Source organism: Hakea prostrata, chromosome 10 (assembly GCF_041222555.1).
Source record: "Hakea prostrata isolate BN-2017 chromosome 10, UWA_Hpros_2, whole genome shotgun sequence".
NCBI lineage: Eukaryota > Viridiplantae > Streptophyta > Magnoliopsida > Proteales > Proteaceae > Hakea > Hakea prostrata.
This window is the reverse complement of record NC_142609.1, coordinates 47,014,404-47,154,636: the sequence shown is the minus strand read 5'-3', so window position 1 is coordinate 47,154,636 and position 140,233 is coordinate 47,014,404. Positions and strand designations below refer to the sequence as shown.

Here is a 140,233-nt window from a genome sequence, read left to right as displayed (position 1 = left end):
GAATTTGAGATCAAAGATATGGGAAAATTAAGATATTTCCTAGGTTTAGATTTGGCATATTCTACTAGCGGTGTATCTCTATCCCACAGGAAGTATACATTGGATCTTCTTGAGGAAACTGGAATGCTAGGATGTAAGCCTGCTGAGACTCCTATTGAGCCTAACCTAGACTTGAAGGCAAAGGAAGGAGAACCAGTTGACAAGAGAAGGTATCAAATATTAGTGGGAAAGTTGATCTATCTATCTCACACTAGACCTGACATCACATTTGCAGTTAGTCTTGTTAGCTAGTATATGCATGATCCATATTCCTCACATTTGGATGCAGTATATCGGATCTTGAGATACTTGAAGACTACTCCAAGAAAAAGAATTTTAATTTTAGCTCATGGACATTTGAAGATTGAGGCATATATAGATGCAGATTGGGCAGGATGTCCAGATGATAGGAGGTCTACCTCTAGGTTTGTGTATATGTGGGAGCAAGGTAAAAAATTTGATAGAAATGAACATTTCGACCTTGGAAAAGGTCGAAATTTCGACCGAAATTGGATACTTTTTTCCTAATTCTTGAAAACTCAATTTCAAACCTCAAATGCACTCAAATTGATTTGGATTTTTGCATACTAGCTATTTCAAGCATAATAAACACTATATAACTACTAGTTTATAAAAAAACTACTGAAAATGTAACATCCAAGTATCCAACATTCCAAGTATATAGTACATGAATCAGAGAAGAAGCGGGAATGTTATTACTTACAAGTTACAAGTCTATTCTAATCAAGCCTCAAGGTCTCCCTCTTCCGTCTGCACCCCATACAAATGACAATATAACTCCCATGATGTTTGCCCCGCCCCATATAGTTTTGGACATAGTCAAGAACTGCATCTCTGTATGTGGCCTCATCTACATGCATAAGATTCCCTAACGGTGGGAAGTTGTGAATCTCCAAAGGAACTGGTGGTGGTGGGGCTTGTGGCTGTGGAATAGTGTGGAAGATCTGCTCAACAAATGAAAGAGCACCCTGCCCCTAGCTCTCAAAAGAAGGATAAGGATACTGATAAGGTCGCAGTGGCTGACTCCGATAATTGACAATGGGAGGGACAACATAAGCTCCATAGGCTGCTCCATAACCATAAGGCTCCAGTCGTGGCTGACTGGCCTGACCCTGAATCTGATAGCCAGGAGGGACACCATATGGTCCATAAGGACCATAACCATAAGTCGACTCAGTAGAACCAATACTCTCCACAGTAGTATCATATGAGGACTATGCAGGCCTATGCCATCCGGATCCTCTGAAGGTGGAGGAGTCTCTAGCATCATCAATGCTCATCGATCTCATAGATCCCACCAAGCTCTCGGCATCGGATGGACGATAGGACCCATATGATGGCGTGTCCTCTGTGCTCCAGCCGTGATGTCTCCCCTTCCCCTTCCTCGAATATGTAGAGGAAACATTTTTGCCTCGAGATGCAGCTCCAGTATGGTCTGAATCCTATGTCACGTGGGTGAACTGACTCTCTCTTGTGAATCTCGGTGGTCGTCCTCCCCCCCCCCCTTGACTCTCACGTAGTGCTAGTGGTGGTGGTGGTGGTCTGTCCCTAGGATCAGCTGAATCCTGATCACGAGGTCCCACACCCTCCTCATCCCCTCCATCATCACCGTCATCATCACCACCATCGTCGTTATCGTCGTCATCGTCGGAGGCCTGAGTCACCTCATCCTCAGTGTCAGACCAGAAAATCAAATCCTCACTCTGGGTGGATGCACTAGGGTGTGGCACAAAGGGACAGGCGGGCTCTGCATGTGGCCTCCCCTCCTGGGCCATGAAGTCCCCCACATCAGCCCCCATTTCCTCTGCAATCGACTATTGGGAAGACCTCCCTCCTCATCCAGCAATCCGTCTCCACTATCCCTGATCTAGTCAACTACTGGGTTATCATCATCATCCATCTCAAATATGTCGGCCAACTCGATATTGGTGCTCTCTCTATCCATCCCCTGTCTAATATGATCCTCTCTCAGTCTCATATTATAGTGTAGGTAGACAAGGTCCTCTAGACGCTTCACACCCAATCGGTTGCGCCTCTTCGAGTGAATGAGGCTGAAGGTGCTCCAATTTCGCTCATAACCAGTGGCAGAACATGTCTGGGAGAGCACTTTGCTTGCAATCATACTTAAGTGGTGTGAATCACGTCCAAATTGCAACCACCACTCAGCTGCAACAAACATAGACTCCAAGTCATTTTAATACTTAAATAACTAAATTAAAGATAAAATATAATAATTAAATGTATAATGAAATAAATGAATGAACTTACCCGAAGGGGCGGTTTCCCGTCCCGATACGGCCACAGCATGACCGAAGGTCCCAGTGGCATCCCTAAAAGCCTTTATCTAATATATAAAGAGAAAAAACAATAACTAGTTAGTAGTTACTAGGTTAATGACTTAGTATAAAACTACGAATTATGAATATCAAATGATTCAAATCACTATCTCACCTCCATAAGGATGATTGCTTGTTTAGTTGTTTCCGGTTCAAACTTCTCTACTACAGTTTGGACAGCATCCATCAAATCTTGCCTCATCCCAAGATTGTCCTTGTAATGGTTACTTGGGATTTAAATAGTATGTTGTGTCAGAAAAAGTATGTCATAAAAGGGAATAGTTAATGCTTAATAGTGTGATAACATAATGAAAATTAAATTAAATACTAGACTTAACAACTCACCAGCCTTATGCAATGGATGCTGCAACATAGACTCCTATCTACTGTTGATGATTTGAAGGACTTTCTTGTTGCCGCGTGGGTGGACCTGAGCAACTTGCTGCTTCATCCTATCTACTGCAACAAATATGTGTAGTAGAGTAGGTTTTCTTTACTGATCTACCATCCTCAACACATTCACCACAGGCTCAAGCATCTTCACCACTATCCTCACATTGTGCCAGAAAGTCTCATCAAGGATAGTCAACTGAGCTCTCCTTCCTCCCACTGATGAAGAACCCTCCCAGTTAAACCACTCCTCTAATGCAAACATACTCCTAAGGCCAGTCTTCCTACTCTCAAAGCTCTGCAGTGCTATCCAATTAGTAGCAAATCTGGTTATGCCTGGCCTCACTAACTCACCCTGACACTTGTCCCTCATCATCCTTAATGCATAGGTGTGGTTATATATGAAGGAGCTAACATGTCGAGCTTAGTCCACGGTATTCTTCACAAGCTTGACATTTCCAATCTCCTTCAACATTAATTCAATGCAGTGAGCAGCACAGGGAGTCCAAAAGAGCCTATATCTGTCCATCCATCAAGGCATCAAGCCATCAATACAAAGTTATAAAGTGTACATGCATATGTGTAATGTAAATATATGTATTTACAAATGAAAATTAATACTATATGTTTAGACTTTAGATACCTGGAGTTCTCTTGCATCTTCAACCCAGCTTTCTTGTAGTTGGAGCCATTATCAGTTACAATTTGAACTACATTTTCCACTCCAACCTCCTTCACCACTTGCTTCAATAATTTGTAAATGTATTTGCATCATTCTTCTCACCGGATGCATCTACTGACTTGAGGAACATTGTCCTCCCATCACAATTCAACATGAAATTGATGATGGACTGTCTAGTAGGACCAGTCCAACCATCAGCCATCAGAGTCACTCCATAATGATTCCACATGGGCTTTAATCCCTTAATGTACTCATTTATGTCCTCTTTATGCTTAGGCAAATACACATTATATATCTCATATGGAGTGAGGCCCTGTACACCACTCCCAGCCCTGCCTATCTGCTCAATCATATCTCTATAGTAGGGCCCCTGGGCTATATGTGCTGGAACACTATGGTAATGCGCCCATTTGGAGAAAGCCATCCCCACTTTCTCCTTCACACTCCCCCATAAGTGCTTCAACTTTCTCTGTTTATGCTCAGGCCTCGCAAATAGGGCCGGATCATTGCGAAGAATCTCAAGATCCGGATCTGTAGGATGTGCTGAGGAAGCTCGACTCCTTGTAGGGGCCCGTGGGATAGGAGCCTCCTGCCTCACACTCTGAGACCTCCTCATAGGGACTTGGGAGCCACCTGTGCCTCCCATACCTACTGGCTCTCTAGAGGACCCACAACCCAGACCCCTCTGTTGCCTCCTGATGTCATCAATCCTCTATTGCTCCCTACTCATCATCATCGCCCTCCTCAGTGATCGGCCTCTGGATCAGGGTCACTGTCTCCTGGCTCATCCCTACCATAACCCTCAAGATCTGGAAGGTCATCTAAGCAAGCATCCTCGAACTCATCCCTCTGTGTTCTCTTCTCTTTCCTCTTTTGCTTTCCACCACTAATATATGAGGCCATTGCCCTCTTGACCTCTACAGGCACCTTTGGGCACCCTGTTACATCCCTGTTGCCACCAGCTAGATGCACCTTCAATCTAGTGGCCCCACCTCCTCCTATTTGTTTCTTGCAGTAATTAAACTCGTTCTTCCTCTTATCAAGCTGTCAGTGGCCTCCCATGATCCCAAGCTATGTCTGACATCTTTAAAATAGAGTGCCTGATACAAGAAACACACACTAAGTATCTTGAAAAGCTCCACAATATGCTCCAAAAATGACATACATGCTTCTAATATTAACCTCCTATTTTTATATATATAAAAAAATATATTTATAACTATATAAGTATTTTTTAATATATAAATAATTTTAAAATATATAAAATACACACTATCTTAAAAATATCCACAACATGCTCAAAAAATTGCATACATGCTTCCACTAATACTCTCCTATTTTTAAATTTAAAACAGAAATTAATTTTTTTTAATATTTAAATATATTTTTTTAATTATTTAAATATATATTAAATACAGTAAAATTACATAATTAACAGAAAGAAAAAAAATTAATTCAACACCATCACAGCAATATGGTGTCTCAACTCTCACATACATTCATTTGAAGCTTATACATGTACTATACATATACATTTTTAACAATATACATAATTTAGTAAATAATTTTTAATAACAAAAAAATAGTAGGAAGAATAAAAAAATTATTTTGACACTACAAATTCATAGATCAACACTCTAAAGTAAACATATATAAATTTGGAAGCAATCTAACATGATTTAAGGCACAAATGAAACAAAAATCAAAAAATGAGAAAGTTGGTTACTCACCTTACAAGATTTGAGAAAATGCACAAATGGAGGAGCAAATCAAGTGTTTGAAGGAAATGGAATACTAGAAATTAGGTGTAGAAGGGGATGAAAGCAAGAGAAATCACAAAAAATTTCAAACAGAGGTCGAAATATCCAGGGCGATATCGCTCGAAACAGTCGAAATTGACGGTAGGTCGAAAATGAGCTCGATTTTGGACATTTTAAAGCCTACGCAAGTATCGTTTCAGCCCGATATGGTATCGGGCCGAAATATCGACTTGTATCGACCGAAATTTCGGTCGATACGAAACGATATGGATACATTTCGTGCCTACTACTACATTTCGTTTCGATTTGGATTTTTTAAGGCATTTCGATCGAAATTTCGACCATTTTGATCGAATTTTCTTCTATGTGTGAGAGGTAACCTTGTGACTTGGAGAAGCAAGAAACAGGCTGTAGTTGCGCGGTTCAGTGCCGAGGCCGAGTTTAGGGCGATTATTCAAGGCATTTGTGAGGTATTATAGCTTAAAGGACTGCTTCAAGAGGTTGGGACAGATTTGGAGGTTCCTATACAAATACTCAGATAGTAAGTCAGCAATCGGCATAGCTCATAACCCAATACAGCATGATAGGACTAAGCATGTGGAGATTGACAAACATTTCATCAAAGAGAAGCTTGACACCGGGCTGATCCATATCACCTTTGTTACTTCAAACGAGCAACGGACTGATGTGCTCACAAAGAGCTTGAGCACGAAGATATTCAATTACATTAAGAGCAAGTTAGGCATGATAAATATCTATGCTCAAACTTGAGGGGGAGTGTTGAAAACATTGACTGGGGATTGCTAATTAGAATAGGATTATGTTTCCTAATAAGTCTAGAGTTTTATTTATATTTGTTTTATATTTCCTTTTCCTACTCAGTATAGGGCTTAACTAGGTTGTAACTATAAATACCCTATTGGGGTCTTGTGAATAATATACTTTTAGAGGAGCAATTCCTCACATTACAACACTCTCTTCAACGACTGCAGTTGTTTCTTAAGGTGCAAGATAACCAGAGACAAACAATGCAAGAAAATGTATCACATACTTCTTTTGAGTCGTTAAAACGGCAGATGGTTCTGTCAGGTTGTATAGGCTATGCAGGCAGTCCTTACAGATGAGGGGTGAGAGAGAGAGGGAAAGGGGGCGCTAGCAGAGGCTACAACCCCTGGGCAGCAATCATTTCCTTATTAAATTTTAATAAATACTCTAAGCAAGCAGCTACACAGTGAGACCTGAGAATTATATTCCAGCAACAAATCAAAAGTTGATCTGGTACCAAAACATAGGCTGAGAACTTGGCAGTAGAAGATTCATTTGATGGATTTTCATTACAAATTCCTCAGCCAGAGAACATTATTCATCATTGACATACTTGAATAGGTCTTAAGCTTTGAGGATAATGAGCCATCTGGATCCTCCACAACAGATAAATTGCCTCACATTTGACAAGCTGGTTGTCTTCGTTGTTCCTTAACAAAGTCAGATCAATGTGAGAAACCAAATTGCAGAAAGTTAGGTGTTGAGGATGACAACTGAAACAAGAGCACATAGTCTCTGAATATGATAAAGGAAGACAACAAAGGGTTACCATGCAAATAGCACACAGAGTGAAGGGAATTTATACGGAGAATTGAGACTTCACAAGAAAGAATCATATACTTCGCGTACCATAAAAAGGGGTATAACCATTCAGAGACCATATAAATAGCATGAAACGATAAAGGTAATTTTAAATGTACAGATGAAGGTATGAGTACAAAAACTCGCTAGAATGAAGAATTACACACAATGTATGAACATATTAGAATGACAATTAATGAATTCATAAAAGGATAAAAAGGACATGAAGAAAAGAAGAAAAAAATATTTCTATAATGTGAACTATACCAGGAGTCATTCCAAATTCAATCATCCTTGTCAGAACCTGTTTCTGCAAAGCTAATTGTTGATCCAACCAGGTCTGTGGAAGAGGTCCACCCCACCTGTGGTATTAAATGTCTAAGATTCTTTGGCTGACAAAGAAAACCATGACAGCAATTAAAAATTCAAAACTGTATGTAGCATGCAAAAATCATTTAAAGTTTTCCACTTTGTGAGTCATCCTGACCCATATCCCATCCTACGAGCACATTGTGGTTAACTGTTGCTAACAGAATTACTTGGTGTGTGTAGAGAACTTAATGACTGGTTACCTTATTGTATTTGATCGTGAAAAGCCAGTACAGGGTCAGCAGAATCTGACTGTTATGCTATCAGTGGTTCCAATGCCATGAATGGACACCCTAAGACTACCATGATGTGTTTGTAAGTTGGAGATGGATGGCTGACCCCCCCCCCCCCCTCCTCCCCTTTCCCCTGCACCCTCATCCATCTAGCAGACTACCATTTGTGGCCCACCTCTTCTTCCACACCCTCCACCTGGTCATCCCTATGCTTCTCCTCCTTCATTCCCTCCCACACCAGACTGCTGGCACAAAGCTGACAAGTCATACAATGAAGTTACTGGAGAGAGTAATTGAAACCTATTTGGGATGAGACACCAATCTTATGGAGAACCAATTTCATTTTATGCCAGGATGATCCAAAATACAAGCTATTTACCTTACAAGGAGACTTGTGGTTGCGGAAAGGTACAAAGAGTGTAAGAAAGATCTTCAACTGGTCTTCATTGACCTAGAAGCCTATGATAGTATCCCAGAGTGTTAATTTGGCAAGTGATAAGGAAGAGAAGTGTTTCAAGAAGACATGTGAACATAGTTAAGAATGTGATGGTTCAAGAAGTGTAAGGATAGCGCGAAGACAAAGTGGTGAATTCCTAACTACAATTGGGTACATCAAATTAGCTTTAAGCTCATATTTATCTGCACTTATAATGGATGATTTAACCAAATACATTCAAGGTGAGGTTCCTTGGTGTATGTTTTCTACGGATGATATTGTTTTCGTAGATATGAGTACAACACAAGTAAAAATTAATACCAAACTAGAGCTGAGGAGAGAAACCATGGAATCAAAAAGTTTTAAACTAAGTAGAACGAAGACAAATATCTAATATGTAGCATAGGTTGTGATTGGACAGATAATGAGGAGGTGAAACATGATGAGGAGATTCTGCAAAGCGATTATTTTAAGTACTTGTTAGTCATAGACAAACTGACAAAGAAGATCATATAGAGGGTGATGTTTCCCGAAGAATTTAAATAGGGTGGATGAAGTGGAGAGGTACGTTCGGGCTTTGTGTCATTGACGTATTTCGTTAAAGCTCAAAGGAAAATTCTATAGGACTATCATACAACCAGGTAAATGTATGATGTAGAGTTTTGGGTTGTTAAGAAGCATCATATAGATAAACTTAGTATAGCAAAAATAAGGTTCCTAAGATGGATGAGTGGCAAAACTAAGAAGTATAAAGTAAGAATGATCATTTTAGAGCCAGTTCGAGTATCTCCATAAATGATAAAATACAAGAAAGTCATTTTAGGTGGCATGCCCATGTTCATCAGAGGCCTTTAAGTGTCCCAATACAAAAGAGCGATTTAATCCAAATCCAAGGAACTAGAAGAGTTAGACCTATAATAAGCCCAAGAGAAGTGGCGAGAAAGGATATGTATGACTTAGGCCTTGTATCTAGTATGACCTTATAGAGCTGATTGGAAGGCAAGGATGTAGCCAACCCCCTTCAATTGGGATAGGGATTTTTGTTGTGGTTATAGTTGGAACCTATAAACGCCTATCCTGGTTTCTAGCCAATGCCCTATAACAATATACACTATCGGACTTGGGTCAAATACCATTTTGAGTGTCTAACATTTTTGGATGAAAATTAGTTCATGCATTTGTTTAAAATGTCATTCGTCAAAAATAGGTTACAGAATTAGACAAATCCCATTTTTGAACCCTGAAACGACTTCAATAAGTAATCGGGGAAAAGTCTTTGGTCTCAATGAAGTTTCTACTTTCGATGATATCTCACTTTCTAGATGGTCGAAACCGAGTTTTTGAATTTCAAACACAACTCAAATAGACATATTTGTTCTAAAATTACATAGTCATCCACATTGAACAAATATTGCATGAATAACAAATAGAGGATCTATTATGTACCAAAGACGTGGATCACCTTTTCTTCTCTCGTCCCTTTTCCGAATCCCTTTGGAGAAAGCATGTCCACTATTTGGCCCCACTCTAGGCACTTGATGTAGGACCCATGGCCACCCCAGGAAGATGCATGGAATGTTTCAGGATGCTACCAGGCACCCTGCAGCTCTGCCAGCTGCATAGGAGATTTCAGCCCGCATGAAGGGCAATTTGGTAATTGTGGGTAGTCCTACTCAAGCCCAAGTGCAACTTTTCGCCGAATTTCGCTGATATCGCCCCCTGGCCAACCAAACCCCCCCAAAACGAGATTTGCCAGATATCGCCGAGAAGTCGACGATATCTCGATAATTATCGTTTTTTATTCAAAATATCCCGATTTTTAACAATTTTTCGCCAAAAAAAAAAAGCGTCCGAATCGAGGTTTGATTTGACTCATCACTCACGTCAGTCAGTGCACAGTGCACTCACCCACCCCTCTGGCCCTCTCTCGTTCTCTCTCTAATATCGGGTTGGCTGCCATTGATTTAAAAAGAACAAAAAAAATAAATGTATGGTGTAAGATTCACGTGGTTCAAACTTCAAAGTCAATGTAATTAATGTACACAGTAAACTGTAAACTTCACTTTACCTTCCCAGGTTCCCTTTTCACTTTTCTAAGTTTTCTTATCATTCACGTTAGCCAAACAACGAGCAGATTGAGGAGCATCTTCTCCAGTGATGGTGAGTTGAAGAGTAGAATCTGATCGTTTTCTTTCTCACCATTTTCAGCTTTTCCATAGACTAAAATAAATTAATAATGAGAAGGATTTCAGTTTACCTTTTTAACCTCACTCTTCAGAAGCACATGTGTTTTCAACCACCATGGAAATGTTCAGCAAAATCTAGGCAAGATTTCGCCGTTTCGTTGGTTTCGGCAACCAGCGAACCGGTGAGGTTCGCCGAGATTTCGTACCTTGCTCAAGCCTAGTCAAGTCCAGTTGGATTCGTCCAAGTCTAGTCCTACTCTTATTTTGTGGAGTTAGTTTAGGTTGAGGTAAGAGTGAGTCCTAATTGGAGTAGGAGTCCTAATTAAATTAGAGATTCCTCTTTGAGTTAGTTTCAAAGTTGAGTACTAGTAGGAGTAGTTTAATAAAGGCTATAAATACAGCATATTGCTTGTAACCAAATCAGTTTCGATAAATAAAATATGCTGAGAGGAGTTACGGCAGGGGATTGAAGGTTCAACTAGGGTTTCGGCATTCCCAACAGCAGAAAGGCCTGCAGCTACCTTGATTTGGTGTTTTTCTTCGGCAAAGTCTTCATGCCTCATCACCTAAAGCATTAATACTTACCCCACCTCTTTCTCCCCCCTAATTCCATCAAACCTCTCTCTTTCCCCTCTTTTAGCCTGTGTCACCTTCTCTCCCCATCCCCAAACCCTAAATTCTAGATCACTCAATTTCCTCCACTAAATCCCACCTCCTAAAGACCCTAGAAAACTAAAACCCAAATTTCATGAACCCTAGACTTCTGAAACTTGAATATGAAACCACAATAACAAGGTTCAGATTTAGGCTTTCATAAATCCTAAGCCCCTACACCACAACCAAACTCTAACTACCCCTTTCCCTTCTCAAAAACCCTGTTTACCACCCAACCAAAGGGGGGGGGGGGGGGGGGGGCTCCAACCCCACCCCCAACAAAAGAAAGGGGGGGGGGGGGGGGGGGGGCGGGGGGGGGCGGTGATCCTTTTCCTTGTTCCGGTGTCTTGATCTTCTTCCTTGTTGCTTCGCCATGTCCATTAGCGTCCCCCTTCATCCTCCCATCCCCCCCCCCCCTCCTAGTAACCCATCGCTAGCCTTTGCCTCTTCCTCTCTTCCTCCTGAAATTGCCTCCTCCAGCATCCATGAGCAGCCACCCAAACCTTGGTCATCTCTCTTCTCCCCTTCCCACTCCCCTATCCCTTCTCTCCCCACTCTTGACTGCAATCTCTCGTTCATTCCTCCCTCCCCTTCCACGGATCTCCCCCCCTTGGTTCATTGTCCTGCTGAAGCCACTTTTGATAGCATCCGGCACTGGGGTCTTGCTGTTCTTGGCCATTTTATGGGCCCTTGCCCTCCTCTTGGAATCATCAAAGCCTCCCTGTCCAAGCAATGGAAGGCCCAAGACTCCATGGGTACTTTCATGATTGATTCCAACACCTTCCTGTTCAAACTCTCCTCTCCTTCTTGCAAAACCAAAGCGATCGAAGGTTCCCCCTGGTTTGTTGGCAAATCGCCCATTTTCATTAAATCTTGGGAACCTTCTATGCCTCTTTGCAGGGTTGATTTCAATACGATCCCCCTGTGGCTCAACCTCCCTGGCCTTCCCCTGGATTTCTGGAATCAGGAGTGCCTTAGCCGTATTGGTTCAGCTATTGGTCGACCTCTCCGCACTGACCTGAAGACTATTAGACTTGAACGTCTCTCGTATGCTAGGATCTGTGTTGAAATCTCAGCAGCCAAACCCCTTCCCCCTTATATCACCATTGAAGACGACAACGGTTTGCACTATAACCAAACCATAGCCTACGATTGGATTCCGACGAGGTGTGACGCTTGCGCTTCTTTTGGTCACGACGGTTCTTCCTGCTCTTCGACTGTCTCGGTGATTAACTCATCTCAAGGTATTTTGCCCCTGCCAGTTTCATCGAATGCTCCGCCAGCCTCCAAAGCTCATGCTCCCTCTCAAGACGAAGGAAACTTGGTCGATGCCCCACTTGCCATCAGAGCCCAAGTTCCCTTGCCTGCTGAAGAAAGAATGGACAATACTTTGTGTAATCTTGTTCAGACCCCTTTGATTGACCGCCTCGAGTTGATTTCTACGACTGTTGCTCCTGCGGATGTGCCTCCGACTCTCCCGGCGACGACGAAGACCTACCGGAGGAATCGGAAAAAGAAAGAAAAGAAAAAAAAATCCCGATCTTCCTCTGGTACTGTTCCTCCATCTTTTCAGGACCCTGCAAACCCTGCTTCTCAGGGATTAGGCACTGCCACTTCTGACGGTGATCTGATAGAAGCTTCCCCCTCTCACATCAATGGTATCGTGGACGAAACCTCCGCCTGCTGGTTGTCGCAAGAGCAGAATTTCTCTGATCCTGACCATCTCGATAGCCTGCCTTCGTCCTACCTTGTTGCTGGTCAAACTGCTCCGGCTTTACCGCTGCAAACCTCTGCCAAGCTTTTGAGCCTCCACCAACCCTTATCACCTGCTTTGGCTCCGACTTTGCCTCGAGACCATCCATCTCCTCTGAAGATTCCCCTAGCCCTTTTCAATGATGACGTTGAGCTCTCTGCCTCTAACCCTCTTATCCCTCTCCTTAACCCTTGTGCTTCTGGGCCGTCTCCAAGCCCACCTGACCTTTTTTCCCGCCAACCCTCTTCTAAAGCGCCTAACACCCTTGGTCCAGCCCAATCCCAAAATCATAAACATGTTAGCCCACCTCTGAACCCTCTCTCTCGTCAGCCCATCTCTAAACCACCTAAAGCCCCTGGTCCAACCCAATTCCAAAATCAAAAACAGTTTAGCCCACCACTGAACCCTCTCTCTCGCCAGCCCATCTCTAAACCTTTTAAACCCTCTGGCCCAACCCATACCCTAACCCATGAACCTACTAACATTCCAACCCATTCTTCTTTATCCAACGACCTGGACCCATCCCATTGTCCTCCTTCTCCGCCCATCAGTATCACGCCAATCAACCCTCTTTGTCCCCAGAACTCACCTCCCGCTCCATCTGTCCCGGTTAGCCCTTCTGCCTCTTTCTCCCCTGGCTCTGGTTCCACCATTGACCCGAGTATTTTTGAAACCCCATCTCCTTTGCACTCCCCATCGTGTGAAGCCCCTGACCTATCTCCTCTTCCCATCCCAACTGCTGCTTCGCTCCTTTCTAGCCAGTTAGAGGCCCTCTCCCCATCTCAGCAGTAGCTATGTCCAGTATTCTCATTTGGAATGTTAGAGGGCTGAGTGCCCTTTCTAAGCAAGCTGAAGTCAAGCATTCCATTCGTGATTTGAAGGCTTCTTTTTGTGCCATCATTGAAACCCATATTCACATAGACAATGCCCTTCGGATTGCCAAATCAATAGCCCCTTCTTGGTCTTTCCTTTCTAATTCTAATCTCGCCCCTAATGGTCGCATCTGGATTCTCTGGGACCCCTCAAAATTCCAGGTTTCCCTCATTTCCTCGTCCCCTCAATTCATGCACCTCCAGCTTTCTTCTCCTTCTTCCTCCCCTCTCTTCCTTACCATTATTTATGGCTTCAATAGGCCTCTCGAGCGCTCCCCCCTTTGGTCTGATCTCCGTTCCCTGGCTTCTTCCCGGGGGGGGCTCCCTGGGGGGTCGGTGGCGATTTTAATATTGTCCGGTTTTCGCATGAGAGGGTGGGGGGTTCCCGCCCGGACCCTGTGGCTGTGGATGATTTCAATTCCTGCCTTGAGGATTCGGGTCTCTCTGATCTCCGCTGGTCTGGCCACCTCCTTACGTGGCATAATAGGAGATCTGGAGATGCTCGCATTGCCTCTAAGTTGGATCGCTTTCTGGTCAATGAATCCTGGCTCTCCTCCTTCCCTGCCTCCCATGTCAATTTCTCCTCTCCTGGCCTCTCTGATCATTCTCCCTGTATCCTTCACCTCCTTGACCCGCTCTCCTTTGGCCCTAAGCCCTTCAAATTCTTTGACATGTGGACTTCCAACCCCTCCTTTCTCCCCACTGTCGCTGAAGCCTGGAGCCAGCCGGTGCATTGCAATTCCCTCCCTCTTATTGCTTTGGCCCGCAAGCTCAAAAATACCAAGATCGCCTTGCGATCCTGGAACTCCTCCACCTTTGGAAATATCTCTTCTCAAGTCTCCACTTGCCGTTCTAATCTCTCTAGGGTCCAGCTCCTCCTCCAAGACCGCCCTTCGGACCCTTCTCTTGCTGAGGAAGAGCGAGTGCTTTCCGCTTCTCTTTCCTCTCTCTCCTCCCAGGAGGAAAGTTTCCTTCGGCAAAAGGCGAGAATTAAATGGCTTGACCTTGGGGATGCCAATACAGCCTATTTCCATCGCTCCCTTAAAGGTCGGCTCAACTTCAATTCCATTCCCTGTCTCCTCTCAAGAGACGGTTCGTGGATCTCGGATCCATCTAGCATTAGGAATGAGGTTGTCTCCTTCTTCTCCACACTTCTCTCCCCTCCCACTCTCCCAGCCCGCCCTTCTCTTCCTCCTCATTTGATCAACAAACTCGTCTCTCCTCAAGACCAAGTTTTTCTCCGATCCATCCCCTCCCCCGATGAAATCATCTCTGCCGTCCGCTCCCACAAAGCCAACCGGGCCCCTGGCCCTGATGGTTTTAGTATGGGATTCTTTCTGTCTACCTGGGATTTCATCGTCAACGACCTAGTCCTTGCCATTCGCAGCTTCTTCTTCAATCCTTCTCAGCTTTCCTCCATTAACCAAACTTTTATTTGTCTCATTCCCAAAAAGCCTGGGGCTTCCTCCCTCACTAATTTTCGCCCCATCTCTCTCTGCAATGTCATTTACAAATTCATCTCAAAGATTCTTGCTAACCGAATTAAGAAGGTCATCCCGTCTCTGGTGAGTTCCAACCAATCTGCATTCATTTCTCGTCGCAGTATCTCGGATAATATTCTCCTCTGTGCTGAAATTGTCCGGGGCTTCGATAGGTCGTCCCACTCTCCGGCCGCTCTCCTGAAAGTTGATCTCCATAAGGCCTTCGATTCTATCCGTTGGGATTTCATTAGCGAGGTCCTTTCTGCTATGAGATTCCCTCCGACTTTTGTCCATTGGATTGAGATTTGCATCTCTTCCCCCCTTTTCTCCATCATCACCAATGGTTCCCCTGCTGGCTATTTCCCTTCTAGAGTGGGAATCCGCCAAGGTTGCCCTCTCTCCCCCTATCTTTTCTCCCTTGCCCTTGAGGTTCTCTCCCGCACCCTTCAATCTAACACGGACCTGCACCTAATCTCTCCCATCCCTAAGTGCAGATCCTCAAATCTTACTCATCTTGCCTTTGCGGACGACCTTATGATATTCTCCAAGGCTGACCACCAATCTATCTCCTCCATTGTCTCCTCTCTTTCCTCCTTCGAATCTCTCTCGGCCTCCGTGTCAATCTCCGTAAATCTACTATTTTCCTCTCTCGGAGTCTCGGACTCCACTCGGGCTTCCCTCCTTCGACTCTCTCGCTGGTTTTAGCCCCTGGCTCCCTCCCGGTGACCTATCTTGGCCTCCCCCTCATCCCTGGTAGGCTCACCCGCCACCACTGTGCTCCTATGCTTGACCATATTAGGAAAAAGCTTCAACTTTGGAAAGGAAAGCTTTTATCCTTTGCGGGTCGAGTCGTGCTCATCCAATCCGTTCTCCAATCTTCATACCTGTACTGGAGCGGTATTTTCTCTATCCCGAAATCCATTATCCATTCCATGGAATCCCTCTTCTGTACATTCCTTTGGAAAGGCCAAGAATCTTCCCGATTCCTTCACCCCATCGCTTGGGACTCTGTTTGTCGTCCCAAATCTGAGGGAGGCCTCGGGATCCGCCGCATTCTCGATGTTAATATGGCCTGTCTTTTGAAACTCATTTGGAAGATTGTATCTAAGCAAGACTCTATCTGGGTCTCGTGGGTATACTCTTACCTTCTCAAGCAGGACTCCTTTTGGACAGTTTCATGTCCCTCCAATCCGTCCTGGATTTGGAGGAAGCTCCTTCTCCTCCGTCCCCGAGCTCTCACAGCAATATCAGTCCAAATCTCGCTTGGAAATTCCATCCTTTTTTGGCTCGACCCTTGGCATCCGTTGGGTGTTCTCTATTCCCTCCTCGGCCCTCGCGCTGTCTATGAGACTCGTATCCCCAAATTGGCCACCCTTGATGCCTTCATCTCCAATGGGTCATGGTCCCCTCTTCCCCACCCCAGTCTAGCTCCTGTTTGGAATGCCCTCCCCCCCATCCTTAGTCAGTCGTGTGACGCCACCATTTGGTCCCCTTCCACCACTAAGTCTTTTACCACAGCCTCTGCCTGGAACCTGCTTCGCCCACACCACGACCCTGTCCCTTGGTCCCGGTTGGTTTGGTTCAAAGGTAACATTCCCCGCCATTCCCTTACCCTATGGAGAGCCCTTAACCTTGCCCTTCCTACCCAATCATTCCTTATCAGCCGCCATATCCAAGCCACCCCAAACTGTTCTCTTTGTTGGAACGCTTCAGAGGACATTGACCACCTTTTTTTCTCCTGCCCCCTTTCCCGATCCCTCTGGATCAGAGCCACTGCATCCATCTGGCCCCACTCGAGACGTTCTCATGGTTTTGCTCGGGATTGGTCATGGTTCTTGAGAAATTTTGCTGGTCAAACTATTTGCGATCGCATTGGCAAGTTAGTTTTCAGTGCCACCATCCATCATCTCTGGTGGGAGCGAAACATTAGAAGATGGACTTCCAAATCTCGCTCTATTGACTTGATTTGGAGTGCCATCTACTTTGATGTATCATCTAGAGTGATGTCCATCCCCCATCCCCCGGTGTTTGACTCTCCCAGAAATAGGCTTATTGTTAGCTTCTGGGGTCTCAGCTCTACCTTTTCCACCCCAGATATAGGTTAACTGTTAGTCTCTGGGGTCTCTGTTCTTTGCTCTTGAGCTCCTTGCTCCTTTTGTGCTTGTATATTGCTAGTTGTTTTTTAATATAATTATTTATTCATCAAAAAAAAAAAAAGCCCTAAAAACCCTAGCCACAACAGTTTCGAAACCCTACCTGCCTGCTGATTTCATTAATTGATACTGGGATTTGGCCCTCATCCTATCAGGACTACATCAGCGCTCTTATGGGTTTTCTTGCCTAAGATCCTTCCCTAGCTCCTTTATCTATGACCTTGCTGGTAAGTTGGTGTTTAGAGCTACTGTTCACCATTTATGGTGGCACAGAAATCTCAGGAGATGGACCTCTAACTCCAGGTCTTTGGACTCAATTTGGAAAGCCATCTACTTTGATGTCTCATCCAATCTTCAGTTGCTCCCCCATCCCACAGTTTTGAACTCCCCAAGGAACATGCTCATTGTTGTTTCTTGGGGCTTAGCCTCTACTTACCAGCCTAGTTCCTAAAGGCTTGTTCCCCCCCCCCCTCTTCTCATTTGTACATTCTTTTCACTAGGCTGGGGTTTTCATAATGATAGCTTATTCCCCCCCCCCCCCCCCCCAAAAAAAATAATAACAATAATAATAAACGAGTAACAGATAGAGGAGCTCCATAAGGTGTTCAAATTTTATACCAGTAAATTAACTCATGCCTTGAGTTTTCAGTTTCAACAGATAAATTCACAGGCCATTTACCCATAAGTTTATGATGGTTTAAGTTATTGTATACTATTGGCTCCTAATGAACTGAAAAATTATCTCAGTTAGACATTGTTTTTTATGAAGAGAAATATGATATTGTATTGAAATAAACATTTTACTAAAGCTGAGATGGGTTGCTCAAAAAAAGAAGGTTGAGAGAGAGAGAGAGAAGCTCAATTCAGTATGTAGAATATATACAGCAGAGTGATTTTAACCAAATCTTCCCATCCACAATAGTCAAGGCAACTAGGTGAACCAAGGCAGTGGAGGACCACCAAGTAGTCTACCACTTTGCTAAGACACTTGGACGCTTGACAACTTTGTTTCCAGCACTATCAAATTAGATTAAAAAAAAAAAAGGGGGAGGAGGGGGGGGAACATTGCTCAAGTCAAAAATCATTCACATTCACCTACCCATGTAAATTGCCCATGCGAGCCCATGCTAAGAAAGCTGGTCCTCCGAAAAAATCATTCAATTCTTCCTTGGTTATGTTAAAAGTCTGTCAACAAAAAGAAACTTTTCAGAAGACAAAACTGACGATCAGTTCCGGAAACTACTAATCAAGGAATGAATCTTTTATTGATAGGCCAAAATTGTATAACTTGAAACGGAGAAAGCATGAAGGATAATAGTGTTACTACACAAAAGCAATATGCAATATGCTAAAAGTAATAAAGGATAATATAAATATATAATATGTTAATTTAGTATGAGCTTCCATTTGTGATTCATCATTAATCATTACCTTGCCCAGGAAGAGGTAACGGGGCATTCTAGCAACCTAAAGGAAAAACCAGTAGACTTGATTCTGCTGATGGATTAGAGCCCATTTGACAAGCATTATTGTAAAATGTCATGATAACATAATTACATAACCTAATTTGAACTTTGCATAATGTGCAAAAAGATGTTCAATCTAAGACAGTTCAAAAAAACTTATGAGGATATAAAAAGAATACATCCAGTGAGATGGCCAGTGGACCATAGTTGTAGCCTGAGGTCAAGGTATCGAAACAGCCTCTCAGCAAAAGCTGGGCTAAGGCTGCATAAAATTGCACCCTGGACTCTGTTTGTGCGGAAGCCTTCAGCACGAGTTCACTGTTTATAAAATAATGCATCCAGCAAAAGCAAACAACATCACTAAAATGATGTTCGCTATGGAAATTATACTAAATACTAAAAGAATAAGTGGACAGATTGGAACAACTAACAAGACTACTCATACAACCTTGAAAACTTTTTGCCAAATTGCCTCTTGCCCCGTAAACGCCAAAGGCAAGTTAACTCCTTGAAGTGCCATCCAATCAATCTCTTTTTCCCATCTTTTCCAATCCCACCAAACAAAGGAATCTGCATGGGTAAGCATATGTTAAGAATTGGAATACAAATGAATGTCGTAAGAAATGTTCCAAGTAATAAATGATAAGCGAGTGAGTGAACTTCAGTTTTATAGATATACCCAACTGGAGGAGATTTACACCTTAACAGCTTATCTGAGCCAAAACCGAACTACTCAGGGATGGCTGGAGGGCACTTACATAGAGACATAAACTAACATGCTAACCTCAAAGATAGGAATATAACACAACTAAATCAAGTACATGGTTCAAAGTTTAAAATACATCTGATCTCCCCTGTGGAAAATAAATAAAATCCAGGATCTTGAGTTTTCTCAGTTCAAAGTTCAAACAACTCAAATTCAAGCTGATGAAGCATCAATTTACATAGGCTGGGACTTTGCAAACAAATTAATATGGTGTTTGATAATATAAAGACAAAACAACCCTAAACGGAGGGAAAGGGAGGATCAGTTCTTACAGCTTGAAGTAACAACATTTTGATAATAATTCCATGGGACTGGACGTTGTATCATTACACCCTCATCTTTCACAACAGGCAACGATCCTGGTCTCGGAATAGAAGCAAGCTGAGCTCCACCAGTCTTGTCCCACGAAATATGAGCACCACACCAATACTTTAAATACCAATATAGACCAGAAACAATTTCAACTGCTGTGGTGCCCTTAATCCTGAGAAAAAAAGATCGAAGCAAAGTAATACAAGGAAGAAAAAATAAGCCAGTACAAGTTAGTCTACATGTCACCAGGATAATAACACAGAGCAGGAGCTCCGACAAGCTGTGACATATATGCATTTACATCTTTTAACCATCATGTCTAGTGTTTTCCACACTACTCAGTATGGTAGTTAGGCTGCTGCTCATTTAAAAATGAGCAGGCAAATTTTTTTTAAATGATTATAGCTAAAAAATCCTGAATAAATAGTATTCAGAACCTAAGAATTCCAGAAACCCACCCAATAGACTGGATCCAGTAATATAATAGAAGATTGCTACATCCAAGATCATTTCAGACCTATAATTAACATTGCACCTAAAATTTGCAGAGAATAAATGAGTTTGGACAGTACCAGTTCAAAGATCCACTGCTCCATATTTTTAAGTAGTCAAAAATAATTAAAATGACCACATTTTTGGCCGCAAGTTAATAGGAAAACCATACTCCAACATTTATAAAACCAGAGATCTATCCACCATCAGCTACTTGAACAGACTTAATGTGAAATGAGGAATCTGTCGCTACTCCAATTAGGTAGTCAAAAATGCTTGGACATGCTTAGCTACAAATAATAACAATAAAGGAAGAGGATTTATCTTTTTGGATTTTAGACAATTAAAACTGTTTTACATGTCATCCTTTCAACTGGGAAAAAGGTAACATACATTATTTCTGTGCCCTTACTGCTTGATATATTGACATTGTTTATCCAGAAACAACCATTACCGCCACAAGCATCCTGACATTTGAGAGCGCAAATAAAAAAATAAATCAACATATAAATGATTGAATGAAATTTATCAACCATGCCAACATGGTAATCAGCTGAAATTTTGCAAAATCCATGCAAACAAATGGCCAACATCTTATAATACTAATGGAAATTGTTTTGATTGCAAAATTAGATCGAACCACTCATTTGCAGGCTAATACTATACAAAAAATCCAAATACTTTAAATTAAAAAAATACAAGTATGAGAACATTTCAAGTCAAATAGTATGCGTTTGGTAACGTTTCTGTTTTGAGAAACCAGTTCCTATACAAAACCGTTTTTTAATGTTTCTGTGCTAAAAGACCGTTCTTTGCTTGGAATTGGGCGTTTGATAAAGCCGTTCTGAAAATATTTTTAAAACACTAATAGATAATGTTAGTACTTTTTTTTTTTTTTTTTTTTGGGTTGAAAAATAAGTTTGTGTTTGATAAACTTGTTCTAAGGCTTCAATTTGAACCAATTTTATCACTTCCGTTTCCGTTCTTTGGTAAAAACATCTTTTTTATGTTCTGCAAAAAGCGTTCTTTAGAACACTTTTCTGACTGGTCCGTTCTTAAAGAACAGAAGAACGAACCATTTTATCAAACGCCTCTAACCCATTCTTCCGTTCCCAAAGAACAGAATAACGCCATAAACGTTTTTTTAGAACGTTATCAAACGCGCCCATAGGGTCCACGAATACAACAAGAAGAAGCCATTTTCCAACTAAATGGACTCGGCTACATGGATTCTTGCCTTCCAATCAGCTCCATTTGAGGTCATACTAGATACAAAGGCTAAGCTATTCATATCATTTCACACCAATTCTCACAAGTTTATCTTACATCTGCCTCTAGTTTTTCTAATTCCTTCAATTTGGATTCAATTGCTTCTTCACATAGGGGCATTTAAGGGCTTCCGTCAAATGTGGTTGTGCAACCTCATTAGACTTTCTGGTAGCCTATCATTTATTAGAACTGCTCCCAAACTAACCCTAAAATGATCATTCCTTACCTTATACTTTCTTAGCTTTGTCATTCATCCATCTTAGCATCCTCATTTATGCTACACTAAGTTTACGTATAATGCTCTTTAATAACCCAACACTCTACACCATACACCATAGCTGGTCGAACGACAATCCTATAAAATTTAAACCAAGTATGCAATAGAGAGAGAGTGAGAGAGACCATAGTTAGGCCTCACATTCCAATAGAGCCCATTAACATTTACATGTTCTCTTATGAATATTTTATGATCTCTTTCTTAACTAATTCATTAAGAAAAAAATCGCTTCTTAACTAATTCATTAAGAAAAAATCGCAATATTTCTGGAAATCAATACGTTGGCTCGACATATAGGACAGATTTGATCTAATGCCTTGAATATTTGAGAATACAATATGAATGAAGAAATGAACTTTACCAGGAGAAGGATCCTTTTTCAATGGTTCAGGTTTGTAGACTTATTTTCTCATCTAAGTTGGTCCTCTTTATTCATAATTTGTGCAGAAGACTACGCAATGACACAAGGAGAATCCAGTCCAATATCAAAAAGGTACGAAGAAGGAGAGAAAAATAAATTAATGTACATGAATTCATGGAATACACAAGGGTATCAACCTCTATCCATAGACATGCATCTTTTCAACTGGGTACTCAGACAATCAACAGGAAATAAATTGTAAACAAGACCTAGCATCATAAAGGAGGCAAAACACATTGTAATACCTTTGAAATGATCTTGAATTCGAAGCTTGAAACATAGGTAGGCAACAATCTTCCGAGAAGTGCTTTGGCTGTGGCTTCTTGAACGGCTGCAGATGGTAGTTTACTGTCTAGACGTTTCACCAGAGCCTCTATTGCTTCCATCTCCGACGAGGTTTGAGGGAGTAGGATAATAAGGAGAAGAAGCAAATATCGCAAATTCGACATTTTGTGTTCTTCTGAAGTTGATGCAAGCAGGAAATCGCAAAACTGAATTACTCAGTTAACTGCAGAACTAGGAGTCAGCGACAGTCACTTTAGTACTGCTGCACTTCAATCATCAGCTCGTTTTATAGTATTTGAGAAGGGGGGGAAATTCTCTTTGTGTGTCTTTAATTATTATTAATGGCGTTATTATTATCAATTTAAGAAGTTCATCAAGGTTTACATCCTCGCACGACAACATAGAAATATGAAGAGGATATTCTGAAATTTATCAGTTGAGAATGTATAATCAAAGAATAGAGAAACCCTTTCTCATCATATCGAAGTGTTTTTACAAAATTAAAGACATTTTCACATTTTATGTCACTTCTTCTGAAATCCTAATATCGGCTCCATTTCATTTCTTGGCATTGTCATCTTCTCCTTCTCAACAAATTTCCTTTTTACTTTGATTTGATTGATTGATAATCAGAGTCTTAGAATACAGAATTGAGATTATTCGTTTTTTTGGTAGAATTGAGATAATGAGATTATTCGTATCACAAATTCACAATCCGATTATTTGATTCTTTAACTTAAAATAAATAATATAATAATAACAAAAAGATTAGCGGGTGGGTGCAGTGGGGCCCACACTGATAGATACGTTGCGATTGTCAATCTGACAAGTCCCGATTCTTTGCGCATAGTTCGGCCCCACAACCGGTCCCGCATTCTTTTTTTTGGGTAAGAACCCGCATATCTTGATGTGATACGGACCGCTATATAGCTAAACCGGATTTAAGCAACCTCGCATTTTGGTTGTTATTTTCGAGGTGGTAAATGATCCAATCCTGGGATACTTTACCCTGATTGAATTGATGGAAGGTATGGCAGTTAATTATAGTTAAACTAAATTTATAGTTCAGGCTGTTTGGTTATATTAAATCTCTAGATTCATAAATGTGATATTTATACCCGTTTAGTTGTGAAAATTATTGAATTCATAAAATCTAGAGATTCATCTTTTAACACTAAAAACGTGAATATGTAGATTTATGGTAGATAGAGATTTCACCTTCCCTATAAAAGCATAAAACATTTGTGCATTCACACAAATCATGTCGACTAAACAGTTTTTCGTGATGAATCCACAAATTTCATTCCACAAATTCAGGTTAACCAACAAGTTAATGTTATGAATTATGATTCCATATATTTGAAATCCATAGATTTGGAGTCTCTATATTTTAAAATCTCTAGACTCATGTAACCAAACAAAACACTGGGATTCGGTAGATTTAATTGTGACCCTTGGATAATTAACAGCCACATGCTACTATCCTAAATACGAATTATAGGGCAACGGGTGAGAATTGTAGAAGTGAATCCATATGAAACTCATATTTGTTCGTTCACTTTGTTTTCTTTCTTTCTTCTTCTTCTTCTTCTTTTCTTTTTTTTTTTTTTTTTTTTTTTTTTTTTTTTTTTTTTTTTTTCTTTCTTGGGTCAAAATTCCTTCATCTGGTTAATATGTTTTATTCTTTGAAAATTTTTCCGAACCACCATCTGATTATCCTTAAAACTAATACCATCCGTGAGTTATTTGTTAGCCAGACTTTTTTTTTTCCATCACTATTAGTTTTACTTGGCTTTTATCTATGGATTTTCAATATTATCCAAAAAAAGATTGAGAAAGAGAACAAAACCCTTAAAAAAAAAAAAAAAAAGCCTAATAAAAATCATCGTTTAAAAAAATGCAAGACAAAGAATGGCTGAAAGGCTAAAGTAAGGCGTAGATTATTTCATTCAAAGAGTATTCTTATCTTTTTAAAAATATTGACTTATTTACACAAGTATCTAACTGTAATTTATTAACAAGAGAAGGTACCGGTGATATATTTTTTCTTCACAAAGTAGAAGTGCAAGTTTTGTCCTAATAGCCCTAAGCCTGCCCTGTCCCAACCCTTCCTTGATTTTTTGCCTTGATCTTGGCTTTGATTTTAGTCTTGATTGTGACATTAATTTTGTCCTTGATGCTTGATCTCATTAAATTACGAACAATGACAAAGATATGGTCAGCCAAGGCCAAGTGTAGGGTCAATCAAGGTAAGGGCCAACTTAGGGCTACGGACATGGCCAATCAAGTCTAGGGACAGGGTCAATCAGTGCAGGAATGAGCTTGGCTTGGATCTGTAGGATTTTGGATCAGGACAATAATCCTTAGCTTCGAATTAAGGTAAGGGCAGGAATAATTTTAGATTATAATATATTGGGCTGGATTTGAAATTACAAAAGTCCGGCCCAGTCCGGCCTTTGTTACAGCCCATGCACGAGGCTCTGATTAATAAATTAGACAAGTCATGGGATAGAAATAGAATTTGGTTTTAGGGGTAACTCAGGGGTGCCGCAGAAAATTGCCGTTCTTCTTCTTGTTCGATTAAAGTTTTACCTGTTTCCTCCAGGGGTTTTTGTCTTCGCCGCAGGGGAGTTTGAGCAATCTGCTGTGTAAGGTAGCAGCTTTTTACTTTCGTCTATTTCCCTTCCAAATCCAACTTGGCTCTGTGGAGAAAAGATTTTTTTTCTTTCTTTCGAAATCGATTTTCTGTTGCTGAAAACATCATTTCTTCCTCACCTCTCTGTAGGGTTTCTGAGCAGATTCATTGCTCGAGGCTTATCGGGTTTGGAGAGATAGAAAAACCCATCTCCCTGGTGTGTACTCTCGTCCCTAGCCTCTCTCCTATAACAGTTCTGTTTATGTTCTCTGTGGTATCAACTTATCACTACTTATTTGTTCAATATACGCTAGATGCTCTCCTTTTTGTTGCTCTTAGTATTGTTAAGAATTTCTCTCCCCTTTTAATGCTTATCGTTATGATATTGAGCTGGAGGTTGCTACAGAAAACTTCAAATCGAATCCTTAAAAACCAATCCTTGAAATACATCCATCAAATGCTATCATTGGAGAGTAGCTCACCCGGTAATGATAATATAGAGAAGTTTTCTCATTCAGTACTCCCATTTAGGTGTCAAGTCCTCACTCCACAGATTGTGGAATCGACTTTATTTAATTGTCCTTCCGATATGATCACACTGAGTTTTTTCTTATGGTGTGCTCGTCAACCAAATTATTTTCATAATCGTGAATCTTTTGATCGAATGGTTGTTGTTGTCTCTCGGCTCACCTTTCGGCTTAAATCCGTGAAAATTCTTGTTAAAGAGTTGGAGCATTTTGGCTGTCGTACAAAGCCACAAACTTTTCTTATCCTGTTGAGAATCTATTGGCATGGAGGGATATATAGATTTGTTTCAGAGACTTTTGAGGAGATGGTTTGTTCGGGTTACACTCCGAATACCTTTGCACGGAACATGGTGATGGATGCCTTCTTTAAGATTGGGCATGTTGATCATGCCCTTGGGGTATTAAGAGATACAAGACTCCCAAACTTTTTGACATTTAATATTGCAATTTGTAATCTTTGCAAGTTGTGTCATTTGTCTGGTCTTTGGGATGTTTTACAAATGATGTTGAGGTGGGGTTTTTATCCAAACATGGAGACCTTTATAATGGTTTTGAATTGTTTTTGCAAAAGTGGCAAGCTTGCTGAGTCTTTTCAAGTCTTTGCATTAATGATAACTTCTGGTATTCCCATTTCGGTGACTTCTTGGAGTATATTGATTGATGGGTTAAGTAGAACTGGAAGACTTGATGAAGCAAGTTATTTATTGAAGAAGATGATTGAAATTGGTCTTTCTCCTAATGTTGTAACCTATACTTCACTGGTTAAGGGGTTTATGAGATCCTATATGTTGGATAGGGTGTATGGGATTTTAAGTATCATGGAAACTAGAGGATGTTTGCGTGACTTGGTTCTTTGTAATGTCCTAATAGATTCTCTGTCTAAGATTGGAAAGTATGATGATGCACTTGGCATCTTCTTTGGGTTGCCAAAAATGAACCTAAAACCTGATTCATATACATTTTCTTCTGTATTGTCCACTTTATGTTTGTCACGACGATTTGCACTTCCCCCCAATCTGGGTAGAGGGCTTGCTGTACCAGCTGACCTAGTTGTCTGCAACTCCGTTCTGTGTTTTCTATGCAAAGCTGGATACCCTTCACAAGCTGTAGATTTTTATTTTGAGATGGTAGACAGAGATTTTATCCCAGATCGGTATAGTTATGCTGCATTCTTATGTGGATTATGCAGAACAGGAAGAATTGAAGAATCAGTTAATGTTTATCATAGGTTAGTCATGAGTGGGTCCGCCATTGATGCTCACGTACATACTGTGATCGTTGATGAGCTTATTAAAGTAGGTAAGATTAATAGAGCGATCGGGTTGTTCAGGAAGGCAATTGCTGAAAAGTACCCCCTTGATGTTGTATCATATACTGTCGCGATCCATGGGCTTCTGCAGGCAGGTAGAACTGGAGATGCTTTGGCATTGTATAGACAGATGAAGGAGGTTGGTCTAATTCCTAATGCATGTCTATGCAAGATAATGCTCCGTTGGCTTTGTAAATTGAGGGATTTGAATTCAATTAAGTGGTTACTAAGTGAGATGGCTGAAGTTGGGATTGATCTTGACTCTGTTACATTGAATATGATCATCCGTTTCCTGATGAACTCCAACCGTTTTCATTCAGCTCTTTGCATATTGAAGAATCAGGATTTGGGGTTTATGCCAAATGAGGCCACAGTTGATGTATTACTTGATGGACTTGACCGTGCTGGTGAAGTAGGTGATACATGTTACCCGTTATTGAAAGAATATTTGGAGGATATATTGCATATGGACAAAACAGACCCTAATGACCTTAATGTTGTGGCTGCATCAGTAGTTTGAGTGGTATTTGGAAAGGAATTTTCCCCCCTGTTCATACGAGTTGGAACTGCTGTTGGTCTTATACAACCTATAAGCTATCGATACTCACTTGGGGCATCTCAAAGGTAATCTAGTATCCCCCCCTTCCTTAGTAAACTCAAAATCAGAAGTAAACTTGGAACAAATTGTTGTAAGAACTGAAGTTATTAATACGCCCTGGTTCTTTTTTTTGATTGTGGAAGTCAAATAAAACCTTACTGGTCATATTAAGTCTCGTAAACTGCAATTAAAATCCTAGTGCTAATTTGACAATCTGGAATAATTGGGCTTTAGAATCAACACTTGATTTTAGGTGGTCTATACTATCTAGTTTGCATGCTTTAATATGATGTTAATGTGTTTACCAAAAAAAATAAAAATATGATGTTAATGTTCCTGATGTTATTGCCTTTTCTGTTGATGTTGATGTTATTGTCAGTTAAACTTCACCAAAAGTTGGGGGGGGGGGGGGAGGGTCTGTTAGCTCCTTCCTTCTATGAATAGAAAATTTGTCACCTTAATTCATTTAATAAAAAATACCTCCCCTTATTCGGTCAGGTCATAGTTAATTTATTTTCTGTTCTATGATCTGTGAAATTTATCATCATCAAAGCTTCTCCCCCTGCAATTGTGGTTCAGCTAATCCATTCTTGGCTTACAATCTTGTTTTGCTTAGGGTTACGAGTCTTAGAAAAAATCACACAATCATAAATTTTGAATGGATAAATCTATTGCTACTTTTGACTTCCCCTTATCGTATTGAACATTTGACTGTGATTCAAGCATCTCTCAACGTTCCAGTCAGGGCAATTTGATCACCAATATTGGGAGGTGGCATGGGTGGGGGAAGAAAGCTAATTTTGGTAATGCCCATCCAAACTAGTGTCAAGTTAAAGTGAAGGAGGTGATCAGAACCGAGCAGTTTCCTCTTGGTGCCTTCTCACAGAACAGGAGAATTTGTGCCCCTTTCTTTGTTTGTCTTTTCTGTTGCATTAAAATCTTTGTTACGTTTAGCTACAAACCATGGTATTATCATGATCTATAATATCTCAAAGAGCAAGTAAACATGATTGTTGTCAGAAGAACTCTTTGATCTTTGTAGCTTGTTTTTTGATGCTTCTATGGGCTTAAGATATGCCCCTTCTCTTATAGATGAGTGCCTTTGGTTAATTGTTGTGGCTTTGCTTCCTTTTGTAGGTGAAATTTGGTTGTTAAGAGAACTTCTTGAAGGATGGTTGAGCTTCTTTTTGAAGATATATTTACTGTGACTCGGTTGAATCCAGATGGTAAAAAGTTCGATAGAGGTACTCATTTTCAGCCTTCCTCCATTGCATTCCCCCCCCCCCCAAGTTTTATTTATTTATTTATTTCATCAAGACAATCCATATGAATTTTTATTTGCTAGTTCATGTTTTAGGAAGTTGTTAGAAATCTTCTTCTTTGACTTTTTGTTCATAATAAATAGGTATATAATCCATTTATATGACAGTGAAGAAAGGAACATTGAGTTTGTTTTTTGATTGAAGCCTGGTGGTTTATGCTTTTGCGACCTCCCTTCTCTTCCTTCTTTCCCTTTTAATCGCCTGTCTCGTTGCTCTCCGTTCTTCCTAGCTGACCCCCCGACACGGCCAGGCCCCCGCAGGCCACCACAAAAGAGGGGCCCCACCACTGAAAATGAAAAAAAAAAAAAAAAAAAAAAACCTCCTCACCACCCGGCCCCCGTTTTTGTGGTGGTCCCGTCGGGGAGCCAAAGTGCTCCCCCGGGCGGGCGGCGGGGCCCCCCCCCCCCCAAAAAAAAAAAAAAAAACCAAACCCCAATCCCCATTAGAGTCCTACAACTTCTAGAACAAGTCATGACAGTCTAGTTTGAAACTGGGTTTTGACCTAGTTCATTGAAATCTATCATTTTCTCCCTTGTTTGGACATTCCATTCAAGGCTGCATCAGCTGCGGATGTCTGCAATATCTTCTAAAAATGGTAAAAACATCAGAGAAACCTCGTCTCCAGACATACAGAGCCTATTGCGTACTATGCAGGCTCTGACGTACGATTGCAAACCCTCATCCCTCATCAGATGTAACATTGTTTGGCACCATATAAAAATTATGTCGAATGGCGGAATTAACAAGTAAAGCTGAGTCATATGAGTTGATAATCATATCAACGTTTATTTTTTTTAGGTTAGAATAATCATATCAACATTTGATGGTGCATTTTAAACATCTTTTACGGGAAAAGCCTCAAGTTCATTTTCTTCCAGTCATTTTCCTACTGCAACAAGAGGGCTGCCTATAGCTTTGGGTAAGGCTTTACAAGAAATAGGAAGTGTCAAAATTAGAAACTACTAAATAAGCTAAGCAAGTAAAATAGAACTCCTAAACAGTAACAAAATGAATTTTGAAACTAAACTATGGCATTGTTAGGATAGAATCTTTCTCCACTTGATGGGTCTATACAGTCTTCTAAAATCATTGACAGACTAGGCATATACTAGTTGACACTGTTCACATGAACATTCTTTTTGGTGCTTATATTTTCTTCTTCATTCATTTTTCTATTTGGAGTAGCGCTGCCTTGTTTGATGTTCTATTGAACCATAAAAAACTTGCCACGTCATCAGACCAGCCTGCTTCTCACAGTAGTTGCATCGCACAGCCTTGCTGGGCTGGTTTTGGGGCTTGTTTCTATGGGTACACATGGACATCTGACTCACACCATCAAATCGTTCTTTAAGTGCACAACCAGGCAATGATTCCCACTGACCATTTTGTAGATGTTTGTAGATTCTCTATTGTTGTCCCATATGGAGCAGTTGTTTGCTTACGTGCTAATTAATCTGCAAAAATTTCCTCTGAAATTAACAGATTGCAGTTCCTATGCAATGAATTACTCAATTTCCATTGTGGTCTTATCATGTTTTTAGAGACTGTGCCCGGGTATATTATCAGTATGAATACTAAATGTTTAGAATATGGATATGTAGTTTCTCGCATTGAAGCACAAAGTGAGCAGTTCGATATGTACATGCAGCTAGATGTGAATACGGAAATATATCGTCTTCATGTTGGGGAGAAATTCACGATGGTACTTGCTAATACATTAAGTTTGGATGGAACTCCTGATACTGGTTTTTTTATTCAGGTAATGCGCTTATTTTCATTTGTAATATCCCTACCTTAGGATGTGCTTGCTAACTCAAAAAAAAAAAATTTGGGGGTGGGGGTGGCGTGGGTGATGAGGGGTTTGTGTGTGTTTGGGAGGTGGGTTTTGTTAAGGATGAGAAAAGCTGGTCAAATGCCTGCTTATTCGGTAAATTTAGAAATGCTGCAGAAGGATGCATCAACTCGTGCCTTGTAAAAGGGAAAAATACTGGGTATGTTTGATGAACAGTTTGTTCTGTCTGAAACGATTAAATTGTTGTCTATCTGATTCCTGAGCTCATTTTAAGATTGGAATTCTGTAAGATCTACTTGGGCTCAGGTTGTCGGTGGATTGATCAGGCAGAACCCTTATTGGGCTCTTGGTGCCCTAGCTAATGAGCACCACATGACAAATTAGTTCAGAATAGTATCATTCTTGAATTTCAAACTGTCAGATATTCTGAAAGGATGGTTATATGTTTATTCATGACATTCATTTTGACATATACTAAAGGTTTCAGAAAATGATGGATTAAATGCTTGTGATATCATTCAATTGGTCTGCTCTTAACATAGGTTGGGGTGGGTGATGTAATTCCGAAATTTAGGGTTAGATTTTTAGGATCTTCTGAAGTAGGTCCAGGCGTCCAGCACTCAATTAGGGTTTTTAAGGGTAAACTAGGGTTTCTTGAGGTTTCAGCTGGGATTTCAGAGGCCAATAAATTTCTGGGAGTGTGATTTTGGTGTTTATTTCCTATCACTTGTGCTCTTTTTGTTCAGTACAGTCAAGGATTTTGAAAGGTATTCACTGAATTACGAATTGTGCCACCTCTGCAGGGAAATAGAAAGTCGCTGGCAGATAAATTTGAATATGTCATGCATGGAAAGCTGTTTAAGATCTCAGAGGAAGGCTCTGGAGCCAATGTCAAAGTGTATTTTACTATTTCCCAAACTATTTATCTGTTGTGTCTTGATTCATGTTCTTTCAACCCCTATGAGAGTGTCGATCATTCTATGACGAGCTAATTGTAAAATTATTTTGTTATCGCTGATTCTATTTGTTTGGGTTCAGGGAGATGTATGTTTCATATGGTGGCCTGCTGATGATGCTGAAGGGAGATCCTTCTAATGCTGCCAATTTTGAGTTGGACCAGAGGTTGTTTCTCCTGATGAGGAAAGTCTGAAACATGCAAGCTGTTTTGCTGCATTTGAATGCTGGAATGGTTACCGTAGCCACAAAAACACTTGCTTATTTACATGTATCCGTGAAACATAAGCTTGGTTATCTAAAAAGAGGTCCTTGATGTTTGTCTTTCACTGCTCAAGGCAGTGCTTGATGGACGTGATTGTAAGCTGTGAACTCGATTTGTTTCTTAACACACTCAGCTTTGTTTTAATCTTATGAAGTTGATGGAACAGATATTATGGATTTCGTACTGAAGGATCTCATTAATTGCTAAATGGCTTTGCTTCCGAATCTACTTATTCAGGGTTTCTATTATATACTTCAGGCTTGATAAACTTTTGTTCACCCTTATGCGGGCAGCATCCAATCTCTATGCATGGAGAGGTTTTAGGACTTGCAGTGTAGCCGTTTAGGAACTAGTGATCTACCATATTGCCAAATAAGTAATTGGATGAAACTATAAATTTATGGACACCGTAGCTAAGATTCAGACCAACAAAAATTGAAAATAAGGAAAGAATGAAGGTCAGAGTGCCAATATAAGTGCATGGATAGATACATATTGTAGATCAATAGAAAGGTTATATTTGATTAGATAAATGATGGGAACTCTAAACATTCCTCTAAATAGTTAAGTCCTTTCCCAGTTCCAGCAATGCTTATTCTTGTAAGATGTGAGCAGAAATCTTCTCCAAGGAACACTATTACTTTGTTTTCCTTCATCTCTTTTCCCGCATCTATTGGTAGAGGCAGTGCCAATGCACAAGGATGTCCCTCTTGGCGAGGTTGGAACCTATCCACCAGATAAACCACATCCCTTCAGGAAGCTCAAATTCCTCTAAGAAATCGAGTTTGGCCAACAGCTTGCAACCACGGATTAACAAATGTCCATTAACTTTTTCCTTCTAAAGCATGCTTCGGGTATTAAGAAAGCCTCCTTCCTTCAAGCTTTTGACAGTTTCCTTCAGGCTTGTCTCCAGGGGAATGAAATTAATGCCCAAGCCTTTTGCTCTCTCTTGGGAAACTTGGTAGGTTGGTGCATAAGGTTTGTCATTCGAGCACCTGTAAATATTGACAGCAAAACAATTTTTATCTTCCTAGCATAGCGATCAGCTAAGAGACCCAAATATGGGTTTCTGAAACACCAAAAAAGCATTCAAAAGTACTGTCAAACAGCCAAAAAAACATACTTCCTTAGATGGCAGGTTTAAGTGGAACATGAACGTATGTCCTTTGAGGTAAAACAAAATCTCTAAGCTATTGCTATTGAGGGACATTATCATGGATATTTTCTGAGAAGAGGGAACAGCATGCATCTTGGGAATGGTTACATGTCCAACAACTTGTAGTGACCTGGTCATTGAGCACTCATTCTTCTCAAGAAAGAAAAAATGTTCATACAAGTACTGATCAAACCTTAAGATACTTCCATCTTGAAAATGTCAAAACCTGTACAATTTAGTTATGAATGATGTGTTCATACCTCAAATATTTGAATCTTAAACAGCAAGAGGGAGTGAAAACATGAGACCCTCCCACCTTCTTCCCTGAGCAGGAGAAACACTTCCTTGAAAGTAGTTAAATAGCCTAGAAGTGACAGCCTATCGATTTTTAAGACACTAATGAGATGAGGGATGATTTTTGGGAGTGGTTTGACTACTTACAAGAGTTACAAAAATTAAAGCAATGCATCAAGGACACTACAGCTCTTGCCGAACTAGGGAACTAAATAACAACTGACAAACCATCCATAACAACTAGAAATACACTAAAAATAAACTAAGAACTACTGCAGTTTATTACAAACACATTACATAACAAAAGGTAAATCTCACATATATTTAGCAGCATTAAACATCAAACTGAGTTGGGCCACAAAGGAAACATCAAACCGTAAAAGCATCTTCAGAGAAAACATACATGTTTGACACAGCATGCAAAGCATGGGAGGACATGTGATAAATCAACATGGAGATTGTGTGCAACAAAGTGAAATGTGATTTTTTATTACAGAAGTTGAATACTGCATCTCAGTTCAATATTGGAATAAAAAAACTGTAAAATTATTATGAAAACATTGAGTTGTTTGATAGATTGAACCAAGAAAAACGTACTTAATAAATCTAGAGCTTTTAATCAAATATCTCATACGGTATATAAACATTTGACTTGACATTCTGGTTTTCAAAACTTACCTCCCTGGAAGATGTAAAGTTGGATAAAGTTCACGCAAAATTTTCACCATCTGTGAGTAATGCAGTACTCTCTCAACTAAAAGATATCTTCCATTGGCTGAAGGAATCTCAAAAGCCAGTATCTGTGCATGTGCAACATCTTTAACATTAACCCATCCAAGTGTTGCATTGGGGAATGTCTCTGCTCCTGCAGGATAACAAAACTAGGCATTAATATGATAACCAGAGGGAAGAGGGGGGGGGGACAACTTGGGCATATATTGCTTGTACAATATGTTTTCATTTTTTTTTCTTTCTAATAATTGTATCAAATGTATTCTCTTACAAGAGCCAGTAAATTGTCTAAATAGTGTACTAAATATTATGGAATCACCCAATCCGTGTGGAACTTGTACTGTATCTAAAATAATAGACTTTATGATAGAAAATTGGTATTTTGGAATTAAAACTGTTAACAAAAATATACAGCAGAAACCATGCTGATTATGATAACATAGTGAAGAGTACCATTATTACTTGTCAAGTGGTAAACGTCAGTGGGTCCATGTTATAGAAGAAACCACCAATCTCACCTAAGTTTTAGCCTCAATGAAATAGAAACTTAAAACTGAGACAAAAAAGTGACCGTTACATGAATCCACTAGGTTGCATTGTTACATAAAATGTCTTCACTTTTTAGCAAGTTCTTGTTCATTTGCAGGCTGAAAACTGACCAGTAATATAAGTTTGCTGTCCACTTCACATGGACCTGCCTAAATCTGTTCACATTTGCCACAGGGCCAGGTACGTGACCTCATGATAATATTAAAAATCACTAAGAGTAGTAATCTTTAGTTTTGCCTAGAATACTCAGGCATACATAAAAACAGGGTTCATCATAGTTTTCACTACTTGTGATCAACCACATTGACTGATTTTCCAAAAATTTTGTGGCACAATTCCCTTATACAGACATACTTTAGCACAAATTCAGCTAATGACCTGAAAATCCTGTAGCCTTTCTTTTTTAATAGATCCAAGATTTGTTCAATTTAGTTGTCCTACTGAAGTTTTGCTTTAAAAAAGCTCATCTCAGGAGAACAATTATCTGGCTATCTAAATTATACTTCATTCATCTGAAAGAACAGTTACACTTCGAAGCAGCTTTTCAATAACTGAAAATACTGTGGAAAATCTTAGAATCATATCATAATATCTTATTAGTATCTTTAATCTAAGTAGATCATATTGTAATATTCTATTATAGGTATTTTTCTTATTTTATTTTTCTATTCTAGGAGATTACTCATTTATTGCAATCTTCTATTCTAGGTAGATTTCTCATTTATTGTAATTTTCTATTCTAGGTAGATTTCTCATTTATTCTAATCTTCTAGGTAGGATATTTTTTCCTATTATGTAGATAGTAGTTTGTATAGGATATCTTCCTATTCTGTAGATGACAGTTGTATAGCTTCTTTCCTATTTCATAGATAGTAGCTATGTATATATTGATTGTAAAGTTCTGAATAATATACAGAAGAATCAAACACTTCAATTCCTATTTCGTCATGGCATCAGAGCCAACCAATCTTGGGATTGCTGTCCAGCTTTCAAGCCTTGACGAAATAGGAATTGAAGTGTTTGATTCTTTTGTATATTATTCAGAACTTTACAATTAATATATACACAACTGTTATCTATGAAATAGGAAAGAAGCTATACAGTTGCCATCTACAGAATAGGAAGATATCCTATACAGCTACTATCTACAAAATAGGAAAACATATCCTACCTAGAAGATTAGAATAAATGAGAAATCTACCTAGAATAGAAGATTACGATAAATGAGAAATCTACCTAGAATAGAAGATTGCAATAAATGAGTAATCAACCTAGAATAAAAAAATACAATAAGAAAAATACCTATAATAGAATATTACAATATGATCTACTTAGATTAAAGATACTAATAAAATATTATGATATGATTCTAAGATTTTCCACTCTCCCCTTCAAGCTGGTGAATAGGCATTCTCCATTCCCAGCTTGGATATGCAATTTTGGAATGCTGAGCTGCTTAATCCTTTAGTAAGTACATCAGCAAGTTGACTATGTGTAGACACATACGGCTTACAAATCAGTCCGCTATCCAGCTTCTCTTTGATGAAGTGTCTGTCAATCTCAATGTGCTTGGTTCGGTCATGTTAAATAGGGTTATGTGCTATATTGATTGCTGATTTGTTGTCATAGTAGTCTCATTGGTCCACCCCATTCAACCTTTAGGTCTTCTAAGATAATCTTCAACCAAAGAAATTCACATATTCCTTGAGCCATTGCACGGAATTCGGCTTTTGCACTTGACCGGGCCACAACATTTTGCTTCTTGCTCCTCCATGTCACAAGATTGCCACCAAGAAAGGTGCAATATCTTGTGGTTGACCTTCTAACTACCGCTGACCCTGCATAATCAGCATCAGTGTATGCTTCTAGTATCATTCTTTTATTCCTTATAAATAAAAGGCCTCTCCCTGGCGTCCCTTTTAAATATCATAGCACACGGTGAGCTGCATGCAAGTGAATTTCCTTTGGACTGTGCATGAATTGGCTGATTACACTAACTGCATATGCTATACCATTCTCAATCATGTTCATTGAAGACATTCTAGGAAAATAACCTGTTATTTTGTATGTACTGACCATGAAATAGAATGCTCACTCACCAAGATGGGTGTCAAAAGTGTAAGATAGGAAATTAAAGGATATGGGGGTTAAGGGAGAGAAAAGTAACTTTAAATGTAGGTGAACATACCATTTATTAATTTCAGAATTGCCTCGGAACTTGTATTAAGAGTTGGCTGTAAAAGAGGACCAATTACCATTGCTGGATTTACTGTAACTATGTCCATCCCTCTCTCCTTTGCAAATTTCCATGCAGCTTCCTCGGCCAAGGTCTTTGAAAGTACATACCAAAGCTATAAGAAGGAAAAAAAAGCTTGTTACATGTATTGGATCAACAAATTAGTAATCTGTCCCATGGTTATAATTCCATTCCAGACTATTAGCTCAAAATAAGTTTCTCTATGAAGATAGACAAAAAAATTAGTGCAAAGAAATAGGGTAAAGGAAGAAGACACTGTCAGTGTGTACAATCCTCCCATAGCCTCTCCTTTCACCCCCCCCCCCTTATGTCATTAAATATGTCAGCCTACCTTATCTCACTTAATAAAATATATAATTTGAACACCTGCTGTTGGCATGGCATGCAAGAAGCTAGTATAAGTCAGTAGCAAGTTGATCCTCTCACAAAAAGTACAAGAAACGACAGAATATTCAATAGCCCAAGGATTTACAGAGCCAACTCTCCAAAGTCAAGTGCTTAAAACACCAGAAACTTAGGAGACTGTATAAATACACACACCTTCAACTTCTGGCAAATTTCTGGATCTGAAAACCAAGTCTCATCAACTACTACATCTGGCGTGCGAGGTTTTCTACCATATATAACTGCAGCGATAGAGGATGTTATAACCACTCTTTTAACAGATGAGGTTTTTGCACAGGATCCAAGAACATTTAGAGTTCCCTTCAATGCAGGATCAATTAAGTCAGCCTGAAATGCAAAGTAAAACAGAGAATCAGCAGTTATTGTAGTAGTCACAAATGCTTAAAGTTGGTTCAAGACATTTGCATATTACCTATAATAAGTGGTAAGTTAAAGAGAATATAGACAAGCTGAGTGACTATAACTCTAAGACCTCAATGAGATCCATTTACAAGTCCCAACAATATCCAGAAGCTAGTAAAACTAATGTTTCAGGAAAAACTAGAACCAGTATACAACAAGGCAGCTAATAGAGATGTGAACCAGCATTTCACTGCTGACAAATTACCCAAATGAAAATTAACTTGGAGGAAGTGCACATTGATTAACTGACTGAAGTTACTAACTCCAATAATCATCACACTGATACATGTAGCAGACAATGAAAATAATATCAAACTAGAGAAAAATCATAAGTTAATGCAGAACACAAGCAAGTAAACAAGCCCAGTAAGTACCATAGGAAACGTTTTGTATAGCAACAACATGGGAATAAGATTTGGCAAGATAACCAAGTGAATTGCAAGATATTAAGGTTCAGGCAAGTGGATTTAAGCTTCCAAGCTAAACAAATTATAAAACAAAAAATAGCAGTTAAAAGTATCTCGACGGATGTAACGAGGATAAACCTGTGGATCCTTGGTTGCATAATAAAAGGGAGATGCTGTGTGAAAGACTCCTTCACACCCATCAATTACAGAATCAAATGATCCTTCTTCCAATAAATTTGCTTTGAATAACTGAAGTCTTTCCTTTGCCCCATCAAGGGCAAGTAAATGTTCTGTCTTCTTTGGATCATCTGTGACAGCATAAGAACTTAAAAATTAGTTTGATGAAACTATGAATAGATAGGTATTCTTAGCCTGCAATGGGTAAGCAAGCAAAATTTTCATTATGTCACAATCGCAAGTGACACACCTAACAATTGTAATGGTAAGGCATCGTGATGATTGAATAAATCTTTTTCTTTGATGAATTAAAAAAAATGATCATCAGGGATTTTTGTCGTTGCTACTTGTCAAGTTTTGACCCATGAAACAATAAAAAAATCACGATCTTTTTCTCTAAAACAACAAACCATTCTGGTAAAGCCACCACTTTCACATAATAGAAGTCAAATCTATTAAATCAAGGTGGCCAAAGAGTTCAAAGGTTTGAGAAAATTGGCTTTTTTTTTATGTGGTATAGGATCGAAGATTTTCAACTTTCCTTCACGAAATGAGATGGGGTGAGTCAATGAGAGCCTCTGATTATAAAAATTGTACTTCTCAGAGGTGATCTATGCTTACACAAGAATGCGAAAATTGACAGCCAAATGGACTGCTTTCAACTCTCAACTGAGGTGCGAAAACTGAAATGAGGTTTTTGCGGGCCATTAAGCTCACGACAACCTATCGAGACACCCATTTGCAAGAGTAATTGACTAATAAGTTACTGAAACTAGTGTGTTAGGGTACGCAATAGCTGAACAAGTCATCATCTGATCCCTAGAATGTGAAAACTTTGTTATCCATAAACCTACTTCTAAATCGAAACCCAGAACAGAATCTAAAAGATTTCATAGGGGAAGAGTTAAGAAGTCATAGAACTGACTTGGATCGCGAACAGAAGCTTTAACAGTGTATCCTCTGGCAAGAAGAAGCTTCACCAGCCATGAAGCAATGTAACCAGAAGCACCTGTGACGCAAACGGTCTTCCCCGGAGCATTCATTCTTCCTCTGATTTCCTTTTGGACGACAACATCAAGAAAGGACCAACCAGAAACAACCGTTAACTGTTACAGCTGTAAATGCCATAAATGGTTCGGACACGGGAAAAACATCCTCTCGAGCTTGGAGTGTTTTAAAGTTAAAGAGCTTGGAAATGCGCAGGATCATCAAGTCAAAATTTTGGAGGAAGGATCTGAAATTTCAGTCGAGATTTTCAACAGTTCGAGATCAAAATTTCGGCCGAAATTCTGATCCCACCGCTCAAAGTGAATGGCTTGATGGTCCTGCAATGTAGTCGTGAAAATAAATTTAAAAAAAAATTGAGAATTATTTTTTTTGTATAAAGGCGTTTTTTATATATAGTGATAAAAATATTACATATATTACGGATAAGAAAAATTGAGAATTTTTTTAATTTAAAATTAAATATTTAATTACATCCTTCTATTTGGCATATAAATCTTCTGAATAAAGAGATGTGCAAGCAAAAGATTTTTTTGCCTTTAGTTTAGACATTGATGTTGAAGCGAGTTTCTCCTTGCAACCTTTGGCTAAAGCAGAAAGGTGTACTTAGCCTTTGTTGCGATGTCTGGTTACAATTATACTCGCAAAATTGCTCAATCAACAATGACCAACACTAGCCTGAATGAACCACTGATAAAAATAATAATAAAATAATTAAAAAAAAAATCAAAAGGAACAACTCATAGGCTAATCCAAATTCCCTCAAGATTTGGTGTCTAGTGACTTGTCTGCTATCCCCTTGGCCTAATTTTAGAAGAGTTGAGGTTTGGGAACAAATTTCATTAAGTCAAGGAATGAACTTGGCCATTTTGAAATCATACACTTGGATAGTGTTCGTTCAAATAGATTGATATCCTTCATTCATCTCACAAAAGTCTGTCCATTTGTCTAGGGTTCTTGTCCTTCTGGTTCTTTCAGCTGTTAAATAATGGTTACATAGACTATGCAAATCTTATTTAGAATTCAAATATTTTAAATTGTCATGAAATTGGTGGAATAAATTTAAATAGTTCATGTAGCATTCATCCAATTGTTGCAAGAACAAGAAAGCTGGACATAAGAGATTTGAATCGCATTCACATAGGCATGTTTGAAGAGCTTATTCTTCAAACACTGGCATTGGTGCCATCGCAAGGCAGTTTGATTAGTAAGGCCAACACCTTTTACTGAAGATGTTAGAAATTCGACTTTTGTTGATGACATATATAATATCTTCATCCTTTGTATATGTAAATGGCTCCTTTGTACCTTAAAAAGCACTAGCATTGGTTGTACACATCCGGTTGGTGATTCGTCATCTTAAACCCACACCATCTTGAGTTTGGATCATCTTTGATGACCACAAATTATAAGGAAGACCCACAGGATTTGGGTGATAGTTTTAAAAAATATATATTTTATTATATTTTTTACTTGTGGGTCCCATATAATTTATAGTTGTAAAGCCATCAAAATGACTCAAACACTAGAAGAGATGATCAACCCTCCACCATCTTAAGATGTTGGATTCGGCTCTGGATCGGGTCTATAACGGGTAATTCCAGGCCAATTCTGACCCGACTCCGGCTTTAAAACCCAGATGACCTGGCAAGTGTCAAGGGAAAGATCTTGGAGGGAAATTGTTTGCCACTAACTGCCACAGAATTGATAGAGAAATGTGGGGTCCACAAACTCCACCCAACCTCAGAGTCACACAAAGCGCCACCAAGGTTCAGGAATCCGTCTCCCTTCAGCTCCCTATGGATCTTTTTCCTGCTAAGAATCTCTCTCGTCTTCCACGTTGCACTCTCGAGTCTCGATCATGGCGGCTCTGTTCGCTTCAGTATCAGCTGCTCCCCAGTCAATCTCCGCCTTCTCACTCTATCGTACTCGGCGAAAACCCAGACGTTTCTCGCTTCAGGTAGATGCCAGCTCTCCGTCATCCCATGAATACTTCCCAACCGAAAGCGTTACTTCTTCTTCAAACCCTGTAACCAAGAAGCCCTCTCGGCCACCAGATCGAAGCTTCAATCATAAGATTTCCAGTTCCAGCAGCAACCCAGCTATTCCCATCGGTTCATCTACTGAAGCTTCCATCGAGAGGGTAAATAAGAAAAGGGGTTTCGCTCCCTTGCAGTTTTGTCTGATGTAGCTTATTATTAGGAGAAAAAATTACACATTGCCATCAAGAAAATGAATAATGAAGTTCCTGTTTTGGCACGTTTGACATATATCTTGTTGTGAAGTTGGAATAGCGGGTTACTTTTTAATTTAAAATTTCTGTCTTTTTTTTTTTGGGTATGCATGGTTGTGCTTCAATTTCATTCTATCCGTTCTGATACTTAGATTGCGTAAAGTACTTTTTCTCTGATCTTGCTGTTTAGCTTGTGACTTCTGAAGTAGGTTTCATGCCTTGAGTTTAATGGGCATACACAGAGTGGTCATTATCTTTACCAAATTTTATTTAGGAGTTGTGGGGATGCCTCCTTAACTGTGAATAAATGTTAGGTTGCATTGTAGACATTCATTTGGATGCCTGGCTAGGCATTCAGTTATTATTGAGTAATTATTGTCACCTAATGTTTATGGGTGATCAACATTGGATAGCTATTGTTCAATAGAAGAAGAAGAAATTCCATGTCTGTATAATTCCTGACCAATGGAGTATTTACCTTCAGCAGGGATTTCTGCTTCTTATTCATGTTTGTGTTTTTATCGAGCAGGCAATTTTTAACTTCCGATTCTGGGCGCTTCTGGCTGTTGGAGGTTCATTGGCGGGGTCCTTGTTATGCTTTTTGAATGTAAATTTCCTTGTACCAATACATTCTTTGATGCCGGGGAAGAAAATATCGTAGTATCATCCGTCTAACATTTAATTGGTGAAAGTGTATTATTTTCTATATGGTTCATTCCCCTGATTTGAACTGGTGTCTGTTCTGTGCAGGGTTGTGTCTATATTTTTGATGCCTACAGGTTATACTGGACAGGATGTCTCAGAGGGATTCACACAGGAAAGATGGTTTTACGATTAGTTGAAGCTATTGGTTAGATTCTCAAAATTCACTTCATGATGAGTTCTTTTTATCTTAACTGTTGACATCCAGTTCAGCAAATAGATAAAGAAGCCCTAGATGGTTGACTGAATATTTTATTCACTGATGTGCTGCAAAATTGATCCAGTGGATTCAAGTTTCAAGTCCATTGTTCTATTTCTAACTTTTTGGATAAAAAGGTTATCCAATAATCTATTTAACAAGCCCAAGGGACATTATTACAGGAACCGAGAAAGCTTGGACGACATATCTTTGTGATGGGAATCACCAGTTTTGTTTAATTTTTCTGTCTCAGTTAGTCATTTGTGGTTTATCTAACTTCCTGTGTTATTCAGAAAGTTCTAATGCTTATTGCAATATCTCTGGGGTATGACAGAAATTTTAAGCTATTTTATTTTCTGTTTAATTTGGAGAAAAGCATCTCTTGGATATCTTTGGCAGCATTGATTCTTTCCACATCATTCAAAGAGTCAAATTTTAGGTTAGAAAAAAGCCACGTTGTTTAGGACTATTTTTCTTAGGCATCAGTTCTTTCTTGGTAAAGCTCAAATTTTATTATCAGGAAACATGAATGAATAAAGAAATGTCTTCAAAGGAATTATGCCTAGGTGGTGACATTGGTCCCTATTAATATTTTGTTTGATAATTTTGGGCTGCTCGTTTGATGTCAAATTCCTCAACCCTCTGTTTTCGATGTAGAAACCCAAACTCTTTGAACTCTCATGTTCTTTCTTTCACTAAATTAAACCATATTAATATGATGGTGATAGCACTTATCATTAATTTACCATATTATATATCTTAACAAACCTGATGCGTACACCGACTGCTTTTTTCACTTAAAGGAACTCCATGTTGTTTTGCTTATAGTATATATTTACATTTCCTTTTTCTGGGAGGATAGGAGGTTTAACATTTTGTTTTCATGCAGATGTATATCTTGCTGGTACTGTCATGTTAATATTTGGTATGGGCTTGTATGGACTATTTATCAGTAATATACCTCATGATGTAACCCCTGCAAATGATCGTGCTCTCAAGGGATCTTCCATGTTTGGGATGTTCACTTTGAAGGTAGGTAAAAGTTTACTCTGTAGTTCTGAAAACTCCAAAGACATATAGTGCTGAAGGAACCAACATCACTTCTTATTCTATTGTTTTTTCTTGGTGTTCAACCCTCATATGTGCTTCTCAGGTTGTTGAAGTTCCCATTTCTTCAAAGTAAATAATAAATTATATTAGTCTCATTTAATCACTTAAGATGTCACCTAGGGTTTACATGTCCACAATTTCCATGAGTTCTACAATCAATGCTGTGTTAATCACTGGATTTGTCTTATACATAAATTAGTTATGCATAGAAGAATGTTCTAGATCCTAGATTCCTATGAAACATTCAGGATTTCCAGCTGCCAACTCACCTATTAATACTAATTATTTTGCTGGTCACCTTAATAGGATGCAATTTAGAAGTCAGAACAAGTGTACACTTGGGAAAAATGATTTTGTCAACATAGTTTGGAGACATTAAACATGTCAGTATGAAAGGAATTACTATAATGAACATAGGTCTTTTTATTGCCAAGCCTTAAAATATACTAGTTTTAGAATTAAATTGGCATGCTGTGAAGCTGACTCATAATTCAATCAGTTTATACATAATGAAAGTACTGATCCTTTGTTGCAAGCTGTTCATATACCTACAGCTAACTATTTTGGTAACCACTATGACATTAGTAAAGCCAACTAACACAAGTTCAATTATGGTCTTGCATGTATCTGTAACTCAGCTTAATGAGAACTGCAACTATGAGTTTGTGGGTTCAAACCCAGCTTAGTGTGAAGATAACTAAAAGGTGACTGCTTTCTACTATTTTTCCGTAGGTGAGACCTAAATGGATGAAGATCAGCTCACTTGATGAACTGAAGACAAAAGTGGGACATGTTATTGTCATGATTCTTCTTGTAAAGATGTTTGAAAGGAGCAAGATGGTGACCATAACTACTGGTTTGGATCTGCTTAGTTATTCTGTATGTATTTTCTTATCATCTGCTTCCTTGTATATTCTTCATAATATCCACAAGGCAAAGTAATGTTTTTTGATCTAGTTGTTTGTTAGATAACTACTTGAAGAATATATCAAATAAATAAGTTTCTTCCCTCTATTTTGTACTGTATTATCTTATCTACACCATGGATCAGATGATCCTGTTTGCTGATCCTTGATTCAAGGGTTCCATTTTCATTTCCTGGAGGGGGGTGGGGTGGGGTGGGGTGTACATTAAGGAGAGTTGTGTGGGGATGAAGAGATTCCTTTGTTGACCTGGGTCATTGACAGTTGACACAGTGTAAGAACTTTCAACTCCTGCATCAAATGAGCAAATCAACCACCATTTCAGACACGCACCGAAAATCTGCGTCACTGGCCTTTCATTCTCTCAAAAATTAGATCATTATACTCTTTTGGTATTGTGACAGCTGATTGCTGGCCATTTATGATTAGTATTATCACAATGGCTATTAGTATTTCTTGCCTTGGAATCTCCATATTGTGTTTTTGAAAGTTCAAGGTATGTCCCTGTTCAGAGTATAAAGTATCGAGATGTTGACTGACTTTTTACTGTGTATGTGTTTTTCTTTTCAAGGGTGCGGTGATTAATTCTGTGAAGGTGTTCCTTGACTGAACCATCCGATGTTTTGGGACATAAACAATTGCAACCTAACCCTCCCTCTCACTGCAGCCCCTTTCATCTCAAATTTCAAAAACGGATGTCTGAACTTGACTCCAATCTGGCTGCCCCTAAGTCATTAGGCATCACACTGCTAATCCCACTCATTCTCATCTGCCTGTGCACGTTATATGATTATGGAGTCTTGCGTTTTAGGACTTGGATGCTCTTCCGTGCTCAGTCGAAGTGGCTGCACCTGGGAAGTCACTATCATTATGAATATAAATCTGAGGGACCTCTTCTGTTATATTTTTTCCCTAGAAAAAAATGTGATGGTTGTGTCTAGTTTGAACTGTTAAGAGGCATTAGTCACCCTTCCTTTCTTTCTTGTTGCTCTCCAGTATGTTCTTTGGCTTACCCTTTTCCACAGAGCTGCTTCTGTGTTTTTCCCCCCTTTCCTTTGGTCACTGGGTTGATGGTACTCTCTACACCCTACTCATACATAATTCCTGTCTGATGGGTATGGGGGGGGAGGGGGGGGGGGGGGGGGGGAGAGAGAGAGAGAGAGAGAGAGAGAGAGAGAGAGAGAGAGAGAGAGAGAGAGAGAGAGAGAGAGATTTTGCAGAATCAATAAATTGATCACCATAGTTCGGTTAAACCTTTAGAATGGAAACAATCATTTTCCTTGTTTTCAAAAAACACTAAAAACTGAATTTTCAGAAGGTGAGGGGCATTTCAAACATTCAAGAGGAACCAAAGCTTTTTGGCTGCCTGTGGACTAGAAAGACTTCTTTGTTATTCAGGTTTTGCTGTTCTTCTTAATCCAGTAACATGCATAATGCATGCTTGGAGAGTGAGAGAAGAGTCCATGGGTAGAATACGAGAAGTTTTCTCTGTGAATCTACATATTGCTAGGTGTATCAAACAAAAATAATATCAGTCTTTTATTGTTTAAATAACATTTAATAGCTTTAATTTCTAAATAGTTGCAATTTTCTTCTTTAAATGATTACTCTTATCACTCTGGGGTTGAAAATTTGAAGCCCAATACGGACAAGTCAATCTTAGCCTCAATCTTCAACTGAGGTGGCGCCAGCAAATTGCGACTCTTAACATGTCTTCAAGGTTGAGAAACTTTGTCAAATCCTTGTTTTGCTTAGCATGGATTCAAGTCAATAGGTCAAATTTATAATATCTTTAGATGAAAGTAATATCTTTTAAAAGTCTGAAAGCAAGTATCAAGGGTTGTCGGCTTGTCGCTCAGATGGTAGAGCGCTCACTTAGCATGCAATACCCTGTATCTCCCCGTGTTTATATTTTTTAATAGGCTGTTTTGATGTCCAACTTAACGCATGTAATCCGCTGAAATTTACTTAAAAAGGCAATTTTGAACCTAACATAGTAAAACATATCAGCAAAATTCGACCAAAATTTGCCAAGTTCCGACTGGTTCATCCAGTGGCGAACTACTTTTCTCGCCGAAACTGAAAGTCTGAAACCGTCTAGTTTTCAGCTAGAAATTGGCGATATTTTGCAAAGAATTGTTGAATCGACCGTTCGACGATAATTTCAGCGATAAAAACTGAAATATAGTCGAATTATCAAAAATATTTTAGGAATTTCTCTTTCCTATTGTATTTTTTTTTTTGGTACTGGTGCTTTTTTTAATACTATAAATGACAATGTAATGTCATAAGCAAGGGTCGAACCCAAGACCTCCCACTGAGAATCATGGATCTCTCCTACTTTTTGTATTATTGTCATATTTTTCTTCGATCTTCAACCTATTATAGTAGATCTCGCTTCACACAATTCCAGCATTGGATCTCTCCTACTTTTTGTATTATTGTCATATTTTTCTTCGATCTTCAACCTATTATAGTAGATCTCGCTTCACACAATTCTAGCATTGTTCGAGATGATCAAGTAGGATTTTACACATATCTGAGAGAGTTTGTTGAATTTTTTTATTTGAGAGGTAATCATTGTTCTTTAAAATTTTTTTTTTTTTTTTTTTTCAAAATATATGCCATAATATTGTTGGATGATTATGAAATAAAAATATGTTAAACACTATGAAGTGATTTATGAACTCACCGTGTTGATTTTTTTTTTTTGCAAAGTAATTTATTTATTTATTTTCGAGTGATCAAAAATTATATTTTTCTAAATTGAAAATGCTTACTTTTTTCATGATATATGTGTTTTATTGTGATGGAAAAAACATATGTGGAACTCCATGGAATCAATCTACAAACTCATGTAGTCAAAATATTTTTTTCACTTTCAATAAATAATTATCTTTTTTTTTTTTTGAAAATTATTAAAATATTAATAAAAATATAAATAATTATGGCAGAGTTATATAAGCATTTTCAAGTGCCATTCATGTGGTTTCATTGACGGTTTTGATATGAGTAGCTTTTTATTTTGAAAAAAATTTAAATATTTATTTTGTATTTAAAAAAATAGAAAATAATTGTTAGCTAGATATATGATTGTTTCTTTGTAGATAGAAAATTATTTTGTTTAATGACTTATACAATCATTTTCGATGCAACAATTATCATGTTTGGTCATGGGAGAGGAGTTGGTTCATAGGACAACCACAATTATAGGGACCTACAATGAGGGAGAGGTTGATCCAGCATGACAATATTCTATTGCTATTGATAGCAACAAGAGTAGGACAATATGTAACTTCTATGATAAGGAGTTGAACCACATGGCACAAGCAGGTTCAAGACTCACATCATTGGTAGTTCAAAGGATGTGGCCACGTGCACTGAGGTGCATGCTAATATATGATGATTTAAGGGTCTCAAAGATTTTAAGAAAAGTTACGAGAAAGAATTTAAATGGGATAGCATAGATTCTATTATTGCTAGGCGGTGGATCAGGGACATGGAAAAGGATTTTGATGCCATTTGATGTACAGATTCTCAGAAGGTGATGTGTGCCACATATATGTTTATTAGTGAAGTAAATGCATGGTGGCAAACAACTAAGCCTATCATTTTGGTTGCATATGGAAAAATTACATGGACCATATTTAAAGAAGAATTTGATAGAAAGTATTTTCCTCCACATGTTAAGACCTAAAAGATATCTGAATTTATAAATTTGAAACAAGGCCCTATGTGAGTTATTGAGTATGAAAGAAAATTTGAGGAGCACTCTAAATATACTCCTCAAATGATAAGTACTGAAAAGATGAAGGCTCAACTGTTTGAAGGAGGGCTTAGGGTTGATATGCAAATTGAAGAATAAGTTACTAGTCTCTTGGAGACTTTGTGTCCCAGTTATCTTTGGGTGCTGAATTTTCAAACATATATCAATTTTTTTTTTCTGTGAAAAACATATATATATATATGTATATACATAGTCGCTGTGTCGGACCATGGCGACATGGCGACTCGGGTGACATGTCGCCAGATGTCAGCCGACTTTTGGCAAAGGTTCGATGAAATTTGACGTGTAGCCTAATTTGAGGCCAATAAACACATTGGGAGTGTTATTTTGACATAAAACATCACATAATCTAAAGTTATAATTAGCACATGTCCGGTTATATGCGGGCAAAACTGGAAGTTTGGAAATTTCATATAAACTAATGTAAATATGTAAACAGAACACAAATACACAACTAGTAAATAGATGTACTAAAGTTTACAATTCATTATACAATTATGTTGAGTATGGTTCATGCTTCACATTTTGTTGTCGACAGACACGGGGGTGTGGGGATAGCGCCCCTGAAGCCTGTAAAGGTCCTATGTCACGTTTGCAAAAATTGAACGAAAAATCGGCGAAAAACAAATGAAATACTGTTATATATGGCGAATGTAGCGAATATATTACCGATTTTTCAGTGACATCAATTTTTGACGATACGGCGATATATCGCCGATATATTGTAAATATCGTGTCGCTGCGGGGAGTCTTGTCGGCCCCCCCCCAACGACACGGCGATATATCGCCCTGTGTAAACGTTAAGAAAAGGGGTGAGAAAAAAAACACATGTGGGGTTTTAGAAAGTCTTGGGGTGGGAAAGTTGGATTGTCACTTCATCAGACAAGTTTCCTTGACAAGTTTCATTGATTAAAGAAAGCTTGGCTCTCACTTTCTCGGCCCAAACAATCAAACAATACACACTTTTATAGAAAAAATAGGAAAAGTGAAAGAAAAAAAATTGATTTTTTTCAAGAATTTTCTCACCCCATTTTGATTCCAGCAAACAAATGCAGCCTAGAAGATTTTAGCTTTTTGGTGCAATTGAGCGTGGGTGCCACGGTCATTAGTCAGAAGAAACGGGTCCACCTCCATTAAAAGGTAAGTAGTATTCAACCACATTCCTTTCCTTCTCGTTTTTGTGTTTTAGATATTTATTTAAAGATCAACCACCATTCCTATTTATAAGGGTACGATGGTTTCAAACATTTTTTTTTAATGAAAGACTATGGTTCCGAACATGGTCTCATAAAATACTATTTTTTACTTGAAAAGGCAAATGTATGTCAATTATTTTATGTTTTATTTATCCCTAGAAGTAGATATGTCCAAGCTTGTTATTCCTAAATGCCGTGTAACAATGAGGTTAAACCAATGTTTTGAGGAGTTGGAATCTCCTACCACAAACCACAAGGTTTAGATCCCACATCTTAAGGCATGGGCCTACCATGTTAAAGTGCTTGACGTCTGATAAGCCTATATTTATATTTATAAAAAGAAGTTTGTTTTTTATTATTTGATTATTATCAAATAAGTTCCAAAAGGGATGGCCAAAATCTAGACTCTTCGCTGCAGGTACTGCACATTAATTGCACAACACCCAAGCAATTTTCTTCAAACACTAGTTGAGTTTATTATATAAATATATGAAAGATGTATTAATAATTCAAAAAGAAAGTTTTTATCTTACTTGACAGCTATAGAGTTGATTATATTCTTCCTTTAAAAACAAAGTCAGTCTTCAATGACTTTCTTTTTGAATGATAAATATAACCAACCATATAGCCGTCGAGTATGACACAATTCTTCCTTCAGAAACAAAGTTAGTCTTCGATGACTTTCTTTCTAAATGATAAAATATAACCAACTATATAGTTGTCGAGTAAGACACAGACTTTCTTTCTAAGGATGAATTCAAAGTTGTAAGTATCACTTATTATTTATGTGTACTATCACTTAGTATTCATATGTATAAGGACGGATTGTAAATTTGCACTATTCTTCTCTTTTCTTTGGGTTCTTACACTTTAGCACTCATATCTGTTTGTGTACTATTGGATGAAATAGGTCTATATGTATTTGATTCACATAATTTCACGTGGGGATGTAGCTCAGATGGTAGAGCGCTCGCTTAGCATGTGAGAGGTACGGGGATCGATACCCCGCATCTCCATAAGCTTTTTTGTTTTCTAATAATAGTCCGTTTTATCCTCGGTCTAAACGCATGTAAAACGTTAAAATGCTTGCACTGGAAAGGGCAATTTTGTCAAAAAAAGAGAGGAAACTTTTGAACCAAAGTGAAGAAAAGTAGAAGACCAAAAATCATCCGAAATACCAACTTTAACCCTAGCGGCCGAATTCTCTGATGAACTTCACCGGTAAGGTTCTTCATTGTTCTTCGATTTCTCTCTCTCTTCAGCGATTGTCTAACGGTAGTCAGCATTTTTTTTTCAAACGAACGTTTAAGTTTTAACCCTAACCCTAGCCCCTGCGAAAGAGATCCCTGTTTTTCACCTTTTGGTTCTTCTAGATTCATAGTGTTCTTATTGTTTTCGCTGAATAACTAACAGAATCAAAGTCGAAGAATATTGATCTGTAAATCCGACACTACTCAGTTTGATAGTGATTTTCAGTTATGCTTCCCCCTGTTTACTCTTACAGTCCACTGTGAACAATAATACAAGTATTTGTCGAACTGTTCTTATGATTGCAATGTGTTTCGTATTATTTAGGGTTTTGCTCTCTGCGATTCCGCAGGCGAGTGTTTTCTGCCTTCTCTTAAACATCTTTTAACAGTCTTGAGTGCTATTATAATTTGCAGTGGTCCACTTCCTCTACAGGCGAAACCCTACTTTAATCAGGCGTGAGCACCAGCCCACTTATTCGGCACCTTTTTTTTCCTTTTTCTTCTTCTTCTTCTTGTTCTCTCTCGATTTCTTTCACTCTCTTTGTCTCTAAACCCTGCTTCTCCCCTGACTGAATAGCATATATTGCCGTTGATTTATGAATGATTTATCAATGTTTGAAACTGCTCCCTCGTCCCCATATGCTTCTCAGCGCCTTGCCATCATGAGATAAGCTCTGGTTGTGTCAAGTTTGAACTGTTAAGAGGCATTGGTCACCCTTCCTTTCTTTCTTGTTGCTCTCCTGTATATTCTTTGGCTATTCTGTAATTCTCCCCATATTCTGGTTTTGTTAGATAACCACTCCAAAAACTATATTTTTTCCCTCTATTTTGAACTGTGTTATCTTATCTACACCATGGATCAGATGATTCTGTTTGCTGATCCTCGATTCAAAGGTTCCATTTTCATTTCCTGGTGGCAGTGGGGTTGGGTGTTTGATGGGGTGGGTTAAGAAGAGTTGTGTGAGGATGGAGAGATTCTGTTGTGGACCTGGGTTTTTTATGCTGTGATATGGGAAGATTACCATCGAACCAGGTCTATCCTCAGCTCGATCCTTGACTCCGGTTGAGAACGGTTCAACCAGGGTGAGGGTTTGAACGTCCTGGTCAAGTCACTATAGCGTGATGGAGAAGGAACCTTGCGGTTCGAAGACAAGCACGATCCCATGAAGTTTGGGGCACAAAATCAGATTACAAACGGTTGCTACCACAATCAGGAGTGGGCAATCGTGCAAGATGTGGCAACTACCACAATAATGGAGGGAAGGATCGTGTCCTTAAAGGAAACTGCTTGCAACTCCGAAAAAGGGGCTTAACCCAAATATCTGACAGTCACCAAGAAGAGGCACTAACAACAGGAAAACCCTATATAAACTAAAGGGTCACACAAAGCGAGGGGTAACTGAATCGTTTTCCTCACAATCATATTCAATTTATGTTCTGCAACTAGCTAGAGTCTTGTGATCAGTTCTTAACTGACTTAGCCTTCGGAGGTATCCTCTCGACCCCCACGGTCACGCCACATCTAACATTGTTTTGCAGGTCATCCATCAGGGATCAAAAGGTTGAGCAAATTTTGGATGCATCATGCTATATAAGAACTTTCAACTCCTGCATCAAATGAGCATGGCAACCGCCATTTCACACATGCACTGAAAATCTACAATTGGACGTTTGTTCTAGCAAAAATTGAATCATTATACTCTTATTACGTTTTTGAAATTTCAAGGTATGTTTCTTGTTTAGAGCATAAAGTATCAAGAAGATTTTGACTAACTATTAACTTTGAGTTTTGTGCATGTTTTCCTTTAGTCACCCTCATGTTGGGTCTTTGGCCATTCTTATGTAATTCCTACCTCACATTTACCTTCTTTTTTTTCGTCCAAAAGTAAGCTTATATAAAGCTCTCCAGGTGAAAATTCCCGGATGCGGACGCGGTTCCCTCGTCGTGAAAGAAGTAATTCAAGGGAAGCCCCGGGTCAAACCGCGTTCGTGAAAGAGTTCTTTTATATAAAATACGGGGCAGTTCCACCAAATTCTAGAGATATTAAAAGTTCTAGTCCCACAAGCAATGCAAATTACGTGAGTGTTGTCTAACCTACTAGTAAAAGAAAAAAGCATAGACTCAAAAGACATCCTAAACATCAAAATCTCATCAACAATACAACAATATATCTAGTCTAAAGAATGACTCCGACTATTGAGGGCCTCAATTGCAACTTTTGCAGTCTGAAAAGATAACCAACTTGGTAATGTGAAGTGATTGCGCCAATAAAACCCCATTCCTTATCGCCTCTAATTCCATTACAGCTATCGACATGCACCTCACATTTACCCTTACCCATAGAGTTGTTGTGTGTATGTTTTTTCCTTTTTTTTGGTCACTCCACTTGGTTCGCAGTACTGTCTACACCCAACATGTTGGACACTCATACATAATGCCTAGGTGATGGGATGTGAAAGTGTGTTTCAGAGAGACTTTTTGCAGAATCAAGAAATTCATCACCATTGCTCTTATGTCATTTATGTACTGGCCGGTTAGGCCTTTAAAAAGAAAACGGTCATTTTCCATATTTTAAAATTAAAACACTGAAGAACTGTATGATCAAAAAGTGAGTGGCATTTCAAATATTCAAAGATGGGGGAACACAAGACTTTGGCTGCCAATGGAGTAGAAGGACTTTTTGGCCATTCTGGTTCTATTGCTCTTTCTCATCCAGTAACATGCGTGGATGGAGAGTGAGAGTAGAGTTCATGGGTGGAATATCAAAAGATTTTGAGTTTTTGCAAGGTGCCCACTTCAAAATTTGTAAATTATCCACCTTAACAGTCATTTGACCGTTATGTTTGATACTTAAATGGCTCATATACCCCCTGTGTACTATAAAAAGACTAAAAGGTCCTCTCAGTTTTTTTTTTGGTAAAGCGCTCTCACTTGCTTGAGGCTGCCTTGTTAGCTGGAATAAAGGTGAAGTGGAAAAAAATGAATGGAAAAATTCTTGAAAAAAACAAATTATTCATACTTTTCCTTTAAATCCGAAAAGTGTATATTATTTAGTTATTTTGAGTGGAAAAGTTAGATATAAATTTAAAGAAACTTGTAAGGTGAGGTGGCAACTCAATTTTTCCACCCTAATCATTTTCAAAATTTCACAAAATGTGTGGAACTTTGTGGAAAAATATGGAAAAGTAAAATATAAGATTCACAATTAACACTTTTTCACACTTTCTTTTCTTTCTCACTCGCCCCATTAATAGGGTTCATATGTTTTTTTTTCCCCTGTCCCTCTTTTGCAAACAAACCCAACCTTAATAAGTGATTGTAGTTACCCTCACAAATTTCAACTCTTTTATGTCTTTGAGGTTATGAAATTCTTGTTTTACTAGGGTGGATTCAAGTCGATACGTCAAAATTACACCATTAGATGAAAGTTGTCACGGACCATCATCTAATAGAACGGAAAATGGTAATATCATATTCGTATTATATTATTATATTTAGACGGATTCAGATAATAATATCCTATTAGTTTTTGGACGGATTCAATTGGATTTTGATGATAATCGTAAAATTATTTTCTTAATATATTCTTCTAAATGGCATATACAGACTTAATATAAGTTTCTAACTATTTTATTGACATCTTTATCATTTTATTTATGAGGGTTAAAGTTTGAAATTTAAGAAACTTTGATATTTATTTTAGTAGAGAATTTTCAAAAATAGTTACATGGTTTAAAAAAAAAAACAAAATTCAAATAAGTAATTTAATCGGATAATTTTATTGAACAGATAATAACCAGTGAGAAAGGGGCATATCATATTCGCATCTCGTTAGTAATCGGAAGGAATTAAACACCCCTAAACAATGTGAATGCGAATTTGGAATTGGATTTCAGTTATTCATCTACACCCTTATTTTATATCACACGTGCATAAGAATACACAATTATTATAAATGGCATCTATATAAATATTTATTTTTAATTATTTATAACACAACAGTTGGGGATGTAGCTCAGATGGTAGAGCGCTCGCTTAGCATGCGAGAGGTACGGGGATCGATACCCCGCATCTCCATAGAGGGGCATTATTTATTTTTGATAGTCAGTTTTATCCTCGGTTTAAACGCATGTAATACCTTGTAATGCTTGCACTTAAAGGGCAATTTTGTCAAAACAAGGAATTTGAACGCAAACTCCCTCACGAAGAGAAGAAAACCAAAAATCTTCCGAAATACCATCTCTAACCCTAGCGGCCGAAATCTCTGATGAACTTCACCGGTAAGGTTCTTGATTGTTCTTCGATTTCTCTACCTTCAGCAATTGTCTAACTGTAATCAGCATTTTTTTATCCAAACGAACGTTAAACCCTAACCCTAGCCCCTGCGAAAGGGATCCCTGTTCTTCATCTTTGCTGTCTCCGTTGACCCAGCCCATCAGAATCAGCTTGTTTCGACGTTCGTCTCTTCTTCCTCTTCTTGGTCTCAGCATCTCCAGGTGGTGCAGTTGCGATAAGCCGAAGCGTCAAGGCAAGTGAAATAATACTCGGTTTTCCCCTTTTGGTTCTTCTAGATTCATAGTGTTCTTATTGTTTTCGCCGAATAACCAACAGAATCACTGTCAATCGACTCATTCGAAGATTATTGATCTGTAAATCCGACACTACTCAGTTTGATAGTGATTTTCAGTTATGCTTCCCCCTGTTTACTCTTTCAGTCCACTGTGAACAATAATACAACTATTTGTCGAAATGTTCTTATGATTGCAATATGTTTCGTATTATTTAGGGTTTTGCTCTCTGCGATTCCGCAGACAAGTGTTTTCTGCCTTCTCTTAAACATCTTTTAACAGTCTTGAGTGCTATTATAATTTGCAGTGGTCCACTTCCTCTACAGGCGAAACCCTACTTTAATCAGGCGTGAGCACCAGCCCACTTATTCAGCACGTTTTTCTTCTTCTTCTTCTTCTTCTTCTCTCGATTTCTTTCACTCTCTTTGTCTCTAAACCCTGCTTCTCCCCTGACTGAAAATAGCATATGTTGCCGTTGATTTATGAATGATTTATCAATGCTTGAAACTGCTCCCTCGTCCCCATATGCTTCTCAGCGCCTTGCCACCATGAGATAAGCTCTGATTGTGTCAAGTTTGAACTGTTAAGAGGCATTAATCACCCTTCCTTTCTTTCTTGTTGCTCTCCTGTATATTCTTTGGCTATTCTTGTCCAGTTACCTACCTCACATTAACCCTTTTCCACAGAGCTGCTTCTGTGTTTTCCCCCTTTTCTTTGGTCACTGGGTTGATGAAACTCTCGATCTACACCCTACTCATACATAATTCCTGTCTGATGGGTGTGGGTGTGGGGGTGTGAGAAAGAAAGAGAGAGACTTTTGCAGAATCAAGAAATTCATCACCATAGCTCTTATGTGGATGCAGCGTGTATGTACTGGCTAAACCTTTAAAATGGAAACAATCCATTCAAACATTGAATAGGAACCTAAGATTTTGGCTGCCTATGGATTAGAAAGACTTCTTTGTCATTCTGGTTTTGCTGTTCTTCTTAATCCAGTAATATACATAATGCATGCATGGAGAGTGAGAGGAGAGTCCATGGGTGGAATATGAGAAGTTTTCTCTGTGAATCTACATATTGCTAGGTGTATCAAACAAAAATAATCAGTCTTTTATTGTTTAAATAACATTTAATAGCTTTAATTTCTAAATGATTGCAATTTTCTTCTTTAATCGATTACTTTTATAACTCTAGGGTTGAAAATTTGGAACCCAATTTTGTCAAAATAGGTAAATTTGAACCTAAGTACCTAACATGGTAAAACATATCAGCGAAATTTGCCAAACCAAAGCTGATGAAATCACACTCATGCTACCGCTCTAGTGGTATGATTACACATAAAAGAAAGAGGAGAATGACATAGGGAAAGGAAAAACTAGAATTAAATATAAGAGTATAGTGAAGCAATGGAAGAATATCATAGTTAGAGAGTACTTTCAAGGGCAATGGCTGCTCAAATTCTCTGTTAGCGACGTGGAATATTGTTAGTAAAGTTACCAATCTCTTGGAGAGTTTGAGTTTGAGACCCAATAGACACTAACAAGCACTCAGCCATGCTCTCTGTGCTATGCCTTCGACCCCACGACGTCCCAATTATCTCTGGGTGTTGAATAAAACATATATCAAAAAAAAAATTCTGTGAAAAACATATATATCAAAATAATGTTTTCCATTTTAAAAGAAAGGGTTAACTGCTCATTACCTACATATAAATATTTTAATATAAAATGAAAAAACAAATATTAAAAAGACAAGATTATCCATGCAAATAATTTGTATGGGATGAGTATATAGGTATAAATGTACATGTTTGCAATGTAGTTATTAATATACCTACAAAGTGTGGGTTTATTGACAAAGCATGTGGTGTTTTCAATTCAATATGTTGTATTAAGAGTTTTATGTCATGGAATACCATAATCATGAAATTTAACAATAAAATAGATTGATTTATATATTTTACATCAATTTTTGCAGCCAACTTAAACAACTAGGCAAAATTAACTTTACTTTACTTCATTAGCAACCAGACCACATAAAAGGGAAAAGGAATCTCTTTCACTTCACTTACCTTTTCTATTCTCCTTGCAACCAAACATAGTCTAAAGATTTCACTTAATGTATTGAGTTATATCCAACCAAACTCAATAGACTCTCAATGTGTTTTAAAAGTCAATGTATTCATAAACCATAGAAGTAGTCAACTTGTTAAGTTACAACACAAAGTAATAGCGTCTTTATCGAGGATCCACTGTAGAGGTTGTCACTTCATTTATAGAACAAGATCTTATCTCTCTGGTAGATGAGTCTTGACCCTTGAGAGTTCTCTTCAAAATAAGAGCTGGTTGGTTTGGCATAGGCATCTTTGTTTCTTCCCCTAGCATGAAAACAACACTCGACATAGTAGGTCTGTCTGATACATTTTCTTGCACACACAATAGCCCAACGTGGATGCACTTCAAAACTTCATCAGCAGGAAAGGAATCACCCATTGATGAATCAATTATCTCCAATGCTTGACATTTTTTCCACAACTCCCATACCTAAAATTTTCATACACATCAAGGAAGGGGAGCTAAAAATGCTTCTACAAGAAGAATGTAAACAAACAAATAGACTTACGTATTCTATTAAACTTATTGAAGGATCTTCATGAAAATATACTTTGCTATTCTTCTTTCCGCTAATGATCTCCAATAACAAAACTCCAAAACTAAATACATCCGATTTTATTGAGAAAAGCCCTTGCATTGCGTACTCTGGTGACATATAACCACTGCATGCCACGTTTTTTAAAATAAGAAAGATAGTTGAGTAAGCCATGGAAGGAGGATAATATTTTTAATATAATATTTACCAATCTAAATTTTACTTGGTTTTAAGGAAAAAAAAATTTACTTTGTCCTAAGATGAAAAGGAAAAGCTTACTATGTCCCAACTACTTTATTTGTATTTGCTTGACTTTGATCTCCTCCAAAAATTCTTGCCATGCCGAAATCTGAAATTTTGGGATTCATGTATTCATCTAACAACACATTACTTGCTTTTAAATCTCTATGGATAATTCTCAACCTGGAGTCTTGATGAAGATATAGAACACCTCGAGCAATTCCAATTATGATTTCAAATCGTTTTCTCCATCCGAGCAATTTCCTTTTACTTTCATCGGTCCAAAGTAGTTAAAGAAAATTATGAAAATTAAATTGAATTTAGCATATGCTTAAAAGCAAACTTTCAAGTGAAATTTAGTGAAGCATACCGAAAATGAAATAGTCCAAGCTTTTGTTGGGCATGTACTCATAGATTAATATCTTTTCTTCTTCTTGGACACAACAAGCTAGAAGCCTAACCAAATTTCTATGCTGAAGTCTCGCAATGAGTCGAACTTCATTTTTGAACTCTTCTATCCCTTGCCCTGAATTCTTGGATAATCTCTTCACAGCTAGCTCCATCCCATTGAATAGCCGACCCTAGAAATTTATATGAAACCAACTAATCAATAACTGATTCTTATCATATGACAAATAAATAGTTGATCTAAGAGTTTATCTAAACTTAATTTCATGACGTAAATATATTTGATGATGAATGGGAAGATAAGTCATCACCTTGTAAACAGCACCAAAACCGCCTTCTCCAAGTTTGTTGTTGGGAGAGAAATTGTCAGTGGCAGCTACTACAACATCTAGTTCAATAAATGGTAATTCTAGATTCGTTCCATTGTTTCCAAGCTCATTAGCTGAAGAATTTGTGAAATCAAATAATAACCGGCTTTGCCGCTTCTGCCGTTGCCTCTTAGTTGCCGCTGATCATCATCAACTATGGTTTAATAGTAGGCACTGGTGAAACTGCTAATATGAAAATGGAGAAGAAGTCTCTTGTTTTTATTTTTTCTTTTACCTTTTTTGTTTTTCAGCAAGCAATATGCACACCAAGCAGATAGAAGCATACCCACAATAACAGCCATCGAAAATATTACCTCGTTTCTCCAATTGTGAAGAAATCCTTTATCTTTTTGTGCTTTTGCAGCTACACATAAAACCATTTTTATCAACTCTCACATACTTTAGATGCCAAATATTCATTCCGTATATATCTAAAAGCTTAGCAATGGAAGATTGTGAAGTAATATATATACAAACCTAGCTCCACAGCATCCACACGTAGATAGAAAGGTAGTGTTGACAGCTATGGAAACATTGGTGGACCAAAGAGAACGTCTCTGATCGATATCGGAAGAGACTATGAGATTCCCATCGAAGGCCAAGTAGAGAATTCCAAAGGAATCGTTGAGTGGGTTGTCTCTATTAGCAACCCAAGCCACAGTCTTTTCAGAAATTTTGTTGTACCAAATTCCAACGTACTTGTAAGGAGAAGTACCAGGGCGAAAGAAGCCCAAGGCGAAGTTGCTTCCAGAAGAAACAAGGGTTTCGCCGTCGATGATGGATTCAGTGGAGTTTAAGGTGTCTTTAGCTGAAGATATGGTGACAATGAAGAAGGCGCAGAACTGACAAAGGAGAAAGCAAAACCTTGTGAGAGAGAACATCGAAGCTGATAATTGTGATGTTGTCAGAGATTGAGGGAGTGGCAAAGCTGGAATGGGTTTTGTTCTTAGAATGAGGAAGGGCAGCCTGTTCTTGTAGTATCATTCCTTCTTACTTCGATGATATTTTTGAAGGAGAGAGGCCGAGCAGGTCATGAGGGGTTGAAGATATTACTACAGCAAGACTATGCGATTATATTGTGGTGGAGTCTGACAACTAGTAGCTGGTCATATCCGGTGCTTAATGATGCTAACAGTTCAGCTACTTTTGGATCTCCATAATTAATCTTTGAAATCTATTACCTCTCCTCTAATTTTATCGATTGTAGTTTTCTTTGTGTTCGTAGGCAAGCCAATATGGTGAGAGGCCTTGTCATTGTCATGTGTGATAATTTGATCATTCTCCACGGCTGGATGAATGTTTCCAACTGTTCTTCACGGTGGCTTTATGAGTGAAATCATTCGTTCTTTCCGCCCAAAAAAAAAAAAAAAACTAATAAATGTTATTAATTGCTATGGAGTGCACAGTTTGTCTTGTTGATTTTTTTGTGTGGGATGGAAAAAATTTTCTATTCATACGTTTAATTAGGTAGACATTTGTCTATTCAAAATTAGAAGCCTCGTTTTCGTAATCAATGTAAAACAAATCAAACTATTTAAACTCACTTTCTTTTTCTTTTTTTTCAAAAGTTTTCAAGTTGCCAAAGATAACCCTTCTTCTATGTACACTCTCGTTCTTCTTTGTTTTCATTGATCATTCTCTATCTTTTGTATATCTGCCACTACTAATTGAAATTACGATGTTCATATTACCACCATCATCTTTTTTCCTTCTCGTTTTTGTATTTTATATATTTATTTAAGATCATCCACCATTCCTATTTATAAGGATACGATTTTTCACTTGCAAAGGCATATGTCAATTATTTTATGTTTTATTTGTCACTAGAAATAGATATGTCAAAGCTTGTTTATCCTAAATGCCATGTAACAATGAAGTTAAACCAATGTTGTGGGGAGTTGGACCTACTTGTTAAAGTGCTTGACCTATGATAGGCTTGTATTTATATTTATAAAAAGAAAGTCGCTTTTTTGTCATTATCAAATCAGTTCCAAGGGCTAGCTAATTCTTAACACGAGTTCGACTTTAGTGTTGCACAATTAATGCGTATTACTGTGCTACGAACGGGACCAAGATTTCAATATTGACCGTCTGTTTCTCAAAAGTCAAAAGTGTAAAAACACACTTTTCGAAATGGACGATCAAAATCCAAATCTCGGTCTCGTTCATAACACGGTGATGCGCATTAATTGCGCAGCATCCAAGCAACTTCCATCTACCAATGGTTGACTTTATTATATTAATATATGAAGGATATATTCGTACTTCAGAAAGAAAGTTTGTGTCCTATTCGACGGCTATTTGGTCGATTATATTCTTCCTTCAGAAACAAACTTAGTCTTTGACGACTTTCTTTTCGAATGATGAATATAACCAACTATGTAGCTGTCAAGTAGGACACAATTCTTCATTCACAAACAAAGTCAGTCTTCGATGCCTTCCTTTCTGAATGATGAATATAACCAACTATATAGCCATCGAGTAAGACATAGACTTTCTTTCTTTAGTATGAATATATGAAGTGGTCACAGTCTTAGTTGATTGACAAATACAAAGGCTTACAAAATTAAGTAGTGCCTTTCAAATGGAATCTGTAGTAGTCTATCAGTGGTGCGAAGCAATTTTGCCCCTTTTCAATAGAGGAGCGAAAGGTTTAGACCTTAGAAAGTTAACGAATAGTGGTTCTTCTATGTAGATATGGCCTTCCTTAACCCCCCCCCCCCCCAAAAAAGGGGGGGGGGGGGGGGGGGGGGGGGGGGCCAACCTGCCAACCTGTAGCTAAACTATTTTGGTAACCACTATGATATTAGTAAAGCCACCTAACACAAGTTCAATTATATCTTGCATGCCTAACCCTTAATTAGACCACTGCAACCATGAGTTTTGGGTTCAAACCAAGCTTACTGTAAGAGAACCAAAAGGCTGAACTATGATTGCTATTTCTGTAGGTGATCAGCCACTGATGAACTGAAGATAAAATGGCAGATCATGATCTCTTCTCTATTAGGCCTAAGTGGTCTTTTATTTGTATGCATTTTCTTGTCGCATCTTATACATCCCTACAATGGTATAGTGATCTATAGACCCTAGAAGTCAAACATTGAAAGAAGTAACAAATCCCAAACTACAGGGTAAGGGTTGCTTGGAAAAATTGAAGAGGTGTTTGAAACATTATACTCTTCAGTTATTCTAGCAAAAATTGAATCATTATACTCTAATTGCATTTTTTTGAAATTTCAAGGTATGTCCCTGTTCAGAGCATAAAGTATCAAGAAGATTTTGACTGACTATTAACTCTGTGTTTTGTGTTTTCCTTCTGTCACCCTCCTGTAGGGTCTTTGGCTATTATTATCCAATTCCTACCTCACATTTACCCTTTACCCACAGAGCTGTTTCTGTGTGTGTTTTTCCCTTTTTTTTTGAAATTTCATAGTTATGCGTGTCTTTTTTTTTTTTGTAAAAGAGACAGAAAATTTTGTGTTTTATGTAAGAGGTGCGTGTGCTTGTGTACTTTATTTGCGAAGAAATATACTTTATAATTCATAAACCAACATGTGGGGATGTAGCTCAGATGGTAGAGCGCTCGTTTAGCATGCGAGAGGTTCGGGGATCGATACCCCGCATCTCCACGAAAGTTTATTTTGTTAATAGTCCGTTTTAACCTCGGACTGAACGAATGTAATACGTTAAAATGCTTGTATTTAAAAGGGCAATTTTGTCAAAACGGGGACAATTTGAGCCGCAAGGGAAGAAAACCAAAAATCTTCCGAAATACCAACTTTAACCCTAGCGGCCGAAGTCTCGTGAAGAACTTCACCGGTAAGGTTCTTCATTGTTCTTCGATTTCTCTCCCTTCAGCGATCGTCTTACTGTAATCAGCATTTTTTTTTCAAGCGAACGTTTAACCCTAACCCTAGCCCCTGCGAAAGGGATCCCTGTTCTTCATCTTTGCTATTTCTGTTGACCCAGCCCATCGGAAGAATCAGCTTGTTTCGACGTTCGTCTCGTCTTCATCTTCTTCGTCTCAGCATCTCCGGGTGGTGCAGTTGCGATAAGCCGAACCGTCAAGGTAAGAGAAATAGTACTCGGTTTTCCCCTTTTGAGTCTTCTAGATTCATAGTGTTCTTATTGTTTTCACCGAATAAACAACAGAATCACTGTCAATCGACTCAATCGAAGAATATTGATCTGTAAATCCGACACTACTCAGTTTGATATTGATTTTCAGTTATGCTTCCCCCTGTTTACTCTTACAGTCCACTGTGAACAATAATACAACTATTTGTCGAACTGTTCTCATGATTGCAATATATTTCGTATTATTTAGGGTTTTGCTCTCTGCGGTTCCGCAGTCGAGTATTAACAGTCTTAAGTGCTATTATAATTTGCAGTGCTCCACTTCCTCTACAGGCGAAACCCTACTTTAATCAGGTGTGACTTCTAATTTGAGCAACAACCTCCAGCACCAGCCCACTTGTTCGGCACGTTTTTCTTCTTGTTGTCGCTCGATTTCTTTCACTCTCTTTGTCTATAAACCCTGCCTCTCCCCTGACTGAATAGCATATGTTGCCGTTGATTTATGAATGATTTATCAATTGCTTGAAACTGCTCCCTGTCCCCATATGCTTCTCAGCGCCTTGCCACCATGAGATAAGCTCTGGTTTTTGTCTAATTCATGTTGATTTTGTAGTCCAAACAGTTCTTTGAAATATCAATAGTTCTTTCCACTTTGAAATTGACACACAGCGTGTCTTCCCTGAGAGTTAAACATGATTCAAATGTGTTGATAAAGTTCTTTTTTTCTTCCCTTTGTTCCTGCTGTTTGAAACTCCACAGGCCATTTTTCTGTGTATGGTATCCTTCAGTTAATTATTGAGGTTTCATTTAACATGAGTTACTTGCATAAGTCTTGTATGTAATACTATATGGCTGACTCCTTTAGAGTGCAGGTAAAAGAATGCCGAAGGTGAAGACAAACCGTTTGAAATACCCAAATGGATGGGAGTTGATTGAACCTACTCTACGTGAGCTCGAGGGTAAAATGAGAGAAGGTTTGTGTCTTTTAGGTTTGTTTAGCAAAAATTACTTCAGTTTATGAATCTCCAAATACTTGCTACTACTGTAATTGTGATTTTGTAATTTCTTGGATGACAGCTGAAAATGATCCACATGATGGTAAGAGAAAATGTGAAGCACTGTGGCCAATTTTCAAAATTGCACATCAGAAGAGTCGCTACATCTTTGATCTTTACTATCGCAGGAAGGAAATATCTAAGGAGCTCTACGAGTTCTGTTTGGATCAAGGCTATGCTGACCGTAATCTAATTGCAAAATGGAAGAAGGTTTGTTCTCTCATCTTTTTCTTGTAATAATGGTTTTTTTCTGTTGGAGAGTGAGGTGCAAGACATGTCAGTAGGCAGCTACACCCTGGTCCAACCAAGTAAGTGAGAAAGGAGAGCACCCAATTTCCATATGTTAAAGAGGTGGAGAAACTATTTAATTTGAATCTGATGTTTAGAATGGGAAGGACTTGTGAGGAGAAATAGAATTTTGAGGTCTGTTATGAAGGTGATGGGCAATCTGGTGCAAAGGACTGGAAAAATGGTAGTTGCAATAGGATTTCATGTTCATTGTGTAAATTTAAATTGCCAAGAAACATGATTAGTTCTTGAACCGAAGAAAAAAGGAATTAATGCTGAAGCTCATTTTAATACATGTGCTGGAGTTTAACTCTGTCTTGCTTGATTTGGATTTATATCTTTCTTTAGCTTATTATAACTGTATGTTTACGTATATACAATGAGGAGTTAGATGGGAAAAATAGTTTTGGATGGGATGAGATAAACCATCTCCAGATTTAGTTTCTTCACAGACTGAAATGGCTATTGCAAGACACTTTTATGGTTAGGTCACACAGCTTGTGAAACTGAACCACTGATCTCATAGACCTAAGCTGAATTCTCAACTTGAGACTTAGAATGTTAAGACTGCTGATGAATACCAGCTGCTCAAGATTTCGATGCCTTGCTTGCACCTCTACTTTCATTTGTTGCATGGTTGAGGAGAATGGCACCAGCTTGGCTGGAACTAACAATACAAAAGCTGAAAGATTGATATGAGCAAAGTTTAGGTCTTCCTTGGGGAAGTTCAGCAAAGCATAGGTTCACATTTAATGAGGAAAAATTTAAAGATCAAGGAAGGCACTGTTGGGTAACATAATGTGGTGTCAGTTCTTTGTTTTAATTGAGTATTTATGTCTTTCAGGTTCTTGTTTTCTGTTGCTCTGCAAATTTGACTTTGCATCTTAAATTTCATCAACTGATGTTTTTATTTATTTTTTTCAATTACAGTCAGGATACGAACGCCTTTGCTGCCTGCGATGCATACAGCCACGGGATCACAACTTCAACACCACTTGCGTGTGCAGAGTTCCAAAACATCTGAGGGAGGAGAAGGTCATAGAATGTGTGCACTGTGGTTGTGGGGGTTGCGCAAGTGGAGACTGATTCACCTCTATTTGTTCATGTATCAACCTGACAATTGGGGGAGCTTAATCTGACTTGGGTGACCGGATAGCTTGTTTCCTTCTTAACTAAATGAAAACAATGGGTTCACCCTGGATCCCTGGGATGTAATTTTATATGTATCAAACCCACATTGTTTCTAATGTAACCTCTTAGACTGCTCATTTCTAGAAATCTCGATGACGCTAGACTGGCTTTTAATCTTGAATGCATGGAAGAAGAAGCAACCAAGCTTAGTCATCAGATAAACCCAACACTATGTTACTCTAATCAAATGGAGCATTGGAAGCATTTTGGATTAAAATCAATGGTGATGGTTCTCTCCTTTCTGATGATGTGCTGGTTTTGAAGGCACTGGAAGAGACTCTCAGGGTCGATCCAAATCTTGTCTTCATAGGGTTGTGGCTCTCAACCAAAGCCTCCAGGGGGAGAAAGGCGACTTAGGGTTTGTGGCTCAGTCCTAACAACCGGCATTTCCTCAAAGCTAAGTCCTCACTAGGAAAATTAAGTTTATCATTCAGGACATCTAAGATCTTGTACCTATCTGCTGAAGCTAGGTTCTTTCACACTCTAAGTGAAGGATACTCTATGGTAGATGTATCGGCTAATAATGCATCAAGAGACCAAAGCTGTTTGTTTTGTGAAAATCAACCTCTTTGGGTAACTTCTATATTAACAATCCAAGCATTTTGAAGGAAAATGTTTTTAGGGTTAGCTAGGCAATTACCAAACCAAAATGGGTTTGGCCTTGCTACGCTACATGCTAGCCCATATAACTTGTAGGCTTAGGGTAGGCACTCAACTAACAATGATGAGTTGGGCCTTGCTATATGCTTCATTTCAGCCCATATTAGTGCCTTGTTTAATCAATAAATTATTTGTATCATAAAATTCAAAGATATTAGATATGCAACTTTTTTTTTCTTTCTGATGACCTATTAAATATGCAAGTTGTAAAGTCTACTACTGTAATAAGGGTCTTATAGTTAAAAGCAAATTAGCATGTGGGTATAGAGATAAGAACACTCAAAGCGGCAAGAAAGCAAGAGGACCTTCTTTTCTTTATCTAAAGAACCTCAATTTCAACCATGAAAATCATGTGCAGAATTTAATTATTCTTCACAAAGTGGAAGATGGAAAGTAGAAAAACCACTTCAAGTTCTGAACTCATCATTCAAGCAGCCTAGAAAAACCACACCTTAGGGGGCTGACTTTGTATTGCATATTAAATTTTCTTTACAAATCTTACCTAAGAGATTTTTTCAATAGAACTTTACTCACACACATGAGACCTACCTAGAGGGGTTGGTGGAAGGGACCCATTAGGGATTGAATACAAAGAAAATAGAATAGATTCTATTCATTCCATCATCATATGTGTGATGGTATTTGGTTTCTCTCATTAGAGAGGATCTCCTAATGGATGTCTAATGAGTTATACAATCATATGACATGTAATATTCTAACCCAAAAATACTCATTGGATTTATTCTAAATTTTTTATCTAAATATTTCATTAAATCTTATAACTCATTGGGCACTCACTGAGAAAACATCTTCAACAAGATTATTCAAACATTAACTCTACGTTGTGGGTTCCACAAATCCCAAAGTATCTTCCTATGGTCATTCTTCAACTTGCAATGAAGGCGTCCCACCTTTGCCAAGAAAATATCAACTTTTTATTTAGTTAGTGGGTTGGGGGAGGGGCAATTGGGCAAAAGGACAAAGGTGTTTTCTTCTACATCCTTCCTCTATCATATTGATTGATAAAGAGTTCGGATGCTTCTCTACTGGTGTGTTTTTCTCATGCTTCTTCATCATATATTAAGAGGAGTTCTTGTGGGGGTTTCGTCTTTGATTTTTCTTGTTGCATCTTAATGTGTGGTGGAGAATATGAGCATTGATATCTCATCTTGAGAGTTGGTACAAATAAGTTTTAGAATATTAATGGTAAGAGTTGGTACAAAAATGTAGTTATTAATGGTTTCTTCTTTGGGTAGAAAAAAAATTAATGGTTTTCATCGTATAAAAAGCCTTCTCGTGGAGCTTGTAAGATAGATGCTCCCTTCAACATAAGCTGCAAGCCTGCAACCTTAAAACCCACCACATAGCTCAACCCCTTTCATTAGCAAGTTACAGTTGTGTCTCTCTCCATCTGATCCTCCTGGGTCTCTCTGTGTATAGTGTAGGGCATATATATCACACTCTGCCTTTTTGTGATCTGTATTTTTATAGAGCTTAAAAATCTTTAGTTGTCAAAGCAAGGCAACAACTCTTATGGCTTCTTTCTTCTTGTACTGTAACCATCCAAAATACAAGCAACCAAGTGCTTTTCAAGGTTGTATGCCCAGATGGAATCTGAGCAGAACCTCAAGAACAATCATTTCTCACAAGCCCATTTCACCAAACCCATCTTCAGTTTCTGCAAGATGCAGATGTGTTTCAAGGTTAATCTCAACTTCAACTGCAGAAGAGAATCTGATCTCAGAAGATCAAGAAACACCACCACTCAGAGAGGTTTGGAAGGAAATCCATGGTTGTAATGACTGGGAAGGATTGTTAGACCCCATGAATCCAATCCTCAGGAAAGAAATTATTCGCTATGGTGAATTTGCACAAGCCTGTTATGATTCTTTCGATTTGGACCCTCGTTCGAAGTATTGTGGAACCTGCAAGTACCAAGCTGCCCATTTCTTTGAAAAGCTTGAAATGGCAGATCGAGGTTACCAATTAAGTAGATATCTCTATGCAACATCAAATATCAACCTTCCAAACTTCTTCCAGAAATCAAAGATGAGTAGCATTTGGAGCCCTCATGCAAATTTTATGGGCTATGTAGCAGTTTCAACAGACGAAGAAGAGATCAAACGATTAGGAAGAAGAGACATCGTTATAGCATGGAGAGGCACAGTCACATACCTTGAATGGATTGCAGATCTTAAAGATATTCTCCATCCAGCAGGTTTCACTGATGATTCATCCATTAAAATCGAGTCAGGCTTCTTTGATCTCTACACCAAGAAAGAACAAGACTGCAAATACTGTTCTTTCTCTGCTAGAGAACAAGTATTAGCAGAAGTGAAACGCTTGGTTGAGAGATATAAAAGAGAAGAGTTAAGCATTACAATCACAGGCCATAGCCTTGGAGCAGCACTAGCCCTGTTAAGTGCTTATGATATTGCAGAGATGAAAGTGAACATTAGACACGAAAGTGAAAACCAGAGTAAAATCCCTGTGTCTGTTTTCTCCTTTGGAGGTCCTCGAGTGGGTAATCTTAAGTTCAAGGAACGCTGTGATGGGCTTGGAGTTAAAGTTATGAGAGTGATTAATGTTCATGATAAGGTTCCTACAGTACCAGGGATCATTGCAAATGAGAAGTTTCAGCATCAAAAATACATTGAAGATGTGATTGATTTCCCATGGAGCTATGCTCATGTGGGTGTTGAGTTTGCATTGGATCATAAAAATTCTCCTTTTCTGAAACCCACTGGTGATCTGGGTTGTGCTCATAATCTGGAAGCTTATCTACACCTTGTGGATGGATATCATGGCAAGGGACTCAGGTTTTGCTTGGCAACCAAGAGAGATATAGCACTCATCAACAAGAGCAGTGATTTTTTAAGAGATGATTTCCATGTGCCACCTTATTGGCGTCAAGATGAGAATAAGGGAATGGTGAGAAGCGCCGATGGCCGGTGGATCTTGCCGGAGAGACCAAGGATGGAGGGTCACCCACCTGACACTGCACATCACCTTGAACAGGTGCTTAAGCTTGTGAATTCACCTTCAAAGTGACTCAATTTACTGTGATTCTTCATATTCTACAAATAAAGTGGGTTATTCAGTTTCTAATTGGTTTATTTCAGCAAAAGGTGGGTTCTGAGCAGGTCAAGAAAATGTAAATTGCTGGTTCTTGATCCTGCCAGACTTTTTTTTTTCTTTCATAATTGTTAGGGGTAATCTGGGTATATCACTTGTTTAGTTGGTTTGCTACTGAACCGGTTGGTTCACTTACATGTATAAAGGCATGTGGGCTGGTTCGTTTCATTGTATGCAAAACACGAGATTTGAGTTCTGTGTTTTTGGGGTTTATGAGTTCTATCTCTCTGTTTGTTCATGGCTGCTTCGGTTTCTCTTCTTCCTGCTTTGGTGCTTCGTTCTTGAAGGATCTTAAAGGAGATATCATAGGGCTTTTGATCGGCATGGTGAGAGGGAGACTTATGGTGATTTGGGCTCATTTGGTTGCCATATACGGTGACTTCTGTATCTCTCTTGTTTCCCCTAAATTCTGTAATTTCCAATTATAGTGGATCGGACTCTATCCAGGAGTCCGGAGATGTAGGTTCGAAAGAACCAAACTCCGTCATCAATCGTGTCTCATTTGTGTTTTAATTTCTTGAAAATTTATTAACAACCGAATAGATTAAGGTTGCATTTTCTTGTTTTAATTTGGTAAATGGTATCTCTTAATCACCATTTTCAATCATAACTTAGAAATTGGAATATCAATAATCAAAGGAGGGGATGATGAGGTAGTGGCGACTTTTCGCCCTTTGCTATGCAACGTTCGGATTTGTAAGTTTGACATTTACAAGCATTAGCCTTGTGGACTACTAGCGCAAGCAGCGGCACCATCAGCGTAGCTCCACCGAAAGCCTAATATAATCTATAAAAGTCGATAGTTATTCCAAACTCAAGCCAAAGAGTACACAACCACCCACTACGAAAAAAAAAGATAACTAGAGAGATTCAAACATGGTTGCAATAGACCACCACCCAGATGGTTTATCCTGCCAGACTTGTTTAACACGTAATCAGTATTTTTCAAGCTCATTGAAGACATTATATCTACAGAGAACAATAATGATAAAATTATAACAACAATAACTTTGTTTTCTATCATTCATTGTGGATTCCAATGATTCACAAAAGAAGAGATGCCTTGTAAGATTGTACAATTACAGAGGCCGTAATGAAAAGTGGGTGTGCCAGATTTTAGCCCCACTGCCTTTCATTAATACACATGAAATGCAAGGCTTGCTGCTATCCATTCAAAGGTTTTTTTTTTTTTTTTCTTCTTTCATTACTGATTTTTTTTTTTGTTTTTTTGATTACCCAACTTTCATTACTGATTAAAAACAAGAAACATGTGCCTCATTATGGCTGAGGGTTAGGTTCAGCTGTTGCTACCAATATTCCTTGTACCCGACTTATCAAAAAAGTTGAGTAGTGTTGGGAATTTATAATTACAAAAAATTACATGGGTTAATTTGGATTTACTATCTATCAAGTCAGTTATTTGATGGATAGGCCAGTTGTTTTTGAGAGGGCTAAAGAAGCTAGGGGTGATTGCTTCGTCATTGATTCAGACTTCCTGAATTTGCTCTGTTATTCAAAGTTTCTTTGTTGCTTTGCATTTGTTCATCACCACTCAATAAGATAGCAACTTGATTGCTATCTTCTACTCAAAAAAAAACTTTGATTGCTTTCTCAGTAATATCCCTTTGGAGTGGGGACTGAAATTACCCCATTCTCTCACATCATTGTCTAATTTTTCTTGGGAATTTGCTTTCGTGGTGCACAATAATGAGATAGCAACATTGAAGTCGAACTTTTTCTTTTTGTTTGAATTCACAACTTTGAATCTAATCAGGGTTGTCATGAGTCATAATCTTTTGACTAGTCTGAAAGATGTAACATAACTCTTAGAGTTTTACCACCAAAGAGTTAATACACTTAGTAATGACAACACATCTTAGTGAAGGGATCAATGTTCAGATTCTCTACCCTTGCATCTTCGCTCCCCTCACATTTCTCCACTACATATCAGGGGTGAAATATATGTAAGATGCATTTCCAACTCTTATTCAATTTATCAGTATTCAAAAGTGGGCCCCACAAAGTACGAGAAAAACACAGACCTCTATCTTCACGAATTAAATTTTCAGGCTCTCCATTTTTCTGGTGGTATATATAATAGCCTCCACCCAATCTATATAAAATCGTGACTTCCAAAAGAAAGAAATTTTTAGTGGCTTCTCTAATCATCATTAAAATCGGTGGTGTAACTCTCATCATCACGGAAAAGAAATCTGGGTCCTCCAATTGGATGCCATGAAATGGTGTTCCACTTAAAGACAACGATATGATCATTTAATGGAAAAAAGAGAAAGAATGCTGCTGTACCTTTCCTTAATAACTCAAATAATCACATTTTCCAAGGAACCTTTTCCTTAATTTTATTAATAACTAACCTAATGTGCGCATATACTGGGTTAAGAATTGGTTAATCAGATTTAGTGATTGTTGATCAATAAAAATTTATAGGCTTCAATGGATATCTGGGTCCACTGAAGTCTATAGATAGTAGTAATGGGCTGTTGAAACTAATACTTTTATAGCCTAGTGGATTTAATCAAGACAATAAACAATTAATGGATAAACTTTAGGAGGTTTATTTTCTAGCTGATTATACAAAACATGTAACTAACTGAAAGATCTCATACAATCACTGGACATATTTTCTTCACTATAATTAAAAAATCCTTTAATCAAAAATTAATTGATGTAATCAAGTCAGTCAAGTTTATCCTCAACTCTTAATTATAAATTAATTGATGTAATCAAGCCAGTCAACTTTTTCCTCACCACCCTTTTCTCAGAAGAACAAAATAATAAGATCAATCAGCAATGACTTTCTAACTATAGGGCTTCGTTTAGGCACAAAGCTGAGAATTGAATTTTTTTACCACACATTAGGGGTGGAGCTTACATCTAAATGCTAGCAAAATAATCAAAAGTGAGACCCTAGTGACCCCCACGTAAATCTCACTCACAAACCTTTACCCTAATGAGTAGAGGACCCAGACTCCATAAGTCCAAAGGTTGAGTAGGGAAGCGGGTACAGAAGGACGGAACGTCAAACTTAAGACATCTTGATCTTACTGTCTTTACATAAAAGACTACCATCACTATACCAGAAACACATCCACATACCTTAATTAGATCTTAGTGACTTTTAAGTCAACTAAAATTATTCTATCACCTTAAACCATATTGATAACTCATAAGAAAGATAGAAAGCAATGAATACATTATCAGGGGAAGGCCCCAGAAATGCATTGCAAACCTCAAATCAGTCAATACAGAGATCGCTTTCTAATTAATTCCAAATCTCAAATCCTATCTATTTCTCTTGGATTGTGTGCACAATAAATTTTGTGATGATTCTTTCATTTGGTTTAAGTGACCACCAACACCTAGGCTAAGCTGAACCACAAAATCTGAGTTCAGGGGCTGATGGAAAGGTGACCTAGCTTGAATAATAATGATGCACTGCTTTTCTGGCATGTTTACTGTCAAGAAGCATGAGGAAAAGAATCAATGAAGCTTTATGGAGATTTTCAAATTGAAACCAACTATGGGTATGAAAGAGAGTAGGAATTTGTAATTTGGTCCTGTTTACTCATTCTTTCTCTGTTTTCTTTACATTTTGTTTGAACAAAGAAAAAAGAGATCCTACTTTATATACACTCTAAGATTGTCAATTGTACTCAACTGCTGTAACTTTGTTAATGCAATACCATTGATCTGCCGAACTCTCTCCCTCGAAAGGTTTACCAGTCTTCCAATCTCCTCAAATGATCGAGGTCTCTCTCCATTGAGACCAAAGTGTAGTCTCAAGATACATGCTTCTCTATCATCAAGTGTCCTGAGCAGCTTCTCTAAATCTTGCTTCATTAGCTGTTTACTTACCATTACTTCTGGTCTTGTTTCCTCTGGCCCTGAGATGATCTCCTGTGATGAATTCACAGTAACACAAATTAAAAAGCTAAATTGATCTTCTACAGTTTTGAGTATGCATCCATAGCCTGTTTTTGATCAACATAAAGCCTTAAAGAAAAGACTTAAGTATGAATGCAGCATGATCCTGATATAACACAATTGAGTGTACCCTGAGTGGTTTACACACAAATTAAAGAGAAATATTTACACTGGACAAGGCAGAAAGAACTGACAGGGGTTTAGTGATATAGTGTCTGGAAATTAAGAGGCTCACAACCATCAAATGATGCTACTTTTGATGATTCTCCTAAAATAACCACTGGAGCTGATAATACATGCACTCTTCGACATGAAATCCCTTCCCTCCCCCACTCAAAACAATGTTCATGATTTCCTAAAAGAAAACAATAAACCAGAACTAGTAAAAACTAGCTTCGACCTTCAGATTATTATAGCTCTTCCAGCTCGGCCTTTAGTGCTTAGTTCTTTTTTCTTTTCTGCTTTTTGGTTAGGGCCTTGTTGGCTTGTGTAGGGTTTCGCCCTTTGCTTTATAAGTTGTACTTTTCCTCCCCTCCTCCCCCCCCCCCCCCCCCCCCCCCCCAAAAAAAAAAAAATACCGTTCGCTTCATGTTGATCTTTCCATGGAGACGTCATCAAAAAACAGTTTATTTTGCTCATCATTAGTGAAGCAAGAAACAGTTAGAGGAAATAAGTAATGCAAGATATACACCTGTAGTTGCAAGGAGCCTTGGTTGCTCAATGTTCTCTCTGCAGAGATTGGAGGTCTATTTCTCTCACATATGAGCCTTACACTTGAAACATCAATATTCACCAGTTCAGCAATCTCATCATAGGTAGGCAACCGCCTTAATCTTGTGCTTAAGACAGTGTTGGCCTCAGCAATCTTTGCAACCATTGCAGACATGCTCCCCTGCACAAGATAAACTAACCATACATTCACTAATTAACAGACTAGGCACCATTTAATCTTGCAACCATATAATAAATCTAGTTGATCCATGGGATAATAATCATAATTAGAACTCATGAACTAATTTTCTTGCTAAACCTTTGTTCAAAAATGAAACCAATGACCCACATTCAAAGCCTTTCTAAGTGAGGGACAGAGTAGTAGCATATGTGTTACAAACTGCTGGAACTGGATTGCTTCTTTCTTTTACTGATAATAGGTCATGAGGTAGTTGACAATTTCCTATGCTATGAACCAATGCAGTAATGGCCAAATTCGGAATGCTATATAAAAACCCAAACTAAGAACATGCAACAACTTGGGAAGATAAAGCTTGGTAGATGCAGTGTCATACCGGTAGTCTGATAATTCTGGACTTGTTTGCTATAGCCTTGATAATGGCTTGTTTGATCCACCAGTAAACATATGTTGAGAGCTTATATCCTTTTTCTGGATCAAACCTCTTTACCCCTTGAAGAAGTCCAATGCTTCCCTCCTGTAAGGATGAAAAATCAGTATTAAACTGCTTTGAGATTCATAAGAGACATGTATACAAGTGATTGGAACCTGAATCAGATCTTGTAAGCTTAACCCTTTGCCTTGGTAACTTTTAGCTATATAGGAAATGAGTCTCCTGTAGCTTGAGATGATCCTTTCTGTTGACTCTCTTTCTCTACAAAGAATCTCGTCTACATTCCTTCTCTCCATCCCTACTGCTTGAGCCCACTGTGATGTGGGTGTTTCACCCTCTCCTCTTTCTTCAATTCTCCTTCTAGCTGCTTCTAACCTTGCACCCTCCTGTTATAGAATTTTAAGACCCAGCTTTAACCCTAAGATTCAATTTCATAATTTGAACACTGAGATGAATACCAGAAAATTGGGATTTCGCAACATGTAGGACATTCTGTTCAGTTCCTTTCCAGGAATTTAAAATGAAACCTGGTTTTCAGTAGAATGTTTGGAAGGGGTTTAGGAAGAAGAAGAGTAAAACCATTAAATTAAAAATAATAAGTAGAAATAATACCCTGAGGTGTGAAGAGAACTCGGCTTCTTCTCTCTTTGTTAGAAACTTTGAATGCGAAGGCCTAAAAAAGTTATGTTCCCTTTCTCCATGGTTTACAGTATCAGAAATTTCTGACATTTTCTTGCGTTTCCTCCTTCTCTTCTTCTTCTGGGTTCCCTTTCTATTCCAGAGCTCTGATAACCAATCAATCTCGCATTGGGAGCCATTTTCTCCACCAATGATGAACTCACCCAAAACTGAAGCTGAAGTAACATCATCTCTAGCAGCCTCCACGGCAGTATTTGCAAGAGCTACTGCTTCAGCTGCAGCTGTAACTGTTGCAGTGTCTTCAAAGACTAAACCCAGACCAAGCTTAGCGAATGAAGAAGAAGAAGAGAAGGATAATGGCTGAGAAGGAGATTGAACTGGTTGTTGTAATGTTCGAAGTGATGATTTAGGTGGTACAGGGTGGAGTGAAATTGTGGGGAGATTTGGAGAGTGGTTTGAGCAGGAACACATAGTTGCCATAGAAAACAGGAATAAGAAATGTCTTGGATTTGGGTTTTGTTCAGTGCCATTGAAGATGAGCAGAGGAGATATTTTGTTGAATTTCAAGATATTTTAGCATGAAATAAAACAGAAATACTACACTCTTTGGTTTGGATTTTGTTTTTTATTATCATTATTATTATCTTTTTTGGAAGTTTAGGATTCTGTTTGTGGGCACAGAAGACAGTTTTCTTTTAAAAAATTTCTCGTCAGATAGAGACAATTCTCATGGGTTTTTTTTATTTTGTGCATGGGAGAAGATAAGAGACTGGAGGAGCTCCTCCATCCTCCTCCACATATGTGGATGACATGGAATCATACTATAGATTTAATTGAGATGGGTGTTAATATGATTTAATTGAGTTGGCAACTGATTGACAATGTAAGACTCGTTTGATAATTCACTGAAAAAAAAAATTGATTGGCTTTTTATTCAAGAAATTAAAAAAAAAAAAAACCAAAACAGAACCTTTTGTCTCAAGTGATTTTGAAATAAATTAAAAATAAATAAATAAAAAACTAACTGCTCTTAAAAAAACAGTTTTGATATAACTATTGTAGTTGCGACTATTTCTCAAAGTAAATGTTAAATGCAGCATAAATTTAAGTAAAATAAAGTAAAGAGGACGTTTGATTGAAATTTGATATTCTAAACATAGATTTTTTTTTTTTGCAGGATCTAAACATAATAACCTAACGATTTTCTTTTTGCATCAAAAAACAAATTTTATCAAATGTAAAAAAAATGTTTCTGCTTCTAAAAATAATTAAAACTATGTGCATGATCGTTTTCAAGCAAACTATTTCTATTCAAACTTAGCTTCAGGAGTTACTGCTCACTTTAACCTCAAGTTGCCCATATGAGATCCAAAATCTGTTTCATTCTTTGTCGAATTATATCATTTGGATCTTTAACCAGCCAATCCTACCAGTTTGTTAATGGAAATTTCTTTAAAAAAAAAATAATCTGAAATAGATATAAAAAAAGTACCCTAACACTTTGACTCTGCAACTGATAAGAACATGATCTTTCTGTTGACTTGTCTGAGCAGTTCAGAATTTTAAGAGCCTACTTAGTGGATCCAACAGTCCTAATTTAATTTTAAATGTACTTTCAAAGACAAATGCAAATCACTCCTTTATGTTTCAGGAAAAGGTTCAGAATCACACCATTGTACAGCTGAAATTACCTAAACTAATTTTGCTGCATCTACACCTCACTCCCAATTATCTTGGTATCTTCTTGTAATGGATTACAATGCCCAACGTGTCACTGCACAAGTGTCACGTTCATCTGAATCCCATCACTGGAATTTACAACAAAATGCCAAGTCTTATAAGTTGCGGTGGTAGATTAGCCAATGGGTGAAGATCAAACGTATCTACTAGTATCTAAGGGTTTCTAATGAGTGAATGGATAGGCTATGTTTCTTTTATAGCTTAGTTAAGCAAATTAATCCATTTCCGACACCAACTAATGAACTCTATATCTTTTTTTCTTTTTCTTTTTATGAATAAAAAATATATTAAACAAAAGAAATCAAGAGAACAAGGACTTTAAGCAAAAGGCCGAAAATGAGAATTAAGACCCCAGGAGACAACAATGAGCATGTTCCTTGGGGTATCATCAATAGGGGGATTGGAAATAACTATCAACCTAGAATAAACATCAAAATAGATAGCATTCCAAATCCTCTCAATAGAACGGGATTTGAAATTATATCTCCTCATATTGCGCTCACACCGTAAGTGATGGATCAAGGCACAGTAGACTAGCTTACCAATTCGATGCAAATTGAGGAACCTAAAAAATTTCTCAAAATCCAAGACCAATCTTGAAAGAACCCATAAGATCATCTCGAGCAGGGCCAATGGAAGCAAGGGCTTTTCCCGAGAGATCTAGAGAAGGGGCAATTCAATGAAGAAAATGGGTGCTCAAGGGAGAATCTCTTCATCCATCTAGTTAAAGGATGCACTTAAGGTTAAAAAGTATGAAGGCCAATTAATGAAAGAAATGTTAATTTGGCTTTAGGTTGAGGGCTTGCCAAAGGGTAAGGAATAGCGGAGAATAAAGCCTTTGAACCAAAACAAGGGGGGGCAAGGAGGCTTAGGGCTATGGGATCAGATGAGGTTCAAAGCATAGTTGAAGAGGTAGTAACGAATGTAAATTATGGTGAAGAGAATCTTTTAAGGTGGAGGAGGGAGCTGAAACAGTTATGAAAAGAGTGCTCTAGACTTTGACATCAAGAGAATGGGGGACTTAGGGATTTGCCCCGCACAACTGTAACACGAGAATAGGGGAGAGGATGCCATCCAGGCAACGAGATCCATTAGAAATGACGTTGTCAGACACTAGAGGTGGTTTTAAAAGGATATTGAGAGAATACAATCAAGCCAACAGTACTGGGGACCAAAGATTAATGGAATTTGACGGCTCTTCTATTTTCATCCTAACAAGTCACTCCTTTATGTTTCAAATAAAGGTGGAGGAATCGGAGCTATGGAAGTGGAATACCTCATGGAATTTTACGGCATCTGATTTCTACTCCCAGTTATCTTGAGAATTTTCTTGTAATGGACCCAAGAGGCCGATTGGAGCACGGCACTAGGGACACATCCATCTGAGAATCCAAGTCACTGAGACTTGGAACAGATTGCCAGGTCCTATCCTAGGATAGAATCATGTTTCTTTGCCAACAATTTTCTAAATTAGTATTTAGACTCATTCCAGACACCAACTAATGAACTCTATATCTTTAGTTTCCTCCAATTCCTCAATTCAATAATAGAAATCTATTGGTGTCCCAAGAATCCAATTATGAAGGTAATCGGTTAGCAGAAGAAAAAAAAGACTTGAGACAAAGGAAATGCACCAAGATTTGATTCTATCTGTTAAATATGTTATCATACAAAAACAATACTAATAATAAGATTTATAGTAACGAGATATTAGATGTGAAATTAGCTTAGCAACTACCATTCCCATAGAGTATTCATGAATCATCACAAATTGAATGGATAGCAACAATAGTGTGAATGCAAAAATGCAATCCATCCTCCCTTGCCAATAATTACAACTACCACCACATACAACATGAATGCCTAGTGCAAAAAATCAAAACTGTGTATAATTCTTTCAACTTAGACAAATTCAAATTGGGCCAGCCAAGGGCAACCGCATATCCCTACCTTGACCTAAAATGGAAAGTAAAAAAGAATAGATAAATCCAGAATAGATCTGCTCACTTGCTCTTCTATACCACTTGGCTAAGTCTCTTGGCACCAAACTTTGGAGCCTTGATTAAGATTTCACAATTAGGAAAGAAAAGAATCATTGCAAAGGATAACTAACAAAAATAACAGGAGAGGAAATTTAATTTTCAAAACCTTTTCCAGAATTCATATAAACATTAAGCGTGGCGTTATTTCGTTTCCTGTAATTCCATTCGTGTACCGAAAATGAACGCTAAGACTTTGAATAAATCTCACCTCGCCTGTTTGCAAACCAGAGGAGTACCGTGTGCAACTTAACTCTAAGCAAACCTTGTAACATTGAAAATTGTAAAAGATAAAAATATTGAAAAGATGATAGAATGAACAGATAATTTAGGAAAGAATTGAATCCTCCAAATACCAAAGCTGCTGGGGCAAAAGCTTCTCCAAACCTAGTCGACTTCCATATCGGAAACAGCTTCATTGAGAATTTTTTGGAGTTCCTTCACTCGATGCCTTGTAAGTGCAATGCAGTCCTACAAAGATTGAACAAGTTGCAACCAACAGATATATTAGTTTCCCATGCAATATGGTTATATTGAACTCTAGTAAAGCAATTCACAAGGTTCTTTACTTGAGAACTAGCTGTTCCATGGAAACTACCAATGGCAACTACTGTACTAACTAGACAGGTTCTTCCCCCCCCCCCCCCCCTCTCCAAAATAAATAAATATATAAATTTAACCATCCTAGACAACATCTGCTTTGGAACCAGGGAAACTCAAAGTCACAAAACAATCCTAGTCTTTCTCAGGATGACATGAGGATGCAATGAACAAATCTTGGTACTCCCCCCCCCCCCCCAACCAAATGAAACTGGAATTACAAACCCAACCATTTTGTTTCCTAATTTGCAGTTGGGAATGAGAATTTGGAGCCAAAACATACACCTTTGATAATTAGCAGAGAGCTGACAGATAAATACAAACTGAAGATTTGATAATTTCCATTCATAAAAACATATAGGTTAGGCTATAGGCCATGACAAATATGGATGAAAAAAAAATAAAAATAGATTTGTCAAACATACACTTCGGATAATCCCGGGCTGGAACTCAAAACTACCAATTGAAAGAGTTAAATACGCATGTATTTAACGCTCCTACTTAAACACACTAGAATATCCCACATTCCCGAGTCATACCCTAATTCTAAGCCCACCAAAGTGTCCAGTTACAATGAAATCCACTTGAACCAAAGGCCTAACCTGAGGCAGCTTACACTAAACTTAGCCAATTCATGTAATTTGGCTGTATTAACTTCAGCCCACTTCTCCAATTCTGAGGGGCACTGAGTAGAAGTGATGAATTATTCTAAAGAGCTGAGAATTACAATTCAATCATTCTCTTAAATTTTTAAAAATCATGCATAATATATTTGTGGGCTTAAATGGGGTGAATTTCATTATTTTCAGTTAAACATAAGGAATACAAATAAATAAATAAATGAAACAAAATGCTTTTCATCAACCAAAGGAAAGGAAAAGGGAAGGAGATGCAAATAGTGCACCCATAGGCAATTCCAAAACTCTTGAAAAATGAAGCTAGAATTACAATCATCTGAAATTTGGCAAAGTTATTAACTTTGGACCAAATGTGATGCAAGTTTAGGTTGGGAGAAAATCTAACAAACCTGAACAGCAGACATATAGGCCAAAACTGAACCCCCTGGCTTGTAAAGAGACACAAGCCGGCTGGATGAATCCAACACCACTGTCACGAGAGTTTCCATGACAGACTCTTCCTCTGCAGTAGGGTCTGCCAAGATGTACTTCTTGTGCAGAATGCATGTCAAAGAAAATGGAACGCAGCTCAGAGTAAGCTTCCTCTTCTCTTTAATAACTGGATCTATGGCTAGGTGGCCATCCACATCTGCCTTGGATACAGTGACTACCCTTCCATCTTCATTGATGGAAACAGCTGGTATTTGTACTGCAGGAGAAAAAAGTGTTATATAAATCATACAGTTCTCTGCAAAGTAAAGCAACAGTTAAGTGATTTGAATCATCACTTTAGGAGACAAGCTGCAGTCGATCATCGGTTCACCCAATCCACCAAACAAAAGCTTATGAAGCATGGCTTAAAACATATACCAAATCCACAAAGTTCCCTCGTTACTAGGTACTAATAATAAGAGATGGCATGTGCCTCTCACATGTTGAAGAGATTCTAGCGAATGAAAAGCTTCCTACATTCCAATTGAATCGCAAATGCAATCCTACTAGTATTGCATTTAATAAACAACTAGCAATTGGGTAGCCATGATTACAAAAAATCCAGGGACACCATCAACTATTACATGGGTGGACTGTGTTTATAGATATCCACATGAACAAATAGTGGATGAATAGTGGATTATGAAGAAATTTTCCATGAAATAAAAACAGTCAGTCAAGTTATCCCCAGTTCCTGAAAATGCCACTCACCAAAGGAATATACCAATATCACCAAATCATCCAACATTGAAACAACGGGTTCTACCAATTGCTACATGATAGAAACCCTAACCAAAACCCAGACATACAGGCAACTCATTGCCAATGAGGAAAAAATTATAAAGATACAAACAGTAAAAACTCCAAAGATCAGAGTTCCACCCAAAGAAAACTTATTAGTAGCCCCTCATCCATTTTATTTCCTCCTTTCATGATTACTGCAAAATGAATCTAAGGGTGCTGGGTTGACTCTATCATGGGTCTAATTGTACTGAAAAATGCATTGCATAAAGAGTGTGCAGTGAAGCCATTTGATTCCCATCATGCACAGTTAAAGATAAGAATAAACTCCGATTCTCAATGAAATATATCTAAAGTTTTCATAACCTGGAAGTTACTCTTGCCATGCATACATTGTAATCATAGATAAGGGGAATCCTGGGAAAAGAAATCAAAACAGAGAAAAGCAATAGAAAAATAGACAAAGCAAAGCAACAGCTCTTACAATGAGAGAAGGCTGCAACAGCTGAAAGTAATGCAGCATCAAAAAGAGCACCATCTGCATCCAGACAGTAAATGTCCTGCAAGATAATGTTTCATTGTCATCCAAAACAAAGGAAATAAATAGGAAAACCTTTTTTTAAGCTTCACAAGTTAGGGGTTCGTAATAGCGTCTATACCCCCAATATAAGGTACAAAACTTTACCAGCTTAGTTAGCTGGCATCTTCAATTTCACAATTTATTGGGTGAAAGGAAGATCCAAAGAAACAGTTTTCAAGTTGAAGAATAAGAATATAACTCAAACAAGGAAGACACTGAAGCGATGCTTGATGAATAGGAAATAAAGAATGCACGTACAAGAACCCATTACCAGGTATGCCATCCAAGCAGCCTTGCCAGTGGTTAGAGACAGTTCCTTTAAATTGATCATTCCAGAACTGCAAAGCAATAACTAGTCTGTCAAAGAAATGACTAGAACAGAAGTTAACTAGCAGGGTAAACTTTCTAAACTGTATCTTCACATAAAATGGAACATCAAAAGAAAAATGTCATAAAACGTAGTAAGTATAAGAAAACATATGCTTGAACCAAAAAAAGAGAGAGAAAATATCTGCTTTAGTTGGCTATGATATACCCTTTAGATACCAAATAATCCTTTGATGGTCTGGTTTTTCATTACTCCTTTTCTCATGATAACTGAAACTAAATCAGCTAAAGATGAGACAAGATGAAGAGAGAATATCTTCCAGCCTGAAGATTCAAGGTAGATCGTTGCTTAGAATGGCATTTGAAAGCCGATATTTCCACTTAGATGCTTCCACCATCCCAACTAAACACACAGGTTTCTCAGATCAGCATCTTAGATCCCATCTTTCGATATGCTACCATTAGTTACCTTAACCATTGATGGATTATGAATCTTAGAACAAAGAAAGAAAAAAAACTGCTGTACTTTTTGTAGTTTTTCACCGTAAAACCTCTATTTTCCCCCAATCAACCCAACCTGTTGGCAACTCCGTAGATTCCATTTATATAGTTCTTTCATGTACCATTATTTTGCACTGGAGTTGTGCAGAACCAGAATATCCTGAACACATAAATTTAATTTCTCTGGTTTCAATTGTTCAGGCCTCCCCTTGGATTTGTATTACTACTTCTGTATAATGGTTGGACTATAACTGTCAAAAAGTTAGAAAAAGGGAACATCGCATCGTGCATCAAGGCATACACCAAGGGATCCACAGTCAATGCAATAGCGTAAACCAAAATTGACCTCTCAAAAGCAAACCAGCTGTAACTAAAAACTATTAGCTCCCAATGCACAAGGCTCCCACCACATTGTAGTTCAGTTGGCCCTAGTGGAACAACCTTTACCATTGCACCAATCCCAACCTCAAATTGTCACCCCAAAGTACACTCAGATAGGTCCCCCCCCCCCAAAAAAAAAAAAAAAAAGAGGTTTCCTTGTGCCACTGTCAATAAACGGCACATAAAAAAAAGTTTCAACTCTTCTAGTCACCTTATCAATGCTTTGACAGAGAGACTGGATGCCCACTTCCAGACTCTAACCCATTTCCACTTGGTCACAATGAAGCAACTTTTACCATTGCACCAATTCCACTCTCAGATTGTCATCCCCCAAATACACTGAAAAAGGCTCACAGTTCAAGCCCCTCACTACCCCCCCCCCCCCCCGGCCCTGAAAAGAAAAAAATGAAGGCTCCTCAGTGCCACCGACAATGATGCCACGTGAAGCACTTTTCAACTCTTCTAGTCAATTTATTATGCAAAATAACAATTATAGCCACAAAGGCAGATCTTCCCGTTAGAAAAGCCAAACCAGTGCACTGGTTCTCTATTTTCTTCATCTTAGTATATTTTGCTACTACTTATTGTTCAACCTAATTAATACCCTTCATTTCCAAGCCCCATTCAGACATCATCATATTCCCAAGCTTTCTCAGTTTACATGTACATGCAGTTAATATTGCATGACTTTGCAAGCATATCCATGATCCTTCATGCAGCACAAGTTCCATTCATATATGAATCATTCTGTTGAGGTCTATATTCAGTTTGTTTTCCCACCTACTCTCAAGGAAAATTCTTAATGTTGCTGGACTACTATTTTTAGCTCAAAGGGTCACATCTGATCAAGAAAATAACACCAAAAAAGAAAAATAACAAAAAATTTATTTCCCAAATTTGCAGGTGGTTTGACATGTGAAAAATTGAAGCTGAAAACTGACTGGCTGGAAATCCATCTTCGTTACTCCAGCTTGTGGAAGTTTGGAATACTGCAAAAATAATATTGCTTGGGTGGTCCTAAGATGTTTGTCGAATGATTAACAAAGAAAGGTCTCAATCTGTACACTTTGTCATATATCATTCAAAGGACCATACTAATGGGTAAGCATAACTCCAACAACTCCCGCTGAAGTATCAAGACCTCAAGAAGCCAAGTAAGAATTGATCATTGAGCTATAAGCAACAACAGCAATCTCCAGGAGCAACAACTAAACTCAATGGGAATTATATACTTGCTCAAGTGACATGGAAGCCAAAAGCCTAACTCTTCATCATGTGTCAACCGCCTCGGTTTTCAAAGAATAGGGACTTAGGTTTCTAGAACTTAGAATTTGCTTTTATTGGTTTATTCTTGGAAGTCTTATGTTGTAATGACTCCTCATTACTTTGGCTTAAACTAGACAAATGGTTGAAACAGGACCTAAAACTGGATCAATTGTTAAAACCAATCCTGAAAAGTCCTAGAATTCCCATCCAATTCGTTAGCAGCTTAAGCTAAACTCATACCAGGCTAGCCTAGTCTAGACCTGTGTACCCCTGCGAATTGCTCCTCTCTTCTTCTTCACAAGATCCATGTCCTCCATACACTTCATCCTTGTTGAGGCATTCCCTAAATGACCATCTAAGTTTTATTTTCACAAAAACTTCTCCTCATTAACATTTGGACCACCTCTCAAAATTATTCATCACGTTTTCAGAACAGCACCTTTGAGAAGCTACACTAATCAAATTAACTAGTCTCCTGATAAATGTTTAGCCTGTTGGTTAATACTCCATTAAATTACACACTACTTATTGCTACTAAACCCCACCTACTTTCAGTAATTGGATTCACTAAAAAACAAAGTTTTTAGCTTCCTCTTATTTGTGCGACACTCTTGGCCTAATGTAAAACATGCTATTTTAATGACAGCTGTTACTTCTCTCAACTCCAAGTACTTGTGAATCTCGTACTCACTTTTGTCAAGATTCCTAGACTCCAATTTTAACTAGGTAAATCATCTTCAAGAGTGATGAATTCCTTGGCAGTAATCAGAAATAGCACAAAAGTTTCGGCCACCATCGGCATCAACCTGGAGCAGTGAATAGCACAGACCTTACCTTTTGCCTGCTATGCTAATACAACCAGGCAACTATGTAAGAGGTTGATCCCAATGCTGGTCCTAAAATGATAGATATCAGACACATAATGAAAGAAGTATTGGGTTAAAATTACCAACGCAATGCAAATAATGAAACTGCTATATCTATCATTAATCCAGACAAGGATGCATGGCCAAATCTTGACAGTACCAGAGGTAAGCACAAATAAATACCAAAGAATAAATAACTTAACATGCCTTGATATAGCATCAGACAACTGCTTCGCAATGACTGGTGCCACCTCTGCGGGCCTTCCAGGCCTAACAAATGGAGAGCATATGGGAGGCATGTGGAAATCAATAGCTGCAACGAAAATCACTTAAGAAACATGCAGAGAAAGAATGAGCCAGATAATAAAAGTAAAGTGTAAGACGATCAACCTACGCAGCCCTCATCTGGTGATTCCAATGAAGGGGTCATTATTTCCATTTTGATAGCAGCCAACATGGTCTGCCGAAGAAGTAAGAAACTTCAATAAAACCGACACTAATGATAATAACCCATGAAGTTCGCATCACAACAAAAAAAGATAAATCACTCACTGTGTGACCTATCTTTGCCAATGCAGACCCATCAGCAGATGAAACCGCCCCTGAAATAAAGGATTAAGGGTATCCATATTGAGCAAACAATCTTCGTTTAAAGTGAAGCAGAAAAGGATACTGGATTGAAGAGGAAGAAAAAAAAGATTTCTAACAAACCAAGAGACACAGTAGATTCACGAGCTCTTCCAAGTGGCCTTGCATCAGGGCGAATGGACTCGAGGAGATGACGTTCATGGAATCGAAGTGGGAAGAGACGCCTGAAGGCGTCCACTTCCATTTCTCCTTCCAAGTCTCCTGAAGCACCTGACGAAGCCATTCTCCTTCGCTTTCCTTCTTGTTCGAGCTTTCTTCTCTGCGACAGACAGAGAAAGCTACAATGGCGAACGGTAAATAGAACCTGAATTACAGAGCCTTTGGCTCCTCGAGGTAAGGGTTTCTTTCGTTTTTAATCGTCTGAATGTTTTTTATCTGAAACGTCTCAAGTGATCAACTGTGTAATGTCAAGCGGTCGGGTCATTTTGGTCCGTTCGATCCTTAATCATTTTTTCGCCCATTTAACCGATCTGATATCGCTGGTCTGGTTATGAACTGGACCGGATTGGGTTGGACCAGCCTAAACCCTAAGCCTACTCAAGGGACCTAAACCCAAGCTTTACTCAGCCCTACCAAGTACCTAGTCTTAGGGATAAAAGACCCAAATCTTACCTGCCAGGTTCTTCTAAGCCAATTTCTCATAATTTCTCATACTTTACCATGCAAACAAGTCCGAATCCTCTATCCATCAGCATAGAGTTGGGTAATTTTCTCTAACTTTTTTACCACAAATTTAAGAAAAAACCCACCAGAAAGCCCACCTTTGATTTGTCTTATCAGAATTCAAAAATGATCGTTTTCTTAATATGCAGTAGGAAAGTGTGAAAAAAGCACAAAACTCTACCTTAGCACGTAAAGAATCCCAGCTCAAATGCAACCACTCGACAATGTACAATGCCTATAGTCTACACGCCCACTCAGTATTTTTCTAGATGCTTAATTCAAGGCCATAAACCCAAACACTTCAGTGAAGAACCAGCAATTAAAGGGGAATCAGCATCTGTGAAGATGAAATCTTTGCCCTTCCTCCAAGGTGACTCTTTCAAGTCTCCTTCTAGACCATCATTACCGCTTCAGATCTGCTTCAATTTAATTTTCCTCTTCTCCCCACTCCTCTTCCCTCTTTCAGGATCAATTAGTTAGGACAAAAAATGCCATGAGACAGGATAACATGGTGATAATGATGTAATAACATTGATCAGAGTTGTTATGTCTACAGGATTTTGCGTCAGCAAAGGAAAGCAGAAGATTTTGTGGGGCCTCAGCCCCCTGAAACAAAATTTGGCCCAAGAACAGAATCTGTGGTATCCTCTCTTGTCCTGGCTTGTGTCCCTCAACCTTCTTCCTGACCATCAGCAATCTCTTATATCCCTGAAGATAAATAGCTTACACAAGAGCAGATGTAATTTACAGGTGTGTCATTGAATTCTTCTATATTTTTGAAGGAAGCTTGTAGTCAAGCAACTCCCTTATATTTAACCGAATAGATGGACCCATCGATGAGCATACATGCGCACTTTTCCAGTAGACTCCCTTCGCACCGGATGGCTTGTTTGATTCTACTGATTTCTGAAGCAACATGAAAACCGTTAAAAAGAAAGATAATAAAATAGAATCCATGTCAAACTGATTAGTTCATATGCTGGAACACAGGAAGATAGGAGAACATACTACTGCGGCAATCAGATTAACAATAAGATCTTCCTCAGGAAAGTTTGCCTTTCCAAAAGGTAAGTGCACGATTCCAGTTTTGTCCGCTCTATATTCTACCTTCCCTTTCTTGAATTCTGCTATAGCCTGAGATACAAGACATGTCAACTCATCACCATTCAGCTTAATCACATTTTAAAACCAAAACCAAAAACAAAGATAATAATAACTCCAAAGGCTACCGAGGAGTGGTTTTTCCAGACTGTTTTATTTAATTTGTATACATATTTTTAGTCAAAGAATCCTAACAATGCTCAACATTCCAGTGGCAGTATGACTTTGGTAAGTTTTATCACTTTATTCTACTTTTTTTTTGCACTAAAGCAATTAACTTGACAATGGTAGTTCCCCATTCATGTTCAGTTTCAAGTTAGATTATGCTACTTTTTGAGCTCAAACTAACATCAGAGTACTCTTACCCTTTTCAAATACCAATGCCAGAATAATTCCTATTATCAATTGACTCATCTTATTTAAACATGATGATTACATTGCCCAACTTATGATATTGTTTTCCCCAACTGCAATCGATCAGGTCTTTTATATGAAAAACTATTCTCAACTTCAATGTTGCACTAACAAAGTAAATGAACTATTCATATGCAAAAGTCATTTGAGTCGTCCTCTATCTGAAAACCAGCAGCAAATTTGATAGCATAGAAAGAGAGTGAAAGATTCTGCGTTAGAATAAGCTCACCGTCCCATCTTAAATTCATCATTCAATTTTGTAATTGGTTGTCTAAGATTTGCTAATTTGCAACAACATTCCGTTGGTTCTTCGAGCTTCAACCATTATAACAACCTCCAAACCCCCCCCCCCCCAAAAAAAAAAAAAAAAAGTCATTTTGGCAGGAATGGAATATTTTCAGCCATATCAATTTATCAAACCAAGAAATAAGGATTCTCTGGTAAAGTGCTTTGCTTTATCCCTAAGTTTACTTAAGATAAAAATCACTGGAAGTACAAACAAGGAAAAGCTGGCAAAACAGAATTTCCAGTTAAAAAGGTTAGTAGAAAAATCTTCACCATACCTGAGGTAAATCAGTTGCAACAGTACCAGCTTTTGGATTTGGCATAAGTCCTCGTGGTCCCAAAAGCTTTCCTAGACTGGCAACCTGAAATAAGGGCCAAATTTTTTTATAAAAAAAATGAAACGAACACAAATAGAATACAGAGTGAAAGTAGCTAAAAGCCATTTAGTGCTTTTCAAACACAGTGTTGTTGAGCACAAATTCTAAACTGCCTGCAGAACCAAATTCAGAAATACTAAGTATATAGCATTCAAATTAACAAAAACAGCATACCTGTAAGCACGAAGAAAATGAAACTACCCAAAAAAAAATGATAATACTGTTATGAAAGAAGAGAGTGTTTTATAACTAGCAAACTGAAACAAATACGTTGGCTGGATAAAAGCTAACAGAAGGAATTGTTTTTTTTTTTCACATTATGAAGCAAAGCAGCAGTATTTCCCTCCTTGAGATCTTAGCATTGGACACCTAAAACTTAGTGTCTTTTGATTAGATACACAAAATGATCAAAATGTGCATATAGTCATGTAAAACTAAGGAATGAGGTAGAAGCAAACTGAATGTCATTTCAAATGGGGCAGGAACCATTTCCCTTCATTTTTTAGATCCTTTTCCATGACCCCCTCCCCCTTCTTTCTTTCTCTTCTTCACCCAACCCCAACAAAAGAGGAGGTGTGGATTGTGAAGGCATATTTAGTCACCTCCGAAAACATCTCAATGCACAAGAGAAAAAGAAATCACAAATTGCATCAAGTTAAGCAGAAAACACCTTGGGCATCATATCTGGAGAAGCAACCAATTTATCGAAGTCCATGAATCCCCCTTTTATTTGTTCTATCAAATCTACCCCGCCAACCAAATCAGCTCCTGCATTTTTTGCTTCCTCAACCTTCTCACCTGTTGAAATCAAGATTCATATATATCAGCAACATGAACATGCAATGAATTTTATCCATGCCATATAAATAGTAAATTATAAAAGACAAACATCAAGCAACGACACAAGTTTGATGAATATAATAGAAAGACAAATGGCTTCCTAATGCCTGTGTGCTAAAATAAGCTCAGAGATCAATGGACAAAAGGTTCAAGATCAAATAGTTGGCATACTAGCCTAGAGTCTGCTAAGACTCCAGAAATCAACCCCTCACATGTTCTCCATTTAGCACTTCTTGAGGACTAGAATGATTGTACTAATATTAAAGACCAAGTCATAGTAAGATTGAAAAATAGATGCTTCCCTGGCCATTCGTAGATAGGCATAAAGTCATACCCATGCGTGATCCCCCACCCAAGATTTAAGAAGTGCCATATAAAGGGGTTGAGATCAATTATGGAATATTTGCTTCCATTCCTCCTGAGCCAAGAAGTTAACCAAGTTGACTAAGAATTAGTTGTTTGCCTCAACTGCAACCTTAAATATCTCTGTTCACCCTAAGGTAAAGCCAAAAGAACTAAGTACATGCCCAGAAAAGCTGAAAATCGGAGGCACAAACTAGCCTTGTTTGTTTGAGGGGAGCAACTGGCCTTCTTTTGATGCGGTTTGGCAACCAGAAGGCAGATGCAAATAACCGCAGTACCGCAGTATGAACATCTAAAATCACTAAGACCTTCAGACTTAAGATCCTCCAGTCTGACAAAAAAGATTCTTTGGGAAATTTTGGTTAGTAGTTACTTCTTACTGACTGCAGGGTCCTCCTTGTCTTTGTCATACTCGTATGAATTTTAAATGTTTTAAGATTGATGATATAAATAGACAACCAGATAAGCAACAAGTGTGACTATTAGAAAGGAATGCCTTGGGGAAGTTTTTGTGCATGTATTTGGAGAAAACAATTGGCAGTGCTTCTTCTTTTTCTCCAGACTTCAGCTAATTGGTTTAACAATTTTTGGAAGACAGTTCCAACCTGGTCTTTTTTTTTCTTTCTTTTGTGTGTGTGTGTGGGGGGGGGGGGGGGGGGTTTGCATACTTTCTCCTGGTCTTTCATGTTGATGCCATGTACAGTGCTTCTATTTGCTGTCACCCACTGCAGTTCTTCTACAGTATAGACACTTCCTCTGGTGTCCCTTTCATATTCCAGGATTATAATTTCCACACATCCCATATCTCCTCCCCCCCCCCCCCCCCCCAAAAAAAAAAATGTCCAATTCAATTTCAAGCACTTTAAAAATACCCAAAATGCATAGAACGCCAACCAATTGCAGACTGGAAGGATGAAGAGCACCCACCTTGCGTAAGAACAGCCACCCTAACAGTCTGACCAGTTCCCTTGGGCAAATTCACCTATCAAGGAAATAACCAAGAAGAAATTCATCTAAGAACCGAAGTGATACTGAAATACAAGAAGAAATAATCACAATATATAATCTAAACAAAGAAAATTCAATAATTGACTTACTGTCGCCCTCAGTTGTTGATCGTTGTACTTAGGGTCGATGTTGAGGCGGAAATGAGCTTCAGCTGACTCCACAAACTTAGTACTTGCCATTTGCTTGAGTAGAGATATAGCCGTTGGTAAATCGTATTCTTTCTTGATCTCCCTCAGCTTTTGGATTTCCAAGAACCTCTTAGACCTCGTCTAAAATTCCAATCAGAATCATAAGAAATAAGAAACAGAAGAACATCAAATCCAAATACATGACAGTCAAGAAAACCCTAGAAAGATAACAAGTAACCTAACCCCAAAAATAGTGTGGAGACTACTGTTTCGAAGAAGAAGTGTATACTAACATCGAGCAGGAAAACAGAAACCAGATTCATCCAATACATCCATAGTAAAAACAGAGCGAAAAAATTAAACTTAAAAGATAACGAAATTACTCTGTCCCTCTTCAGCGGCAATGCTGCCTTCCCTTTCTTTGGTTTCGTCGGAGGCGGTGAAGCGACGGCTCCTTCAACTGCCTCTTCTCCTACATCTTCAGCAACTTCCAAAACATCTGCTTCAGCAGTGAGCGCTGCTGCAACAACGAGGTTTGAATCACTTTTATCTCCTCTCCTTAGCGTAACATGATCCCAATTACATGATTTTCTTCCTCTGCTCTGCAACACCAAAGGGTACACAGAGAATCTCCTAAGGGACGAGAAGGAGATCGGTTTGGGAGACGATTCGGCTTGAAGAGTTGCTGGAGCACTATGCACCAGCATCAATGACGAAGAAGAGGATGTAACCGAGGCCATTTTTGTCGCTGTGAATCACTGTGGAGCCAATTTGGGTGTTGCAGTGAACAAAAGCTATCTATCCATTGTTCCACAAAGAGGATAGGGACTGTATATTGTAAGCAACATCTCCAATACTGTAAAAGGGAGACCAGATTTTGAGCATCTGACCATTGAATTGGTATCAGAGACCAGATCTCCACGTATAACATTTCGAATTTTAACAATGTGATTGTAGCATCAGATTCTATATTGTTGTTGAAAGATCCGATCCTTCATACCTCACAGGGGATCAAATCCTTTGGACGGCTGTGATTGCAAGAGTGATCCACAACTTAGTGTCGCTATATTACTGACGTAGTGCGCAAATCCACAGCCGTTGGCCAAACACAGGGGCTAGAAATTTCAGGCCCAAGTCCTAATCATCTCCCCTTGTATTTCCAACCACAAATCAGGTGGGGCTTGTAAATGAAAGATAAAAAACAAAAAATTAAAAAATTAAGAGGGTTGGAAACAATTAGCACCCTGTGCCCCCGGTATTCGTGGTTTTTTTGGAATGAGGGGGGGGGGGGGGGGGGGGGGGGAGGGGGGGGGAGAGGGGGGGGGGGGGGGGGCGCGGGGGGGGGGGGGGGGGGGGGGGGGGGGGGGAGGGGGGGGGGGGGGGGGGGGGGGGGGGGGGGGGGGGGGGGCGGGGCCCCGAAAAGCGGGCCCCCCTTCACCTGAAACGAGAGAGAGGAGGGGGCCGCCGCCGGAAATCTGCAGCAAGCCCCGCTTCACAGCTTCACCGAAACGAACCAGACGCCGGCAAGGGCGGAAGAGGGGGGGGGGAGCACAAGGGTTTTATATAGTTAAGATAGGGCGCAGACCGACATTTCGCCGGTCAAGACCGGCGACTCGAGGATTTTCGACGACCGGTCGAGTCGATCGACTCCTCATGTAGCAGCGACATGCCGATTACGCCTTTGACGATAATCGACAATATACTATGGTTGGAAACAAGAGCCCCCCTCGAGGTTCGGTATTCGTGGTTGGCAAGCGTCGATGAGCAAGTGTTCTTAGAACGTTGATCCGGATTGTACAACTAACTTGTTGGCAAGATTAAATTACATTTGCATCCTTTATGTTTGCAAACAATTACGTTCTAAAATTTGTTGTACTCCTAATCACGGTATTTTATGTCGCCGACTTATCGTTGAAATGTCACGATAAGTTGGCATGTCGCTGAAGGACGATATGCAATCGAGCTTCGATACGACATCCACCGTAAGTCGTTGGAAAATCGCCAAAAAGTCGCCGGAAATTCGTTGAACCGGCGAAATATCGGCCACTGTCGCTGCCGGCTCTTCACCTTCTCCAACTCTAACGATGGAAAAAACATTGCTGTTGTTCTTCTTCATTAGTTTATCTCTCTCCCTCTCACCCTTTGCGCTAAAGATTTCCGACCAGTGAGTCTCTTTCTCACAAAGCCCTAGCTCCTAGCCTAAGTGAGTTTCCAATTTCCATATGTAACCAATAAATTCATCCATAGTGATTTCTCTCTATTGCTTTCACCCTCTCTCTCTCAATTTAATGGATATATATGAAGATCAATAATCATTGTCTACGTCTTCGGCACCATCGACGAATAGCAGTAATAATAGTACAGTAGTGGTGAGTGGTGAAGCACAAGAGGAACGCAAGAAGGAAGAAGTTCAGAGAGACAAGGCACCCGATCTACAGGAGTGTGAGGGAAAGAAACAGAGGGAAGTGGGTTTGGAAGTGAGAGAGCTAAACAAGAAGTCCCCTATATGGCTTGGCACCTTTCCATCCCCATAAATGGCCGCCAGAGCCTTCGACGTCGCTGCTCTGGCTCTAAGAGGGAAATCCACAGCCCTCAATTTGCCAAAAATCGTTGAAGTTTCGGCAAAACATCGTCGTGTCGGTGGTGACGACACCACCGACACGGTGACATGATCAGATATATCGAACCTTGCTCCTAATGATAGAATAATAAGATTAAGTAATGAGTCATCATGTAATATATTTTCCAAATCTTAATATTATCTTTCTTTTTTTTTATTATCATCAAATCACTCATTGCAACTAAGAGCCCATGGGGGGAGGGGGAATGTATATAAGGACGGATGTTTGAAACTATGACCTACTTAGACTTACTACCTCTACATCGTGTAAATGTAATTTTTTTTTATGGTAATTATGTGCAAATGTAATTTACTATTTTAAAAACTTGGTGCAAGACTCCAACCTGACCCATGCCTAATCTTAACACTCTCTCAATCAAACCCTGGTACTAACAACATTAGTCTTACGTAGTTGTTGGTTGATAATTTCAAATATTACCCCGTAGTCTAAATTTTAAAACATTATCTACAACGTATATATCTCTTACTTTGTGAATATTTTATGAGTAAGAGAGAAATAAATCGTGAATAGTAGAGGAAGAAAAAATAAAAAATAAAGAAATAAAAAAAGAAAAAGTCTATCATGGATTATTTATTCAAGATTTTTATTGTCTTTTTTGAAATATTTAACTTACTTACATTAACAGTTGATTGTGATATTATAATGTCAGAGGATATATTTGTACTCTATTGGAAGTCTAATTAATAAATTGAATAACTCAAGGGTGGCTTTAATGTTAGGAAATAGCTCCTGGAGGGACTAAAAAATCCCTTTGTTATTTCGATCTTTGACAAGTTAGGATCCTCCACCCGAGGAAAGGTTTCAATCCACATCGTTGGATGTTTAATACATGTTTGATTTAAAAACATAATTATATCTATTTTTTTAAGTGGGTTTATATGAACTCACTAAGAATTGGGGGTAGATACTATTACATATACTATTAGGGATAATTGAACACTAACCTCTTCACTAATAGGCATTGATAATTGTGAGTTGAGCTAATCTTTGATGGTTTACAATCATTAGAAAACCAACATTCCGGTGGCCTCCTCCAATTACACAACATTCTCTCTTGTGGTAAAAATTAGCCACAACATTTATCTGAGCACATAACGCAAAAGACCCAACACCATGCAAACCTCATCCAAATGTCAAGCCAAATATTATTAATCATCTTCCAAAATGAATAATACATTGAAAAAATTCATCCCTATGTAGGTAGATGATTTAGTCTTCCATACTCATATTTGACATACCCAAAGCTGCTGGCTCAACTATAGGGGCCTAAAATTATTAGCTCGATTAACCAATTATTTTCTTCTTCTTTCCCTGCTGCTAAAGGATCCAAACTCATCTTTGACATATCCAAAGCTTCTGGCTCAGCCATAGAGGCCTAAAACTTTTCAGCCCGGCTCAACCAACTTTTTTTCTTTCTTTCTCCCCTTTCCCTGGTTTATGTGGGTAAACCGGTAAAGGATCCAAACTCATCTTTGACATATCCAAAGGCAGTGGCTCAACCACAAAAACTTAGAATTTTCAGCCCGACTCAATTAGTGTGTTTAAAAACCTGGTCCATTTGTCCCTGTTAGGTAGAATTTAAAAACTTGGTCGATGCCAGCCCAACATTAACATTTTTTTTGTTCTTTGGGGATTTTAGGGTTTTTTTTTTTTTTTTTTGTAGAAAAAACATCTTCATTCCACATACGGCAAAACTGAGGCCGTAGAGATCAAATCTACAAGCCAAAGAGTAAAAGTAGGTCAAGCAATCGCCACAAAAGATAAGAATTTAAAGTTTAGGGTTTAGGATTTAGGGTAGAAAAAGAGTATAAAATATACTTTAAAGAGATTTGTAAGGTTATGACTGTCATGTGCGAAAACGTCAGATCCAATATCAGCCCTACAAAGGGTACAACTGTCATTTAACACCCTCAAACCACTCGCCTGGCTCTATAAAGCTCCATCTTCGCAGAAGCCCTAAATCTCATTAGCATTAGCTGCTGCTTCCAAGTTCCACCCGCTCTGAAGAGTGAGATTGCCAGCGGCGGTTCTAAGGTGAGGAGTTCGAAGTTCGAAGTTCGATTGGATTCAATCTATATTTTTCTCTTTAATTCTTTCTTCCTCGCTTAGTTTTTTTTTTTCTTTCTTTCTCCTGCTATGGTTAATGAAAAACCAGGTGATGAGATCTATTGGATTTAATCTCACGACGGTCGTCTGAGACACAATTGTGTTAATATTGATGCATACATCCAATGTTTCCTGATGGATTTTTCTCATCGCCTGCTTTTTATTTTGTTTTTATTTTTGTTTTGATAATTTTAATCGAGCGAGTATTATGATGATGATCTTAAATCTACCGATAAATTCATGAATGGATAAAAATCCTCCTACTCATTCTGAATACTCACTCAGTTATCATATTTATCTTGATAATGTAATTGTTATCTTTTTCTGTCTTTCTGGTTTTAAGTTTCATCTCTTCGTTTTCTTTCTCTTTTTATTTGCTTTGGATTTTGAATGGTTAGTCTGTCAAGTTGGTACAATGAGGAGAAATTTAACTTGTAGCATGAGACGAAATGTCTATGAAATTGTTAAAATTAGTCCTTTTCATTCTGAGTGCCACTTTCTTTATTCGCCTCATATGCTTTCACACTTCTACCCTCTTTTCAAATCCAACTAAATTAATAAAACTTGGCAGAAGTGTGGGAACCCTACATATACATTTTTTTTCTCAAAATCTTTTCCACACCACAACGACTACATAAAATCCCACAAGAAGTGGGAAAAGTAAATCTTATATTAAATCAAAGAAGTTTGTTTTTTTTTTGACTTTTCCACTCCATTGAATCAAAATAAATTAATATATTTTAAAATTTTTTAATTCAATTTTTTGCTCCTTACTTCATATTCTTTCAAACAACCTATACCCTAGGCATTGTTTATTTGCTGAATTTGAAATAAAGAAAGAAAAAAAATCAATTTTTTCATAAAATGTTATAGGTTTGTTTGGTTCAATGGATTAGAAAAGTTGACAGTCATAGTTTTTTAATTTAAGGAAGTTGTTTTTATTAAAAAAAATTAAGAAAATTTGTCTTTTGATGTGGCTATATGTTACTTTTTTTCATTGTATTTTTCTAAAGAAATATAGGAAGGAAAAAAGGAACCAAGGTTCTGCCACCCCTACAGGGAAAAAACAGGCAAACAAGGCCTTTGGAATGAATGGTTGGAAAAAGGTTAGATTGTCTTAAATGGGAAAAAAAAAGGTAGACAAGTTCATACTAGTTCCTAAAAGGAGGAATCTTATTATTTGTTGATGTAACATTCCACTTTTTCTATTTTCTCTATTTAAAGTGATACATATATTTATAATTTCTTTACAAAATCCAGTTTTGTCGCTTCTTATTCTCACACCCATCAATAATTTACACTTAATCCTTCATTCCATAAATTTTTTTTGAATTTCCCTTATATATTTTGGTGAGTTTGAAGTAATAGTTGGTGTAGAAATCATGACCCTTCATGTATTTTACTTCTTATAAATATCCCTTCTTTTTTTAGACTCAGGTAACATTTATTTTTTCTTTAACTTGTTTAAATTTTTTTTAGTTCTTTGATTGATTTGTGAAATTCTAGTTTTAGATTTAGCTTTCATATTTAATGTAATGATTATTCAAGTTATTCAATTTTCTTTTATGTGAGTGTAATTTTTATATTTTGATGAATGCAATTTTAATTTCGTGTTCAAAATTCAAGTTTCCATTTTGAATAATAATTGATTTTTCTCTTAGTCTATCAATTGTAGATTTAGATAGTTCAAAATTTAGTTTTTGTGGTTGGTTGAATTTCGATCATTCAAATTTTTTTATTACTGAAAATTTGAGGATACAAGTATAATCATTCTTTCCCCCTCCATTCCCACTTTTGTCTACCCTTCTATATTTTCAGTTTAAGATTTACTTTTCAGTATTTATGGGCTCTTGATTAAAAGTTCTTACTGTGATGCCCTTTTTGGGTTATAGTTTCTATTTTCCATTTATTGATTTGAAAGGAAAAAAGAAATTTTAACTAAAGAAAGGCATGACTATAGGCATTTTTGATCAAGAACCTGAAGAGTAAATCCTAAATTAATAATATTGAGAGAAACAAAAACAAGAATAAAGGGGAGAGAAAATTAGCGACAAAGGCTAATTACTTGCATCCTCAAATTTTGAATAATAAAAAAATCTTGAACGCTCATTTGGTATATCTACCAACCCTAATAACTAGATTTTGAATGATCTAAATCTGTAATTGCTAGACCTAAAAAAAATCATATTATTTTTTAAATTGAAAATTTAAAATTGATTCTTGAATTTGAAATTAAGTTGAAATTGTATTAATAGAAATTACACTTGCATAAAGAAAAACTAACTAATTTGAATAATCATTATATTACATATAAAAATTAAACCTAGATATTAAAATTTAAAAACTAAAACACCACAAAGCAATCAAAGAATTAAAGATAACCTAATCAAGTTAAAAAGAAAATAAATGTAATCTTAAGTGTAAGAGGTGAGTGAGGATTTGTAGGAGTTGATGAAGGATTTACAAATAAGGAAATAAATAACAATAAGAATAATAAAAAGGGAAATAGGAAAAGGAGAACAAATAACAAATAAAAAAGACCTAATTTTTGGAAAATATGAGAAATAAAAAGAAAGAAATATATAGAAATGAAGAAATGCGGAAAAAGAAGAAGTAGGGAAGAGAGAAACAATAAAATCTTAAGAAGATAATATGAGTGAATAAAAGAATAAATACAATAATTTAATTCAAGAATAGAAAGTGTAGAGAAAAGGAAAATAATTAAGAAAATAAAAAAATTTTAATAAAATATTTTAGAAAGTTTATAGAAAAAATATAAAAAAATCTTAGTATTTTATTACTTGTGAGTCTCGTACACACCAATATTTTTTTCAATTACAATATAGAAAAATAAAATAGAAATCCTAATTAATTTTAATTGTAGATCAATATTGATTTCTTTATTTCTAAGATATTTTTGGATTGAGCTCTTAATTAAATCTTAAACACATCATATTCTAAATTATACTCTTTATTCATGATTTTGTTCTACGTTCTCACCTTCATTTATAAAAACTAAATTAAACAACAATTTAAATTTATTTTCAAAATTTATTATTTATTATTTTGATTAAAAAAAAAAAGCCCCATTCATACTTCATGAAGAAACCGTGGCTTCCACCTTGATAATAAATTAACAAACCTGCAACCAAGAAGGAAATTAACAATGGTTTTTGTCTAGAATTCAAATCTACAACCAGCAAATTTTGACATCCAACATCCTCTACCCTTAACCTAAAGGACTTTGACCAACCAACACTTAACCTAAAGGACTTTGGTTTAATCATTTTGCATTAATCTCCTCCATAGAATATCACCATACTACTGCTGTTGTGGACTTTAGCAAATTATGTAATTGCTGTTCTAAGTAATAGAAGGTTTTATATCAAAAAATTTTTTTTTTTTATTCAGTACGAAAAAAAAAAATCCTCTACCCTTCTCCTAACCCTAGTAAATCCAATTTCTCACAATTTATAAAATCTCTTATCCTTCACCTTTTGGTGCTTTCCACCTCAGGCTCTTGGTGCTTCATTTCATCATCTTCAGCTCCTCCCTTCTTTTAAACAAGAACAACTTAATTGTAGTAATTAGAAAGCATGGATCATCAACGAAAGCTATGATACTAATCCCACATGAGGTATGTACCGCTTAAGTGTAGTAACAAAAAAGTGTGGATCTTTTAGGCTGCCTTTATTTGCTAGAATAAAGGTGGAGTGGAAAAATTCTTGAAAAAACAATTTTTTTATACGTTTCTTACTTTCTTTTAAAAAGTGAGAGAAACTTGTTTGATTACATGGTAGTTCAACTTTTCCATCCCAAGACTTTTTAAAACTCCACAAATTTGATGGGATTTTGTAGTAATGTTTGGAAATGTAAAAAATGAGACCTACCAGGCCACCACCATCACTTTTCCATAAAACATTTTTTTTCCTTCTCCTTCGTTTCATTACTCATGAGTTCATATTTTTTTTCCCACCCCACCTTTGTTTTTTTTCCACTCCACCTTTGTAAACAAACGCAGCCTTAAAATTCTGTGTAGTAAATTAGTAATCAATGGGTTTGAGCAGTAGAAAATACTAATTAAATATGACGACTTTACATGAGGTATGTACCATTAATGGGGGGTAGCCGAACTCAGTAGCTTTGATCTTTACTGCTGGGACTCCATATTAATGCCTGCATCAGCGAAAATTTTTAGGGTTCTTGACTCCATATCCACGTTGAAGCATCGGATTCCCATGAACTTAATCAACTTTCTTGACCATATGGACCTGATTTGGTGAGATTAATTTAGGGTTTTAAGCATTTTGGCTTGTTTTGAAGTTTGAAATATGGAGTTTTAACACGTCTTTGTACTAAATTCACGGTGGCAATACCATCAGAATGAAATACTTGTGGGTCTAGCTCCTCTTCAGCGAGAATATCTCTCAGGTGTGCCTGATGAGTGATGAGATGTTTCCATGTGTAAAATAGTGATTTAAGGGCGAACATGAAATCCTCTGTAAGCTTGGTAGAATGGTAAGATCCATACTTCTTGTTTGATCAAAAAAATTTAAAAAAAATTATACTTCTCAGTGGAGAGGTCATAAGTTTGACTCTTGCAGATGACAAAGCTCCGCATTTGAGGATGTAATAATCGAGGTGTGCACATGCTAGCTCGGATGAACCTCGAAAAAGAGAAAAAAAAACAAAACAACAACTCAGCCTAAATTCATATCTGATTTGATTGCCATTTCCACTCTTTCTTCGTCTTCATCTTCCTGGTACTGCAAAAGTGATGAACCCGGTTGTCTTCATTGATGGACACCTCTCTTTCTTCAACAATTTGCAAGGAGGAGATTTCAATGGATCTTGACATCCTTCAAGAGATTGGTCCTAGTTATTATCCTTCTCTTTGTTCTACTAGTCAAGAGCAAATGGAAGAGACGTTTGTTGTGAAGTTTTGGGTGTTCTGACCATCACAATGCCTGAAGAAATTATAAGAGTTTAACTTATTTCTGAAGAAATGAGGGCTGGAATAAATCGACCTAATAAGGAGTTTTCCTTTTTCATCTTCTTTTTCAAAGAAATGGGTGTTTGAAAATTTTAAGTAAAAGATTTTTTTTAGTTGATCTAACTGCCTTTTTGCAGCCCTTCCCTGCGATTCTGCTAGATTTCAAGACAAAACCCAAATATCGGTCAACTTAGAACGGAATTACTTTTACCTTATAACTGTTCATCTCTACTGAAAGAAAAAAAAAATTCCAAATATCAGTGACGCTCGTGAGGAATTAGAGAAATTTCAGACCGAAAAAGTTTCAAATTTATTTTCGCTGTCACTAGGCTTCAGATGAGTAAGAGGGAAGATAGGAAGGTAATCCAAATCGGGTTTAGCATCTACTCGGGTAGTATCCGGGTTTTAAGCCCACCCAAACAAATTTTAGTTTCCCAAAAGAAAGCATTCTAATGTTTTTTTATGAAAGACATCGAGGATGGGAAAAAATTTCACATAAAATTTTTTTAAGTAAATTATACTGGCACCTTAAAATAGAGGCTTTAAAGTACTAACACCCTACTTTATGTTTAAAAACGTATGAAGATCCAAAAATTAGATTTCCATTAGATATATTTGTCAAATTTATTATTGAAAACAATTAAATTATTATTTATTTTCAAAAATATCACTACAATAAATAGTGTCCAAAAAAATTTTAGTTACAAATTTAATAAATATATTCATTGAAAATTCTATTATGGGATCTGGTGCTTTAAAAACATAACATGGATATCAATGTTTTAAGCCCTCTATTTTTGAATACTAATGCAATTTGTTCAATTTTTTTATTCCTAAAATAAAAATAAAAAATCTAAATTTACTCTTCATCGAAGCAAACAAATCTATTCTGTTTTTTTCTCAAAAAATAATACAGACTCGAGCAGCTTTTGTCACCGAAATTGGTGAAGAAGTAATAAGTAAAAAACACATGATAAGCATGTCATATAACGAGAAAAAATTGTAAAGGAGCAAGACAACTCTCTACTAATTAATTAAGTAAATAAAAAATAGTTTAAAAGCCATTTTTTCTTCCATTGCCCATCATTATAGGGTGGTTCAAGAATCCTTGTAGTGTGCAATGCCCTCTCCCACCCATCTGAACCTGTAAAATTCATACGGGAGAGGAAGAACATGGTCCTTACTCAAATAAACCCTAGAATAAAACAATAAACAATTAAAAAAAAATTACAACAACTCAATTCATCACTTTTCACAACAAAAACCACTAAAAATATATCATACCTCATTATACGTAAAAAGCTCTGTTATCAAGTAGAAGAAACCAAGAAAAAAAGTTCACTCAATGTTGGGTTAATATACCTACTCTTACCCCAAAGCTAAAAAAGAGAAAAAGGCAAACATACTCACTTCTACAAAAAATCTAAAATGAAACATTCTGTTGGGGGCAATTTTACCACATCAGGTTGGGGTGGGAAGGAAGATAAAGATTTGCTCCATTCAGGTGGTTACTATCAACTATCAACAAATGCGAGTAAAGAAGCTCTCCAATTGATTTTCATTCACCACCAATCCAAATTTTTGGGACAACACTAGGCTCATTGAATCATCAGTGATCTCTGAGACCACGTCTGCAACACTGACACGAAGATACTCATCCAGGTTGTGCACAGTTCCATCTACAGAAACAGAAAAAAAAGGTATCAGCAGAAGAAAGAAGTAAAACCAAGCATCTCCCTCCAGCCTCAATTGTGCAACACCACAATAAAATTCTGATAACCTCAAACCTATGAAAACTAATTGACGGAACAATCAAATACTGCTAGTTCTAGCAAAAATGGTTAAATAACCCAAATTAAACATAAAAAAAATTGTTCATGGTAGAGATTAAATAACAATGAAAAATTGGAAGCAGAAAATCATTAGAGGGGGTGGATGGGTGGGACAAGTTCTTGGTATTCACCTTCAGCAACTATATTTTCATGAGGCGGAGGTTCAGATATCCATTTTCCAGCAGAATCCTTCATGTGTTTCCTATCAGATGCAAAGAACCGAAGGAACAATGGAGCATGCACCACCCGAAATAGCCTGAATCACTCCAGGGATTTCTTCAGTTAGGAATATGAAAATTACACCAGATTAGGATGATAAACAATTAGTAAAGAAGAGATAAAAATCATTCTACATTTGCCAATCAAAGCACACAACATAAACAATACATCAGAAGAATTCACAGACAACACCCAACTAACGGATATAGTCAGCAGCGAGAGGCATGTGCACTAGTGTTAGAAAACCCAATTTGGGTTACTTGTCATTGCTTGAATTCCCCCTCAATGTATGTCTATTTCTGCATTTTTATTAAAAAATCTTGCAATATGATCATTATGAACGGGGCCAGAAAGCCCAATGAGAAACTTTTCACCGCGCCACACCATTCTTTCGCGAAAGTGCTCTCTCAAAAGTTTCCACTCCTGCCCCTGCAAGCTAAGAGGTTTCAAGATAGCAGGTGACCAAGTGAACAGCCCCAGGCAAATCTTCTAGAGAGCGTACCCTTTGTTTCTAATTGATTTTTAGTTGAACTTGAGTATTTTCTTAATGTAGAATTAGATAGGAGTTTAGGACACTTTAAGTTGCTAAAACAGAGGCCATTTTGATTCGTCTATTTTATTCTTTAGACACAATGAGAGAGATTGATTAGAAGCTTTTATTATTCAGGTTAGGAATATCATAAGGCTACTTATATTTAACAACTCTCAATCGGTCAGCATGACTTGTTAGAGAGGGAGGAGGTCAGGCCCAAGTTAACCTCAGAAGAGTTGGTGAAAAAAGATATGCTTGGCTTAGGTCTTGCTCCTTTTAGACTTCAAAAGGAAATGATAAGAGAGCGAAAATTCACGTCGCAACCCCATATAGGTGGGCCTTGGTTGTTTTGACTTTGTTGTCATAACACACTCCTCAATGTCTGGCCTCAGTGTTGAGCAGTTAAGATTTCATAGCAAAGTCAGGTCAATGCCTTAGAATTACTGGCATTGTTGTGTGCTCCTTTTCTTTATTACTATTATATTTTTTCTGGGATCCATGTAGAATCTGATTGTGATACAGCTAAGTTGTTGTAAGCAAAACTCCTAAGACAAGCCCACGATTTATGGTCCTTGGGTGAGTCACAACCGAACTTAAGGGTTGGGCAAACCAGAAAAGTGGTTGACTGAACCAGACCAACCCAAACCCCAGGAGCTTAGCTTCTGTTTCTTCTTTCTGATGCTGGAAACCTGCAACAGATCCAGCACAGGCAAAAGGGGCAGACTTGTTGCAAACCAAAAAATCAAAAAAATTAAAGGGTTTCAGGACTCCATGGTAAACAACATCCTGTTAATATTGTGAATTATTCAATATCAACTTAAAGTTATCTAAGTGATCCAACCTTTTCCTTTAACATGCCTGAGCAGCTAAGTTATTTTTACTATTTTGAAACATTTTTTTTGAAGAGGACACAGGTTGCTTAGTCTGACATGTTGAACTGCAATTCAAGCAAAACCTTAACCATGATGCAAGGGTGTTTATGACTCAATATGAAAGATTAGATCATGAGAACCATTAATGATGCACAGACAAGAAAAATGCAGGTCTACTTTAAAATATTCAGGCAACAAAAGTTAGTGGGTCAAAGATTAAAAATTTACCTCTGATACTCAGGATACAGCTGAAATGATGGCCGAACAGCTTCTGACACATAATGGTCTAAGGGAGCAGGAAAAGGGAGGGTTGAATCCAGATCCCACACCTGATAAGGAGTCTTGCCTTCCTTATTTTTCTGTGAGTCAAACAATTATTCCCCAATAATGTGGATTATTGTATCATACCCAGAAGAAAGCCAATTAAATATACCCAAAGAACTCCTTTAAAAGACATCCACTTATTCTACTCTGCACATTATGACGACTTAGGTTAAGCAGGTTCAGCTCTAACCTGGATGCAGATGACATGATAATCCCAGAGAACAATTCCATCAGCTCTTGAGCTGGCTTTCTGATGCCACATAGGAACCTAAATAATGGTGTTCCAGAGAATAGTTTTGACAAAATTAACAATTACCATGAAGCCATGAAAACAAGTATAAAAGTCTACTATATGGTTACTAATTTAATGAGATTTACTTGCTGGGAAAGACATCAAGATTGATGATCAATTTTACTTTATGGTCAAAATTCAGGACAAAATTATTCTCATTCATACAATCTGGAACCTAGCAGGTATAATTTTAAGAAGTCAAATGATCTGATTGCACTTCTCTAAGATTTGGTTATTCCAGACAGCTATGGTATTCAGACACAAAGACAACAGTTCAGCAAGATAAATTCAACCTATATCGCAGTTCCACCAGACCATTTATTTGCGTGTTGTATATGGCTAGTGATATTTACAGCACAGTATAGGCAGACCTTGACTGCTTCCAAAAATTAAAGAAAACAACGAGAACATCAGCTTATCCTATAAAATTCATTGTAAACTTACACACTTGCATCAAATTTACCTTTAGATACACAAATGGTAAACATAGAAATTTATAAGCACCAATTATTTGTACTTCCAGGAGCTTTGGGGTCAGCTCCTTTACTACTTCTGGACACTTATGGCACATTACATGAGAAAGAGTTCCAAGTCTGAAGATATTGAAGATAGAACAGATAGGTAGTGACGTAGTTCTAGATTGGCAGGACAAGACAATATGCAAGATATGGGATGAACCATTAAGTTTGTATGGTTTCAGGTTAAAACTAGGGTTAGGGTTTGGTAGGACCTAAGGTTTGATAATGGGGTTATCGATCAGTGTAGCAGAAAGTAGCAGTACAGATTTCTTTAAGTTTTGATGGTGCAATGTTGCTGGATTTGATAAAATAGCAAACTAGATATTCTGGTTTCCAGGTTATTGGAAAGATTAAGATGAGAAATCCATGGTTTCTAATGGTCAAAATGAGAATTAGAAGTATTGGGGTTAGGGATATACTTACTGTTTGGAAGGGTTTCCAGAATAGCAGCATGAATAATTGAAGATGCCTTTGAACTTGCATGAATTTCAGCAATTTATAACCGACTTGAAGAAGATTGAATACAGAAACCTTGGTGTTGCTTGAATAAGTCAGTAGGAGGGGGTTGGGATTTATAACATCTAACTCAAAACACAGCAAAGCCCAAAGGAAAAAAAAACCCATTCATAAAATCATGATCTGCTCTTCATTAGTTCTTACATATACATATAGGCTAATGACTCAACAAAAGAAGTAACAATTCAAAACCTAAGTAGGACTCCCAACCAAACCTGGATTCCCAACTAGATGCTTGAACCCAAACTTATACTAGGATTAAAGACCAGATAAAATTTAAATCACACTAACTATGCCCCATAATTTTGATGCTGGGGAACCCTACACCTAATAGTGCACCTGAGGCTGGTTTTAGACACCCAAACTGCATCTGGTGGTACATGCAAATGATATCGAGAAAGAAATTTTGCATAGGTGAGAGCAGGGTTACATTAATCTAAGTTTGTTTTGAAATAAGATCTTGTAACACCTATCTAAATACCAAAATTGAATAGATGCTAGACTTTGTGTCATTGATACATGTCATAAAAAGTACCCATAACTGCTGCTGCCTCTGGAGAGGAAAAAAAGGCTGGAAAAGGATGAGTCCAGACCATTAGGAGAATGGATTATGGATTAAGAAAAGGAAAATATGAGCTGTTGCATCCAAAAACAGTTCGTCTTCACAATTGGGCTCTTAGTAACAAACAAGTCTAACTGAAGTATCACTCAGCCTTTAAAAGAAAAGGTTTTAAACTGTTGAATCACAACTCCCACCAGCCCTGCACTGAAAATATGGCATATCAACCACCAACACAGAATCAGGGAAAACAGAGTTTCATGGAATACATACGAGTCCAGTATCTAAATATTCTAAACCTATTGAGCATGGTCTTACAGATAGAAAATTGAATACAAAGTAGCATGTTTTGTCAAAATTCCAATGTAATGGGCAAGTTTGGCGCATTGATCAATTTTGGGTTCTAACATAGAATATCATTTAACAGAACTTGTAAGATTTAATTAATTCTCTTCCCAATCCCTCTTCCCCAATATAAATATAATTCATGCATATATACTAAAAATAATTGAAAACTGAGAGTATCCAGCAGAAAACCAAAGCTATGCAAGATATAACCCAATAAAAGGGGAATCAGGACATACATGCCTGTTCTCATTCGAGATGAACACAACAAAAAGATCAGACCCTTCAGCATCTGCCAGTCCAATCATCTGTAGTTTCTTGCAAAGATGGTAAACATTCTCCTCACTACAAGAAAAATGTAGAAACAGCTCTTAAGAAGGTAACTACATACATGGAAGTTCCAAGAAATTCCCACTGCCCCCTCTCCCCCCCCCAGGGGCAACCCAGAAAGGAAAAAAAAAGAGTTGGGAGGGTAGAACTGGCAACATTTACAATTAAGAAAGAAGAAAATTTTGCAATTCAGAAGTACAGCTTTAACAATCACGTATTCTTGGTGGGAGCGCAACCTTAGAAGATGGACTTCCAAATCTCGATCCTTAGACTTGATTTGGAAAGCCATCTACTTTGATGTTTCTTCTAGATTGTTATCCCTCCCCCATCCCCCTGTTGCCAACAATCCCAGAAATAGGTTAATTGTTAGTTTATGGGGTCTCAGTTGCTCTCTCATCCCCCCCCCCTCTTGAGCTCCATGCTCCTCCCTCTTTCCTAGTTCCTTTGTAATCTTCCTTGTTGTGTTGTTTGTCGCTTTTAATATATTATTTATTCATCCAAAAAAAATCACGTATTCTTGAAACAACAAAATTACTTTTTGTAAGAAAAATAACTTTATAAAGATTAATTTTTAGCAGCAATAGTGCCAGACATGTTCAAGCCAGAATTTCAAAAACCTAATTCAATTAATTACAGGTTTTTCCACTTCATTAACAGGTGTTCAGGATTTCTATATAGAGGATTCATCATTTGGCATTTAGTATTATTCATATATTTTATTTGAGTGTGCAATCTTTTGGGTCTATGTTTTAACCCGCTGATGCTGATTATTCACTGGGCTAGTAGTTTCATGCAGGCCAGAATCAGCCCACATGGTATGCTCTTGTGAGCTAAGCCTAAGCGCAAATCCGGTCCAGTTGTGAAGAGAAATTTGAGAAATGTCTCAAAAGTCAATAAAAGGGTAGTATTATGAAAATAAGAAACTCCATTGTTAAAGGAGCTTCCCTTTGTCAAAGTTGGGCAGTAGTTGAGTCAATGTTAGGTTTGAATAAATGCTCTTGTTGGCGGGTGTTAGCTAGCAGTTGGTTGATGTATTTAATTTCTATGTCTTTAGATTAGATATATCAACGGACTTAATTAAAAGGGTTGAGCATCTTACTCAAGAATTGAAATCAGTATTTGCTTTTGCAAGTCATTCTTCTTTATGGAGAAACCTTGTGTTTGATCAAGGTAGATTGGTGTTCAATCCAATCGATTCAACTTGCGGTATGAAGCCTGGGTGTCGTTACTTTATTGTTCTTACTGTTCTCATACTTCTTTTTTATGAAACACATCAAATTTAGTGATTTAGTTCCTCTTTTTTAGTTACTAATAAGATACTGTCCATCTGCTTGAGCTTACAATTTCAGGGTATCTTTCTCATCTCTATTTGGTAATCTTCACTTCAACTTAGTTCAATTCTGATCTACAGTTCATCCCCTATTGTGAATTTATAATTCTGTCCCTAATTGTCATAATTTTATTCTAAGGTAATCATTAAGAAATCAACCCTTGCTTCTATTTGGCCTAGATCGAGGCGGTCTTTTGGTTTTCCTTGAGATTGGAAGTGGATCCTAAGAATGTTCTCTAGCTCCACGATTTGTGACCATGTGGTAAGCTCATCTTTACTGCTATTGTTCACCACTTATGGTGGGAGCGCAACATGAGAAGATGGGTCCAAATCTCATTCCCAAAGCTTGATTTGGAATGTCATCTATTTTAATGTTTTTTCTAGGATCATCTCTATGCCTCATCCCCCTGTTGTTGATTCTCCAAGGAATAGGTTGATTGTTAGTTCTTGGAGTCTTAGTTCTTCTCTCTAGTTACCCTCTTGATTGCTTGCTCCCCCCCTCCCTAGCTCTTCCCTTTCTTTTCTCTTTGTAAGTACCCTTTTGGCGTGGTTTCTTTTATATATATATATATATATATTCATTCATCCAAAAAAAAAAAAGATATCACTCTAGGTCTTAGTTCTATTTTCCATCTGATTTTGTGCTATAGAATAGATAACCTTCAAATCTTGAATTCATTCTCTGTGAAAAGATCTTTTTTGGCTATTGTTTTGATTATTCAAATACAATACTACCTTACCAATTCCACCCTCCAATTTAATTTTTTAAATTTCTCCTGTTGTTTTTGTTTTCTTGGGAAGTGGGGCGGGAGGTTGGTAAGCAACCAAAGTAATATCTTTGTTGTTCTGATTGTCTCCAAGAACACCAATCAGATAAGAACCTTTGGAACTAAGACAACATTTGGCAAACTCCTTAAGAGTGAAGAAAGAAGAAAAAAGACATCCGATGGAAATTGAGTAACAAAACCTCGTTTCCATAAATATATTGTTTATGAAGCTTTTCTAATTAATTCAAGCAAATCAAAAAGCAAGTATTTCTTTCATATTTTTTTCCTAAAACGGGGTGGCGCTCACTACTAATGCTTGAGGACCGATTCTAGAATTTAGATAATTAATGAGAGTAAACATCTCTACCGGATATTCTATGACTTTGGCTATCTAATGGGGTATTTTATGGCCTTGACCTAAAAAGGGAAAACTAATAGAAGAATCCTTCCGTAGAAATTTAACGAGAACCCCTCCGCCCCCCCCCCAAGAAAAAAAAACATTGAATTAGATTCTTCTTATGTCCTTATTTTTGGTTTTCAATTAATAATGTTATTGTAACATTCAAAATCAAAAGAATAATCACAGTGAAAGCAACTTCAACTCAAGCAGTGAGTCAGCAAAGAGCATGCAGCAACGGGAAGAAAAGGTCATAATAATTTAGAGCACTGGATGTCGACCCAAAAAAAAGGGGGGGGGGGCCTGTTTGGATCATGAGTGGGATAACAGTCGCCCAGGGGGCGGCCCCTACATGAGATTAGTTTAATCTACATAAATAAATCAACCCAAGAAAAATCATATTTAGCTTTCCACTTTTTCAATCATAATCAGCCAAGGGTCTATGTCTAGATGACCAAGCATTTATTGATTATAACAAAATGTCAATACAATTAAGGGGTGGACCTTGATGCAATGGTCGGTAGACCACAGGTGCAGCCCAAGATCAAGGCATCGAAACAGCCTTCTAGCAAAAATTGCTGATTAGGACTCTGTTTTTGCAGTGTCTTGTGCATCTTTTTTAAGCTTTATGAATAGTCTACATTGCAACTCAGTAGATAACATCAAGTAAAAAGATATAGAGAGATAATTCTTCTATTACTTGCTTCTTGTTTTTTTCTCCCCCATTTTATTTTATTTTAGAACGGACTACAGAATAAGACATTTCAGCTTGTCCTATATAACCCATGAGTATGAAGAAGCTAAGACTACCTCAGTCACTGTCGAGTTAATACTCGAGACAGAACCTAAAATGAGACAAATCTCGCAAAACCTCAACGTTTCAACCATTGTCAGAGTAAGGGTCATGGAGCAATAAAAGACAAACATGCAAGTGTGCATACACGACAAGGCATGTAACATCTTTTTCAAATTCACAAGTCGAAAAACAAGAAACCTACATTAGGGTTTGGTTCATCGCTAGAGGAATTTGATCATTTAATGCTTGAAAACATAGAAACAGGTAACTGTGAACCATCGACAGAGAAATTACCAGAATGAAGGTGTATACTCGAACATGGAGATATCAACAGAAGCCTCAGCAGGAGAAGCGATAGCTGAAGAAGCCTCCAAATTCGAAGTCGCCATTTCTTCCCGAAAATTCGCTAAAAATTCTCCCAGCCTACTCCAGTTTCTGTTTCTCACCTTTTAGATAAAAATAGTGATTACAACCACAAACCCAAAAGCCCAAATTATGATTCGCTAAATAAAGTAAGGGTGTTTCGGTAATTATAATCACGGATAGATCGAACTGAAAATCTAAAACCACTTGGTTTAGCCAAAACCATGGAAGAAGAAGAAGTGGAGTTCCCAAGCTTCGAATTGGAAGAAACGAGCGAGAAGAGCGACGACGACGGAAGGAACCAATCAAGGAAGCGAGAGTTATGCTTGAATGGCTGCGATCGACCTGTTAACGTGTGCCTCTGCAACGAAATTCCTTCGGAATCGATCTTAACCTCCACCCAGATCCTTATCCTACACCACCCACACGAGCTTCGTCACAGGCTTGCCACGGTACCCATTCTCTGTAAATGCCTCCGAAACTGCCAAACCCTGATTGGCCGCCGTCTCCGTCTCGGTTCGTTCCCTCTTTTGGATTCTCTCCACAACTCCTACATCAACAATCCTACTCAACCTCGCCGAGCCATCTTTCTCTTTCCAGGCACAGATTCTTCGCCAGCGATTGAATTGAATAAATGGGCTTCTTCGTTTTGTTCTTCAAATGAGGATTCGTTGAGTGATTTGGTTCTGATTGTGTTTGATGGGACTTGGAAACATGCGAAAGAGATGGTGAATGCGAGTCTTCCATTCTTGTCCAAGTTTGCTACGAAAGTTTGTTTGGATTATGATGTGAATGTGGAGGGCGAGACTATATTTGAGTCGGATTTGATCTTAAGGAAGGAACCATTTCAGGGGTGTATGAGTACCATGGAAGCCGTTGCTCGTTCTTTGCGGGTTCTCGAGCATAATGGGCTTGAGATTGAGCAGCGATTGATTTCGATTTTGAGAGCTATGGTCCGTTTTCAATCTTCGTACTTGAAGCCTTTGAAACCAAGGGCTAAGCTGTCCAAGAGAAGGAGGGACGACAAGAAGTAGAGTTTGTTCTTTGCAGTTGGGTCCGTGGAATTCCAGTTTTGTTCTTTTAGTTGTTGATGTAGAATGCTTAGATTCCAGTTTTTTCTTTTAGTTGTTAATGTAGGTGATACAGTATCTTGTCAACCTTGCAGCCTTATCGACGATTTTAATCCTACAGACACATCAAAGTTGGAACTCCATTTTGTTCTTGAGTTGTTGATGTAGAATTCTCAGATTCCAATTTTGTTCTATTTTGTTCTTAAGGGATTACATTTTATTTTTTGTTCTTATGATTCTGGTTGAGGAAATCCATGTCAGTGTCTGTGTGTTCTCTAATTATTGTCTCCCACGAATGTTTTTATAAACCTTGCAGCTTGTCAACGGTTTTGATCCTAGAAACAAGTTGAAATTGGAATTGGAAGTAACTTAGCAAGTTTTGCACCTGACTGCTCATGAATGCTTGTGTCTATATTGATTGATTACATTGAGAGAACCAGATTGTTCTTTGGTTTTTGTTCTTAATTTGGTGTCATGTTTTTCCCGTTGTTTCTATTTTGACACATCTATAGCTCTATGCCGGTTATTGATGCCTGGCATAGGGTAATACAGGAAGTAATGGTAAACACTTTTGGATTTTAAACTTGAATTGACCTAAAGCAACTCTAATTGGATTTAGAACTGAAAAACCTCCTCATGGGCAGTTGGACCTTGTAAATTGCAAGTGGCAATTAAAAACTATCTGCATTTGTATGAAAATATTCTTTTATGATAGATTCTGTAGCACAACCAGATTTAGATCAGGTGATATACCTTCAGGACTTGTATGGAGTTATAATTGAAGTTGTAATGGTGATGTAGACTTAATTGAGTGAGAAAAAAAGAATTCTGAATGCAATGATGGCCACAGGCTAGGAAGGATAATGAATTGATAGCCACAGTTTGGATTCAAGGCTGTATAAAGGTTGGTTGAAGATGATGAGAATGGTGGAGATGAGGTTGAGAGAGAAGATAAACAAGATAGATGTAGATAACTTTGGCTCCTAGAGATCCACTGAGCCTGGTCTTCGGAGTTCACCTGTACAATAAGATCCACCTTGGATGGAAATGCTGAGATCTAGCCATTTGAGTTGTGACTGAGAATTCTCAGAGCTTTTGAGGTTTAATTCATGGTCACCAAGTAGCTCCCATGATTTTACCTTTAAGCCAAGGCGTGTATGTGTTAGCCTTAAACTTACAAACAAATGTTTAACGGGACCTTTGGGATTCGAAAAGAAGGAAATTCCCAACAAGTCAAAATGATAGGTCCTAAGCATTAAAAGATAAAACTAGCATTAGACTTCAACATTTAAGAAATTGAGAAGACTAACCAGTAACCTAGGTTCAGGAAAACTATTCGTAGTTATGCCTTGAAACATAAAAAGTCAATGCAACAAACTAGGAAAATTAGATTGACATTCTAGTGTTTTCTTAGCAAACCACTAGGTGTACAGTAGCAGAAAAGGCAGGGACTTGAACCTGCATCACTTTCCCAATGATTTCCATGTACTTTTTGATATTAGGCTGGGATCTTTGTGGATATTATCTGATGAAGACATAATTGATGCTCGGTTTGCTTGAATAAGAAACTCCCCTGAACCCTGTCAGCTGAAGAGATTATAGTGATTTGTCTTTTCTTTCTTCTTCAGTGAATATATGTGACTAGATTAGAGTAGAAAATGCTGAGTTACTGCATGACATTTAGTCTCTAAGAATCTCAATTATCATTTGAAAGGTGAAGCAGAATAAATATCTTATAATTAATATCCTTGAATAATATGTTTTTCCAAGGTGTACTATGCTCTCAGATTTTTCCTTTCTCCCACAGAATCACATTTGTATTTTGTCTTATATTATGATTTGTGATCAGTGCCGAACTTGGCTGCTCCTGCTATGACACTTGAATCAATTTTAGTCAATCTAGATAGATGGCTTGTTGCTTGAGTGAGCTTGGGGCGCATGCTGGTGAACATAACTCAAGTTACTGCAGGAAACCCCATCAACAGCTTGATTGAACTATTTACTGTGCATCTGCTAATTGCCTAATCATCCAAGAAATATGCTTTGGTCTATCAAAGAATGACCAATCACTTGCCTTTCTTTGTGTAGGGGATGCATACATAGCCCTAGCTAAGGCAGAAGTAACTTTGACTAAACTTCCACAAAAAACTGCTCATGGTATCTGTGCTATAGAATAGGAAAATGCATTAACAGAACAGGTTCTGGGGCTGGACTGCATTATAGGACAGAAAATAGCAATCACGATGTTTGATATACATTTCCACAATGTGTATTGTACTTAGAATTCATTCAGGTCCACAATGTGCATTGTACTTAGAATTCATTCAAGGGACCACATTTCTGTTCTGCATCTTATTGTAATGAGAACATGTTTGATGCCAGACACTCTTCAGTACCTATTTCTAGTTTTTGTTTCAGGGCATGAACAATCTTATTCTTCTGAATTGCATTTTAGATAATTGACCTCTACATGCTTGAATTTGTTCAATTGATGGTAGTCGATATTACTTTAGTTTAGTAGGTTCCAGATTTTCATTGGACCACCTTTGTATTAAAATTTTCCTCTAATAAAGGTTGGAATCAGGGGTAGGAGTTATTTGCTACTGTTAATGATGAAAAGAAAACAGGGTAATGAGTCATTTTAAGCACCTTTTTTTTTTTTTCATTTTCTCTGTTTCAAAGTGGATTTGCCTAGCTAGTCCTTCAGCATTGAGAATAGAACGATTAGCTGAAGTCTTGTTTCAAGACCAGATGACAATAACAAGTTTTCATCGCCCGATCTCATAATTGCTTTCAATATGAATTTGACAATTATGTTTTGGGAAAATTACGTGATTAGCTGTTTTTAGGTTTTCCCTTACAAAAATAGCCACTCAATGTTTTACTTTACAAAACTAGCTAAAAGTTTGCATTTACAAAACTATCCAAAATAGCTAGTTAAAATTGAGTTTGTATATTTGGATGGAAAATGACCATCATAACCCTGTTACAACTTGTTTCACTTAAAAGACCGTGACCCTTCAATTTTCATCTCAAGATCTATGTTAGTTCGTTAAAGTTACTTCTTGACACGATAATAAATCTACTTGGAGCCAATGAGGGGTTAGTCTAGCGGTAAAAGACCCGCCCTCCCACGGGGAGTTCGTGGGTTCACACCCACTCGGCGGCGGCATATATAAGTAAATATTTAATTTCAACATTAATATTAAAAAAAGCTACCTTGAGGACGATGAACCTCAAATAAAAAAATATAAAAAATAAAAACTCTACTTGGCTTTGCCAATGCAGGGTTGATGTGGCGACATGTTTTGTATGAAAAATCTAATGGCTTTGATAGAATGAGATTTTATTTTTGTTATCGCGAGTTTTAAAAGTTTCAGAATTGCAATTACATACTTTAGAAACACACAATTTGTACATATTCTACAAAACACTGTTTGTTTTCATATAAACCCCTTGAAACAATAAATTTCACAAAATGATGCCCAGTCACCAAAAAGCCAGATTCTTAGTTTTGAAACGTAATCCTAGCCTTAACCCCCTTGTTACCCTTTTCTCCGGCAACCAAATAGATTTATTCGGTCTTTTTGAACACTCTTATTTCCTATTCAACAGTTTCATTTACTGCCATTGATTGCTTAAGCACAAAGAGAGTTTGTGTTAGAGTAGTTTTATTTGGATCTTGAAGACTTTGAACTTGTCGTCGAGAAAAAGGCAATTTCAAGTTTTTGTCTACCATCAAGAAACCGACTTGACAAGTATTCAAGTTTAGTCACTATTACGTTTTACATTTATTCTTTAGTTTCATCAAGCATCTGGAATCTAGATTGATGTCTTTTCTACAAGTCTTAGTTCTCTCTTGAACTTATCTATTTTTATTTTTCGCCCTAAAAAATTCAATGTTATCTTGAAAATTCAGATTAATCCCATTTTTGAGAATTTTCATAAATCTTAAATTTAATTACCTTTTCAAGATTCAAGTTTAATTATGACTTTCTTTAGGGCCTGTTTGGTTACATGAGTCTGAAAATTTCAAATATCTAGAGATTTCAAATCTATAGATTTCAAATCTATGGAGTCATAATTTATAAAATTAAATGTTTGGTTGTGGAATGAAATTTGTGGATTCATCCTAAAAAACTATTTGATCGATGTGATTTTTGTGAATGTATAAATGTATAGCTTTTTTGAAATCTCTAGATTTCACCCCTTACCCATAAATCTACCGATTCACATTTTTAGTGTAAAAAGGTGAATCTTCAAATTTCATGACGGAGATTTTTATCCGAACACGGGTTAACTCGATTCTTGAATCAGAGATTTCAACTAATCTACCTTCTTCAAGATTCAAGTTTAATTATGGCTTTCTTTTAGGTTTTCCCCTCTGATTCACGAATCACGACACGCCTTCACTTTCATTATAGATTTTCCTGATTTCTTAATGGAAGGCTGATGATCGATGGCTAGGTTTCATTTAAATTTGTTTTTCCAAATTTGATGAAAGTGATCTTTCAGCAAATTCTATTTCAAAATGGGTGGGTTTTTGTAATTTAAATTATTGTTCTAAACCTATCAAATCAATTACGAATTTATCCATACTTTTCAACCGTAGGATTTTTTTAAGAGACGCGTGTCAGCATTATGGGCATGGGCGGAGGATATCCGCTCGGCCGCGAACAAAAATCCGGGATTCTGATCTCTCTCGTCTTCTGTCGCTACGAGTTGCAGAGTAGTAGCCTTCTCCTCCTCTTCTGCTGCTGTTCGGTGACTTCTTCTACAGTAGTAAGTGGTTGACTTCTCCTCTGTTGTTCTTCTTCGTCCTTACTCCCTTCTGCTATTTCCTCTTCGTCGTGCAACCCCACCGCCCACTCGCCCTAGGCTGCCAGAGCTATCTCCAGCGTTCAAGGCCAGTATACCATTAAAGGGTTTCATTCCAGAGGTCTTCAGGTAAAACTTGAAATCGCAGTCATATATCTATGCATTATTAGTAATAATAATCTGAGTTTTGTAACATTGGTTGTAATATTTTGTTCTCCGGGTGGTTTGATTAGGAATTAGGATGCAATGGCTTGCATCGCAAGTAATACGGTTTTTAGTTGGATATTGGTCCTTTTTTTTTTTTCATTATACAGGATGGAGTTCTTGTCTGTGAGCACTTGTTCAGGCTATAATATTATGTAGAGGAATCTGGCTGGATCAACCCAAATTCCTGCTTTTAATGTTATCTATTTTTGAGTTTTCCCTGTTCCAGCCCATCAATTGGTATAGTCAATTTACTGGTTGTTGGAAACCAATAGTAAAGGGATATTTAATTGTAATAAACCTGTAAAAGACCCACTATACGCTAAATCAATCGGACCAATAGTTGATTGGAGAATACAAAGGAGTATATTTGCGGGGCACTCGTCACTGTTGTTGATTACCTGGGAGCTGTTTCCACGAATCTTGAATTTAAGTTTTCGAAGAGTGATGTGGTTTCAGAGGCCGAACTTTGAATTGATTGTTTAGAACAGGTTTGTGTCATCTATAATTTAAAAAAATAAAAAAGCACAGCTGAAGTATTCATCGCTACAATCTTGGTTGCTTTTACTTGTTACTGAATTTGGATGAATGTGTTTGTTTAGAATTAGATCTTCCATAAGTATAAATAAATAAAAATCTGATCTAGAGAGATTCATGTCTTATTGGTGGTTATGAATTAAACGTGTTCAAGTAACAATTGCATGATAGAATGATTATTTATTAGCTATGACAATTGTGTTATGTTTAAATTAGACTATTTCCTTACATATTTTGATCATTTCCATTCAGTTTCACACCTATCTATATGTCTAATGTCTCTATGATATGATCCTACGCAAAGTGAAATGTCTCTTAAAATCACTGACTGGTGCATTACTGATATGCAAGATTTAAAACATTGGTCGAGACTTCGATTAGTTTTGTCCAAATGGACTTAAACCCTAGTGGAAGGGATCTTCAACGCACTTGAGGAAGGAACTATTTTAGAATTGTTTAGACTTTGGAGGCTCTTAGGTCCCCTACTGAGAAGCTGAGCTCCAGTATTGAATTGGTTTCCCTTTACAAAGATAAATGTCACATTTTACATAATTGAAGTACTGACTTTTATGGATGATGTTTTATTTCTTATGATGAACTTTATTGTTTGGATTTTCATGGTTTTAGAAATTATGGTGTGAACTTTATTTTGCAATTTGCATGGGTTATGTGATGCACAACGATTTTTATTTTCTTCCTATGCTGAACTTCATTTAATGTCATCAAGTGAATGAAAACCGGAAGTCAGGGATCTTAGATGAATAGCAGTAAGTCTGATTAGGGTTTCAGGAGGTTTCAGCTAGAACTGATTCAAGCTTCTGTAGGGTCAAAACAAGGTTTTAAAACAGGTCTGCTCTCATGGATTAAGGACTGGTTTAATAACCTGCCAAAAAACAATTCCCGATGTTTCTTGCTTCAAAACTAAGAATTGGCCGACAACTTTGTTGATAGTTTTTTTTTCCTGGTGATTTTTGTAACATAAATTGAAATTTATGAAATTGTTGTTGAGTCTTTTTTCAAAGCAAAAGTTGGGAGCTGCCTGGGTTTAAGTGGAACAGTTTTAGAGAGGGTTACTCATGGAATTTGGCATCCTAAACATAAGAATCCTGCTAAAATCCTCTTATACTGTGATAGAACTCGCCCATTCGTTTCTTCTTCAAGCTTAATGATTGGGATTGTTCGGTTCTTCATCTTCTTTATCTCAGGTGATTAAAGTTCCTCTTCTTCCTTCTCTATCTCTGGTTTGAACTTTAGCCCTTGTCGACTTGTCTTTATGGCAGTGATTCCTAGTTTTCATCTTCTCTATCTGTGACAAAAAACCTGCTAATACTGTTTCTGCTTCCATGAGCAAGTTTTATCAAATGCCTGTAGAAGTATTTATAGAAGTAGAAACACTTAAAATTACTTTTGGTGTTCCTTGAAGTAGAAATACTTGGTGGGGTTATCTAATGGGTCCTAAGTCATCTGTTTCTCAAAACTATAGATAAAGATTGTTGGACGAATTCTCTTGTATTCTAAAATTATGGATAGGATTCAAGGGTCTCAGGTTAGGATTTTAAAGGGTCTAGGGTTGTAAGGGGTCTAGGGCTTTACGTTTTTAAGGATTTAGGGCATCAAGGAGTTAGAATTTTGGATGGATGAGTAATTGGGATCAAGTGCTTATGGGACAATAAAGTTGATGGATCTGCAATTTGGTAAAATTCTTATGGTAGAAAGGGCGATATGGAATTAGGGTTCATGATGAAGGAGAAGGGGTTGAAGGGGTAGGGTTTCAAAGTAGAAATTGAAGAGTGGAAGGTGTGATAGGAAAGCTGCTGGCTTACCACTTAGCTGGAGTACAACTGTACAAGCCTTGTGGGAGTGGACTGAAGTTTAAGTAGAAACCTCAGATTTTTGTTTACTTGATCACATGGAAGTCTCTTACCACCGATGGAGTAGTTCTTATCTCAACAATAACATGTAGGCTGTAATTGTCAACTGCTATTAATTTAAATTCTGATAATGTGTGCAGAGCTTTATGCCGTTATTTATGGCCTTTTACTTACTTCCTAGTTGTACTCAGAATAAAAATTAAATTTGAATAGGACTCTAATACTAATTACTAACCTAATAGGATTGTTTGCTTGTGTCTCAGGCCCCTGATAAAGATTATTTAATAAGTTGGCCTGATATGGTCTATTTAATTAAGGTATATCACTCTTTATAGACCTGTCCTAACCTAGACTAACTCAAATGACATGTAAAAGGCAGAATCTAGATTTCACTGTGGATCGAATTATAAGTCTGGTTCATCGAATAGCACTTTATGCTGATGGGCAGCAAGAATATATCAAGCTAAGACTGTAGCAATTCTTAATCTTATTTTGGCTTGCCTGTCGTGTTTTGAGGTTTTTTCCCCTCCTCGTTGATTAGTATAATAGTATTAAATAGAGAAAGTCTGGAACTCTGCTTCGAGTGAAATTTCTGTAGTTTATGATACCAATGATTTTACCACAGTTCCAGTGTGGTAATACTCATGGATTTGGTTCATTTGTTTCCTCTATTAATGATCTGTCTGCATGTTCTTTTCTAATTTGATGCTGACATTTTTTGTAGAAAGATGCCAGCAGGCGAAGGTGGGGCTATTAATCTGGATCAAACAACAGTCACATTGGAACCAGACAACATTAGTAGTGGAGGATTACATGTTCCTGGGAAAGATAGGGTGGTGTTTCGACCTCCTGAGAGGAAGTCTCTTCTAGGTATATATATTCTTTTGACCATAATCTGTGCTCTTAGTTTACTTAATTTTGGTGGGTTTTAGAGGTCTTAGTGTGAATGATTTGGTTTTTCCTTGAAATCCCTTTCTGTGAAAGTTAGGAACTTAGGTTTGTCCAACATTCAACTGTCATTTCAGGATTGGATGTTCTTGCTGATGCAAAAAGGGAATCTAAGCGAGACGGTCAATTCAAGGTTCCAAGAGAGAAATCAGTCTCTGTGGTGTCTGCTATAGATGACGATGAGAAGTCTGCATCCTCTGGATTGGATGATGATGGAGGAAATGTATTCAATAGTGGCCGCAGCCATGCCAGTCGTCGTTATCGTGAAACAGCTACAGATAAGACTTCTCGTTCAGGTATAGATTGTACACCATCTTGTCAAACACAAAACCTTTATTAGTGATTTAAATTGACTATTCTGAAAAGAGTACTGATGTTGCATTTGGTAGCACATACAACATTACAACTTGAACACCAAACAAACATTCCTTGGATACAGTTAGGGGTGTAAATAGATAACCGAAATCCGAATTTGCTTCCGAATTCGCATCCGCGTCCGTCCGATTACTGATATGGTATACCCATTTCTTACTGATTATTATCCGTCCGATAAAATTATTCGATTAAGTTACTTATTTAGATTTATTTTTCTTATTTTTATAAAATTTTTACTTGTGATATGTGACTATTTTTCTAGAATTTCTACTAAAATAGCTATCAAAGTTGCTAAATTCTTAAATTCAAACCTAGCCCTCACAAATAAAGGGTAAAGATGTAAACAGGTAGTCGAAAACTTGTATTCAATTTGTATTCATGCCCATTTAGAAGAATCTACTTAAGAAAATAATTATCCGATTGAATCCGTTTGAAAACCGATAGGATATTATCCGAATCCGTCCGAATATAATAGGATGCGGATATGGTACTACCACTATCCAATCCGAATCCGGTCCGTTTACACCCCTACATACATCTGAATGTCATCCAATTAATTGATTATATAAATGACACCTTGTCCTTAAGAAATGCCGCCACTGATTTAATAACTTGTTTACCACAGTTTTAACCCTTCATAAGTAATTCGAGGCTTCCTCTTCAAATGATTTATTGGATGGAGGTTTTAAAAAATTAATAGACATGGGATTTTAATTATACCACAAGAAACATGGTAACCATGGTTGAAAGTTTTACTTTATAATTTGTTGGATTCTATTAGGAGTCTAATAAGAGTTTGTATAGGAGTTAAATTAGAGTTTGCATTCATGTAAACTTCTATTCCTTGTAATAGTCTACTTTTCAACTTGTTGACTGATCCATCCATATTTTGTTTAACCACAAATACCCATTTGCAGCCCACTGGTTTTTTTCCTGGAGGAAGTGTAATCAACTCCCAAGTGTCATTTTTCTTCATTGCCTGCATTTCCTCTACCATAGCTTCCTTCCATTTCTTATTAGCATAGGCTTCCTGCCAACTTTTAGGAACAGATACCGATGACAGAGAGGATATAAAAGCATGGTAGGAGTCAGACAAAGAGTTATAAGAAACATATTTAGCTATGGGATGTTGAGTACAAGATTTGACCCCCTTTTCTAACAGCAATAGGAAGATTGGAAGAAGATACCTCAGTAGAATTTGATTATGGAGAAAGAGACTGAAGTGGTAACGTATCACCTTTCTCCACTTGCTTTAGCCGGTTGTATTCTCCTCCGATAAGTCTTCACCTCCTATTCGGTCAATCGGTTAAAGACCCCAACAGGTGTCTCACAGAGTGGTCTCCCCCGCTAGGTTCTTCACATGGTTCGAAAACGAAGGGGTGGATTAGAGTCCTTAGTTATATTGGTTGAAGTCTCCCCGTGAAACTCTCCGGGACTCTAAAGTTGTGTTGGTCACGATAGGAAGATCTAGAGTCGGAAAGAACACCTCTCCTCTAGGACTCTCCCCCCGGAGAGGTGTATAGTAAGGGCAAAACTCATGAAAAATTACATCCATGGATACAATGGTTTTCCGGAGGGAGGATGATAACATTTGTACCCTTCCGAGCAGCGAAACCCCAAAAATATGCAACGAGGCCGCGGGGAGCCGGCTACTCGATGGGCTATGATCCGGCATAGCACACACATCCAAAAACCTGGGGGAACAACAAAAGAAGAGGCTCCCCGAAGAATCTCATTAGGACATTTAAAACCAAGTATCCCACCGGGCATCCTATCAAAAGGTAAGAAACAACGAGTATAGCATCACCCAGACGGTCGGCACATTCATAGCAATCATAATGGAACGGGCATCTCAAGAGATGCCGATTCTTCCTTTCGGCCACCCCATTTTGGGCAGCCGTATCAACGCAACCGGTCTAATGTATTATGCCAGTGGAGAGATATCTTTGAAATTCACCATCAATATACTCGGTGCCATGTCACGAAGGATCTTACAAGTGACATTGAACCGAGTTTTAATCATATTATGAAAATCAAAACATCGGAAAACCTCATTTTTTGTTTTAAAAGATAAATCAATGTAGAACGAGAGTGACAATCAATAAAAGTAACAAAGTACCTATGGCCGAATAGATACACGTCGGCAGGACCCCACACATCAAGATGAATTAGCATAAAAGGAATAGGTTTTCTATTATGAAGAGAAGGTAAATAAGTAGAACGAGTCGCTTGCAAAAATGCAGCTTGCAAAAAAATTATCCTCATTATAAGAATAAACCAAATCAGAAATATTCAAGAGTTCCGAGGGGGTGACCTAGCCTACGGTGCCACCGATGAAGGTCCGATTTTACCGAATGGACCGAATTAGAAGATGTAGTAGACCAGATTCTCCAATCGGCTCAAGCAAATAAAGTCCATTGTCTAGTTTACCACGTCCAATCTCCTTCCCCGTGACCGATCCCGGAGGACACAAGAAGATGGGAAAAAAGTCACTTTACAATTCAAGTCATGTGTAAGACTACCGATAGAGAGCAAGTTATTAGAGAAAGAGGGAACATGTAAAACTTTAGACAAAGAAAGTGATGGAGAATGCTAAATGGTTCCTTTTCCAAAGCAATAGAAGAATATGAGCCATCGCCGATCCGAACTTTATCCTTTCCGGAAGTTGGAGAATATTGTAAGAAAGAAGAGGATAAACCCGCATATAACGTGGCTCCGTATCAATGATCCAAGGAGTAGAAACCGAAGAAGCTTGAAAGCTTGTAAAAGTTTTACCCGATATAGCAAGGTAGGAGTTGGTATGGGTAGTAGAGGAAGCGATGGTGAGGCGACGTCAATAGTTGTCATGTTGACAAAATTATCTCAGCTCTTCGCTTCAACCTTAAGTAACCGAAATGTCGCAAATAGAATAGCCAAACCACCCAAATGATAGAATTCAAAAAATACTTATAAAGAATACCATTTTTCTTCACGATTCGATCGATTTTGAGGATATGGAAAATCACAAACAAGTCCCCGAAAGTTTGTAAATTTACAAACCTAACCCTCAAACATAGTAGTTACGCGTTTTCTTTTATTTTGGTTGGGCTGATCGAAACAGAAACCATAAATACAGCAAGATCTTTACTCTTCAGAGTCTCAAGGAAGTTGCGAAGCTCAGGAAGAACAGCAATAAGGAGCAGCGCAGCGGCAGCGAAGTCGAAGAAGCAGCGGTAACCGATTCTAATCTATGATTCTTATCGCAAAAAGCAGCAGCAGCAGAGATCTGTCGCAGAAAAGCAGGAAGCGTGGTTCTTCTTTCTTTCTCCTTTTTTTTTCCCCGATCTTCGAGGTGGAACCGAAACGATAGTGCAGCGGTGCAATGGGTTTGAAAAGGAAAAAATTCTGCCAAACGATGGTTGCAGAATTATGGTTTGAAGAATTGATTTCTGCGATGGTTGCAGAATTAGGTTGTAGAAGAACAAGAAAAAACTGCGAAGGGTTTTGGTGAAAAAATATAATCCGCTATGGGGTTTATGGGTTCGAAGAAAGAAAAAAATAGAAGAAGATCCTAATCGAACTTAGGTTCTGATGCCATGTTGAAAGAAACGATTGTGGTGAATGTCTTATTGATCCATGATCTCAAGCCCTCTATTTATAATTAAGTGAAAAGTAGACTATTACAAGGAATAGAAGTTTACATGAATGCAAACTCTAATTTAACTCCTATACAATTGTGGTGAAAGGCTTGCTGCAAGATATTGGAGTCCAAGTTCCAAACCCTATGATGTTATACTGTGACAACAAGTCTGCTATTAGTATTGCTAATAATCCAGGGCAACATGATCGAACTAAGCACATTGAAATTGACAGGTTTTTTGTCAAAGGAAAGTTGGAACAAGGGCTTATCTGGATGCCTTTTGTAAGATCTGGAGACCAAGTAGCAGATGTTTTCACTAAGGGTTTGAAAGAAAGAGATTTCCTTCCTATTGTAGGCAAGTTGGGCATGACTAATATCTATGCCTCAATTTGAGGGGGAGTGTTGGATTCTATTAGGAGTCTAATAAGAGTTTGTATAGGAGTTAAATTAGAGTTTGCATTCATGTAAACTTCTATTCCTTGTAATAGTCTACTTTTCACTTAATTATAAATAGAGGGCTTGAGATCATGGATCAATAAGCCATTCACCACAATCGTTTCTTTCAACATAATTCATTCTATATTGTGTGTCTTTTGAAAATGTAGTTTTTTTTGTTAACGACTAGTGGAATGCTAGTGTAAATGGTCCTGCTTATGGTATTTGCATTACTTTAATTCTTTATTATAATAAACAAGGGATTCTCTATTGTAATTTACTTTGTGGCACCTAGGTTCTTGTACCTGAAGCTACTGTTTTTTCCTTGAATAATTTATACGTTTGTTGACGATGCCATGAGAGAGAAAAAGAAGAAAGAATATAAAGAAGAGCTTCAATGTCATCTGCAAAAGATTTTATCTTTCTTGGGCCTCTTTATCTTTGAAAATTCCCAGGGACCTCTGAAGATGAGGAAACCTTGCAAGGAGAAGAGTAACAACATATGTCTCTAGAGGGAGTTGTTATGTGGTTCTTCACCGGGACAAATATATGGAATAGAAGTTATTTTATGCATAGTACTCACCCTGTGTCTTACCTATTGTACCATCATGTTTTGATTTCAGAAAGTAATTTGACGAGTGAAAGCCAAGATGCTGATGCAGCCAGAACTCATCAATCAAATGAGCGTAGGCATTCAGAAGTAAGTTGCAGTAACTTTTATTGCTGTAATGACTAATGAGTACCATTCATTGTAATGAAGGTGAATATTCAAAGCTCAACAATCAAATGAGCGTAGGCATTCAGAAGCAAGTTGCAGTAACTTTTATTGCTGTAATGACTAATGAGTACCATTCATTGTAATGACGATGAATATTCAAATTGTGTTCTTAAGTGTCTTATGCTGTTTTGTCTTAGAGGATATTGTGCTAATGCAAGATACTGAATCTGCATTTTCAAACCCCCCCCCCCTTATTGCAGTCATCAAAACCAAATTCTTCTTCAATACCAAAATGGTTTTTTTGAATATCTATGCTATCCTTTTGCTTTTTAGATTTTTTGGTGTATGTACTATGTACTTGTGATTCCTTATTTAGTTGACTAAATGCTTTAATTTTTCTGAAAAGAATTGAAACTGTTCATTATCACGTAAGGGTTTGTATTTGGTATTTAAATTTCATCCACGGTTTTTCTTTGCTTTCTTTGTGAAGGGTCCCACTCCATCTACTGGAAGTACCCGGGGTGGTCCATCTCAGAGTTCCTATAGGTATGATAGGGATGATTGTCGTAGTGACAGAAGAGACTCAAGGAATGACTCCCGGAGTGAGAGCAGGAGGCTGCAACATAGACATGGCGATTACAGTAAAGGCAACTATCATGGAAGGGAGACACCTAGTCGACATGGATATGAACAGAAGTATGAAGGAGAACATGGAAGAAAACGAAGTAAATACAGTAATTCTTCAACAAGGACACCTGGTACTGAAATATTTCTTTTGTCAAGTTAGATATTTTTTACTTAATTGACAATGATTTTCTCTCCTTATTAATCTTTCTCCTAAGTCAATGTGATTTTAGCTTGGCGGTCTAATTATTTGTGCACAAAAAATATGCAGGAAGATCCGATTGGGATGATGGAAGATGGGAATGGGAAGATACCCCACGCCGAGATAGTCATTCTAGGACTGATAGACACCATCGACCTTCACCATCCCCAATGCTTATTGGAGCATCACCAGATGCACGACTGGTATCCCCCTGGTTGGGTGGTCATACATCTCATTCTTCAGGTTTGTGTCAAAAGCATAAAATCCTACTTTCTTTGGTCTGTTAGGACTTGCCAAATATTATTTTTTCTGGCTGGATGGCAGAATTGTTAACAAAGTTCCACATAAAAATATGAATTCTACAGGGCCTGCTGCTTCGCCTTGGGATTATGCATCTCCTTCTCCTGTCCCAATACGTGCTTCTGGATCATCAGCTCGGTCTTCAAATTCTTATCCTGGTCGGAAGTCCCATCTACCAACATTTTCTAGTGACAATTTACGACGAACTCATGAGGTAGTTTGTCATGCATTTTAATCTTTTAATTTTTCTACTTCTTTTGTTTAAAGTGGAACTCCTTTGGTATTTTGGCTAGTACTGGTCATAGCTGAATGTACATGAACAGACATGCATGTGTGCCTATGATGGATGGCAACTTTGACTGCTTAATAGTTCATTAGTATTCTTGCATTTTAAGACTAAGTTTTTGTTTGTTTTTTTCAATCAAAGGTACTCTTTCTCGGAGATATTTTTCCACTTATTTTTCCCTTGCTTTCTTAATTGTATTTTTAATTTTATTTTTTCAGAATGAAGAAGCAGATAGAAGCCCTTCAGCAGAAGAACAAAGCAGTGAGATTACTGAAAGAATGCATTTGCAGATGGAATACAATGCTGACCGTGCATGGTAATTACCTTGTCAAATTTGACACTTTATCCTTACCGAGTAGGATAAGGAACTTAGTTGAGTTCACTTAGCTATCTTAATCATTTTTTCTAAGATTCTTTGTAAGTATCTTTTGGAATATTTAAACCAAATCAATAGGGTTCTACCCGCAGGGGGGGTGGAAATCAAAATCAATGGGGTTATAACTTATATGGTTTTACTTTTGAAACCAAAACTTAAGTGTTTAACTTATTTTTGCATATTGTTTTGCTTCATATTATCTTCTACGTCACGATTTACATCACCATGGTTAAGGTTGTTAATTGTATCAACAGTAGTGGTAGTATTATCATTATTATTATTATTTTAACGTGATTCTCTTTTGAGCTGCTGCAAACTATGCTGCTACCTGTTGCTATTGGATGTTTTGAAACTCTTTATGATTTTTTTCTTTTTGTAGGTATGATAGAGAAGAAGGCAACACGATGTTTGATAGTGATACTTCGTCATTTTACCTTGGGGATGATGCTTCTTTTGAAAAGAAAGAGGCTGAGTTGGCTAAGAGACTGGTATGTGTAAATTTTCTATTGAGTTTTGTTTGCTCTATTTTGTAAACTTTTATTTATTTTATGTTCTTTATATTCCTATAGTTTGCAGATGTGTGATGCATAGTTCTGTCCTGTGTATAAGTAGGCTTGTTGAAGGGGGGGGGGAAACAGCTTGTCAAGGTTTCTCTCCCCCTTTAGATCTTTATTAATGATCTATTTGCCTTGATAGTTTGGGTTTAGAAAACTGATTAGATACTACATCTTTAGACCAACCTCATTTTGCATTACAACTTTTTAAGTGATTAGAACTGGTTTGTAGATTATTTGGTGGTGCAGATTTTTCGTTATTTATTGGAATAACCAATTGTGGAATCTTCTTTTGCTGTGATATTACTGGTGCTCTGGTTAGAGTTTCAGCTCAGTAGCCTCTTATAGCTTATACTATTTATAATTTACTGTTCAACACTTTGTAAATGATATTTATTTTCGTTCTCCCTTTTATACATATATTTTGCATCTCTGGTACCAGGTTCGGAAAGATGGTACACGGATGACACTTGCACAGAGTAAGAAGTTATCACAACTGGCTGCAGATAATGTTCAGTGGGAAGACCGCCAACTTCTGAGATCCGGTGCAGTTCGGGGAACTGAAGTGCAAACAGAATTTGAGGATGAGGATGAGCGCAAGGTTATTCTTCTTGTTCATGGTATGCTTTCATGATTCCCTTGTTCAGTAATTGACAGGATTAGATGATATCTGGTGCTACCATTGGTGGATGCCATCTTCCACAAATGGAAAGTTTCTTGCATTGGTATTTCCTAGATACGTGAAAACTATAAAAAAATCTGATGACTCTAATAGGAAGAAAAGAAAAAAAAGGGGAAAGAAGTGGGGGATTTCATGGACTGGCTTTAGAATTGACTTGGTTCAAGAAGACCCTACAGTAACCAAAGTGTGGTTCTTTCCGTGATGTTCTTAAATTAATGTTTCTGACTTTCTGGAAGATTCCCCAGACACCTGCCTAAGTTTCTGCTCAGAGAAAACATACAAGTAGTTGCTTAGGATGTAACGGTTTGTGTATGATCCATAGTCGTCATGGTGGCAAGGCAATGCAAGGCGGTTAAAGCGTTTTAAGTATATCCGTATACTTCTATTGATCATAATGTATCATATCTTAGAGTAAAATACTAGTTTTATGCTCTGTAAGTCACTTAACAGACCAAAAAACCCGTATAGTAATTCACTAGCTCCTAGATAAGTTATAAGTTCTAAGTAAATTTCCCCCCCAAAAAAAAGAGAGTAATTTGTAAAATATCACCAACTATTCAATTGAAGATATTGATAGAATGCCATCAAGGACAGATGCATAACATACCTTCAATATGATGTCAACTATTCAATGGGAGCAAGATGACGCTTGAAATATTATGACACGTTATGTGAAGGGGGGGGGGGGAATTGGGCTCTGACCCCAGATCACAAGCACTTTGTGGATGTGTTACCTCTGCAAGTCGACACGATGAACCTGCCTGATCTGCCTAGCAGGTTCAGAAGATAATAATCTGTATCAGCACAAGAAGATTTGGAGAAAATAAAAAGAAGAGCAACTGAGAGGCAGAGTAGAAGAAAAGATTGTTGATAGTAGGAGTAGACACTCCTACCAGCAGTCTTTCAGAACTTTATATAGTAGGTTAAACCAAAAATACAAATTCACTGATAATTAGCCTTATACAAAATATCTAAGCCTCATACCATATAAAAGGGGCCGGCTACGTGGATCTGGGAAAAGCTTAGACAGAAAAATGAAACAGTTACAAAGGAAGGAGCACAGGCACACAGAAACATCAACAACTCAGTGAAAATGAACTAAATGGCAACCTGGGTCGTTGCCCTCCAATTATCAGCTAGCGCTATTCAAAGTTATACTTGAAACAAGACCTATGCTATGCATGTCTTTCCTCACTACTCCTGGGTTCTTGTTTGGTCTTCTCCTACCTCTTTTGGTTCCTTGGATCCAGATGAGATCTCTCCTACAGCTTATTGTGTCTTCGGGCAACTCCTGAGTCAGTTCTAATGTGGTCATTCCTTACTTGCCCGTCCTAGTTTTACTGCACATCCACCTTAAGATCCATGTCTCTGCTATACATTTCTTCATCTATGTCGTGTTTCTTAATTGCCCAACATTCTGTCCTGTACATCATAGCTTGTCATAAGCCTGTCCTTCATAATTCTCCTTTTGAATTTTAGAGGGATACAACATTCACACAGTACTGACATACCTCTTCATGTGATCCATCCCACCTGGAGAGATATCATCCTCTATACCACCTTTATTCATGGTTGAGCTGAGAGATCTAAAATAATCTATTTGCAGCCCCCCACCCCCTCTTTACATATTCTGTTTCATTATCTTTCATGGTAGGTCTAAAGTTATACCACTGTACCATGCCTGCAATCCTCTTATTTGTAAATCCCTTCTTCGTTTGGAAATTTCCCAAAAAGCTAATCATAGGTTCTTCTCTCTGTCAGAACAGTAGGGCTGTTATGCTCATTACTAAACTTGTTAAAGAGATGAAATATAATGAGGGTATATCTTTTTGATCAGAGGTTGAGTCGATTACCAGAAGAAAAATTAGACCAAAAATTAGGATATGTTCTGAACACTTTCATAAATATTCTTGTAGAATCGAGAATGAAGTTTCCATTCTTTACATGCCAGATCATGAATTAGTAGCTGCGTCCAATCTTCTGAATCAGTGTGCTTTTTTTTTTTTTGGTTCCCTTCCTTTGGGAAGAGGGGGGGGGGGGAGGCATGCAAGAATTTCAATCAACATTTTATGCCAAGTCAGTAAAACTGCCAATTCGGAAAATCTGTAGCATAAAAAAAGATTGGACGAGAGGAAATGACAGACCAGGTTGCGGAATGGACAAACTGTTCAGATTCAGGGATGCAAGTAGTGAACAGCTTCCTTGGTATTGTAGTTCAGTCTGTTAGCATCATAGTACTGCAGGAGATTACAGGTGACAAGGTCAAATAAGTACCAGGGGTGGGGGATACAGAATTCGTGGGGAGAAAAAGAAAAAGAATGAAACACAGCAACAGATGAAATGAGGAAGCCGCGTCTAGGAGAAGAGTAATAAGAAGAAAGAATGCAGAAAATAGAGATGAGAGGAAGCAGAATTTAGAGAGGTGAGAGACACACATAAGATGAGGCTCCAGTCCTCATTTCATTAATTCTGCATTTGCTACACAACAGTGCCAAAGATGGGCACTAGAAAAGGGGGAAACAAACATATAATGGGGCTAGGGTTTTTTGTTTTTTTTTTTGGGGGGGGGGGGGGGGGGGGGGGGAAAGCCTAACTCATGGCTCATGCAGTGGGGTGAATGGGCTAATTACAACATATATTAAATAAAAATAGAAAGAGACACCTAACCACTCATAAGAAAAAGTACGAACAAATAGAAACAGAAATAATGAATAAAGAAACTAGTTAGTAAACAAATGCTGTGAGTGGGGTCCATAGTCTTTGTTCTAGCAACATGATAGTTGCAAAAATCATCATTAATCCAGAGGGAAACAGAGGATGGGCGGTGTCTATGAAATCTCCTATGGTAAACTCGAAATCCTCAATTGATTGCGGTAGAGGCAGACCTACAGTGACAACCCCCCCCCCCCCGGTGGATTTTTTTATTTTAAATTGTGCTTAGTTTCTTTAATTTTTCCTTTTTTTTATTTATTTATTTTTATCTCTTCCCATGTGTGAAGTATCATTATTTGCCCCCCTCCAAAAAAATAAATATTGGAAATAGTTTAAAGGTAAACATAATGGGTATAAATGTCATTCTTAGTAATTTACAATTAAAACCCTATTCTTAAGGAAGTAGCAGCGTTAAATCTCAATTAGAAACTAACTCCTCAATCCCTAAAATACTTCCCTATTTACTCTCTCCTCTTTCCTTCCTATTTATTCTCTTCTATTTCCTTCCCTATTTCTTCTCTCCTCTTTCTTCATGCTAAGGGAAAATTTGGAAAGTCTCAATGTTAGGAGTTCATTCCTAAATCTTCTTCACAATTAGGTATCCTCTCTCTTTTTGGATTTTTTTTGTTATTATTTTTATTTGATTTTATATTCTCTCTTTCTTGATTTATTTTGTTATTCGTTGTATTTGATTTTATATCGTCTCTCTTTCTCAATTTTTTTTCTTTCATTTTATTTGATTTTATATTGTGAATTAAATATCTATAGTTTGTCGGGTAACTAACTACCATGATTTGTTGGTTTGCGTCTAGCACGTTATTGTTGAAATCATGTGCCCCCCCCCGGCGTAATGTTGATTTTGTAAGATTTTTTCTTTTAATGAAAGAAAACATTTGCTAAAACTAAAAAGAGTTATTTTGTAAGATAATAGTTTTTTGTTAACGATCTTCATGCTTTAATTTACTTATATCTTGTAAGGGGAAAAATGTCATTATCAATAATTTACCTACATTTTTAATGTGTGGGGGCCCACATCTGAATATGATAAAATGATTCAAAGGTGGGAAACCCCTTAGTGGGCCCAACATTATGTGTGGTGAAAAAGCTTCAGTGCTACTCCGATGGGTAGGTGATTTGGACTCATTATTTTCCCCCTCTCCCCAATGTTGAATCCTGGTTGTGCCCCTAATTGCGGTGTATGTCTTCATCAGAAACATAGTTATGAAGCAGATCAAATGCAATCATTTAGTGACTCCATTTGATGGGAAATACTGCAAATGGTGCTTGTTAATGCATTTGGAGAGGGATTCCATGATCTTTTTCTTTGGAAAGACGTTCTATTTTCGTGAGAAATTTGATCAGATGGAATCCCTCCTTTCCATGATGGGGTCACCACAAGGTTTCTGTGACTTCAAATTCCTTCTTGAAATTAGCCAATGGGTGGTTTCTTCTTGTACCATGACTTTAGTGACCAAAATTCAAAATGATATAGCTAAAATACCACTAAAACAATTAAGACAGATTCATTTTCATCCAACAACTTCCTAGTTATGCTGCTTTTCTCCTTTGCAAGGTGAATTTTTGGAATAATGATGAATCTGCATTGCAGGCTCAGAACCTTTTTCACCATGTTGCTTTTATCTTTATATTGTAGGCTTCTCATCCTCTCATCAATACAACTGCATATTTATTGTTCAACTGATTTGCAGAATTTTGTATGACATTTGTGTTACTGGAATCTTGACCCAAATATGTGCCCCCTTCTCTTACAGATACAAAACCTCCATTCTTGGATGGGAGAGTTGTTTTTACAAAGCAGGCAGATCCCATAATGCCTTTGAAAGATCCCACATCCGATATGGCTATAATATCACGCAAAGGATCTACGTTGGTTCGTGAAATTCGCGAGAAACAGAGTATGAATAAGTCACGTCAACGGTTTTGGGAGCTTGCAGGGTCAAAACTTGGTGACATCCTGGGTGTGGAAAAAACAGCAGAGCAGGTATACAAAATAAAGAATTTATTAAATAGTTATGATATATAATCCTTAATTTGAGACTTCTTGATTCCAGTAGCTGAGTTTTTGGTACTTCTGTAATATCAGATTGATGCAGATACAGCTAAAGTGGGAGAGGAAGGTGAGGTTGACTTTAAGGAGGATGCCAAATTTGCACAACATATGAAAGAGAAGGGAGATGCAGTGAGTGATTTTGCAAAGTCAAAGACCTTAGCACAGCAACGACAATATTTGCCAATATTTTCTATCCGAGAGGAGTTACTGCAGGTGGTTAATTGCTTTCTTTTGATCATGCTTTAGTTTTCTATTGGATCATTACATTTTGACTTGTAAAACCAAGTGACATGCATGCTGAGTGATAACTACTCATATTGATAGTTTGCATGGAAGGTTCTTATGGATCAACTGTTTATGGTTCATTTGTTGTTCGGGATGGGCCAAAATTCTGGTTAAATCTCGGCAAGACCATCGGTTATTTCTAGAAGTCCCAGGCTTTGACAAGTTTCGACAATATCTTGAAAATCTGGGTAGTTTCAACCAATTCTTGGAAAGTTTCGGTTGTTTCGACCAATAAATGCCAAGTTATGACCAATTCCAATTTCCAACCAACCCAATTCAACAGTTTTTGCTAGTTTCGACAAGTTTCAATCAGTTTCGGTAGTTTCAACCAGTTTTTACCAGCCAATTACATGTTGGGTTTTAACAGAAAAATTCCCTGGTTTCAACCAATATTGGCCGGTAGGCTGAAACCAGCCTTGACCATGATCTTTATCCCTTAACCATATTGTTTTCTTCCAAAAGGAAGCTGATTCTTATCCAGCATGTTATAAGCCAAATTTTAGATCGTCTCTAGTCATGCTAACCTAAAGGACATGGACACTTCCGTTGTGTCTCATGCAAGGAAAAATTAGGTCTTCGGAGTGACAAATCCTAGTGTTATGCTCTGTTATTTGGATTTTGGAGCTTTAGTGTCAGTCTTGATTTTGTTGAACTAATACTGGCAAACCATATTTTATCATTTGGATTTGCACTTTCAGCCCGTCAAATTGGGATATTATCTGTCTTTTCCATGTAGAAACTAGAGCACTATAACTACTTCTGTAGTTTATGTGCTCCATGAACATTGTCCTATGTATTTTATGGTAGAATGTATAGGGTTTATTGTCTATATATTTTCTCTGTCACTATTGTCAAAGTGTTTTTTCAACTAAATGATGGTTACCAGGGGTTAGCCCCTTTCAATGAAATATTCAGTGTCAATTGGTAACCTTTTAACCTTTTACTCTTTTATGGCTTCTTCTGGCCTGATTTTGTTTGATTATGGATCAGGTTATTCGTGAAAATCAAATAATTGTTGTAGTTGGGGAGACTGGTTCAGGAAAAACAACTCAACTTACGCAGGTTTGTTCACACTCCCCTGTATTGTCACAAAATTTATGGTTATTCACTTCTACAAAGTTTGGAGAGTAGTGGTGGCTTTAAGTCGTCTTCTTTTTGCTAACACCTTGAAATTTGTGGCAGTATCTTCACGAAGATGGATACACTACAAATGGTATTGTTGGCTGCACTCAACCAAGGCGTGTGGCAGCTATGAGTGTTGCTAAGCGAGTTAGTGAAGAGATGGAAACTGAGCTTGGTGAAAAAGTTGGTTATGCCATCAGATTTGAGGATGTGACTGGACCAAACACCATAATAAAGGTAATGAAATGTTGGGATCCACCCCCTGCCCCTCTCTCTCACACACAAACACAAACACCACATATACTAACCGAACTTAATCTGCCCTGATGTGGAAATGAACCTTTTTCCACTGTTTTCATTCTCTGATAGAACTTAACCCATTAAGAGCATTTAAAAACATCTATTTGATTAGGTATTGGGCATTAGGGGTTGAAGTTGATTCCTATTGCTATGCCTATAGTTTATTTGTTAAGTCAGCAGATGCCTTGACAAACGACAAGATGCTTTGATGCATGTCACCGTGACTTTGAAGCTATAAAAAATAAACCTGTATTTGGTCATGTTAATTGGAGCACTAATCTATGTCTGCTCATGTTATTTGATTTGATTTAATTTAATTTAATTTTGGATTCTGAACCATATTTCAACATCTTCCATTTTGACAGTACATGACTGATGGAGTTCTCCTACGTGAAACACTGAAAGACTCGGATCTAGAAAAATATCGGTATGAACATTGCTAGGCTTAAACTGAAAACTAGTTCCATTTTCACATTCTCTTAACTTGCTATAAACGATGCTTCATTTACCCTGGTTTATTTTTGTACTTTAATAAACTATTCCTGACATACAATGTTTTGTTATTCTAGTGTTGTTGTTATGGATGAAGCTCACGAGAGGTCTCTAAACACTGATGTACTTTTTGGGATACTGAAGAGAGTTGTTGCACAACGTCGTGACTTTAAGCTCATTGTCACATCTGCAACCTTAAATGCACAAAAATTCTCCAACTTCTTTGGAAGGTAAGACTTACTCCTTTTGTGTTATCAAATTATGTCTTTCTCATTCTTCCTCAAAAATCCTAATGTAATCTACGATTTTTTGCAGTGTACCTATATTCAATATTCCTGGGAGAACTTTTCCTGTGAATATTCTGTACAGTAAGACACCCTGTGAAGATTATGTTGAAGGTGCGGTGAAGCAGGCCATGGCTATCCACATTACCAGCCCTCCTGGTGACATCCTCATATTCATGACTGGGCAAGACGAGATTGAAACAACCTGCTATGCACTTACAGAGCGCATGGAACAACTTGAATCTTCCGCTAAGAAGGAGGTGCCCAAACTCTTAATACTTCCCATATACTCACAGTTGCCAGCCGACTTGCAAGCCAAGATCTTCCAGAAAGCTGAAGATGGGGCTCGCAAATGCATTGTTGCCACCAACATTGCAGAAACTTCATTGACTGTGGATGGTATATTTTACGTCATTGATACTGGTTATGGTAAAATGAAAGTTTACAATCCTAGGATGGGTATGGATGCTCTTCAAGTGTTTCCAGTTAGTCGAGCTGCTGCAGATCAGCGTGCTGGTCGTGCAGGGAGGACAGGGCCAGGTACATGTTATAGGCTATATACGGAGAGTGCTTACCAGAATGAGATGCTGCCCAACCCTGTACCTGAAATTCAGAGAACTAATCTTGGAAATGTGGTTCTATTGCTCAAGTCCCTTAAGATTGAAAACCTATTGGACTTTGATTTTATGGACCCTCCTCCACAGGATAACATCCTTAACTCCATGTATCAGTTGTGGGTTTTAGGTGCACTAAACAATGTTGGGGCTTTGACAGATCTTGGCTGGAAGATGGTTGAATTCCCTTTGGATCCACCGCTTGCTAAGATGCTTCTCATGGGTGAGCAACTAGGATGCTTGAATGAGGTTCTGACGGTTGTATCCATGTTATCGGTGCCGTCAGTGTTCTTCCGGCCAAAAGATAGGGCAGAGGAGAGTGATGCAGCAAGGGAGAAATTTTTTGTGCCAGAGTCAGATCACTTGACACTCCTCAATGTATATCAGCAGTGGAAAGCAAACCAGTACAGAGGAGACTGGTGCAATGATCACTTCTTGCAAGTTAAAGGGCTGAAAAAAGCTAGAGAGGTGAGATCCCAGTTGTTGGATATACTCAAGACGCTCAAAATCCCACTTACATCATGCGGGCCTGATTGGGATGTTATAAGGCAAGCCATCTGTTCTGCCTATTTTCATAATGCTGCAAGGTTGAAAGGGGTAGGAGAGTATGTTAATTGCAGGAGTGGAATGCCATGCCATCTCCACCCCAGTAGTGCTCTCTACGGTCTTGGCTATACTCCAGATTATGTAGTGTACCATGAGTTAATATTAACAACCAAGGAGTACATGCAGTGTGCTACTGCAGTGGAGCCCCAATGGTTGGCAGAGCTAGGTCCCATGTTTTTCTCAGTAAAGGATTCGGATACATCGATGCTTGAACATAAGAAAAAACAGAAGGAAGAGAAAACTGCAATGGAGGAGGAGATGGAGCATTTGAGAAAGAGACAAGCAGATGAAGAAATGGAAAACAAGACTAGAGAGAGGGAGAAGAGGGCCAAGCAACAGCAGCAGGTGTCCACGCCAGGATTACGGCAGGGCACCTCCACCTATCTTCGCCCTAAAAGGATGGGCTTGTAACTGTATTTGTTATTTTTTTTCCTCACCACAATCTACTCACTCGGAAAAAAAAAATGTTGTAAATTATTTGTAGAACACCCTGATACAGAAGTAACAGCTGGGGAATTACAAAATCTTGGACCCCGAGAGGTGCATTCAATCCTCAAAAAAGAGGATTTGATTTGAGTATCAAAGAGCAAGAGAATTTATGTCTAAATGGAGAATGCAAATGAAAGTAGATGCGTTGCTCAGTGCATGGTCGTCAAACTAAGGACACTGTGTTTGCAAAAAGATTTGAATTCAAGAATTAACAATATATTTTTTTAGAGCAAATTGCATTGGCTCCCCAAAATGGAAGTCTAAAAATATTGACACCCCAATTTATGTTTGAAAAACATCAGAGATCCCAAAATTGAATTTTTATTGGATATATTTGTTCAATTTGTCACCAAAAACTTGTTAGACATTGTTTATTATAGAAATATTTTAAAAAATAAACAGTAATTTAATTGTTTTCAATGATAAATTTGATAAATATATCCAATAAAAATCTAATTTTGGGGTCTCTGTGTTTTGTAAACATAAAGTGGGGTGTTAGTGTTTTAAGATCTCCATTTTGGAGTGTCGTTGTAATTTGTTCTATTTTTTATGATAATTTTCATTTGGATCACTTGAAGTTAGGGTTGAAGTTATTTGGAATTAAAAAATAATAATGATAATATTTTGCATTTCTCTCCCCCCATGATATCTTTGTTATGTATATGTTTTTGTGATTAACTTTTCGAAATCAATCACTTGTTTAAAAACCTCTTTCCCCCCCCTGGTGCGGGGGGGGCGGGGCCCCCGGGTTGAAAGTTTAGTTGCCGGTTTGGGGGGGTGAAGGGAAAGGGGGGGGCGGACGGGGATTTGCTTTTTCCCCCCCCCCCCTTTTTTTCTACAAAAAGGATGGGTGTGGGTTGACCTGGCACGTGTCACGACGGGGGGGGGGCTTGGTGGGGCCCACATCATGTACATTCCACTAGGGCACGTGACAGTTCATTCCGTAAAAGAAACCTGTTTTTAACTACTAAAACCAGACTAAACATTCTTTAGCACAAACAAACAACCTGTCTGATAATTTGCCTCATAAACATATATATGTACACAGTCTAAAGTCCGGTTATATTTACATTTGACCTTTCAACAGTGTCTAGATCAATACATGCAGTCTCAAAGAAATATATACATTCACTGTCCAGTTATACAAACATCAAACGTAACGAAATGAATGAGATTACATCTTCAACTTTAAAGGCATTGACAGATGGCAACACCTTGCCTTTATCATGAATCTGAGTACCTGTCAACATTTACAATAATGAGCTTTGCGGCCCAGTAAGCAATAAAGACAACCATGTAAGTAAGTCAGGCAATTTATCATGTATCAATCATCACATCACTGTCATCAAAATCATATAACATCATACATTCCAAACTTTCCTTTCTTTTTCCTTTTCCTGTTCATTTTTCTTTTTCCTTTTCCTTTTCCTTTTCTTTCCTTTTTCTTTTTTCTTTTACTTGCATTTCAGTTATCTAACATTATAGTCTTGAGCCTAGGCAAATCCAGAGGATGCACATATCTCTTCACCACCGAAGTGGCTTCTATCTCTTCACCACCGAAGTGGCTTCGTCTCTTCACCACCGAAGTGGCTTCAGTCTCTTCACCACCGAAGTGGCTTCTGTCTCTTCACCACCGAAGTGGCTTCCGTCTCTTCACCACCGAAGTGGCTTCAGTCTCTTCACCACCGAAGTGGCTTCTGTCTCTTCACCACCGAAGTGGCTTCTAGGCACAAGGCCTTGTACACCTCGTGGATTGCCATCGGCACAGACTCAATCTTTTCACTTTTCAGTCTTGCTTCATGCCTTCCCATTTGGGTACATACGCACCAGGACTTACAGAAGCCATTACATTTTATTCCTTTTTCTTTTACTCTTTTCATCTGCAATTCCAGTATTGCATTACCATGCTCTGCCCATTTCAATATACATTTTTCATTTCAATCATCATTTAACATCATATGAGTAAAGCTGGACACAACTCCATACAATTCAATCATTTAAACATGAGAGCATGATAGCATTCAATCTCATCTGAACACAGTTCATGACATTCCATCATTTACATATGAAAACATGATAATTACATTTAACATGCATAAACATCCTTGCAAATTCATGATTAACAGTTCAAACACACTATCCACATTCCATTTCAACCAATTCAATCTAATCAGTGAACTGTCATCCAATTCCATGCATTTTGTTCAATACACAAATTGCATCATCGAATAAATAACATAAACTTTATGTTGTCATGTGCATGTTACATATCTATTAAAGAAAGAAAAACACCAACTTATCATACATAGGTTGGTCAATATTACTTACCTGTTCCGTGCGTGTCCTGACCTTGGTTCCATCATAATCCGCTCTCCCTGCATCTCGATCGATCCACGGCAATTACGAAAACGCAGGAGCCAACAGGGAAATTTTTCCCTTTTTATATTATTTTCTCTCTCCTCTTCATTTTCTCTCTCCTCCTTTCTTGTCTTTTTCCTCTCATTTCTCTCTCCTCTTTCTTTCCTCTCTCCTCTTTTATTTCTCTCTCCTCCCCACGGTTTGTCTCTCTCCTCTCTTGTCTTTTCTTCTCATTTTCTACTTTTCCTCCACTCCTCTCTCTCCACTGCCTCTCCACTCCTCTCTCTCCTTTCTCCTATTCATCTTCTACCTCTGCACTTCTCTATTTCGTCTCTCACCTTTCCTCTCCTCTTACTCCTCCTCTTTCCTCTTCTCCTTAACCTTCTAACCGTTTCTCCAAAATCTGAAATCCATTTCTCTTCTCTCTCTTCTCTTTCCCCTGTACGCTTCTCTTCTTCCCCACTTTCTTCACTCAACTTACCTCTATTTTCCTGCAACTTTTCTTATTCTCCACTTCAATCTTCTCTCTCCTCACTTCT

The 140,233-nt window shown here is 37.8% G+C and overlaps 13 protein-coding genes and 6 non-coding genes across 22 annotated transcripts in view; 12 read left to right on the top strand and 7 right to left on the bottom strand.

Annotated features, from left to right (window-relative positions):
* CYL1 (alpha-N-acetylglucosaminidase family / NAGLU family) overlaps positions 1-22,888 on the bottom strand; it is a 60,172-nt gene extending 37,284 nt beyond the window's left edge. For both annotated transcript variants that reach the window (XM_089136850.1, XM_089136849.1), the window contains exons 1-6: positions 22,240-22,888; positions 20,421-20,494; positions 19,496-19,707; positions 18,906-19,027; positions 18,091-18,176; positions 7,122-7,216 (exon numbers count right to left, since the gene is read on the bottom strand). In XM_089136850.1, coding sequence (XP_088992976.1) covers positions 7,122-7,216; positions 18,091-18,176; positions 18,906-19,027; positions 19,496-19,707; positions 20,421-20,494; positions 22,240-22,443 — 793 coding nt within the window. In that variant the 5' untranslated portion in view covers positions 22,444-22,888. The remainder of the gene's footprint in view (positions 1-7,121; positions 7,217-18,090; positions 18,177-18,905; positions 19,028-19,495; positions 19,708-20,420; positions 20,495-22,239) is intronic.
* A 1,912-nt stretch (positions 22,889-24,800) lies between these two features.
* On the top strand, positions 24,801-31,862 carry LOC149003529 (DNA-directed RNA polymerases II and V subunit 8A-like). The gene is made up of 6 exons (XM_089136327.1): positions 24,801-24,932; positions 25,065-25,131; positions 28,486-28,592; positions 30,272-30,429; positions 31,266-31,360; positions 31,501-31,862. Exons 3-6 carry the CDS (start codon positions 28,520-28,522, stop codon positions 31,610-31,612), a joined length of 438 nt encoding a protein of 145 aa, XP_088992453.1. The 5' UTR covers positions 24,801-24,932; positions 25,065-25,131; positions 28,486-28,519; the 3' UTR covers positions 31,613-31,862.
* A 138-nt stretch (positions 31,863-32,000) lies between these two features.
* Positions 32,001-39,302, bottom strand: LOC149003528 (phenylacetaldehyde reductase-like). The gene is made up of 6 exons (XM_089136326.1): positions 38,986-39,302; positions 38,022-38,191; positions 37,210-37,401; positions 36,601-36,763; positions 33,810-33,996; positions 32,001-32,676 (listed from the first exon to the last, which is right to left on the bottom strand). The coding sequence occupies exons 1-6, from the start codon at positions 39,101-39,103 to the stop codon at positions 32,520-32,522; spliced, it is 987 nt and encodes a 328-aa protein (XP_088992452.1). The 5' UTR covers positions 39,104-39,302; the 3' UTR covers positions 32,001-32,519.
* A 1,540-nt stretch (positions 39,303-40,842) lies between these two features.
* LOC149003527 (uncharacterized) lies at positions 40,843-44,342 on the top strand. The gene is made up of 5 exons (XM_089138906.1): positions 40,843-41,208; positions 41,828-41,905; positions 42,049-42,148; positions 43,089-43,231; positions 44,042-44,342. Exons 1-5 carry the CDS (start codon positions 40,927-40,929, stop codon positions 44,249-44,251), a joined length of 813 nt encoding a protein of 270 aa, XP_088995032.1. The 5' UTR covers positions 40,843-40,926; the 3' UTR covers positions 44,252-44,342.
* A 5,816-nt stretch (positions 44,343-50,158) lies between these two features.
* Positions 50,159-50,231, top strand: TRNAA-AGC (transfer RNA alanine (anticodon AGC)). The gene has a single exon. It is a non-coding gene; the product is annotated as a tRNA-Ala (tRNA).
* A 4,239-nt stretch (positions 50,232-54,470) lies between these two features.
* TRNAA-AGC (transfer RNA alanine (anticodon AGC)) lies at positions 54,471-54,543 on the top strand. The gene has a single exon. It is a non-coding gene; the product is annotated as a tRNA-Ala (tRNA).
* A 2,614-nt stretch (positions 54,544-57,157) lies between these two features.
* On the bottom strand, positions 57,158-59,668 carry LOC149003524 (G-type lectin S-receptor-like serine/threonine-protein kinase At1g11410). The gene is made up of 7 exons (XM_089138835.1): positions 59,187-59,668; positions 58,935-59,063; positions 58,643-58,839; positions 58,296-58,504; positions 57,963-58,202; positions 57,657-57,810; positions 57,158-57,577 (listed from the first exon to the last, which is right to left on the bottom strand). The coding sequence occupies exons 1-7, from the start codon at positions 59,578-59,580 to the stop codon at positions 57,272-57,274; spliced, it is 1,629 nt and encodes a 542-aa protein (XP_088994961.1). The 5' UTR covers positions 59,581-59,668; the 3' UTR covers positions 57,158-57,271.
* A 2,587-nt stretch (positions 59,669-62,255) lies between these two features.
* On the top strand, positions 62,256-62,328 carry TRNAA-AGC (transfer RNA alanine (anticodon AGC)). The gene has a single exon. It is a non-coding gene; the product is annotated as a tRNA-Ala (tRNA).
* A 116-nt stretch (positions 62,329-62,444) lies between these two features.
* Positions 62,445-65,397, top strand: LOC149003522 (protein BUD31 homolog 2). Of its 2 annotated transcripts, XM_089137142.1 has the most exons (5): positions 62,445-62,768; positions 63,091-63,130; positions 63,649-63,750; positions 63,854-64,041; positions 65,050-65,397. In XM_089137142.1, exons 3-5 carry the CDS (start codon positions 63,657-63,659, stop codon positions 65,203-65,205), a joined length of 438 nt encoding a protein of 145 aa, XP_088993268.1. In that variant the 5' UTR covers positions 62,445-62,768; positions 63,091-63,130; positions 63,649-63,656; the 3' UTR covers positions 65,206-65,397. The 2 variants fall into 2 exon arrangements, with proteins under 2 accessions (XP_088993268.1, XP_088993267.1); XM_089137141.1 differs by lacking the exon at positions 63,091-63,130.
* A 1,686-nt stretch (positions 65,398-67,083) lies between these two features.
* On the top strand, positions 67,084-69,415 carry LOC149003521 (phospholipase A1-Igamma3, chloroplastic-like). The gene has a single exon (XM_089137144.1). It carries the CDS (start codon positions 67,504-67,506, stop codon positions 69,019-69,021), a length of 1,518 nt encoding a protein of 505 aa, XP_088993270.1. The 5' UTR covers positions 67,084-67,503; the 3' UTR covers positions 69,022-69,415.
* A 3,023-nt stretch (positions 69,416-72,438) lies between these two features.
* Positions 72,439-75,632, bottom strand: SIG4 (sigma factor 4). Its single transcript, XM_089138876.1, has 5 exons — positions 75,006-75,632; positions 74,549-74,779; positions 74,337-74,477; positions 73,742-73,942; positions 72,439-73,023 (listed from the first exon to the last, which is right to left on the bottom strand). Exons 1-5 carry the CDS (start codon positions 75,510-75,512, stop codon positions 72,745-72,747), a joined length of 1,359 nt encoding a protein of 452 aa, XP_088995002.1. The 5' UTR covers positions 75,513-75,632; the 3' UTR covers positions 72,439-72,744.
* Positions 75,633-78,475: 2,843 nt separating this feature from the next.
* LOC149003519 (3'-5'-exoribonuclease family protein) lies at positions 78,476-86,901 on the bottom strand. Its single transcript, XM_089136748.1, has 8 exons — positions 85,894-86,901; positions 85,735-85,784; positions 85,573-85,642; positions 85,390-85,495; positions 82,113-82,179; positions 81,746-81,821; positions 80,439-80,737; positions 78,476-79,282 (listed from the first exon to the last, which is right to left on the bottom strand). Exons 1-8 carry the CDS (start codon positions 86,051-86,053, stop codon positions 79,199-79,201), a joined length of 912 nt encoding a protein of 303 aa, XP_088992874.1. The 5' UTR covers positions 86,054-86,901; the 3' UTR covers positions 78,476-79,198.
* Positions 86,902-87,002: 101 nt separating this feature from the next.
* EMB3126 (Ribosomal protein L1p/L10e family) lies at positions 87,003-91,825 on the bottom strand. The gene is made up of 7 exons (XM_089136747.1): positions 91,393-91,825; positions 90,971-91,150; positions 90,801-90,855; positions 89,341-89,468; positions 88,572-88,655; positions 87,502-87,627; positions 87,003-87,399 (listed from the first exon to the last, which is right to left on the bottom strand). Exons 1-7 carry the CDS (start codon positions 91,747-91,749, stop codon positions 87,262-87,264), a joined length of 1,068 nt encoding a protein of 355 aa, XP_088992873.1. The 5' UTR covers positions 91,750-91,825; the 3' UTR covers positions 87,003-87,261.
* Positions 91,826-95,799: 3,974 nt separating this feature from the next.
* LOC149003517 (small nucleolar RNA Z161/Z228) lies at positions 95,800-95,898 on the top strand. The gene has a single exon (XR_016170580.1). It is a non-coding gene; the product is annotated as a small nucleolar RNA Z161/Z228 (small nucleolar RNA).
* A 62-nt stretch (positions 95,899-95,960) lies between these two features.
* LOC149003516 (small nucleolar RNA Z105) lies at positions 95,961-96,030 on the top strand. Its single transcript, XR_016170502.1, has one exon. It is a non-coding gene; the product is annotated as a small nucleolar RNA Z105 (small nucleolar RNA).
* Positions 96,031-96,163: 133 nt separating this feature from the next.
* On the top strand, positions 96,164-96,253 carry LOC149003515 (small nucleolar RNA Z162). The gene has a single exon (XR_016170558.1). It is a non-coding gene; the product is annotated as a small nucleolar RNA Z162 (small nucleolar RNA).
* A 5,563-nt stretch (positions 96,254-101,816) lies between these two features.
* Positions 101,817-110,777, bottom strand: LOC149003514 (amino-terminal glutamine amidohydrolase). Its single transcript, XM_089137403.1, has 6 exons — positions 110,674-110,777; positions 106,999-107,104; positions 104,720-104,797; positions 104,434-104,564; positions 102,714-102,838; positions 101,817-102,429 (listed from the first exon to the last, which is right to left on the bottom strand). Exons 1-6 carry the CDS (start codon positions 110,766-110,768, stop codon positions 102,272-102,274), a joined length of 693 nt encoding a protein of 230 aa, XP_088993529.1. The 5' UTR covers positions 110,769-110,777; the 3' UTR covers positions 101,817-102,271.
* A 186-nt stretch (positions 110,778-110,963) lies between these two features.
* Positions 110,964-112,043, top strand: LOC149003513 (tRNA-uridine aminocarboxypropyltransferase A-like). Its single transcript, XM_089137402.1, has one exon. It carries the CDS (start codon positions 110,967-110,969, stop codon positions 111,774-111,776), a length of 810 nt encoding a protein of 269 aa, XP_088993528.1. The 5' UTR covers positions 110,964-110,966; the 3' UTR covers positions 111,777-112,043.
* Positions 112,044-116,511: 4,468 nt separating this feature from the next.
* EMB3011 (RNA helicase family protein) lies at positions 116,512-137,514 on the top strand. 2 transcript variants are annotated; one of them, XM_089136573.1, is made up of 17 exons: positions 116,512-116,759; positions 119,971-120,112; positions 120,268-120,486; positions 125,243-125,319; positions 125,828-126,095; positions 126,233-126,406; positions 126,529-126,677; positions 126,968-127,065; positions 127,505-127,613; positions 128,122-128,299; positions 132,846-133,075; positions 133,178-133,357; positions 134,420-134,491; positions 134,612-134,788; positions 135,217-135,278; positions 135,421-135,573; positions 135,659-137,514. In XM_089136573.1, exons 2-17 carry the CDS (start codon positions 119,971-119,973, stop codon positions 137,256-137,258), a joined length of 3,888 nt encoding a protein of 1,295 aa, XP_088992699.1. In that variant the 5' UTR covers positions 116,512-116,759; the 3' UTR covers positions 137,259-137,514. The 2 variants fall into 2 exon arrangements, with proteins under 2 accessions (XP_088992699.1, XP_088992698.1); XM_089136572.1 differs by having other exon boundaries at positions 119,967-120,112; positions 135,659-137,513.
* Positions 137,515-140,233: the final 2,719 nt, after the last annotated feature.

Excerpts from the sequence above, each read along its gene's own strand:
- LOC149003524 (XM_089138835.1), bottom strand. The coding sequence starts at position 59,580 with ATGTTCTCTCTCACAAGGTTTTGCTTTCTCCTTTGTCAGTTCTGCGCC. Across the intron at positions 59,064-59,186 it reads TCTATCTACGTGTGGATGCT|CTGCAAAAGCACAAAAAGAT; the intron begins GTGGAGCTAGGT and ends TTTTATGTGTAG. Across the intron at positions 58,840-58,934 it reads CTTGCTGAAAAACAAAAAAG|CGGCAACTAAGAGGCAACGG; the intron begins GTAAAAGAAAAA and ends GATGATGATCAG.
- LOC149003522 (XM_089137141.1), top strand. The coding sequence starts at position 63,657 with ATGCCGAAGGTGAAGACAAACCGTTTGAAATACCCAAATGGATGGGAG. Across the intron at positions 63,751-63,853 it reads CGAGGGTAAAATGAGAGAAG|CTGAAAATGATCCACATGAT; the intron begins GTTTGTGTCTTT and ends CTTGGATGACAG. Across the intron at positions 64,042-65,049 it reads TAATTGCAAAATGGAAGAAG|TCAGGATACGAACGCCTTTG; the intron begins GTTTGTTCTCTC and ends TTTCAATTACAG.
- LOC149003529 (XM_089136327.1), top strand. The coding sequence starts at position 28,520 with ATGGTTGAGCTTCTTTTTGAAGATATATTTACTGTGACTCGGTTGAAT. Across the intron at positions 28,593-30,271 it reads TGGTAAAAAGTTCGATAGAG|TTTCTCGCATTGAAGCACAA; the intron begins GTACTCATTTTC and ends ATGGATATGTAG. Across the intron at positions 30,430-31,265 it reads ATACTGGTTTTTTTATTCAG|GGAAATAGAAAGTCGCTGGC; the intron begins GTAATGCGCTTA and ends CCACCTCTGCAG.
- LOC149003521 (XM_089137144.1), top strand. The coding sequence starts at position 67,504 with ATGGCTTCTTTCTTCTTGTACTGTAACCATCCAAAATACAAGCAACCA.
- LOC149003528 (XM_089136326.1), bottom strand. The coding sequence starts at position 39,103 with ATGAATGCTCCGGGGAAGACCGTTTGCGTCACAGGTGCTTCTGGTTAC. Across the intron at positions 37,402-38,021 it reads ATGCAACCAAGGATCCACAG|GCTGACTTAATTGATCCTGC; the intron begins GTTTATCCTCGT and ends TTTGCATTTCAG. Across the intron at positions 33,997-36,600 it reads AATTCTGAAATTAATAAATG|GAGCAGAGACATTCCCCAAT; the intron begins GTATGTTCACCT and ends GTTATCCTGCAG.
- SIG4 (XM_089138876.1), bottom strand. The coding sequence starts at position 75,512 with ATGGCAACTATGTGTTCCTGCTCAAACCACTCTCCAAATCTCCCCACA. Across the intron at positions 74,780-75,005 it reads AGTTCTCTTCACACCTCAGG|GAGGGTGCAAGGTTAGAAGC; the intron begins GTATTATTTCTA and ends ATTCTATAACAG. Across the intron at positions 73,943-74,336 it reads CCAGAATTATCAGACTACCG|GGGAGCATGTCTGCAATGGT; the intron begins GTATGACACTGC and ends TATCTTGTGCAG.
- EMB3011 (XM_089136573.1), top strand. The coding sequence starts at position 119,971 with ATGCCAGCAGGCGAAGGTGGGGCTATTAATCTGGATCAAACAACAGTC. Across the intron at positions 125,320-125,827 it reads ATGAGCGTAGGCATTCAGAA|GGTCCCACTCCATCTACTGG; the intron begins GTAAGTTGCAGT and ends TTCTTTGTGAAG. Across the intron at positions 127,614-128,121 it reads CTGAGTTGGCTAAGAGACTG|GTTCGGAAAGATGGTACACG; the intron begins GTATGTGTAAAT and ends CTCTGGTACCAG.
- LOC149003513 (XM_089137402.1), top strand. The coding sequence starts at position 110,967 with ATGGAAGAAGAAGAAGTGGAGTTCCCAAGCTTCGAATTGGAAGAAACG.
- LOC149003519 (XM_089136748.1), bottom strand. The coding sequence starts at position 86,053 with ATGGCTTCGTCAGGTGCTTCAGGAGACTTGGAAGGAGAAATGGAAGTG. Across the intron at positions 85,785-85,893 it reads TGAATCTACTGTGTCTCTTG|GGGCGGTTTCATCTGCTGAT; the intron begins GTTTGTTAGAAA and ends CCTTTATTTCAG. Across the intron at positions 81,822-82,112 it reads CTGCTTGGATGGCATACCTG|GACATTTACTGTCTGGATGC; the intron begins GTAATGGGTTCT and ends ATTATCTTGCAG.
- EMB3126 (XM_089136747.1), bottom strand. The coding sequence starts at position 91,749 with ATGGCCTCGGTTACATCCTCTTCTTCGTCATTGATGCTGGTGCATAGT. Across the intron at positions 90,856-90,970 it reads ATCAACAACTGAGGGCGACA|GTGAATTTGCCCAAGGGAAC; the intron begins GTAAGTCAATTA and ends TTTCCTTGATAG. Across the intron at positions 89,469-90,800 it reads GGTGGCTGTTCTTACGCAAG|GTGAGAAGGTTGAGGAAGCA; the intron begins GTGGGTGCTCTT and ends TGATTTCAACAG.
- LOC149003514 (XM_089137403.1), bottom strand. The coding sequence starts at position 110,768 with ATGGCGACTTCGAATTTGGAGGCTTCTTCAGCTATCGCTTCTCCTGCT. Across the intron at positions 102,839-104,433 it reads CTGTATCCTGAGTATCAGAG|GCTATTTCGGGTGGTGCATG; the intron begins GTAAATTTTTAA and ends GGAGTGATTCAG. Across the intron at positions 102,430-102,713 it reads TGAAAATATAGTTGCTGAAG|ATGGAACTGTGCACAACCTG; the intron begins GTGAATACCAAG and ends CTGTTTCTGTAG.
- LOC149003527 (XM_089138906.1), top strand. The coding sequence starts at position 40,927 with ATGGCGGCTCTGTTCGCTTCAGTATCAGCTGCTCCCCAGTCAATCTCC. Across the intron at positions 41,209-41,827 it reads CTGAAGCTTCCATCGAGAGG|GCAATTTTTAACTTCCGATT; the intron begins GTAAATAAGAAA and ends TTTATCGAGCAG. Across the intron at positions 43,232-44,041 it reads TTGGGATGTTCACTTTGAAG|GTGAGACCTAAATGGATGAA; the intron begins GTAGGTAAAAGT and ends ATTTTTCCGTAG.